Source organism: Bactrocera tryoni, chromosome 5 (assembly GCF_016617805.1).
Source record: "Bactrocera tryoni isolate S06 chromosome 5, CSIRO_BtryS06_freeze2, whole genome shotgun sequence".
Classification (NCBI taxonomy): domain Eukaryota; kingdom Metazoa; phylum Arthropoda; class Insecta; order Diptera; family Tephritidae; genus Bactrocera; species Bactrocera tryoni.
Genome location: NC_052503.1, coordinates 16242792 through 16386970, shown reverse-complemented (window position 1 = coordinate 16386970; position 144179 = coordinate 16242792). Strand labels below are relative to the sequence as shown.

Below are 144179 nucleotides of genomic sequence, written 5' to 3'. Positions count from 1 at the left end.
GACTCGCTTTACATTTCTCAAACGACAGTTCTTGTCATGAAAGTCTTTGTCAAGCTGCAGCTGTATTCATGATTTATAACCCACTCACAGTTCCCTGATAGTGCTCTCGCTAAAGCAGCATGCCTGATTAGTTGAGTGTAATGTTAATTCATAGCAAGATCTCGCTGGTAGTGAAGCTGAAGTGCTATATTTTCATTCTAAAATGCAGAACATCTAAATGTAACAGCAGAATTGAGACGATAGAAAGCGATAACGAGAGTTAGCAAAACAAAAAAAAAAAAACAAAAAAAACAAAAAAAAACGTTAACTTTGGTTGGACCGAAGCTAAATACCCTTGACAGGTGCATTTCTGTTAGTAACTATGTGTTTGGTTTGTACGACAGCGATATGCTATAGTAATCCGATCTGAATAATTTTTTTGGAGATTATATTGTTACCTTAAGCAGTAATTCATGCCAAATTTCGTGAAGATACCACGACAAATGCGAAAGTTTTCCATACAAGCCCTTGATTCCGATCGTTCGCTTTGTATGGCAGCTATATGCTATAGTAAGCCGATCTAAACAATTTCTTCTGATATTACATTATATCTATAAACAATAACTCATGCCAAATTTCGTGAAGATATGTCGTCAAATGAGAAAGTTCCCCATACAAGAACTTGATTCCGATCGTTCAGTTTGTATGACAGCTTTCATCAGTAAGATATTGGAGTTTCAGTGAACACCTAATAATCTTAAAAAGGCTCGCAGAATCTTTGGGCTCACTCAGGTAGACACTAGAGAACAATTTTGCAACGATTTATCCAATTTTTTCTCATAAGGTGGCATATCTCAACTCAAATATTCGCTCAAATTTTAATCTTGACGTATTACTTGTAATTTATTTTTGATTTGTATATTGGAAAGGAAAGACTTAAGAAAACCACAAGAATGTCAGAGGAACATCACGTACCAAATTTGATTTCACCTAAGAGTGAGCGGTGACAGTGGCACCTTTTTAAGACTTCTCCTACTATTTTGGGGGGTACAATTTTATGTCACTGGCGTATTTAGTTAAGGGGGTATTCTGGTCTAGGATTTTGAAAAAATCGATTTTTGTTTTGCATATTTTGAAAGTTTGGACTTTCAAAAATATGACCTTTGAAGGATCTTTCAAAATTCGACTTATTTTCGGAGATACAGCTGATTTTGTAACGTGGCGTCCGTGTTCACTAGAACTGTCCCCTAAACTTTAAACGCGTTTCTCTCGAAACTACTTTTTTTGATATGGTTGACATGATATCTGAAGTTCTACTGAACCGATTCATTTGAAATTTAGTATATACCTTCGTTATACAATCGGGTCTGACTTGGATTTCCAAAAATTTTGCTTTGAAGTATTTTTAAAAAATTCGAAAAGGTCGAAAAAATCGGGTCAAAAAAATTTTTTTTTTCAAGTGGACGCAATTTTGTCAACCCGATAACGACATCCTTACTAATGAAGAATCTTTTTGTTTTTTTGTGTTTTAGATCTCTACAAGTGTTGAAATCACGTCAACTAGGACGCGCCGTTTTTTTTGAAGCCCCCACTCCACTAGCCCGTATCTCGACGAATTTTGGTTTTTTTCTGGCAATTTTTTTTTTATATTATTAGAATGTCAATAAAAAACATATAAAAAAAATGGAGAGTAAAAATGTTTTTCATTTTGTTTTTATCTTAGTTTAAAAAACTTCTAAAATTCATGCGTCTAGACCAGAATATCCCCTTAATCATTTTTTGCTCTTTTAGTAGTGTTAAACAGTACCGTTATGTAAGGAGTTAGCTGATTTATCTTCCGATTGCATCTCTTTTCACATTTCCGGATAATGTTATTTGCGCCAAAGAGAGGCATATGAGCATTACTGTTATAAATGATGACATTTTTCGGTAGTCCTGAACACTTTTGTGCTTTTCATGTGAACTAAAATTTCTAATTAATTCACCGCTAACCAAGTTAGAGCGCGATCAGGCAAAATTTTTTGAAAATCAAATTAAATGTAAGTTCTTTTTAAGTATTCAATAACAAAAAAATTTAATTCAACTTAGTACATATTAGCCTAGAAATCTCACCCATCTGTTATTTAATCTCTTCATCACTAATCTCAACTTTAAATCAGCTTCATCTTCTCTCACAAGTCAGCATTCCCTCCAATTTGGAGGCTTTTGCCACAACTTTCTCTTGCAGTTCTGATTTTTTCTGCTTCTTTTCTCTAAATTCAATTAAATTTTGTGACTCCGTGTGAGCTAATTTAAACTTTCACCACAAGGAAAACAAGCGCACCTCCACACAGTGCTAAATACACCTTTTCATTCATTGACTTTGTGCCCTTGCGCTCTTTTACGGCGTACTCTCCGGCGCAGCAGTGGCCACGCTGGAGCGTAACGACCGCACATTACCGCACAAATTGTAGGTTAATTCAATTAAATTCAAATTAAGTTGCCAACATTTTCTAGGCAGTTGGCTGCGCTGGCTGTTCGGGCGTAAGCGGCCTTTAACATCGCACAGACGTCTTAAATCGCATTAGAGGACGCGTGAGTCGGCTTTTTTCCTTATTTCTTTCCTTTATGCCGCACTTCGCATTTTTTATGTATTTTTTATTTTCTTATATTTTTTATATTTTTTTGCGGCCAACTCACATCAAAGTGTTTGCGAACTTAGTTGCTTTCGTAGGCGCCTGCCGGTGACTTGCTCCGTTACGCGCTTTTAGACATGGATCACGCGCAAATACGTTTGTGCTCGGCGGTTGGGTCGATTTTACTTTTGTTCAGAAAGTATTTGGTGGTATACATACATATATACTATATACATAAATACGTGTGTAGTGTTTGTGTCTGTGTGTGCAACCATCTAATTTGTTTGAGTTTTACGTCAACGTTATAGTTTACTAGTTTAATTGAATTTCACTTTATATTTTTTGCTTTCATCTTGCTCGTCATCTCCCTCTTCATTCTCATCTCAACTCATTTCAATTAATTCACTTTAATTTATACGTATGTCTGGAATTTCAGGATTTCCTGTTTTAATTCAGCTCATGTTTTTTTCCTACTCTCTTTTATGCTATGTTTCTTAGTTGCCTTGTTGAACAAATTGGAATTTCTTCGCCTCGACGCCGCCTGGTGTGCTCTCTTCCCGTTTCTTTGAAAGTTTAAGCTCGCATAGTAAGTGACGAGCAAGTGTGTCGAGACTTGGCAAAAAACATTTAACAAATCTGGCTTTCGAGTACAATTAAATGGCTTTAGTTGCTATTTGAAAGTAGAAGAAATTTGAGTGGACTTTTTTGACTTTAAAAAGTGTAGAATAAGAAATATGAGAACTGAGGATATGCGCTTTATATAATATTTCGCAGATTTTAAGTCTAATTAGTAAAAAGTAAGTTTCTTAAAGCAAGTTTTCTTGCCAATTTATGGATTATATAATTTCCATTTAAGGATGAGAAATAGCCTAGAATAACTTCAACGTTCTAACTGGAGACGATTAAACTTTCAAAAGACTTATTTCGAGAAACAAAATTACTGTACGGAATGGATGGAAAATTTTAGATTTTTCTCAATCAAAAATTTGTCAAGAGATCCAATAATCAATTATACACTCGTGGCCACGCAAACTTTACCACTATACTTTCTTAAATGTTTTTTGGACTAACATGTCATTAACTTATTTCTAATTGAAAAAATTCTATAGCGCAAACAATACCGCTACAAAATGTAGTCAAATGCGCACAAACCTTGAAAATTTCAATTTATTTCAACTTAAGTGGAAATATTGCATGGCCGCGAGTGTAAAACTCTATTCTCTATATACATATATCATCTATTCTTAGCAGTTCGCATATTTGGGAGTCAGACTGTTGGGCGAGCTAAAACTGACTATTCTTAAATCAGTTGCTAGCCTCACCTCTCAAATATACCCAAAAAAACTAGGATTAAAGCATTTTTTAAACTAAGATAAAGAAAAAAATGAAAAACATTTTTACTATCCATTTTTTTAAATGTATTTTGTTGATTAGATGTCGTTATCGGGTTGACCATTTTCAAAAAAACAAAAAAAAAATAAAATAAAATAAAATAGCGTCGATTTGAAAAAAGTTTTTGTTTTGACCCGATTTTTTCGAACTTTTCGAATTTTTTAAAAATACTTCAAATCAAATTTTTTGGAAATCCAAGGCAGACACGATAGAGCATTGTATAAAAAAGATATAGGCCAAATTTCAAAGGAATCGGTGCAGTAGAACTTGAGATATCATGTCAACCACCTCAAAAAAGTAGTTTCGAGAAAAACGCGTTTAAAGTTTAGGAGACAATTCTAGTGAACACGGACGCCACGTCACAAAATCGGCTGTATCTTGGAAAATAAGACGATCCTTCCAAGGTCATATTTTTTAAAGTCTAAACATTCAAAATATGCAAATAAAAAACCGTTTTTTTTTCAAAAACATAAACCAGAATATCCCCTTAAGCTTTGAGGAATCATGACAGCCTTTTATAGTTTCGAAGAAAACCTTCCATGAAGCCCTCTTGATTTTTCTTAACACAGACTTATTGTTAATACTTTCCACGGAGCCAAGCCTCTGTTGTACTGCTTTCTCTTAGCACAAAGTTTGATTTTCCATAGTTTCAAGACCCCCTAGAAGGGACCTCTCGCTGTTTTTCAGTGAACTGGAGTTTTGAAGGTAGGCAAAAGTAAAGATTTCGACACATGCGCTGGCAAAAAAATTAGAGTACTCTCTCAAAGGTATTGAAAAGGGTAAATCAATACAACTGACTCAACTTCAAGCTCTTCAAAAGTTTCAGAAATATAAGCCAGGTTAATGCTTAATGCAGTTTGCACAGTTGGGAGCCAGAAAAATGCACGGTGCATTTGAACGAGCCCATCCTCATTACATAAAATCAAGTTATTGTGATGAGGCTCACCCAGTTATTCCAAGTTATATCATTTATTGTAAAACTGGATGTGAACTTTGAGCATTCATGGCAGGTGTCCATAATTTCAAAGAAAACTTTCTATGGAAGCATTTTTTCTATCTTTATAACAGGCGTATAAATTGCTCTATAACTCAGGCTTCAATGATACCACTTTTTCTGTAAAATAAAAATCTAAATTGTTTTAGTGTAAACCAGATAAGATCGCTCTCTGTCTCTCGAAACTTCCATTTTAAGCACAGCTTTGCATACCGAACAAAAGACTTCAATACTTTCACTGATCACGCCGGCGTAAAGAACAGAGTCCCCTTTCAATGTACTCGAAATAGACAGCCAGCTTTCCAAATTACAAGTCGCTATAGAGAAAGCGCTTTAGCCAGACAAAAGCTGGTTTACTTATGATCAGTAATAGAGTGATCACTAAGAATTGTTCATACCAAAATCTAGAGCGAAGTCGCATTCTAGACCAAGATTACGTCAAAAAACTTCTCTCAACCTGCCGTCAGAGTGAGTAGGAGAGTTACCCTCACCATGTCATTTCCAATAAAATCAAAAAATTGCTCAACTCTATCAATCTGCTCAAGCTCAGTCCGAGTTCCATGACAAGTATGATCAACTTGACGTATCTTCCCCGGGAACTTCCTTAGCAAAACTGGGTTGCGGCTTCCAATATTCAATCAATCGATTTCATAGGTTGATACCAGCAATTTGTATAAAATGTTACACGAGTTTCGTTGGCAAAAAAATTATTTGTTATCTTTAGCTACCAAATCCACATATTCATAAGTTCATGCATATATACTTACATATGTATTTTTGTTTACGAAGTGTCGCCGCCTAGCGGTGCTTGTACCTAATAGATTCTATTCAGCGACAGCGTTTGTCGCTCGTAAAATTTAAACCGCCTATTCGCGTTAATAAATCACGGCGTTTGTCTCAGCATGCCAACAACAATAACAACAACAGCGAAAAACATAAAAATGTTAAACATTTACGTGTGTCTGTTCGCCTAAAACCCTCGCCGGTTTTTATGCTCGTAAATGATATTTACGCTTGTCCACATAACTATCTGACGGCATGTATGTGCATGCACTAGTAAATAAATAAGTATGTGTACATATGTATATTACGCGCGCCCAGACCTGTTTATGTGCTACACGTATTTTATAATATGAAACTATTTTTTTTTTACTGCTAACCAGCATATAAAGCCACGCGATTCTTGATAAAATATTAGAAATTTCTTGGTTGCTCGGGAGTAGTCTTAGTCTACAACTTGTGAGTGGGGATTTAAAGATTCATATATTTTTCACTTTTTGAGAATCAGAAATAATCCAGAATTTAAAATTTCCTTGCTAGCATTACTTTGTCTAATATGTATACATGAATATGAAAGCCTTATCTGTGTCTATATGTATATTAGGGTGTCCGTTATTTACTAAGTTGATTTTTTGTTTGCAGACGCCGCCCGAAGTGATAGTTTTTGGTATCAAAAAATTATTTAATGCCAATAAGTTGCTTTTCCCATGCATTAATATTCATATAGTACACCATGTCGTATGAGCAACGTGGAATGTACTTTATAAGGTGCTAATATGAATGCTCAGTACATTTGAGGTATATTTTTAACCACGTATAACTTTTACAGGAGTGATTTTATGGAAAAAATTATTAAGAACTTTTTTGTAGAGCAAAAAGTTTTGTTTCAGAAAATTCTATTCTCAAAGATGAAAATTTATTTATTTTTATGCAAAGGACCAAAAAATGCCATGCTACCAATGTACTTGGAAGGAGAAATTTGAATTATGCATGGTTTAAATGTGAATATAGAGCTTCTTGAACTTGTTTTTGTTAAAAACTGAAAACTAGACGTCATCAGCACTAAAGAAAGATAAACTTTGAAAATAAAGGGCGCCCTAATATAATTACATACATATGTATATTATATCTATCTTTACAGCAATTGTTGACGCCTTTTGTTAAACACTTTGAATGCCGCTTTGTTGCGCATTTAATGGCCTGCTTGTTCCAACATTTGCATATAAATTTTACAATGCTGCCGTTTTTATAATCTCACATGTAAATTTTAAGTAGTTTTTGCTATGCATTTGCAAATGACATTGCCATTTCGCATATCGTCTGCGCACACCGCTCCACACACCTCGTACAAGCGGTGTTTATGTTGGGGCATTGTTTTTGCATTTTTATGTGCTGTTGAGTATCCATAAATGTTGTTTGGCTGCGGCATTGTGCGCGGCTGTTTTTATCTTCTAGTTCGCCCATTTCTAAATGGTTTCTGACTCATCCGCACACAAATGCACTACAAACCACAATTTGGCGGAGCGGTTTGTTTTTATGGCGGGATGTTTAAACTACTTAAAATGGCCTCTTTAAATTGTAATGTGAGAAATAAGGAAAGTGATAGAAATACTGCTGATCGTTGCTTAGAATTCACTTAACATATACAAGAGTCCTGCGCAAGTGGCCGGCGGATTTGATAAAAATAAATGGTTATTGTAGTTTTTGCCTACCTGAATAGTAACCATTAACAGGAAGACGCTGTTCGCAGAATAATTATATTTAAATAATGTTAAAATGTTATTCACAATCTTACCTGTAATTTGTGGATTCCATCTTAAAAGGATTACTTGCTGGTCAAGAATTAATCAAGTCAATTTTTGATTTTGCTTGGACCTCAGGGGAGCTTGAAAAAATTTGATAACATACACACTGACCCAGCGTAAGTCTGAAAGAAAGCTCCTCATTCACAGGTAGGTTTAGTTTCTGAATAAGCTTCTTGGAAAAGGATGAAATAAATTCATTTCGACACTTGAATCTCGTTCAGATTCACAATAAGCTTTTTGGAAAAGGATTAAATATGTAGATTAATTTCGACACTTTCTTCATTAATATCCTTTGCCAGAACAAGATGAAATAGCGGAAATCCAAAAAAAATTACCTAAGCATATTTGTCATGGATTCAAGTAGCTTTTTCGACAGTTATTATCCAACTACAGGAACTCCTGTTTGTAGTTTTGTAGTGTTAAGTGTGATAGTCGCGCCGTTTTTGGGTACCAGCCATCTAACCTTACCTGCGTTAGTTTGGGTTAATTTTGTGTCCACCGTATAAAAATCTATAATTTTTTCGAAAAAAATTCATTCTGTGTGGATGTGAAATAATAGCGAGTAATCGATTCAGGCCTTGCGACAAAAATTCGCGCGTGCAAATTACCAGTAAAAAGTCGAAATGCTCGAACGAGTCTTGGAAAATTGGACTCTACGGATGGACGGTAGGCGCATCCAAAATTTGAACGAGATAATCTTCAAAAAACAAATGCCAAAGAATATTAATTCGAATGATAATACACATTCCCCATTACATTTGAAGTTTCTGTGTGTTTTTTTGTTTCTTTAGTAGTAGTATAGAATTCGAAAGGCATCTCCCTGTATGACCCATTACTTTACGCCTTCAAAATATTTTTTATATATTTTTTATTTTATTTGATATTCGTTTTATGCGAACAACTACTAGCAGTTTCTTGCAATTTGCGGATTAAACTCCTTTATGTTGCAAGTACTTGTTCGAAGTGCGATTTAAGTGCATCATGTAATTATATAATGCATCAAAACTGATCCGATTACACTACATCAAATAAATAATGCGTTTATAAATTTTCTCACAGAAAATTTTCAGCATAATTTCAGCACATTTCAAAGGGAAACTCTTATGCACTTGAGCGCAAAGCTCCGAGGCAATAAAATTCTACGAAATAGTTCCCGACTTAATATGCATATGTGTGTTTTTGCGCTTAAGCGTAATGCCATAACAACAAATGCAATGCAAATTTGTAAGCGGAAACTAAGAGAAATGGAAATACGGATTATGACCATAATTTTAGCGAATTCGTCTTACTTTTCTAAGGAAGTAACTTTAATTTCTGCGCGCTAGAAGCCGGCGGATGCGCAATATCTTATTATCATGACAATACAGATGCATATGTGCCTTTTATATATCATGATTGTATGTGTGTGTGTATTTTGACGTTCGTTTGCAGTTGCAACTGCGAAAACAACTGTTCGCGAATATTGTTGATGAGCAGTTAGTTAGGTAATGTTTGCATAAGCGCATTAAGTGCGCCATAAACCCCATTTGTATAAATATTAGGGTGTGTTATGAAAGGGGATGTCATTTGCGCTTCGTACTCTGTAAAACTGGTTTATATATAGCTCTAAGAAAAACATAGAAAATCTTTAAGTGGAAGACCTTCTCGCTACAAATGAGGGCTGATACTTGCAGAGCTTTTCTTAAAGGTGTATGTCGATCAACTTTTCAGAGCACGAAGTGAAAAAAGCAATCGTGTTTTTTGATGCACCCTAATATACGTATATGTATCTACAATCATATATGTAAATATGTATATTAGGGTGTTTTTTTTTAACTATAAATTTTTTCAGTTCCGTCACGAAATTTCCTTGGAAATACCGTAAAAAAAATCCCTGAAAATTTTAGCCCTTAATATTAACATTAAGAACTGAAGCAAGGTCTGTAAATATTTTCCATAGAAAATACACTTCAATCGTGAGTTTTTATCTTTAAATTCCTACAGATCAGAGGTATTTTATGGCATCGCTTTGCCTTTAGACGCATATTTCTCAGAATTGTTCACTCTACAAAAGTGCCCAGTGCAACAAAGTCGTAACTCACACCGGCGAGGTAGTACGGGGCTCTAAACCTGATTTTTCAAAGAATTTCGCTTTTTTTGGATATATCTCGTAAATGACATGAGGTATAGAAAAAATGTAAATGAAAAATTTGTAGGAAATTTTATTTGCTATAAAAAAGATCCGAGGTCAAAATCACTATCATTAATACAGCTTTATAGAATTTTTATAGATGGTATATATAAAATAAAATTTCTAAAATTTTCAGGGAATTTTTTTTAGGGTATTTCCAGGGAAATTTCGTGATGGGACTTAAAAAAATTTAGAGTTAAAAAAAACACCCTAATATATATACATATATATGTAGACAAGAATATATACATATATTTATTCATGTGTTGCATAAGTACATGTCTGCTATCTACATACATTTTGCACGGCGGAAGTGAAACTATAATATTCATTCTTTTGCGGAACTCTTTTCATTTTAATTAAAAATTGCAAAAGCTTCCAATAAACAGCCGGAAGCGAAAATTTGCTTAAAATTTTATATTTCGCGCTCACGAAATTAAACTTCATATTTTACTTGCCATGCCATGCCTTTATGCAATTAATTTGGAAATTTCGGTGCGTGATTTTAGGTTAACAAAATTGTGTTTGAGAACTTTCTGTATTAAGCTTATCTTTCTTATTACACTCATCAGTCGTCTAAGAAATAACTTTTCACTTTAATTTACTCTATAAGTAGCAAATCCTCTTGCAAATACAAGAGCTACTTCTAGAGACATAAATTTCTAAACCTCAAAAAACACCTTTCAATTTGAACCTTGAACAGATCATATTAAGTTAGACATTAAGCTTGCAACACAGAGAATTAAACGTCAGGAACTCCATAAACCAAGCACATACATATATAGATAACTCATTGACTATCTTGAACATGGTGCGTATCGATAGGCTTAACACACTGAGTTGGTTTAGCCATATCCGTCTGTCAATCTTAATATACGCTAACTAGTCCCTGAACTTATAAGAAATTTTGCACATGTCCTTTTTCCCCCAAAGAAACTGCTCATTTGTCGGTACCGCCGATATCGGATCAACAAAGAATATAGCTGTCATATAAACTGCGAACATAGTCAAGTTCTTGTATGGAAAACTTTTTTTTTTGAAATATATCTTCTCGAAGATTATTGACTATAACATATAATACCCTTCTAAAGAACAACAAAGTGGCGAACGCCGATGAATTGCTAGCCAAGCTATTCAAATACGGCGGCGAAGAACTGGCAAGTTGCAAGCATTAGCTGCTTTGCAGCATATTGTGGATGAAAGTATGCCAAATGATTGGGATTTAATTCACAAAAGAGCATATTGTGTGAAAGATTAAAGCCCACCGTCAACAAACTTATTAGACCTTATCGGTGTGGCTTTAGGCCTGGCAAATCAACAACTGACCAGATATTTACCATTCACCAAATCTTGGAAAAAAACCGTGAAAAGAGGATCAACACACCACCTCTTCAACGATTCGGAGTTGCCTTTATGCCGCGATGTCTGAATTTGGTATCCCCGCAAAACTCATACGGATGTGTAAACTGACGTTGAGCAACACCGAAAGCTCCCTCAGGATCGAGAAGGACCTCTCCGAGCCGTTCGATACCAAACAAAGTTTGAGACAAGGTGAATCTCTTTCGTGCGACTTCCTCAATCTGATATTGGAGAAAATTAATCGAGCTACAGAACTAAATAGAGAAAATACCACCTTCTATGAGAGTGTACGGCTGCTGGCGTACGCCGATAACATCGATATCATTGGCCTCAACTACCGCACCGTTAGTTCTGCTTTCTCCAGAATGGATAAGGAAGCGAAGCAAATGGGCCTGGTAGTGAACAAGGCCAATACGAAATATACTCTGTCATCAAAGACACAGTCGTTGCACTCGCGACTAGGCTCCCACGTTACTCTTGACAGTCATAACTTCGAAGTTGTAGATAATTTCGTCTATCTTGAAACCAGCATTAACAGCAGCAACAATGTCTGCCTCGAAATCCAACACAGAATAAGTCTTGCCAAAAGGTGTTACTTTGAACTGAGTAGGCAATTGAAAAGTAAAGTCCTCTCTCGACGAACAAAGACCAAATTCTACAAAGTCACTCATCTGCTATATGGTAGAGAGGCTTGGACGATGATAACGTCTGATAAACCGGCTTTACGAGTTTTTGAGAAAAATACCAGAGTATAAAAACTGCATATGTGTAATTTTACATTAAAGTTCGATATGCACAAATTTATAAAACCCCCAGAAGACCTATTACAACAAACTACAAGATTAGTGTACACATCTCATAGAAACTTAACTGAACTTGCAATAAAATTATTCCTCCGAAAGCAGCTAATTCATAGTATATTTCTCTCCAAACCAATAAGTCATTGGTATCGGCGGGCGAACGCCTCACCGCAGATATTCAGAAACCCAAATTAAATGCCAATAACTTTCAACACTCGAAAACTTGCGCGCAGCAAACAGCGAGGGGCGGGGCAACTGAAAATCGATTGAGCGTACATTGAGAAGTTAAAGTGGAATTTTTGCTTAGTTAATGGAAACTCAAAGGCACCAGCTGCAATAAGTCAAGTGGAAAATTCGCAGTTGAACGCACTGTGCATGAGAAATATGAGAGGCGAGTGTATAACAACAACAACAAAAGACTGTTGGCATAATAGTGTGAGCAAGGAGTTGTGCTGGGGTTGGTGCTGGCCACGGCGACAAAGCCGCATTGGAATGCATGAACAGCGAAGTCAGTGAACAAGTCGAACTGCGAGGTATGAAATATGATTGTCTACCTGTCACGTTTCCAAATATAAAAGAATTCGAAATATGCTCACCGGCACAATGGTTTATTATGGGTTATAATACACAAATACTTTTGTGATGGTTATACATATGTTTGTATAATTTATTATATATACATAGGTTGTAGGTCATTGGTGTGGGTACATATGTGCTTATTTAGTTTACTGCTTTACTTCTTTTTTCCATATTACATCAATCAGTTGAATGATTTTGCTTTGTTATATATTTCCTGTTTGCAGTTGTGGAGCCGTTTATGGCACACACACACACAGTTACTATACAAGATATTTATCAGTAGATTCTTATACAAAATTTAACTTAGCTTCCAATCAAATTAATTTCGTGTTTATTGATTTCTTCTTTTATCATTTATTTCCGCAGGGTACCATGCTTATATATACATATAATAAATCGGTATTCCGGATTTAGTGGCACCGTAGTTTACATCTTTTTTTCCCGTGTCTTAGTTCTCTAACTATGGAGGCTATTACAGGACTTAAATTTTTGAAATGTTTGAAATGCCATTCTTCGCGATTTGTGTTTAGAAAATTTTATTTGCAAGTTACAAGGAGTCTGAGATATTTTCAAAATTGGATATAAAGCGTTAACTGCGGCTGCATCAAGGCTTTAATACCCTTCACAGTTGCACTTTTATGCCATAAGAGAGTATAAAGAGATCTTCATCTCAGTTTGGATCGTTCAGTTTGCATGGCAGCTATATTCTAGATAGGTCCGATCTGTACAATTTGTTCGGAGCTTGTAACGCTGTCTTGGGTAAAACTTTATGCCAAATTTCGTGATGAAATCTTACCACATAATGAAATTTTCCATACAAGGACTTAAGTTTGATCGACCAGTTTGTATGGCAGCTATTTCTTATAGTTCATTAATCTTGAAAATTTTTTTCGAATCTTGTTGCATTACCCTTGGAAATAACCCATGCTGAATTTGGTGCAGATGTCTTGTCAAATAAAAAAGTTTTCAATATAAGCACTTGATTTTTGTCGGTTACTTTATATGGTAACTACATATACTTGTATGAGACAGTGGTCTGACCTCAACATTTCTATCATATTTTTTTTTGTCGCCGTCAAAGTAATCCCTGTCAGATGCAATAAACTTATGCAAACGAGTTTTCCAGTCCTCGAAACACTTTTCTTAAGCACATTTTGGGATGACCTTCAGCTGCTTCAGCGAATTTTGTTTTATCGCTTCGATCGACTGAAAACGGGTACGGCGGAGCAGCAATTTCCGTTTGAGGAACAAGAAAAAATCACCAAAACCAAATCTAATGAATACGGTGGTTAATTGATGTCTTCATTGCGTTTTTGGTTTTAACTTCGGTCACAATCGAGGCACAATGCGGTGAAGCATTATCATCGTGTAAAATCCATAAATTGTTCTTCCACAATTTCCGCCGTTTTCGACGGATGTTCTCCCGCATACGCTTCAATACAGCCAAATAGAACTCTTTATTGATTTATTGAGTCCAGCAAGAACGCCTTTCATACAAAAATAGCCACCAAGATCATTCGAACGGACTCACGAGAGTTGTCGAGCTCTTCTTCTATCTCTCTAACACTTGTCTGAGGATTTTCAAGGACCATGTCCTTCACTTTTTCAATATTTTCATTGATTGAAGAAGTCGAAGGTCATCCAGAATGCCGCATGCCTTTAACGATCTCTCAATCGTCTTTGAAGACTTTATGCCGCTCGTAGACTTGTGTTTTTGATAAAACTAAATCACCGAAGCCTTTTCCAACATTTGCAACGCTTCCGCAAACGAAATTTGGTTCGAAATACAAAATTTGTGACAAATGCTTTGTTCGATATTTTTATCTATTGTAATAATCACAACGAAATACCAACCGACTTAATCAGCTGCTGTAAAAAAACTGGTTCACAGATAGCGATTATATGTGGCATAGTAATTAAGCATAGTCCTACCAACTCAGCAGAATACATTTTTTTGAAATATCATTGCACGGGGGAATTTTATTGAAATTTCTGAGTGGTTTTTGTCCCAATGTATATCATCGGACGCAAAGCGAGCGTTTTTGGTATTAAAAAATCGTATCTCCTAGTCAAAGGCGGGAAGAATGAGTAAAGAATTTCTTTGTATTTAATTGAAAATATTTTGTTTTTTTAATTTTAAACAGTCGCCAAGATTGTTCCATAAGAATTTGAGTAGTACATGCGGTATAATTATAAATTCAAGACTTTGAGGTCAGCATGAAGACATTTCTTTTAGAATTTGAAGCTGGAATGCATGACTTAATTACACAGAACTTTTAATTAGTCTAAAAATAGCTTTCTAGTATATGATCTCCACGGTACAAGAAACTTAAAACATGCGACAACGAAGTGCAATGAAAGCAGCAGCAAAATTCAGTTCAACCGATAAGAGTATTGCATTGGTAATTCAGGCAGAATCAAACGAGTTCTAAAAATATTTTTGCTTGAAAACAAAATGATCCACCAACGAGTTTTATACTCAAAATAGGTTTACTTCCAACGCAGAATTTTATTGCCAAGAAGTTCGCTTTTAAATAAAAAATGTATAAATAGCAGAGCAAGGCAATTACTTGGCTTTTAGAGCTTCGAGATGATGGCCAAAACCAATAAATATTTATACGGCAAATGTATGAATATTATGCTTTGTTTGTACAATAAAAGTAAAAGCTTTCGCTTTCTTCACTTGGCCGTCACACACACACACTTGCACAGGCAATAAGTTGCATGCTTTTTAATCTCTTTCTCACGACATTGCTTTCCACTTTCGCGCCAGCAATGTTAACAAGCAATGGCGGTGCGCTTAATCTACATATGCAATTATGTTTATACCATAAAAATATATGCAAAAGGCACACACATACACACATATAAACATGCTTATATTTATTTTGAATAAGTGTGCGCACAGTTTAAGAAAATTACAGCACTCCTCGGGGCATTAAAAATTATGATCAACATGAAAATGTAGCAAAAGTGCAACAAACGCACATACACAAATGCACATACATATGTACATAGTAGTTGTAGTTGTTTGTGCGCGTATGCGTGCGTCAAATTATGGTAAACAAGTACGAAAAAGTGGGGTCAAAAAGAAATAGGCCAACAGGGCAAACAATGGCACAACTTTCGCCGTCATGCAAATGTACACCCAAACATACAGATATGTGAAAATACTTTTGTGTAAGTATATGTGTATATGTAATTTTGCATACTCGCGCGTGCGTCTGTTTGAATTTATGTGCATGCCAAGGAAGACAGTGGAAGAATAGTGGAGGCACAGTGCGAAAAAGGCAAACAATGCAAAATGTCAAGCGTGATGTGCATCCTTGAGGCCAACATATATAAGTGCTCACATATGTGGGGTGTGGGAAATTGCATGCTTATTAGGGGTGTACGATTTTTCTTGCGCTAAAAATGCATTCATATATTTTTTTTTTTTTATTTTGTATGAAGGTTGTGCGAATTAAGCAAATAAGTATATTTTCTTCAAAGCAAGTAAGCCAAGTCTGATTTTGAAAATATATATGCTATTTTCATATGGTAAATTAAGAACAAAATGTTATTTTCGTCTGCATCGAAGCTATAATTCCTTTCAACTGCTTTTCTAATAGCCTGAAAGGGTATAAAATTACCTTTTTTTTGATTTTATCGGTTAATTTGTATGACAGCTATATGCTATAGTTGTTCGATTTGAACTATTTCTTTAGAAGTTATAGAATGATCTTTGAAAATATACTATACCAAATTTTGTGAAGATATCTCGTCAAACAAAAAAGTTTTCCATACAAGAGCTAAATATTGATCGGTGAGTTTGTATGGCAGCTATGTGCTACAGTCGTCCGATTTAAAAAGATTTATTCGGAGATTGTACCGTTACCTTGCATAAAGATGCATGCTAAGTTTCGAGAAAATATCTTGTAAAACAAAAAAGCTTTCCATACAAGAGCTGAATTTTGATAGGTGAGTTTGTATGGTAGCTATAAGTTATAGTGATCCGATCTGAACAATATCTTTGTAAAATATATCACTACTTCTCACATTTATTCATGCTCAATTTTGTAATGAAATCTATTCAAATAAAAAAGTTTTCCATATAAGAACTCGATTTCGATTGTTCAGTTTGTGTGGCAGCTATATGCTTTAGTGGCCCGACATCGGCGTTTCCAACAAATTAGCAGCTTCTTGTGAAGTGAAAATAGTGTCTAAAATTTTAGATCGATAACTGAAAAAGTGAAGGACTAAGTCGCATATAAACAGACGGACCGACTGTTGTGGCTAAATCGAGTCATCTTGTCAGGCTGATTTAGGTTTAATAAACTTCTCGGCAAATTTGCAGTGTATATTCCAAGTATTATAATAATCATGGCTTTAAAATTGTTAAAATGTTGGGGTTTTAATTGCTTTGATGTATACTCTTAAATATATAGGGTTCTAATAGTCCTGCAACAAAACATTTATTTTGTCTAGTTTTGGCTGAATCATTTCCTATGTTTTTATTGAAAATTAGGTTTTTTATTATTAAGAAAATTTTGCAAAGGCAATTTCAGCTGTTACTTTTTGTTGCAATTTTTATTAAATTATTGGTTGGTAATGTTTCAATTGTGTTTTTTAATGTACTGATGCCAAATATCTGCAAAAATTTTAAAAAACTATTGATATTTGGGTTAATATACAGATAAAGTTGTGCCAACAATAACGTTATATTTTTCTTAAAACGCATTCAGTAGGAGTGAAAATTACTTTGGCAGATTTTTAAACTGAAGATTACGCAATATATGGAAGGGAACAGTTGAGTCAGCTGACGGACCAGCCATTCTTCAATCGATTTAGACTCTATAATTTTTAAATAATTTTTGACATTTTTTTACAGGAATCCTTTGAAATTTATTTGACATAATACGTAGGTTGCTATATATATTTCTGGCCTAATAATGTAAATAGGCATATTTATCAACGAAAATTATTTTTACTTTTTTTTTTGTCAATTGCTGTTTTGTTTCGGGCTCATACGCATAGATCCATGATTCGTCTTATAAACGTCTTTTGAAGCACCGCGATCGTATTTTTTCAGCATTTCTTTACACCAATCCACACGAGCCTTTTTTTGAGCGATTGTCAAATTGTGCGGGATCCAACGAGAACAAACCTTTTTTACGGCCAGGTGTTCATGCAATATCGAATGTATGTTGGTGGGAGAAATGCATAGGCATGCCGCTATCTGAAGGTATGTTACATGACGGTCTTGCATTATCAATTCACGTACGGCATCGATGTTTTCTGGCACAACGGCTGTTTTTGGATGACCTTCATGGAATTCGTCTTTGAGCGTGCGTCGGCCACGATTGAATTCGTTGTACCAGTTTTTCACAGTGCTATAGGATGGTGCTTCATAGCCATACAAAGATTTTAGTTCATCGATGCACTCTTGTCGTGATAATCCATGTCGAAAGTTGTGAAAAATGATCGCACGAAAATGTTCACGAGTTAATTCCATTTTTTGGCCGAGATGAATTTTTTAATTCCCTGTAAATAAAACAATTCACGATTAAATGACAAAAAGTTCTGAGTAATGTTATGCTAAAAATGTCAAACTTTCCAATGGAAATGTCAAATTGCCCCTGGCAACACTTAGTGTTGCCCTAGGTCAGAATATATATAGCAGCCCTCGTACTCATAGTTTTCACACTGAATATTCCTCTTCGAATTCTGAGTTTTCATAGAACACAATAATCTGCAAATATTTTCAACAGTCACCTTTACGACTTTCAGCTGATAAAAATAAGAAAACAATCAATATTTTCAAAGTAAAATCACATTTTTGAGCTTTCGACTTTTTTTAGTTACTTTGTTGAGAGCTTCATCTTTTACATATTTGGCCACTATGTGCTTTTTATTTTACTATTTTGACCAGTTTTAAGCCGACTTTTGTATTTTGTGAGAATTTTTTTCATATTAAAGACTAACTTTACTTAAGGCGGTTAACTTTTTCTGAAAAAAATATGTATTTTATAAATATAAATTTTTATTTTTTTGTAATTTTTTTTTTTTGTTAAATTATCCCGCAACTCCTTTAAAGAAAAAATATCTAAGTCTTTGTACCTTTTTTAAATTTCACCAAACCCACTGAAGTGGAAAAAAATCGAAGTCAACATATACATACATACACCCGTTGTCTGTTATGTTGTAATTTTAATCTTCAAAATGAAAATATATACCTATGAAGCATACATTTAGGCGCAACAAACTGCTCACTCAATATTTTATTTGCTCAACAGCATGTGACTGCACTTCTCAACGAGTTAAGGATATCATTAATTTAATAAAAAACTTTACTCAAAATTTGTTAGTGTATATGTATATGAATGGAACTCGTGAAGCACCTACAAAGTGGTAGCAAGTGCTCTCATACGCTATGTAGGTAAATATGTAGCGAAGCGCGCTTGCGAAGCAACTCCCACAGTCGCAAAGGACACAAAGTGAAAGAGTGCTTACAACACTGCAAATATCAAGCACAATGCGCTACGACTGAACGTACTTAAGCAGATTTTGGCCTACCGACTGCCAGTTGAGCCGCACCGAGCCTCGTTGAGACTTTGTCCTGCCACCTTTGCAACGATAGTTTGAACTGCAAATGTACTCCCAAGTGCGTATATACATATATCTCTCTTGTACAAAGTAACATATACAAGTCATATATGTACATATATGTGTACTTTTTGTTGCAGTTAAAACTTTTGTCAGCAGCCGCGGCGGCAGCTTTACAAACTCGTAACTAACCGTACTATAAATTCTATGTCAACAAAGTAGACAATTTCATAGTTGTAGAGCACATGTACAGGCAAACAAACAAACGTACATACATATAAACATACATACATATATACATATATGTACAAACAAAGCGATACGTCGCACATGTGTCCGCTGGCAAATAAGACTTCTACTTCCGGCAGCCACTTTGCTGCGGCAACACGCTGCACTGACATACAGCACACTCATACGCCACGTTGCACCTGACAGTTGATAGCATTTGCTGCATATCTACAAACAACAACAACAATAAAGCATTGGCTTTGCTTAACTTTTTGCTCTATCGCATTCGTGCCAAAAAAGTTTTTCAATTTATCTTGTGGTTGTTATTGTTGCTGTTGCAGCCAACGCCAAAAGCTGTCAAATGTTGTCAAGAGAAAAAGTTGCGGAAAAAGCAGCAATGAATGAACACACATATGCAGCTCTTTGTATGTTTATATGTGTGTGTCTTTACTCCGTTAACGGTTACCCACACATACAAATGCAAAAAATTACTATAAAGCGGTATTTCCCGTGTGCTGTAAACAATCAAATGGTGACAGCAGTAAAAAGTGGATTTTGTGCTCAGCATAAAGTACAGACGTGTGTGAAAAAAAAACATTACAAGTGCCAGTGTCTTGTTTGGAAAACAAAAGATGACAAACAATTTCACGGAGTCATAAGTCGGATGTTTTCATATTTTTCATATTTTGCGTTGTCTAAAAATGAGCGCAAATAGCACAAAGCTGTTGAAGGTTTCTGCATTTCGGTTTTCCGAAATTTACTTTCACTTGTCTCACATGCTCATAATCTGGCGTGTAGCGCTCGCTCGCAATCGAGAAAAAAGTATTAGCACATAGACATACATTGATTTTTTGCTTGGCTGCTTGTAATCTTTGATGTGGAAAATAAATAAACAAAAAGTCGAACGAAATATTTGTGCAGGTAAATTGTTTTGTATGCAATGTTGAGCAAATATTGAACAATGTAACAGTTTTTTCCAGTCCAAAAAAAACAGATTTCGACATCTTCTTAAATTCAAAAATAACCTGCACTGTAAGCTAGTGAGCAGAGAAGTGAAGAGGCTAAAATGAATATAAATATATTTTGGTAGATATTTCGAGTATTGACATCAAAGATGGCAATGCAGCAAATTCGGAAGAAAATCCTTGAACACAATTGGAGTCTAGAGATTACTGTTATTTAGTATATTTTGCAGCATTTTTATCTTCACTGTAAAATGAAGTAGTCAAGATTATCGCATACTGTGCATCAAAATTATTTGAGTATATATTTGTAGTTGCAACAGCAACATTAACACGAGTAATATTTTTATAAGCCGATTATAATAAAAGCAAGAACACAGTTTCCACTAAAACGACTTTGATTAGAAAAAAGTCCAACAACAACTATACTTTTTTCAGTAATATCATTACGTTTGGTACAATCAAATATTCCACCTCGGTAGCTAATGAGCTAAAATATATTATTAAATTTTTTTTTCGATTTTGAATTTATTTTCTTTTGGTTTGTCTTTTTTGCAGTTCTATGGTTCAATGATAAGATTGAACATTTAAAATTGACCTAAGTAGAATATCATCTAATCTTTAGTATCGATTTATTTGAGTTACTACAATCTCTAAAAATCTACCTTAGCCTAAGATCAAGATCTCCTAATCTCACCTATAGGACCTTATATAATATAATCTTAAATAACCCAAACTTAGTTGCCATAAGCTCTTAAGAGAAACCAAGCTACATTGACTTTGTATGGTTAAAACAAAATGATTTTCTCTTAACCTATATTTATAAAAAAAATCATTTGAAATCCACGTGATTAGTAAAACTCAGTTATTTGAGTTATACGGGTTTCACGGCTAAACAAATTAATTAAAAACTGAGTGTGAAACTGAAACTAAGTATTTTACATACAAATATACAAATGACACTTGATATTATTGGATTCGTGCTTCCTTCCTATCAATGAATTTTTTTCACACATTTTCTTAAGCAGTTTTGCTATGGTTTTATGCAATGTTATATGATATATTGTATAGAAATAGTGTCCAGACGTCGACTGAGTCCGATCATCATGTAAGCGCTGTTTCGATTTTCCAGGAGTTAAACCACGAACAAAAAGAAAGTTGTTGTTATACGTTTGGTGTAATAAGCAGGAACTCAGTTATTGTTGGGAGTCTCCAACTACTCCCCAACGACCAAACGTTTAACTCATACCTGTACCGTCAACTGTACTGTTAATCACTCAGAAGCGGCTAATAACGAAGAATTGTATTCCATGAGGACAAGGCAGGCCGCATATCTTCTTAGTGAATCACCAAAAGCTATTAAAGCTGGGTTGGGAGTCATCCATCTTACAGTCAAGAACAAGTGATTGGTAACTGTTCTATCTGATTATTTTGCTTAGCCGATGTTGTTTCCGAGCTCAAGTAGATCCGAGTAATAGTTTTAGAGACACAGTCTCCAAAATTTGGACGCTCGAGGTCAGTTGCATAGTTAATTAATACTTTCAAGACTGTTCCAAATCGGTTATAAGAAATTCTCGCGAACTACTCAACCTATCTTGGTGAAAATTTCATAGGTCTTTCAGATATAATTTACAAGTTCTTGTACGAAGGATGATAAGTTTCAATTACAACAGTTTTTATAAAACAAAGGAAAACAAGAAACATCGAGCAATTTTTCACCAAAATTTCATTTTTTTTGTAAAAACCTCTACAAAAAATACAATTCTTACTTTTGCAATTTTTACAAAATTTTCTAAAAATATCTTTGGAACAACAAAAAGTTTGCATAAAATGTTTAATTTTTTATATGAAAAAAAAAACTTTTTAAAAAATGCCGTTTTTTGCTCGAGAAAACCCATGTAATCCCTTATACCACTCAGGAATGGACACCTACTTCCTCTTTGGATGGAGTTTATACCAGCAATTTTTCAAAGTTAAAATAGCTGCCTTTGTCCTTATCTTGGTTCCTTGTTATTTTCTAACTAATTTTTAACCTTTCTTGCAATAGAAGGCTGAGTGTTGTCATGTTGAAAAGTTATTGGCCCGTGTCCAGTCGCAAATTGCGGGCATTTTTAGACATCGCTTGCTTTCTCCTCATCAAACTTTGTTGGTGGCCTAAGACGTTCTATGTCTTCCAAGCCAAAATAACTACTTCTAAATCATGCAAACCATTTCAAGTTCTGTCAGGTATACTTCCATCAAAATACGATGATTTTCGGTTGAGGTTTTCTTCATATTAAAGCTAGGAACAATAGAACACAAAGGTCGACTTATTTCAGTGAAAAAACCTAACAAAAACAATACTGTTGTTGCTTACGCTACAAATGACTGGCCTATACGGAAAAATACGCCAAAAAAGATTAGCTTCCAATGCATGTTCGGAGCAGTGAAATAATAATGGATTATAGTTACATACCCAATAGTTATAGGTTATCTTACTAGTTTCAGGTTCAAAAAACACGTACTTTTTGGTAATTAGAAAGAAAAAAAGTTGAATCAATTCACCATTTCTAGTTGTCAGACCACGAAAGTTGGGTCTATTTCTACGGCACCGACTTATAGCATGCTCCAACAACATTAGAATCAAACCTCGCATATCTCTTCTAACATAATTTTTTTTTTTATTTACTAATTGCCAACTTAAAACAGTCTAATCTTAAATTAGTGAGTCATTACGCTACTGATGACCGTGGTCCGAGTCTTTTAATGTGGAGGTATTTTTCAAAGCAGACTTTGTGTTGGAATGATGGAAGAATTTAGAGTCAATGTTCACGAATATTTTTTTTTGTGGGGCAAACTCTACTTTCACAACTATAGAGACTAAATTATGAGCAGCCACATACTGAAGTTTCAATACGCAGATATTTTAATTCTATTTTAGTTGTCTAATAAATACTTACTAATATCTCAGCCTTACTGACATGCGAAACGACAATTTTCGTTGAGGAATTCATTGTATACAAACGAACAGCAAATAGTGCGATGACTGTGTGTACGAGAGCTGTTTTCTTACACCTCGTTTGTACCATATACAAGTATGTATGTACTCGTAAATAATGCGGTGGCTGAGTCAACACTCAAGCAACTAAGCCGCACCGACTTACCATTACTATTTACAACGCATTGTGCAGCTGCTGCATGTTGACAAATAACGAAGCAACCAACAATTTCACGTAACTGAAATTGCACATAAATACCAAATACTTATACACACATGTACAAACAAATATTGTCTTCCTCTTCGACCACATTATATGAGCTAAATGCATTGGTATTCACACATAAGCGCAGCAATTTATGCCACCGATCGCTATTGTTATGCAAGCACGGCAATTCATGCATACACATGCACCTATACACCTACATACAAGCACACATGTATTTATATACTACAAATATATATAAATATATATATATAGTATGTAACCATATATGCAGTGTATATGTGCCAGCTATATACTCAAATATTTATGTGTACAATTGTGCATGTCATCTCCATTTCACTTGGCATACAAACACACACCTGCAAACCTGTGCACCACTGAAGAGCACGGCGACTATTTGAAGTGCGTTTCAAGGCTGAGTGCATTTCGCCGCTACATTGCCGTGCACAAATATCTGTGTGTACGTGCACAGATTTAATATAAATTCATAGAATGCAGGCGGTTGGCATAGTTTTGTGCAGGTATTAAGAGTACAATTTAATATTTAACTGCTGCAGCAGGCAGACATTTCAGCATTACATACTTATATAAATATGTGCTATATATGTGTATCCTTATATATACATAGAAGGGTAATTTATATTAACATATATGTGCAAATACAAATAGACATAGATATGCCTCTGAACGAGCAAATCAGCAGTTCTCGATAACAAAAAGTTTTGTTTTTGTTGTAAAATGTCGGTTTTCAAGTGTTCGCCATACATACTTGTATATCTCACTTCAACTGAGTCAATGCATTGGCTGCATAATGCAAACAGCAAGCTGTGTCTCTATTTCTCAGCAGGCTTATGTATTGAAAGAGTGCAAGATGACACATTGAAACACAATATGAAAGCATAAGAAGCGAAAAAGAGTCTGTCACTAAATTATATTATATATAATTTTGAGTTACCGCTTTTGAAAGAAATTGTGTGACAGTGCGTATGATAAAAAAAAATAAGTTAACATTACCAATCATTATCATTATTACCTCATCTTTGAAAAATTGTAAACACGATTAGTTAAAATTTTTATTTTTGCAAATTAAAATTCAAATTAAATATTTAATTTTTAACATACAATTTTTGTGATTTTGCCATTTAATAATTATACCCTGAACAGGGTATATTAAGTTTGTCACGATGTTTGTAACACCCAGAAAGAAGCGTCGGAGACCCTATAAAGTATATGTATAAAAGATCAGTATGTTGAGCTGAGTCGATTTAACCATGTCCGTCTGTCTTTCTGTCCGTCCTTCTGTGTGTATATACGAACTAGTCCCTCAGTTTTTAAGATATCGTATTGAAATTTTGCAAACGTCATTTTCTTTTCAAGAAGCTGCTCATTTGTCGGAATGGCCGATATCGGACCACTATAACATATAGCTGACATACAAACTGAACGATCGGAATCAAGTTCTTGTATGGAAAACTTTCACATTTGACAATGTATCTTCACCAAATTTGGCACAGATTATTTTCTAAGGCAACAATGTAATCTCCGAAAAAATTGTTCAGATCGGATTACTATAGCATATAGCTTCCATACAAACTGAACACAGAGTTACTAAAAGAAATGCACCTGTGAAGGGTATATTAGCTTCGGTGCAGCCGAAGTTAATGTTTTTTCTTGTTTTATTATTGCTATTATAAAAAGAGTTGGTGTATTTGCTAAATTTGCGCCGGCATATATGCAACGTTTCTACTGTACACTTAGGCTTACTGCAAATTTTTCAGCTGTATGAACAATCCTTAAATTTTCTAAGAAATGGAGACAACTATCTACTTAAAATACTTCTATTACCTCATTTATAGCCTATATTTTCCCCTATGTGCTACAGAAGTATGAACAGAAACAGGAACAGAAAAAGAAACAGAAACAGAAAACTTAAACACTAAATATTAGCTGATACAAATTGTCTTTAAACTTTTTCATTGAAAACTGCATACTTATACACGTTGAAGGAAATTCCTTACACTCAGTCGGACGGACGACGGAGAACATGTAAAACAAATATGATAATATGACGCGCTTAGTCCGTCTAACTATCCGTATGTCTTTATATACGCGAACTAGTCGCTCAGTGTTTGAGATACCGATCTAATTTTACATAATTATTGCTACTCCCAAGTGGATGCTGGCATGGAATCATACCCTTATTTGAAAAATTTTTCATTTTACGAGATTTCTTAACAAAATTTGGCGTGATTTATTGTTTAAGAACAGTACGGGTTTAAAAAAATTGAAGTTTTTATTGTCTTATTAAATACTACAACACATCTGGAATATTGTCTAAATTTTCTAGTTGATCTGAGTAATAGTTTCAGAGATAAAGCTCTGAGAACTTGTACGCTCGAGTCTAGCTAGGTTAAGTGCGCCGTCTTTAAACGCGTTTTTCTGGATAGTGTTTTTTTTAAGGGAGTTGGCTAGATTTCTCGAGAACTACTCAACCGATCTTCATGAATCATGAATTCTTAAAGACTTGGATGAAGGATTTTTGCGATTACAACTATTCGAAAAATATAATGTCGCAAAATTTTTACTGAAATTTTAATTTTTTTGTAAAAATGCATGCTAAAAATCCAAGTTTCAGTTTTTTTCCTTCGTCCAGGTTCTAAATTAAGGTTTTAACCAAAACATGTGTTTTTCACTTTAGATGGTCCACTAAGGAGTTATCCTGCCAACGTGGCGCATCTTTTTTCCGAAAGGTCATCGGAAATGGTGTCGCAATGGCCGGGTTTAAAATATAATTTTCCAAAAATTTCAGAATTTCTTTGTTAATAGTGTAGGTTTGTAACAAAAAAAAAATCGAATAAAATATTTCAATTTTCATATGAGAACAAAGTGTTTGAAAAAAAGCTGTTTTTTAGTCGATGAAACTCATGTAACCCCTTAATGCTTTAATATATACAGTATTTCTTCCAATTTGGTAGAAAACATTTGGTCATTTCAGCTATCATTTTGTATTTTTTGTTGAAGCTCCTTACATATTTATATTAAAATACTACAAATTTATCTTAAATTCTGCCTGTAAACCGATTTCATCTTAAAAAATTTCAAGTATTTCGAACATACCCACCCTTCCATTTCTTTTATCACCCACCCTTATAATTATTTTTTCCACTCAACGCTTATTCGCTTTATCTTACTTTACCAAAGTAGCAAATAATAAGCGCAAGCTATTACGTTCTCGTGAAACCAAAATCAGATATCAGATTTTTGCTTGTTGAAATCCGTTTTTATCTCCAAAAGACCGCAAATTGTGGCCACTGACAGCAAGTGAGGGATGTGAAGAGTTTTCAGGAATACAAACACAAGGAAACGTTTATACCCAAGGCACATGCATGCAAAAAATACAACGATGGATACATATAATTATGTCATTGAGGTTTTGCATGCACACAAGCTGCCAGTACGATAGTGCTCAGGCAAACAATGGAAGACGTCAAGTATGATGAACAACCTTGAATGGCAAGGCGCTCCTCAAAGGCGCACAAAAACTGGAACGCACATATGTATATCCATATGCATTTAGATATAAGTGTGTGTATGCATATAAGTGCTTACATGCTTATCACATACATATAAACATTACAATAGAGTAATAACGTTGCATTTGATATATTTACACACATACAATGATGCTTCCCCAAACACGCTTTGTGATTCCTCTTTGCCAGCATTTAGTTACAAATTCGCTTTAAAGCAATCAAAAATGGTGCAACAGACGCATGCATCAAGTATGTATATACAGCAGTGAATATATTATATTTGAGTTCACATCACCAGCAGTCGCACACAATTAATCATACGCCCTGTTGCACCGCACACTGCAGTCAAATTTACAATTCAAAGCATACTTTTAGGGTTATGCAGTGTTACTGCTTTTGCTGACTTACGCATTCTACACCATCGCTTATGAGCATGTGATTGACTCGCTCGTAAATGCATAAAGTTTTCAAATATTTTTGCAACTGTTTTGTTGCAGTTTCCAAAATTTATGGAAATAATATGTCCCACTGCTGCAGCACAAGTGCTCGATAATTTTGTAAAATTTTTGACAACTTAACTTTCGGTGCAGATGTGTATATTATGTGGGAAGAATGTCAGCGAAAAGTCACTGTAATGCTTGAGGCGATAAAAGTGTAGTAGTAAATTGCAGACGACTGAGCGTTGGCGTAAAGTTAAGAAGGCAGAAGCAGCGACAATTTGAGTTCCTTTATTCAAAATAGTAAACAAAATAATTTTTGTATAAAATTTCAGAGTTATGTTATGTTAAGATTTATTTTTTCTTTCAACCGATGGTGCTAATATCCGAATATTTTCGTACCAAAACAGCTTTGAGGTTGCCACTTATTTTTTAATTTAGATACAAAATTTGATATTATAAAGAAATATCATAACTAAAATAGATTTGAGACCAAATTCCAAATAAATAAATATTTTATGATATTTAAAGGTTGCCATTTGTTAAAATTTTTTTTATAAAAAATTTTCTTTACAAAGAGATGGGAAATAGATTTGAGAACAAATTATAAATAAACAAGCATTTTATGATATTGAAAGGTTGCCACCTGTTAAAATTTGTAAACCAAATACTTCAATATAAAAACACATGACAAATTGTAGGAATTTTGTATTCGTTAAAAGTAAGTAATATTTTTTTAAAAGCGTTGCCACCAGTTTATAATATTTAATTCACCCAAAATAATAGGAAAAAAATATGCCTTTTACAAAAAATTTAATGAAAAAATTTACAGTTAGAATTTTTCATGGAAGGTTGCCATCTGCAATAAATAAAATTTTAATTCAATTCGAATTACTATTTACATATGTACATACATATGTATATTATGCTAATGAAAGGTATTTTCAAGCCGAGCTGCTACTTGTTCAAACATTTTGAATGAAAACAAAAACAATAGTACCAGAAGTCAAAAAAACGAAGGAATTTTGATTCTGTTAAAACAGAGAATATTTTTTAAAAGCGCTGCCACCAGTTTAAAATAATTAATTCAAAAAAAATAATAAAGAAATGAGAAAGGTGGTGTGGTTTTTGCAAGAACTTGTTTGAGGAAATTTACAATTAAAAATTGTCATGAAGGGTTGCCATTTGTAAAATACGTAATTTTATTTCAATCAATTTGGAAAGAAGCAATAACAAAAATCGGTAACTAAAATTATTGAAAATATTTACAGTTATTTCAAATCTTAAATTTTCGAAAATTTTAAAATGTTTGAATATTGCCACCTGTTCGAAAATTTTAAATAAAAAATTAATTCAAAGAGAAACCACCAACTGCCGGAATTATGAATTTGTTACAAATAAACAAATTATTTTTAAAGCGTTGCCACCAGTTTAAAAATTGTATTTAAATTTTTGTGAAAAATGTTAATATATAGGGTTGCCAACTGTTTAAATTTTATATTAAAATAAATACATAACAAAAATTAAATATAACCGTAACGTGCGCTACACTTAAAAGGTTGTGAATGATGACTTTTGAATATATTTTCAAGAAGGGTTGCCACCCTTATCTTATAACACAGTTTAACTGTGATTTCTAAAGTCAGATTTTAGAGAGTTTATGTAAGGTAAAGTTGATTGACATCTGACATTGTAAATATATTTATATCGGCACTAAGTGTCAACAACCCAAAATATAGAACTTTGTTCCATAATCCATTAGATCTTTGCTAAATTCAAGTTCAATAAATAATTCCAAAATGCATCAGCTTTAATAGAAAAAATAATATATATTTTTTTTTAAATTGTTTGCTCATTGATAACAGTTATAAAGAAAAGCAGTTAAAGCATAAATAAAATAAAATTTTATTAAAAATATTAGGCATTATATGCATATATACACATAGTGTACATATATTTATAAAATATATTTTAATATCTCTCATTTCTTCTTCCCTTTGACCATTTCAATCTATTTGCTGCCAATGAAATTTATATTAATATAAACAAGGACATCAAGGTCTCCTACACCTTTCTTAATATTTACTCTAATCAGTCTTCCATTGCCATCTACGCTGTTCTCAAAGCATTCATCTATATTTTACTGTTTCCTTCGCTTCCGCATTCATTACTTTATCAATAGTAGAATATCATTCCTTTGCTCTCAACCGCAGCATCTTCTCTTATCGTTTTAGCTTTGTGTTGTATTCAAAGGAATGTAAATGAGTTTCAGAAAATATGAAAATTGTTTCAGTATTTATGTGAATTCTCAACAATTTACCTACCAAGAGTGCGGTGGACTACAGATTGCTATTCTTTGTGGGGAATTGATTAAGGAGAAGCTTTGTGTTTAACACTTTGTTGAAAATGGATAGTAATATCATTTGCATTTCAGTAATTTCCAGAAGTGCTAAAGGAATCATAAAGGCAAGGAAATACGTTTGACATTTATTTTTGTAATTAAAATTTTAAGAAACTTTGGAAAAAGGGTTGCCATATGTTATTAATCATACTTAAGAAATATGTAATAATTAATATATAATTTTTTTATCGAATTACATAAATAGTTTTTATTTCTTTAACACCTATGTTTTTAGTTTCTCCAGAGTTGCCACACTTTTTGAATATTTTCAGCTGAAAGCCTTTATTTTTGCTTTAAAGTTTTGCTGCTGAGATAAAATATAAATTAAAATTTTTCTAAAATTGTGTTTAAAAATGCTCTGAAGTTGCCACATCTTTCAAATATTTTCGCTTGAAAGTTTTTGGTTTAGTTTTTAAAGAATGCTGTTCATATTAAACATAAACTTTAAGTCTTAAAATTTATTTCGGAAAGTTTTGACTGCTCCAGTGCTGCCACATCTTTTAAATATTTTTATTAGAAATTTTTGTTTAGTTTTAAAATTTTGTAGATTATACATATGTATTAAACGTATGTATGTACATGATATAGTTTCTAAATGTATTTTTGAGACCTCTGGATGTTACAGAGTTGCCACATATTTTAGATGATTTTTTTTTAATAAAAAGTTTTTTTAGCTTTAAAATTGTGCTGATTAAATCAAATATAAATTAAAAATTTCTTAAATTTGTTTTTCAAAATACGCCGAAGTTGCCACATCTTTCAAATATTTCCGCTTGTATGTTTTTATTTCAGTCTTTAAATTATAATGTTTATATTAAACATAAACTTTAATACTGAAAATTTATTTTCGAAGGTTTTGGCTGCTCCCGAGCTGCCAGACTTCTTAAATATTTTCGTGAAGTAATATTTCTTTAGTTTTAAAAATTTATTGATAATATTAAATATGCACTATAAATTTTCTAAATGTATATTTTAGACTTCTGTATGCTGCAGTGTTGCCACATGTTATAACTTTTTTATTTTTTTTGATAAAAGGTTTTAATTTAGTTTTTACATTTGGCTGATCATATTAAATGTAAAGCACAAAATTTTTCAAATTATTTCTGACAGTTTGGAAGACTATAGAGTTGCCAAATTAATTAAATATTTTCACAGAAAATTATTTACATTTACATATTATGTATGTATATAAGTCCTCAAATTGCGTAAGCCGTATTAAAAATATATTATTACTTTTCTCAATTTATTTTCGAGAATTTTGAAAGTTAAGAGTTGCCACATCATTTCTATATTTTACTTTCTCAAACATTTATTTTAGTATATAAAAACTGCTGAGTAGACCATATTAAATTTTTTAAATTTACTTTCGAACATTTTGGAAGATTTTCTAAATTTATTTTCGAGAATTTTGGAAGTTAAGAGTTACCACATCGTTCCTATATTTTAATTTCAGTACATTTATTTGAGTATATAAATACTGATGAGTAGATTTGGCAAATTAGAAATGTCTCAAATTTATTTTCGAGATATATGTACATATGTAGGTATGTATGCTCCAGAGTTGCCATATCCTTCAAATATTTTCATACTAAATCATTTATTTCAGTATTGAATTATGCTCATCCTACAAAATAGTTTCTAAAATAAAAAAAAAAAATTAGGGGTTGCCACACCTTTTGCATTTACTAACTTTAGATCATTTGTTTTTTCTTAACATATATGTAAGTACATACATGTATTCTTTTTACATTAAATATTTATTAAATTTTTTTTAATTTTAACATTTTTTTATGGATTTGAATACACCAAAGTTGCCACATTTTTCAATATTTTATGTGCTTTATATTAAATATAGTTGACAATATCTTTTCAAATTATTTTCGAAAAATATTAAATATAAATCATAAATTACTCAAACTGAATATAATTTTGAAATAAAATTTGGGAGGCTTAAGAGTTGCCAACTATTATTATTATTATTTTATTATTCAAAATCTTTCATATTTATTTTTTTTTTCAAATTTTGCTTTCAAAGCTTACCTGTTTATCAATTATCTGCATTCGTATTGTATATGCTGTGGGCACCCTGAAAGAAAAAATTTATATAATATTTTATTTTTCGGTCAACAAAATCAAATCAAAATCTTTTGTTAAAGTTATTTAAATCAGTATTTTTTCACAAAAACTAGACGACTGAATACTGGTTTATATATTGCGTTAACAATTTCTCACTAACAATTAAATCCAATAAATTCCATTAGCAATTACTCGCAGCTAATTGCAAATATAGTTTCCTTAAAATCAAATTAGTATTTGCAGCGTCAAAAATGCAATAAACTTCACTTCATGCATGTGCAAATGAACAATCTAAATAATCCATCACTCGAATCTATCAAAAATGTTATCAAAACTGTGTGGCGCCTGCCGATCACACGCCGGCGGGCAGTCTGCCTGGCACCAGCGTCAACATGCAAGTCTTTGTGTGCGTGTGTCAGTGTGTAAGTATGTGTGTGTGTGTTGTTGATTTCAGCAGCAATAAATTGTGTCAAAATATTCAACTTTTCATCAGCTCAAATATTATTTATTTTTGCTGTTGCAATGACGTCACGTAATTGCAAGAATATGGCAATCATATGTAGTACATATGTACATATACTACATGTCTCATATAATACAGTACAAACAAACTATGTTTATACAGCTACGCATACTTCGAAGTTCATTTAACTGCAACCAATTTGTTTTCAACAAAATTTAATTGCTCATGTATCTAATACCTGACTTTATATATTCTCATATACATATGTATGTGTATAATTCCGCATATGCTCACATGAATACAAATAATTAATTCAGTACTCCAAAGTCAAGTTGTTGATGGAAAGTTCCAAGGAAGGAACGTGACGACTATACGTTTCGTACTCTTTTTATGCAAATTTTCACAAAACCACTTTGCTTGATATTTCTGAGCTGTATAAGTATATATGTATTAAGTATGTAAGTATGTGACATATTTTTAAATTTTTTAATGCTATTTCACATGACCTCGTAGTATGTCAACAAAAACAACAAAAAAGCTTAAGAATAAGCTAAAGTTTTGAATATAAGCTGAAACTTTAAAAATCCGTTTTAAGATTGATTTCCAAACCTAGAGTCAATTTCTAAAAAACTTGATTACTAATATTCTTAATTTTCTTATCAAATAATATACCGTCAAATTTATTTAATTTATGTATTCAATTGCGTTATATGGTAACTCTACTTATAAAATGCTACAAAATCGTCTATTTTTATTTTGAATCTTAAGTCCTTCCATGCCTACTGTGTGCCAAAAATAATAAGACTATTTAATTTAAATTTCGCGAAAACCCATTCGTCGCAATATTTTTTCCATGTTGGTTGACAGCCTTACCCTTCTGTCCCTAATGTCACATCAAAACAATCATTAGTGTTTAGTATACGCTTGCCTTTCTAAAATACATTAAGTGCTTTCGGCGATTCGGTGAAATTATTTAACAAAGAAGTTCCATACATTTTGTGTGTGGAATCACATTTCTGGTGCCAAAACATTCAGAATGTTGGAAAATACATTCGGTTGAAATTATTTGCCGATGGCAACTGTTTTTGATTGGTACAAATTATTCAAAAAAGGTCGGGTAGGCGTTGACGATGTACCACGTCTAGGACGGCCATCAACATCAACTGATGATCAATTCGTAAATAAAATAGAGTAATTGGTGCTAGAGAATCGACGATTAACAGTCAGAGATTTTACTGACATCGTTGGAATATCGGAAGGATCAGTGAAAACCATTTTGAAAGATCTTTTGGGCCTAAGAAAAGGGAAAGCACGATTCGTTTCAAAATCACCCAATTTTTTCGGAAAACAGCGTCGCGTTAACGTCTGTGAAACAATGCCTTCCGACTACCAGGATGTCATGAAATTTATTATTACTGGTGATGAGTCTTAGATTTATGCTTACGATTCGAAGGCAGACGGTTAATCAGCCGAATATCGAGGCAAAGATGAGCCGAAGCTGAAATTACCACGTCAAAACAGGTCAAAAACCAAGGTTAGGTTGACAGAAGTAAAAGTAAATAGATGCTAAAATTGCGGATCGACAACTCTTGGATTTTTCAGCACGAGTGTGCATCAAAATCTTCCAGACCATGCCCCTACTGAAAAGTATGGAAAGAATCAGCGATAATCTGATCAAGCCTTAAATCCCGCTCACCCTTTTGGAATTCCATAGCACACGTACGTGGAAGCAGTTGAGTCAATCGAAATTTCCTAGCGCCATTCATTGACATTAATCAGAACCTGCTCGTCAGACTAAGTAATATGTTGAAAGTATAAAAATCGCTCAGCAGATCACTTGTGGGGCACCCTGCAAGGAAGTATCTTATACCTCTCGCTTTAGAAAGAACATCAATGTTGTCTACTATGAGGCCGACCTCGCCGTCCTTTTTTCAAGCATAAATCTTAATCATTCGGAGAAAATAGCGATATGTCTTTTCAGAACCTTCTCTCTTCATAGTTGGACCTCTGTCAAATATCTCGGCGTTATCGTAGATAAAAAATTGACATAGAGAACACATATTGAGGGTAGGGCTCTCAAAAGCCTTTGAATCTGGAACTCCTGTATAAGTGTCATTACCTACATAAAATGGGGCTAAAGGCTCCACAGTGCCGCATTAAACCTCTGGAACAAGTGTAACGGGCTTACTTGCTGGTGATTACGAGCGCAATGAAAACTACATCAACCAAGCCTGTGGAAGTTAACCTCAATATCCGGTTAATATATGTTCAAGTGAAGACTGGTGTATTGCTAACGGCCAGTCAACTCATGATTTTAGGCTATTTGGTCTACACTAGTCGACACTACGGGTATGCTATCATACTCGACCTTATTAATGATATCGAGCTAAGTTGGTAATGCGGCCTTGTTAAGGAGATCCACCAAGAACTAAACACAACGTCTTCATTTCACAGCAGAGAAGTGACATTACGGAACAGGGATAGAACAAATTTGGCATTTTAGTACTGACTGACTGAGAATCCACTGAATGGCTGCATAGACTTAATTTGGTTACCACTCGAGAGCGCAATGAGTCTAATGTTGGCCTAAATGCGATCACACGCGGTCTGGCACGCTTGGGTTTCCCTTTTCAACTAACCTCACTATAACTAATATATATAACCCAACTATATAAAAATCGCTACCATATACACCAGTGAAATACCCAAATGAGTTCAAAACACTGCCAGCCAATTTTAAATAAACACAAAATAAATATCTGCAGAGTACAAATAAGAGTGAAATGCCAAAAATGAATGACAGCAAAGCACAAATGCGAAAATTAGTAAATAAAGCTTTGAAACTTATAAGAAATAAATAAACAGCGCAGCCAACTCAGCTGAGACTGTGGCTGAGTTTAAGTAATATTTCTTGGCGCATGAAGATAAATAAAAGTAGTTTTAGTTGTTGTTGTAGTTTCTGCAAATTCTAAGTTTCCCTTTGACAGTTCACAAGATTGAATAACGTAAATGTAATTAAAAAGCGCCCACTGAGAGAAGCAGTTTTAATAACTACAAGGCTGAATGAAGTAGGAGAGTAAGTACTTGAAGGGTAGAATTGCTCGATTATTAAGCAGAAATTTACTAATTTTCAAATTTAAACGGAGTCAGCGCTGAAGTCTAGTTTGAACTTTGAACAAAACAACTTATTTGACTTCTCTGAGCAAATTAAATTTTTTTGAAAACTAAAGTTTCACCAAAACTTGCTGGAATGACTACTTTCAATCTGTCAATTTGTGGATAATTGTGTGAGGAAAATTTTTTATAAATATTATCCACTTACTTTTTACGCTCACTGTAAAATTTTGCATATATTCTGCGCTAAATTTAATTCTTTTTTTTTGTTTTATTTTGAATGAACAACAATTTAAAGCAAAGTTTGCCAAACCAAAATCTGTTTCTGCCTTCGTAGGCAAAAATAATGGAAATCATGTAAATCAGTTTATATATTGATATGTATGTATATACCACTTGTATGTGTAAGCCCGAAATTAGGTTATTTTGCTATTTCGAAATCAGTGTGGTTGCGCAAAAGTCTGAAATATTATGTCAGAAATTTCATTATTTATTTGTTTTTGCTATTATATTATATTTGTAGGGCTTCGCTTGGCTTCTGCTTTCATTGTTCCAATTCCAATTGTGGAAAAATAAAAATACAAAACAGTTGGAATCACAAACAATTCATGAACTTAATTCTATTTTGATAAGTGTGTGAAAACTCAAGAGCTGCTGTCAAAACGATATTTAGGTCAGTTTGCTGCATTTTGATAATTAAATTTGAGATTTGACCAAAATTAAATAAGATAATGACTGAACTTTAAAAACAAAAGCAAATATACCTTATGGCATTATTTATATGTATATTCCAACAACAAATATATGGCAGTGCCAGCGTTAAGACCACAGTAAGGCTATTTGAGTGGATAGATGTGCATATTGTATGTCATATAAAATATATATAGTGCCGTAAAAATTATCATAACGTTGTAATGAAATTCGCTCTGCAAATATAAGTATTAATATTAGGGTGGTTCAGAAATGGTGGTGATATTTGTTAGAATGGTTTCTCCCTTAAATAGAGACTTTTGAAGTTTAGAGGTGGAAAAAAATAAAATGTTCTTTGAAGTATAATAAAAATATATACTTAAGCATTAGGGTGACCCTAAAAAATATTTTTTTCCTTAGGCGAAAATATAGTTCAAAATAATAATAAATAAATATATAAATAATATAAATATCTACATATATATTAGGGTGAACCAAAAAAACTATTAATTTTTTTCTTTAAATATCGCCAAAATCTTCTTCTTTATTGGCGTAGACACCGCTTACGCGGTTATAGTCGAGTTTAAAACAACACGACAGTCGTTTTTCCTTTTCGCTGTTTGGTGCCAAATGGAGATTTCAAGTGTAGTCAGGTCCTTAACACCTGGTCTTTCCAACGGAGTGAATGTCTTCCCCTTCCTCTCCTTCCCCTGGCGGGTACTACGTCGAATACTCTCAGTAGTGGAGTGTTTTCCTCCATTCGGACGACATGACCTAGCCAGCGTAACCCCTGTCTTTTGAATCCCTGAACTATGTCAATGTTGCCATAAATCTCGTACAGCTCATTGTTCCATTGGCTGCTGTATGCACCGTTGCCAATGTGCAAAGAGCCATAAATCTTCCACAGAACCTTTCTCTCGAAAACTCGTAACGTCGACTCATCAGTTGCTGTCATCGTCCAAGCCTCTGTACCATATAGCAGGACAAGGATGATGAGTGACTTGACTTCGTCGAGAAAGGACTTTATTTCTAAATTGTCTACTCAATCCGAAGTAGTACCTGTTGGCAAGAGTTATTCAACGTTGGATTTCAAGGCTGTCGTTGTTGTTGGACTTAAAGCTGGTTCTCAGATAGACGACATTATCCACGACTTCGAAGTTTGACTGTCAACAGTGACGTTCCCCCTGCGGGTAGTTCGGGGGGGAAACCGAATATACCCGTGGTAAGGCATGCCTGGCGTAAGAGGCGACTAAAATCGTGGCCACCAGTCCAGAGCCGTATGGAAGCTCAACTGGCAGTAGCTTCGGCTACGAGGTCTGACCGGAGACTTAATTCTGGTACCACGGGAAGCAGTTAGCCCTTAGAGGTAACTCCAATCTGCTCATTGGGTTTGGCCCTTTGTGGAGATTCGTCCTGGCTGTGGTTTAAACCTAAATGCAGGCAGGGCATTTGTCCAATGTGGAGTTGCGTTGCAACCCGGTACCGGACCCAAAGCACGGCAGAGGTTTTAGATGGGCCTCGAACCCGACCAAGGTGGTTAGTGTGTCCATTCCACACTGCCAACTGGTACTGAAAATGCTTAGCATTCTCAGGGCGCTGATCAGCGCATTAATTTAATCCGCTGTGCTTTTGAGCGCCGTGGAGTAAGGCTGTCGTCAGCAGGTATCCACGTTAAACACACCGGATGTTCTTGTCAACAGTGACGTGGGAGCCAAATCGCCGCTTTGGTGTTCAATAGGCGGGTAATTGCTTTTCGAACCTCATCATAGTCGGGCAATGGAATATCTATTTCGGCGTCATCGATTGTGGAATCGGGTTCGCCATCCCTCTATACCTCTCTACAAAAATGGTCTCATAAGTTTTTTTTTAGGATGTTTTGTTTTGGGATATGCATTTTTTCGGGGAGTCTTTATATTAATATTTAAAGTTCATACTTGCAAACAATTTTTTTAGGAATAGAGATAAATTTTTAATCCACCAACCAACTTTTCAGAGTGTAAAAAGAAAGTAAAATCGATTTTTATTGAACCACACTAATATTTAAAATATGATATTTAATAATATATACATATCTATCAAAGAGTTTGCATTTTAAATGCATTTTTCGCAAATAGAAAATTATAAATTGCATATTTGTGTGAGTGTTTCTGGTAAATTCCAGCCATTGTTTACACCCCTGAGGCAATAAAAATGACCACAACAATTTCTGTGTGAGCGCTAGAAAAAAGAAATTCTTACGGTTATATCGGATAGTGCATCGAGTGCTAAGCATGAGTGCCACCTTGTAAATATATATTTGGCAAATATTTATAACTGTATATTATATACAATTATATTTGTGCTATATACCACAGGCGATGCTAAGATCAGCCACTTCTTTCAGCGGCATGCACATACAATACAAATAACGGCAATAAAAGTGCCACGAGCAATAAAGGAACAATAGCCTAACAAATCACACGAAACATATACAAATATACTTCATACATATATGTATATCAACATGAATATATGCTTATATGCGATGCAGTGGAATACTCAAACAGTAAAGAAAACGACAATCTACAATTGCGAAGCCTTGACTGGAATCGAACTAGTCTGAAAAATATCACACTTTTGAAAAACTTGGGGCAGCAAGAGAGCAAAGTGATGCTCGAGACCTGTTTTTTTAATGAAAGCTTGAGGGACCGGAAAAACTCCAACTTAAATCTCTACTCAGAATTATGAAACTCTACAGAGTTTTGTACCACTTTGAACTAGTTTACGACTAGTATATGACTAATGAAAGTCGTAACAGTTGACAGCACGAAGGACATCAACAATTAAGGGGTTATATCCACTTCAGAATTTAAATAAATCGATTCTTTGTTTTGAAGAAAAATCTAATGCATAAATAGTTGGGAATATTTTCAGAAAATTTGCTGTTGAAACATCGCGTTCTGTAAAGAAAGTGTTTCGCGATCGGAGAGTCGATTCAGCGCTGTTTGCAGCAACTCGGACTGACGTATGGAACGATTTGGCGCATTTAACGTCGAAATCTTTAATTCAAAGAGTACAAAATACAGCTTGTGTAAGAACTAAAACCGTTCGACTCTTCCAAGTGACATCGCTTCCCTCTAAAGGCTCTTTAAAAGTTCCAAAAAGTTCGGAAGTTTTTGAGCCAAAGTTTGTTCAGCGATTAGGTCTACTGCTGGCTTAATGGATATGTAGACAAACAAGCAAAATTGCCACATTTGGGACAATGGGCAATCTGAAGATATTCTAGATCTGCCATTTCATCCAGAAAAAACAAAGGTTTGGTATGGCTTGTGAGCCGGTGAAATCATCGAACCATATTCCTTCAAAAATGATGCCGGTGAGAACGTAACCGTCAATGGCGACCTTTATCGTGCCATGGTAACCGACTATTTCATGCTTGAAATTGAAGCTTGTGATCTCGGCAACATTTCGTTTCCACAAGCGGGCGCCTCTTCCCAGACATCGCATTAATCTATGAATTCATTGAGAGAACGCTTCGGTGAGCAGACAATTTCACGTTTCAAGCCGGTCGATTGGCCTCTAAGATAGTGTAGTATAACACCGTTAGATACTTTCCTATGGAGATATGTAAAGTCTAAAGGCCACGCGAACAATCAAGCTTCGATTCAGGCCTTGGAGCAAAATGTCACCCGTGTCATTCGCCAGTGACCAGTAGAAATGATCGAACGAGTCATAGAAAATTGGACTCAACGAATGGACCATCTGAGACCTAGCCATGGCCAACATTTGAAACAGAAAATCTTCAAAAAAATTTGTTCTTTCGAATGATAATAAACATTCACCATTAAGTTTGAAGATTCTGTGTTTTTTCTTTATAAAAGTAATGGAAATCTCAAAATGGATGTCCTTTAGCAGGGTGGTGATGATGAGTGACTCGTAAAATTTGCTTCGCTTTTTTTGCCCAACCTGGAGGTTATTTCAGAATTTTATGAAAAAACTAGATTTTTTCTAAAAGTTTCGATTTCTGTCGCTCTAAGGCGTAAATTAAAAAAAAAAAAGAATTTTTTTGAGAAGCAGCTATTTAGAGAGAAAATAAAAATGTTGACTGGTTGTTCGATCACTATCTTTATTCATCTATTGTTATTATAAATCTCTTTGCCTTTTGAATTTGAGATAATTTTAAGCAACAAAGTCTTACTCATGACAAGACAGCTTTTTTCGAAGGTCCTCCTAGAGATCCTGATTTCACAGAAATACAAAATTTTTCAAAATGAATCACCGTTTAGTAAAGTAGATTAAGTTCTGTAAAAGAAAATGATTTTTACATCTTTCTCACATGAAACAAATTAACGAATAACTGGTTGCTTTCCCTGCTGGGTATACATTCATATAAGTGCAATTTTCTAAAAATGGCTATACTGCATGTTTATGGCGAATTTCGGCTAAATTCACATTTTAATCATAAAATTTTGGCGCTACAGTTTTTTTGTTGCCCCCTCGTCGCTATACATACTATACATGTTACATGCACAGACATTCCTTGGTAATTTGGCTAGAGAGTTTTTTGTCTGTTTTTATCACTGCCCGAAGTATTATACAATGCAAAAAAAACGATGTGTGTGTGTGTATGTGCGCACATAACAATAATAGCGTGTATGCCAGAAAATTAGTGGCGAACAAAAACAGCCATCTGGGAAAATGTCCATGTTGCACACCGATTTTATAGGTGCGCTCATAGCGCTGAAGAAGCGCGCACTGTGTGGGCGGCAGCTTTAATGGATTTTCGCCTTGATAATACTCACGTAAATAATGTTGCAGTTTTTCGCTCATTTTATTAATTTTTTGTTGTTGTAGTTTGTTGTCTCCACACACGCAGCTTTTAAGTGGTTTTTGGAAAGACTGGCGCCCGTGTATAACTTTTTTTTTGGCATTTTAGCGGTATTGTGGTGAAGAGCGCAAACACTCAGACAGACACGAGAGCTGGTATAAATCAAATAGACTGACATAATCAAATGGGAATAGAATGGCAAGTGGTCACAGCACTCTTTTGAGTTAGCCACATATTCTTTTGTGATTGGTTTCATTGTATAGCTTCGTTCTGGCTTGCACGTGTAAGTGCTTTGTTAAGAGAGCAGAACAGCACTGAAACTAAGCGAGCAGGGAAGTGGTGAGTCGAACATGGCAAAGATACTACATTACTTGAATTTTTTAATACAAGTATGTACCTGAATCTTATATTATGCACCCAGTATAGAAACTATAACGAAATTATTTGGGAAAAAGTTAAATTCAGCCTAAATGTAGGCAAAGCATAAATATTGTTATGCAAAATTGAATAGAATGCTGCCCACATTTAGACATATGATATCTTTTCGCATATCTTAGTTAGTGTCAAGTTAGGCTGGTAGGCTAATGAACCACGCGAAAAACCAGTTTTGGTACTTTGCGTTATCAGAGGGTCGTTACGTAGTATTTAAAACTCTTCAGAGTGCCAAGACTTGACGCGAATTTCAGAAGGTTCTGCGTCCTCACTAACAATACCGCTTTCAGTTACTGATACCGCGGGGCTACCATATGTTTGAAGCATTGCCTTGCTAGTGCGGAACAAGTGCATAAGAGATTCTTCATTCCTTTCTCTGGTGACTTGCTCTTGACATTTCCTGCATTCATCTTGATCTGTGAGCCCCACACAGCAAACTACTGCCGCCAAGAGTGTGACCAGTGGTTGATCCGATCAGGCTCCAACAGTAAGTTAGTATCATGAGTGCATTGGACTTTTGCATATTACGAATCTACCATTATACAAGTGACTTTGTAGTTTTGATCCCGGTAGATCGCTCCATCGCGTTTGGACCTATCCTACCATGCTTTTGTCCAGATCGTTGCAGCGGCATGGCATGGGTTTACAAGTATCGGTCACGTTTTCGCATGATAGCCCTTCATCACTCTTAACTATCTCATCAGCTGGTACCCAGAAAACATGAAGTCGCTACCCTACTCCCCTGTTTAGCCAAGAAATTTCTGGAAGATATGCGAAATGAGCTTATGCCTTGGTTGCTACTTGGCTTTTTACAATACGTAGATGATAACTCTGAGGCTGTCTTATAATGCATTGGAGACTAGCTCCGCCGTATTCCCAATAGCAAAAGCCACTGTTTGAAAGATATTGCTGTGATCCGACAACTTATAAAGCTGACTAGTATAGTACAGACAGTATAATCCCACACCGACTTCGTTCTTCCGACTTTTCTATATGTAATTTCTTCTGCCGACAGCGGTCGTTGATTTCAGCAGAGAGGTTTATAGATGAAGAGATGAGAGGTCTATGTATAGGTCTCGAAATCCAACGCAGAATCATTCTTGTCAACAGATGCTACTTTGGACTGAGTTGAAATTGAAACAGCAAGTCCGCTCTTAAGGAGCAAAGACCAAACTCTTCAAGTCCCTCATTAGTCCCGTCATGCTATATGCTACGGCTTTAGAGCGAAAAGTTTTGCGGAAGACTTATGGTCATATGTGCATTGGCAACGGCAATTGCCGCAGTCGACAGAACGATGAACTGTGTGAAATATACGGCGACATGGACATAGTTCAGCGAATCAACAGACAGCGGCTACGTCATGTCGTGCGAATGGATGAAAACACTCCACTTCTGGGAGTATTCGACGCAGTACCCCCCAGGGGAAGCAGAGAAAGAGGAAAGCCTGCACTATGTTGGAAGATCTGGTAGAGAAAGAACTGGCTGCACTTGGTACCACGAACTATAGCCGCATAAGCGGTACCAATTCAAGGACCGACGATAGGGTGGTTATAAGAGTTTCTTTAGCTCGTGCTCTTTACTCACTGAGGAGTGAGCCTCGGAAGCCTTTCCATTAATTTTTGGAGTCTCCTTCAACGAATTTTTTGTTTTTTTGTGAAAAAAACCAAAACCGTTTTCCCTGAATTCATCTCCAGTCAGAGTACTACCATACTAATAATGTTTAGACACATTCCCGGAATTTTTACGGGATGACCTCTCAGTCGTATACTTTAAGTTACAGAGATTTTCTTTTTTGAAATTTTTACGAAAAGACGATAAGAGGACGTAAAGGTTGATTCCATTGGATGACCAATGGATGAATGTCAGTTATAGGCTCAAAAGTGAAGTGTGACATCAATTAAAAAGTCCACAGAGTAAATTTCCAACAATTATATTTGAACTCAAGCATTATTCAGGTACATTCCTCATTAACAACATTAACTAATAACAACAATAAACAATCAACAGCGGTGGACTCATCTAGAAACGGCGTCTGTAGACAACACGACGAACGGTCTTGTAACGGTAACCGTCTTGACCAAGGGAGGATGATGGAGGAAGATAGGTGTTTTGTGGTGGAGCAATTGGCTGCGAGAGCACCGCCTCCTGAACTGGTGCCGGTGGGATGTAGGTGTTCTGTGGTGCTGCTGGTGGTGGAATGTATGTGTTTTGTGGTGGCGCAATTGGTTCGGAGAGGACAGCTTCCTGCACGGGTGCGGGGGGTGGGATGTAAGTGTTCTGTGGTGCTGGAGGAGGGATATAGGTGTTTTGTGGTACAATCGGCTCCGATTTCACCGCCTCATGCACTGGTGCTGGATAGTTGTAGCCTTGGGACGGTGCCGGTGCTGGTGGTGCGGGTGGGATGTAGGTGTTTTGTGGTACAATTGGTTCCGACTTTACTTCCTCGTGAATGGGAGCAGGGTAATTGTAGCCACCACCACCGAGATGCGAGACATCGGCAGCTGCGACAGCCAGCAAGGCGAAGGAGACGGCAACGAAGAATTTCTGCACAAACGAAATGGAATAGATTTGATTAGTGATGGCACAAGAGGAGACACTATTTGAGTAGTAAGACACGAAGCACAAGCTGTTGTTGATTTTTAAGCATACATATATATTTTTAAATATTATATACATATATGAAATTAGCTATTTTTAGCTGTTAAATATTTTCATTTTATTTTTTTTTTCTTTCTTTTGATAACTTCGAACTTAAATTTTTTTCTCGTCTCTCTTTACTTTGCTTTGTTTGCGTTTATTTATAATTTATTTTTCTGTTTGTTTACGCACCATTTTTTGTTTGTTGATTGCTTGAGCTGTTTACACCACAACGGTCAAAGTTTGATAATATCTAAGTCGGCTATTGAACGCGTATTTATACCCGTTAGATTTTTGAGTTTTGTCGCAGCCAAAGGTCACCGCATGCAGTTGCGCGGTGCTTAAGTGCTGCAGCGCTTAATTGACCGAGGGCTCGACACTACTTTACACGGAAGTTGACAAGCAAGAATCCGAGCCATTAAAGGTATTTTGTATTTTTTTTCCATGATTATCTTCATGCCGTATCTGAATAATTTACATATATTATAACCTTAACCAATTCACTTTTCCACTGCAGTCTTTTGGCTTACAACAAAATAAAGAACTCTGAGCTATACAATTTTTTAATTCAGCTTCTGTTTTACATAATTGAAGAAGTAGCAGTAGACCTTCAAAATATTTCCAAAAAAAAATTAAAAATACATGAAAATAAAATTTACTGCCGAAAAAATAATAAATGTAATCAGTTATAGTTTGTATTTTAGAAGAGAGGTTTTTGTCAAAGGCTTTATTCGTTAACTTAGAAAGTTAGCAGAAGAACTTAACATCCTAGCTGAGAACCTCTATATTCATTAAATTCATCACTAGTCTTGGGTTTATGAATATGAGGTCGAAACAGCCCAACAATCTAACAAATGGCTATCGAAAAATCATCCAAAACTGAAAAAGAAACAAAGTTCGCTTAAGACACTAAAGTTTATACTGGCCGTAGCTTATAATAAAAATATGAAAAATTGGCAAAAGCATTCGCATGTTTGCATTTTCATTTATATTAAAATACGTGAAAATGTCGTTTTTTGTTAGTCCGGGTCAAATTTGATCAGTTGTTAATTTTTTTCACAAAACATGGGCGTTAAATTGTTTGTCATGCCGGGTCAAATTTGATCAGATGCCAGCCATGTCAGTCCGGGTCAAATTTGATCATATGTGAACTCTTCTCACAAAACATCGGTGATACATTGTTTGCCAGTCCGGGTCAAATTTGATCAGATGTTAATTTTTCTCACAAAGTATCGGCTAGAAAACAAGTTCCATAGACTAACGTAAGCGGATCTACATATGGGTTATTTTATATCTTAATGTACATTTTTTTTTAACTAAACAGATTGTCTCGAAAACGTTCTATAACCTTAGTTACATAAACCAAGATGGCGTTTGTTCCACTTGCAAATTTTCTATTTTTATTCCAACGGTCTAATGGTCCTTTAGCTTAATTGTTTATATGAAACCCGATAAGCGATAAATCAGCGAAAACAGAATTTGACAATAATATCGAACTCTATCAAACATTATTAAGAACATCGGCTTTCTCTCTAGGGTAAATGTAACGAAATTAATGTCAGACCATTTTTTCACATTTTCGTAGTTATCAACGTGAAACAAATATTGCATTATTCTTCAGTATCATCACTCTCTATAAATCGATTCAAGTATCATCAAAGAATCCAAGGCCGAAGCTTCAAATTAAAATGTCTGAAATCTCTGCCAATATCAAATTTTAAAGGTTTAATCTTTTGGAAGAACTAGAATATTCTATGTATGCCGTTCCGATAGATCCAACTCAAACATACAGGAGGCCCTGTGTTATTACCGTTTAAAGTTATTTAAATAATTACGAGAGAAATTTCTGTAGAAGAGATTTTTATGTTCATTTTTAATCTCCTATAGTTTTAAGAACTTCGAAGACGACAATATTTGAAAAGTAGTGCTGCTAAATTAACTTTGTTTAGTCATCTGAAGGTTAAGCCTTTACATTTTTGAGATATCAATGGTCCGGATGTATAATCGTTCGATCTCTACTCACTCAACGCCTAAGGCTCGTATCGTGAGCTTTTTCAACATTTCTTGACACGAAAACATATTACGCTCGAACGCTTGGGCTTAGGTGCCAAAAAGTGGCACTCAAGCAATATTTACTAGTATTTCGAAAGAACAACATTGAGTGGACCTATTTGAACCCTATACGAAAATCTAGGTCCTGTAAGTTATATATCTAGATATGTTTGGGAACAGAAGGGGTTAAAATGGAAATGAAAAAAATTTAAATAAAAGCAATTAATCAGATTAAATATCTGCAAGAAAATGGCAAATATAGGTAAAAAATCGATAAATTATTATTATGTTAAAACTATCGATAAATATATTAAAATTATCGATAAATATTTGAAAGCATTTCTATATTTTCAAGTTCACTTTTAATATATGCGAGCACTTACGACGTCACCAACTAAATTTATGCTAATATACACACAACTGCTACTAAATTTGTATAGTTCAACCAAGAAGTGTAAGTATATACATATATATAAATAAATAGATATACTATATACATATATAAATATACTTAGATATAATTAAAAACGTTTTATGCTAATAAATGTCGACCAGTTAGTTTTTTATACAAATTTATTTAATTCAAATAAGGCGAACTAAGTTAATTAGTGAAGAAACGAATATAGTAATAACATTGGTCTGATAATATATCATGCGAGAAAATCGTGCGCGCGGAATTCTTTACACAAATTAATGCAACAGCTACCACAGTTACTTAAATATATGTATAATTTGTAACGATATGTATATCTTAAATATTGCATGCTATTAAATTATATCAGCTGATGGAAAATTATAAAATGTCATGCGAGATTTTTTTTTAATTTTTTTATTTTTGAAGGTAAACAAGAGGCGCGAAACGCTTTAACGAATAATGAAAAGGCAAATACAGATATAATTGGCTTTTAGTTGGTATATATAATGGACTTAAATGATTAAGAGACATGAACGGCACATTTTTGGGGAACTACAGTGGCGCAAGAGGCGTCAAATTTGTGAAAAAAATAACAAAATAAAGTTTCAATTTTAACAAACACAGGAATTTTAAATTATTTTTATAGTTATCTAAAAGTGAATTATTAAAAGTAAATTTAAATTAAAACTAAATTAAAATTATTACTTTATACTCCAACGCTATAATTATCTAAACTGCAAAAATAAATTTGTTGTACACAGAAGGAAACATCGAATATCCTATAAAATATATACATAAACACGTAATTGATCAGCATGACGAGCTGAGTCGGTTCAAGTATGTCCATCTAAATACATATACCCGATATAGACCCTCAGTTTTTTAGATCTAACTGTCTATATATACGCGAACTAGGCCCTCAGTCTTTGAGATATCGATATGAATATTTGCACATCTTCTTTTCTCTTCAAGAAAAAGCTCCTTTGTCGGAATCTTTGATATCGGCACACTATAGCATATAGCTGTCATACAAATTTAATTATCAAACTCAGCTGTTGTATGGCAAGCTTTGTCATTTGGCGAGATATCTTCAAGAAATTTGTCATGGCTTATTTTCTAAAGCAATAATACAATTTCCACACAAATTGTTCAGATCGGATCTCTATATCATATAGCTGCCATGCAAACTCACCAATAAAAATCAAAATTGAGATTTTTATACCAATTATGCTATAAAAAATGCACCAGTGAAGGGTATTATATGTAGTTTTGTTGCAACCGAAATATAATTTTTTCTTGTTTTAAATTTTTTTTTTTTCATAAAAATGGATTAATTTAAATAAAAATATATACAGGTATTTGAAAAAAAAGATAAATTAATTCTATTTAAGTTATTGCAAAAAAAGTAGTTTTTCGAAAATATAAAACAAAAAGAAATTTTCTCTCCATTCTAACAAAACGCAAAAAAGGTGTACACAATTTACGGCACACCCTAATATGCCGCACAAGTTCAATGAAACTGATACCAAACCAAAGAAAATTGTAAAAGACAAACAAACGAACAAATCGAAAGAGCAACAGCTGTCATAAACGAAACAACCGATAAGTAAACACTGACAAAAACAACAACAAAAACCAAAAAATAACAACAAAAACCAAAAAACAACAGCAGCAAGAAGCAAGCACAGGCCTCTAAGCAAGCTCCAAAGCGGTTACCTACCACAACATGTAAAGTCAAGCAGTCAAAGGCCCAAAGAGAAACAAATAAGTAAAAACAACAGCAACAACAACTTATAGCACCCATGGGGAAACAACAAAAGGTTATAAGTGCAAGCACACTAAAAAAAACAAAAACAAAATAAATTTTATTTTTCTTTACCTTAAACGGCTGATGACCGCACAAATATTGAGTTAACCAAAGCAAGAAACCACAAGACCAACAATAAAAGCAATAACAAAACTAATAAAAGCAATAGCAACAGCAATAAAAACAACAACCAAGCCGAACGAGCAATAACAAAACGAAAATCCAACACTAATGATCTAATCTGCATAAAAAAGTTGCCGGACAGAGCGCCATCAATTCACAGCTGATGGCTACTAGACACCAACAACAACAAAGACGGCGTAAAGAACACCAAACTCGCTCACACCAACAGCTGAGCTGAAGATGCCGTTCAACCAGTGCACGTCAGTCCGCATTTGTTGCCCTTGCGTGTCGACGGCGCTGTAGACAGCTGCTGCTATTGTTGTTGTTTGGCGTTTTCAATGTTTATTATTATTAGGAATATTTCGTATTTACACACTAATATTTGCTATTTGTATTGGTTGCAGTGCTAATGTCCGTCGATTTGCTGGTGGCAACGAAGCGCCGCGCCACACTAATATGCATACGAGTACGAGTAAATACGAGTGAAGTTGCGTTGGAGCAACGCCAGCGTCAGTGATTAGCCATTAGGTAAGGTGTATTGCGGCGCCCGTTAATTGGTCTTGCCTGGGGGCGAATACCGTGGCTGAACTCGGAATGGTCGTAAAAAAGAGGCAATGAATAGGCGAATATTAAAATTAGTAGTATTTTGAGAATCACACAGCAAAAAAAAAAATGAAAAAAGTAAACTTGAAGTTATAACGACAACGCATAATGACCATCGGCAGGCGTGAACTTGTTGAACAACACCGGCACCACCAACACCACCGATGAAGTTGTACCATATAATATATACAAAAGAGAATTTCAAACACAACAAAGCGTTGAACCGAGTTGAGCTAGTCGAACTAGTTTGATAGACACTAGTTGCTAACTACTCCTAAAAGCAATGTTTAACAAAAACTTAGCAGTATTAAAGTTATTACTCGTATATAGGTCGAAAGCCAGGTAAGGTTTTAACGCAATATGAATTGCAACAGCACTGTTGATGATTTCTTTGCGCAGAAATATTAGAAAATCTCCCAAAAAAATTATCGAAATTACCTGTGTCCATGAAAGTAATTATGTAAAAATGCAAATATTGTGGATCCACCTCCATTCCTGACCATGGTATTACCACAGAAATGTATTTGAGCGTGAAAATAACATTAAAATAAATCTAACAAATTTTGGTCTCATTATGAGATATAGTCTGATAACAAAAACCTCAACACGAAACCCATTAAAATGATCAAGTTGTCTCGGATTCAACATACGCGCATAAAAATCACCAATATCTATGTTTTTAATCAACATATCGACGAATACTATTTGTATGTTCAAATTTCAAGCCTGAAAAGGGGTGCCACTGAGCGACAATTCCAGTCTGGAGAACAAGAAAAAATCACACGAAGCCGAATCTGATGCACCAAACCACGAATATCGAAAGAAACAATGAGCATCAGCGGCTTTGGGGTGGTGTTTTTGTTTTTTTTTTTTTTTAGTTTCGGCTCTTGTTTTTCCCTGTGTTCCGATTATTGTGGACTTGTTTGCATGTCATACTCATAAATCCATGTCTCATTGGCATTCAAGGGAAATAGGTTTATGGAACAAGTTCGATAGATATCTCGTAAACAATGAAAGAAAAAACAAATTTAGCACAGCTGGAACGATCCGATTCACGAATTTTTCAGCAAACTAGTATAAGGTGGATACGCAAGAACCCCCTAACCATGTTCCCACATTTACAAGAATGTGACTTATACTGTAGATGGCCCAACATTACGCTATTTCCTTTACTACTAGCCAAAGCTGGCCGCTTTTATAGCAGGAACGGCCAAAAACGCTACTCCCTCCTTCCTTTGCCTTCTGGTACAATTGTTGACAGCACAGGTCCAATTCAAGTGTTTGGCATTATGAGCAGCTTATAGTAGATGATTTCGTGCCAGTCCTATCATATATAGTACACTGCAAAACCTACTTGACCGCGATCCCTTGTCTGTTTGCATTGGCTTAGTGTGATTCGACCTCGCCCACAACGATTTAGAAATGGATCGACTTTTTGGCGATTCGCAGTTGGTGCTTTTGTGCGTTTTTGTTTTTTTGCGTTAACTTATGTGGAATCCATTCATTCAGCTTTATATAAAGTTTCAAAACTATTAACGGAAACAGGCCTTACGCAACGGTATTCGAGTATTTTCATTATTCTATCGATATTTTCGGCAAAGATTGACATTGAATTAAATGAAACACAATTGGTAAAGCCGAAATTTTGCTTGGTTCAAAATTTTCTTGGTTTTTACGGTAAATTAATTACAAAACTGCCAGAAAAATTGAAGTTTTTTAGAACGAAATCTTATTTGTCGATATTTTGTAAAATTAGTAAAAATATTTTTATTACTCCTATATTGTATTTTTATAAATTTCCCCCCCAAAAAAACAAAATTTTGAATATACCTTTATTCTCTACAATACATTTTACAATACATTTCCAGACACCATTACAAAATATATTTTTATGGTTAAATTATTTTATTTTAATAAACTTAACATTTTATACGTTTAATAGCAGCCATCATAAAATGTATGGACTCCCATATGGTACCGAATTCATTGAAACTGAACCAGTTCGCCTGTGTCGTGTTTCTGCTGGGTTCTCTAGATAGATCTCTATGGCTTTGCGAATTCGCATTAAGCTTTTTATTAGTGACATCACACTATAGATATATGGATTTGTTATAGTGAGTAGAAGCCAGTGATGAGTTTTAAATATTTTTTATTGCTTTATTGAAAAATGTGTAGAGCAAAGTGGCATTGTAAGACGAGTTCTGACTCCAGCACTGCTCAGCGGACGAATTAAACGGCGTTTATGCTAACAAAAGGTTTATGATTCTTAATATGTACAAAACAAAAGAATAAGCTTATATTCTTAGTAGCAGGGTACACTACAATCTAGAATCATAAAAGTTGTAACATAACGGTAAGACATTAATAACTAAATTCTTAAAAAAGTTTGGCAAAACAAAACCACGAAAGAATTCCATAACATCACACATACTGAAGTATATGTGTTTATACATACATATATGTACTAAGAATCAGCCATAACGTGAATCGATAATTAAAACATAGAATATAAACATACCATTATTTTTTTCATTTAATTATAATCATCAAAACTTTGAATGGGCTTTATGGGGTAATTTGGCTTAGTCGTTTTTGAGCATCTGCTTTCCGCATTTTTTGGTTCTTAGCTATTATTTTCCGTAGTAAGAACAAAATAAAAAAGTCAAATACAGCAATGATTTTGCCAAATGAGAAATGCTACTTCCGCATTTTATGCAAATGACTTTGGGCGTCTTACTGTGACTAATAATCGAAATTGGCGCCTAAGTGAATTTACGCAACGGATGTTTCTTTGGTATAAATAAGCGCAGGCGAAACTAATTGGACATAATCCAAGTCCTACGTTAGTGCTGCGAACAATTCAAGAAACCAGCAAAATGGTGAGATGTGAAACAGTTTTTGTTTGGATAAGGAGAAAATTGTAAAAAAAAAAAATTAAATAAATTTTGAAGAAAAAGAAAAGTGATTAAAAAAAGTAAAAAAAAATTTAATTAAAAAAATAATATAATACCAAAAAATAACCCGAAATTATTTTAAAAAAATATTACACTAAATTTTCTTTGTGAAGTTCATAATAAATAGTTTTTATTCAACAAAAATAATAAAAATTAATAAATGTTATTTTATTTATATGCGATATTTCAGAAAACAGATTTTCAAAAATAAAAATAAAATAAAACAAGAAAAAACGTTAACTTCGGTTGCACCGAAGCTAAATACCCTTCACAGGTGCATTTCTGTTAGTAACTTTGTGTTCAGTTTGTATGGAAGCTATATGCTATAGTTAACCGATCTGATCAATTTCTTCGGAGATTACATTGTTGCCTTAGAAAATAGAAAATAACATATACCAAATTTCGTGAATATATCTTGTCAAATGCGAAAGTTTTCCATACAAGCATTTGATTCCGATCGTTCAGTTTGTATGGCAGCTATATGTTATAGTGGTCCGATATCGGCCGTTCCGACAAATGAGCAGCTTCTTGAAGAGAAAATGACGTTTGCAAAATTTCAAAACGATATCTTAAAAACTGAGAGACTAGTTCGTATATATACAGGCAGACAGACGGACAGACGGACATGGCTAAATCGACTCAGCTCGACATACTGATCATTTATATATATACTTTATAGGGTCTCCGACGATTCCTTCTGGGTGTTACAAACTTCGTGACAAACTTAATATACGCTGTTCAGGGTATAATAAAATAAAAAAGAATATTATTGAAAAAAAAAATTACTATCAAATATAATTTCAAAAGAAATCTCATACCATATGACTTCGAAACATAAGCATTTTGATTACATAAATAATAATAATGGTTCCTTCTCGCAGAAACTCTTCGTTGCCGCCTCTTTTGCCTTGTTGGCTTTTGCCGCTGCTGACGTCTCTCACCTTGGCGGTGGTTACAATTATCCTGCGCCTGTGCATGAAGCTGTGCGCTCGCAGCCGATTGTGCCAGCTCAGGGCTACAGCTACCCAGCTCCTGCGCAAATTCATGAGGCTGTTCAATCCCAACCGATTGTTCCACAGAACACTTACATCCCACCCGCAGCACCGGTTCCAGCACCAGCTCAGGGCTACAGCTACCCAGCTCCCGCGCCAATTCATGAAGCTGTTAAATCTCAACCGATTGTTCCGCAGAACACTTACATCCCACCCGCAGCACCGGCTCCAGCACCAGCTCGGGGCTATAGCTACCCAGCTCCCGCGCCAATTCATGAAGCTGTTAAATCTCAACCGATTGTTCCACAGAACACTTACATCCCACCTGCCGCACCAGCTCCAGCACCCGCCCAGGGATACAGCTACCCAGCACCAGCTCCAATCCACGAAGCCGTCCAATCTCAGCCAATTATTCCACAAAATACCTACATCCCACCGGCCGCACCAGCTCCAGCACCCGCCCAGGGCTACAGCTACCCAGCTCCAGCTCCAATCCATGAAGCCATCCAATCCCAGCCAATCGCACCCGCACCTGCTCAGGGCTACAGTTACCCAGCTCCAGCTCCGATCCATGAAGCTGTGCAATCCCAACCGATTGCTCCACAAAATACGTACATTCCGCCATCAGCATCGCTCGGTCAAGATGGTTACCGCTACAAGACCGTCCGCCGTGTTGTCTACAGACGTCGTTTCTAAAGTTTGAAATGCCACAAATACTCCAAAAATTTGACTGATTTTTTTACGAAAAAAACCTTATAGAATTAAATAAATGTTGTTGAAAGATTTAATATAATTATTTGAGAGTTTCTCTGAAAAGGATTTTTATAGGTCTTCTGGAACAACAGACGTTCCTGAAAAGAGCATATGAAATTACTGCATATTACTTTTCCGAAGTATATGATATAGTACCCGATACCTTAATAAATGATAAATATCTGCTTCAGACCAGAGCACTGTGGTAAACATATAGAGGTTGAATTAACTTGAAGGTTAGAGGAAAAGGTTCTCAAGAATCAGGATCCCTTCTTCATATTTCGTTAAAATATTCCACCAAGATAGATTCTATTATCAACACTACATCGAGTAATATCTGCTAACGGGGATCACATCTTAATTAAATAAGCTTACAGCAGTTTTCGAAATTACCGCTCAGTTTGTGCTTGAAATAGGCACAATCGCCCAAGTGAGCTCCAATTTCGAAAAATAGTCTTGGAACAGTTTCCAATATGTTGTTAAGGCGTAGTCTTGCCATAAACTTAGGCAAGGACTGATCCAATTCCACTTGAATCAATTTCTCATGAATCCAATCAAAATGCTTGATTATGCTAACTGAACCTCAGTTAAACTAAGACTTAAAATGATTTTCAGACACCGAACAAACTCACCCATCTCATTCAGAGTTGAAAACAAAAAGGAAAACAAAAACCCTGAACATGTATTGATCATGGCTCTACAGAAAAACTGGATCCGTCTAAGAGTTCTGTTTCTTCAAATATTTTCGAACTCAGTTAGAAATAGTCTGTCTAAGCGAAGTCCACGTTTCACAAAGCCAGTCACTTGACCACGGGAAGAGAATATATTGTCAGACATAACTTTTCCCTAGATGAATTCCATCATCATCTTTCCAAAGGAAACCACTCCCCATCAGTTCGTGAACACCGAACACACCGAAATTATCTCCTTCTTCGACTGCTCTTCACACACTGTGGAAGGAGAGAAGTCACCGTAGAAGAAACGCTATGCGCGTTTTCATGGATGGGTCGAAGAATGGAGGGAGTTTTACAGGGACAGTTTTCTGTAAGGCAACAATAGCACTGACCTTGTTAACTGTGCATTCAAAGCTAGTAAAGGACAGACGAAAAAAGTTACTTCATTAGAATCGCTTGGGTTCCTGATTACAGCGGAATCACTGTGAACTGCAAAGCCACTGAGCTAGCATGAGGGGACGGCCTTAATTCGCTCGCATCGAAATGGGACCAATTAGGATCTCTATTGGCGTCTTGCGATCTAGCACTAAACCAACGTATATCAGCTCTTGTGCGACTGCGAGACTAGAACGCAAGTGATAGGTGTTCTTACTGGACAGTGTCCAATTGGCATTCATAAGGTAAAGCTAAAATTCTTGTCGGACGTTAGTTGTCAAAGACTTATGGAGGGGGATGCGATGGAAACAGACAGTCACTTTTTCTTCATTTATACGACTGAGGCTGAAACATCTCAGTAGTCTTACCTTCGTCAAATCAGAATACATTACTGAAACTCAGATTGCCCACTTGTGAGGATCTCATGATCCAGTATATAGTAGTTCTTATTACACCACAACGGGTCGGCGTTCTAAACAGTCCAACTAATCCCTCTACAATACTGCATATAATGTCGCACTAAAGGTCTCCATTTTCTTCGGTCTTCAAATATTTCTTAAGAGGGAGGGAGGGATGAGCTCCTATGTAGTATGGAACCTATGACTTAAGCACAGTTGACTGAGAATAGTTTTCCTAGTTCGCATTGATAAGACGATCTAAACTTTTCAAACAAAACACAAACCAAATTCGGTTTTATATATGACAGATTAACAACTTTTATTTAGATTTAGATTCAGAACAAACTCAGGTACACTTCCCACAGGGAAAAGTTATTGGAAAGGGATGGCAGCTTAGAAACGGTGTCTGTAGACTACGCGACGGACAGTCTTGTAGTGGTAACCGTCAGCTTCAAGGGTGGCGGATGGCTCTGGAGCTGGAGCTGGAGCGGCTGCTGGAGGAATGTAGGTGTTTTGTGGAGCTGGTGGTGGTGGAGGAGGAGCAATTGGGTGCGAGTGCACGGCCTCATGAACTGGAGCTACTGGAGCTGGTGGCGCTGGTGGTGCAGGTGGAATGTATGTATTTTTTGGTGCTGGTGGTGGTGGTGGTGGAGGAGGAGCAATTGGGTGCGAGTGCACGGCCTCATGAACTGGAGCTACTGGAGCTGGTGGCGCTGGTGGTGCAGGTGGAATGTATGTATTTTTAGGTGCTGGTGGTGGTGGTGGTGGAGGAGGAGCAATTGGGTGCGAGTGCACGGCCTCATGAACTGGAGCTACTGGAGCTGGTGGCGCTGGTGGTGCAGGTGGAATGTAAGTATTTTTTGGTGCTGGTGGTGGTGGTGGTGGAGGAGGAGCAATTGGGTGCGAGTGCACGGCCTCATGAACTGGAGCTACTGGAGCTGGTGGCGCTGGTGGTGCAGGTGGAATGTAAGTATTTTTTGGTGCTGGTGGCGGTGGTGGTGGAGGAGGAGCAATTGGGTGCGAGTGCACAGCCTCATGAACTGGTGCAGGGGGCGCTGGTGGTGCTGGTGGGATGTAAGTATTCTGCGGCACTATCGGCTCCGACTTGACTTCCTCATGGTGGTGGGGCACAGGATAGTCATAGCCAAGATGCGAGACATCGGCGGCGGCGAAAGCCAGCAAGGCGAAGGAAAGGGCAGCGAAGAGTTTCTGCAATGAACACAATATTTATCAAAATTTAATTTCTTTGACTTTTTTATAATTTTTTTTCCGAATTTTTTTTTATAATTTTTCTTCGATTTCTTATAATTTTTTTTATTAATTTTTCACTGAAAATGTACGCACCATTTTCTCTTTTGCTTCTCGAACTGTTAACTCCACAACGGTTAAAGTTTGATAATACCCAAACAGCCGCTGGGCGCTCTATTTATATGAACGAAATATGCTTGCCTACACGCTTAGCGCTTGGCGGAAGCTGCGTTTGGTCGCCGAAACACACACACACAAACGCACACGAATTGTTATGCTTATTGAGTCTCCATATGAGATTCGCATTTACTGTTTGTTTTGTCGCGGATAACAGCGGGCTTCATTAAGCATGAATAATTTAGGCATTTTGAAAATTTGCTTCGCGCTTAAAATTTGTCAAAAACAACAAACACGCGACAAAAACCACAATTAAGCGCACGTTTCGCGAATATTTGAGGTTGTGTGTGTGTGCGAAAGGTGCTTCACAGGCATTGACTCACACATGGCAACCAATAAAGTGGAGTTCAAAGCCTCAGAATGAAATATTTTGAATTTTTGTTGCATAAATTAGAAATTGTTGTAGTTAAATTGTAGCATATCCTAGAATAATGAATCACAAACGATATTCTTGAACTATACTAGTTTGCCAAGTTTTAGTAAAATAAATATTATTCTATGAAAAACAAGAAAACTCACTTTTTGATGATCAGCACGCACACATACAACATTTTAAAGATCCAGTTACTTTTCAAAAGCAATCACAAAATGAGCGATTTTGTATGACAATTGCGTGCGTTAATAATTTATTAGCAAAAAGTTCGCGACTTCTAGATCATCGCCGTCAAACTTATATAATATTAAAATAATTTAAAATAATTTCTGAAAATTATTAAATTCCAAATTTCAAAAAATTTTATGAAAACCTTTTTTATAAAAAAAAATGATGTGATATTAAAATATCAAAAAATAGCATGAAAACTGTATGAATTTTTTCATGAAATTTTGTATGAAAAGAAACAGTGAATATAAAATGAAAATTTCAAAGAAAAAACTTTTCAAAATCTTTTTTAATGAAAAAAAATTATATGGTATTTAATGATTTTTTTTTTACACAGATTGAGTTTTTTTTCATAAAAATGTTTCAAAAAATTTATATAAAATTATGGTATCATCGCCGTCAAAATTATATAATATTAAAATAACTAAAAAAAGTTTCTGAAAATTTTATAAAAATTATTAAATTTCAAAAAAAATGTATGAAAACCTTTTTTATAAAAAAAATGATATGATATTAAAGTATCAAAAAATAGCATGAAAACTGTATGAATTTTTTTACAAAAATTTTTTTTACGAAAATTTCATTAAATTTTTTTATGAAAAGAAACTTTGAATATAAGCAAGCAATTTCAAAAAAAATGTTTAAATATCCTTTTTCATGAAAAAAAATATATTGATATTTATCAATTTTTTACACAGATTGACATTTTTTTTCACAAAAAAATTCAAAAAATGTATATAAAATTATGGTAATATTAAAATATTCGAAAAAGTTTAATAAAAATTTCATGAAATTTCATAAATAAATTAAAATATTTCATGAAATGTTTATTCAGAAAAGTAACAATTTTTTTAATAAATTTTTTTTTGAAAGTTTTATGAAATTTTTTGTGAAGCAAAAACAGTGAATATGAATAAAAAATTTCAAAAAAAATATTTAGGAAAAAAAAAATAATAATAAAATACTTAAAAAATTGTTCTGAAAATTTTATGGAAATTACTAAATTTAAAACTTGAAGGAAATGTATGAAAATGTTTTTTTAAAAAAAAAATTAGATCATTTAAAGTATTAAAAAAAATTACATGAAAACTGTAAGCATTTTTTTTCTTTTTTAAATAAGAAATGAGAAGGAAAACTGTATATAAGTAAAAAATTTCAAAAAAAAATTGTGTTAAAATTTCTGTTATGAAAAAAATACAAATATAAAAATATTTAAAATAATGGCATGAAATCTTTATTAAGAAAAATAATTCAATTATAATAAAAAAAATTTGACAATTTTATGAACTTTGTAAAGAAAGTCAATCTGCGTAAAAAAAGTTATAAAATTTCATATAAGTTTTATCAAAATTGTTTTTGTACAATTTTTTTATGAAGAAATATTTTCGAAATTGTTTGAAATTTCTAATGAAAAAAGTCGGTGCATCTTTACAAAAAATTCTAATTTTTTAATGAAAACTTTTTTATAATGTTTTTTTTTTATGAATATCCATTTTATAAAATTTTTTATAAAAAGTTTAATAAGCAATTTTATTTCTGCATATAATTGCATAGCTGAACTCACACACACTTTCAAGCAGTAATACATACGCAATGTTGCATGTGTAAACAACTCAATCATAAACGTCAAATTCTGTGAATGTAAATGTCAAATGGATTGACATGCCGCAGCTGTGGGCAGATGAACATAAAATACATTAAATTTGAAAATACACAAAATTATGCACAGTTATGCTTTGCGCACACATTTCTACAAGTGTTTATGTGTGTGTGTGTTAGAGAGATTCTGTAAAAATCAAAGACGGCGTATTTATTTATTTATAGCACGTTTTTATTGGTTGCCAGCGCAATATGAAATTATTTCAGCCAACTCAATTACGCTGACATATAAACACATGCATGCCAGATTTTTCGAAACAACTGAGAGAGTATGAAACGAAATGAATCACAATAAGACGCCTATCTTCGAATTCCGATTATTGACCTTATCACAGATTGTATTTCGGAGTCGATATTCCTTGGGTAATGAATGAAACTTTTATAATTCTACAGATCATGAATGAATCTGAAATTGATTTGACTATGCGACTGAGAGAGCGAGATCTATAAGGAATTAAACACAACGTTATCATTCCAGAAAATATAAGAATGGACCAATGGTTCTGTGATCGAGAGCTCCAACGGCGAAATCTGCTTATTCTATCAAAGGTTGAGAAACAAACAGACGCAGGCTTCTTTTTTAGTAATCTGTAGCTAAATAACTAAAACTCAGTCTTTCAGGTCGAGATTTTTGGCATAACAGAAGGTGCCAAATAGACTCTGCTCTAACCAGCAAGTCCACAAACTTCAGCCGGATGAAGCAGGATTTATTAAAGCGCCTCCAAGTGCTCCAACTTAACAGACATTGGGCAGCTGGGGTGGAACAAATTAGGTATTTTACCGCATCCCCTGAGTTCTTATAGATATAAGGCTTAATTTGGTTACCACCTCTAATAACTTATTATTTATTAATTTTTTAAATATGACCTGTAAATAAATTTGCAGAACTGAGGGAACTGTCTGCTTAAGCCTTCGTCCCATAGTACAAAATCACATCTTGATTATAGACACTGCAAAGTCAAAAGCCTTTAATGCACTATCAAACTTATCCTACGTTTACTTTCGGTGAGATGTCTTATCTTCATTCCTTAGCCAGGCAATGAATACTTTCAGGATTGTGGGCTATGCTTTCCTTTCGACATCTCTCTTGATTGAAAGCTTTTTAGCAGTTGGAGTTAGAATCTAAAACAATATCCAAGCTGTTGATCTCAGTCATGTGGATTATCATTTCATTCCATCATCATGCTCTAAAAATGCTTCTCTCCAACATGCTTTTCAGATTCAGTTTGTGATCGACACCGAGTTATTTGGAGTAATTTGGACCGCTCACGATCCAATAAAAAGAAAAACAACTCGAGAGTTCGCTTTCTCATTAGTAAAGTCACCGAAAGTGTGAGAAAGATTTTTTAAATGCGATAAACTTGAATTAAATAAAAGATTGGAGATTAATTATAGACATAAAATATTCAAAGCTGAGAAGTTGTTCGATTCATCACTTGTCTAATCTTCATATTTGAGCTCTGATCGATTTTGTTTAAGAGTTTGCCTTGCATTTGCATGAAAGCAAGAAGACAGTTTTCTGCTTTAATTTATAATACAGGAAGAGTTATAGATTTAATGAGAACCGAAATGGTATAATCGATTGGTAATTTAACTCCTCTTGATGTGGTTTATGACAGTTTTTGTGCGATTGTTACTTTCTAAGTTTCGGTCAGCGGAAAACAGGTATTACCTAAGTAGAGTGATACTTAACTAGCGTGTTTTATTTCAATCATTATGATTTCATTTCATTCATTATTATTTCGTTGACATTTTTGCACTCCTTGATTTTCAAATCTTGTTTTTGTCTTCTTAGTAATCTGCAGTTAGTGATATTCTTCCTTTGTTATTTTTCGAGTAGAGTTTGGATGGAGTGTCGAGTTGCCTGTATATAATCTGGTTTCAGAGAGAAATTGTTCTGCACTAATGTCGAGTATCGTTGTGATTATTGAACCCATCTCCAAATCTGGGTAAAAATTTGAGTCGGAGTTTTTCAAATAAGTTGCGGGTAAAAAAATTTAATTTCTGAAATTCGTCTCAAATTAAGATACAAGTTGGCTTAAGTAATGGGAAAAGCTGTAACACATACAAATCGTTCACTAAAATGAAAAATAACGGAAGATCACCTATCACAAGTTTACGAGTGAAGGAAAAACGATAAAATATAAAGCACAAAATTTGAGTTTTGGTTATAAAATGGTTATATATTGGCTATAGTATATTGGTTATATATTAGTTATGTATTGATTATATATTGGCTATATATTGGTTATATATTACTTATATATTGGTTATATATTAGTTATATATTGGTTATATATTAGTTATTTATTGATTATATATTGGCTATATATTGGTTATATATTAGTTATATATTGGTTATATACTAGTTATTTATTGGTTATATTTAAAGCTTTAAATTTGTTATATGATAAAGCGAATCGTAAGCAATAAGAAACTCAATTATGAATTTTTTGATGATATTATATATTGTTATGCATTTTAAGTGACAATATATATATATACATATATGCATACTTATGCATGTGACAGTTCTATTATAATAAGCAACTAATGAAAAGAACACCACCCATCCGCAACTAATTAGTTTATCGTGACAAAGTACTCATTCCTCTGTGTGCACTCTCATCAAGTCACACGGAAATTGGGTCAACGCTGCATAAATTATACAAATTGAGCAAAGCGGATATACAACAAATTTAAATATAAGGATTGACATGTGGGAATTCGACTGATAAGTATCCTAGGAGTATTACATCCATAGCTATGTTTATTCGAAAATATAAAATTATGCATAGATTAGCAGTGAAATCGGTTTGTATTAACTAATACATATGTAAAATACACATGTGGAAATCAGTGTGAACTCATTAACATACTGAATATATATATATATACACATACACACACACATATATACATATGTATGTATTATGAATGTACATATTATTTGCTATCAGATATGGTTAGCTTATTATAGTTGGAAGCTAACAATATGACAATATGCTGAAAACTCATTTAGTAAAGTGGGTTGTGTTCTGATTACAAATGCGGAAGCACGATATAAATATTAATTTTCTTGATATTTTGAAAATATAAATAAATACATATGTGTGCATATCTATCTATATCTATATTCTATGTCTAATCGTTTATAAATTAATAATTTACTCGTATGTAAATAAACAAACAAAAATATTGTTCGACTTTGGTGACATAATCAGAAGATTCTGCTGATCATTTAATTGCCAAAATAAATATATATAGTATAATATATATACATATTAATCTATGTAAATAATTAAAGTGATATGTTGCTTAGAATACAGGTTCATGAGTTGAGTTAGCCACAAACTAATACAATTCTGCGTTTCAAAAATCAATCTCACGCTGCTGCCTCTCAACACATTATTTGATTGTGTCAAAGTGTTTGCTATAACTTTGTACCTTAACATGAGTAAAGAAAAAAAAACACTTGCTAATATTTTCAATTTTTTGAATATCTTAATTACTTGTATTGATTTACATCAAGGAAAATAAAAAAAAAACTTTCCTTTTTAAACTTTGACGATAATTTGTCATTTTAAGCATTCTTATTGGTAATACTAGTCTTAAATCTAAAAAAAATACTCAGTAATGGCAGAGGTAAGGTAATCTCTTCCCAGCGCATGAAGGACATAATTGGTGAAATACCACTGACTATTCTCCCAATGAACAGCAATTACCAAAAGTGTAACCTTCACTAACAAGTTCAATATTACCCCCAGCAGAAAGGCTAAATTGGACGATTCCGCTCATGAGTTACTGTTTAAGGAAGGTAGAATCAAGTGGTATACCGACGGCTTGAAAACATCCAAAGGAATTGGCACAGGAATCGCAGGACCACGCATCACACTCTACATACATATACATAGGTGGTCAAGGGTAGGGTTCTTACTATACCATTTATTAGCAACAACTTCAAGGCATGCGCCACGCCAAGTTGCTAATGGGGGTTATAATCTTAGCAGGTTTAAATATGTAATCAACCTCCTCATAAACAAACTCAGGCTACTTGTCGCCTACTACACTGGCCATTGTAAGAACAAGAAGCACTTATATGACATGGGCCTTGCTTCTTGTGCAAATTGCCGGTTCTGCGACATAGAGCCTGAAACTCCAGAACACCTGCTAATTGACCATTTTCCATATAGGGATCACATCGTCTCAATAGTCGCTAGCAGTATTTTGAATTTAACAATATGGTGGTGCTAGATGAGTCGCTGTGACTTAGGAGAGGGCACAATAGACACTACTTAGCTCGCGGTGCAATCCTCATATATTTATCTAATCACAAAATCAGTTCCTCACAATTCATTTATGGCATATGACCTCATACTATTAGTAGTGCTCATACTAAGCTATCACCAAGAAAAGTTAGAAGAACAAAATTATTTGATTACTACGGCAATTTGAAAAATGATTCGCCACAGATAGGACCAGGTAATAAGCACTTGGTACTACCTACGTATAATAACCCATATGATCTTCCCAAACAAGCTCTCAAAGATTCAGACGGAGACCACGATAATTTTCCCTGTGCTGTTATGAGTGACCCACTCTTGAGCATCAGCAACAATCGGTGGAGGAGTACACTGTCGAGAACTAGCCATCAACTCCAATTTTTGGCTGCCTGTTCACAGTCATATTAGCCTTGAGCTCGTTGAGTGTGGGCTTACGACTAGTGAGGGTATTTCTAAATTCCTTATCTCTAGCAGCGAATTACTACATGATTAGACTGCTTTAAGTGCCTGGCCACAGCGGTTTTGTAGTGAACTGCAAAGCTGATAAGCTTGAACAGGTACTTCAGTATAAGTAACCGCGGAATGGTGAACAGGTAGGAGTTCCGTTGGCTTGTAGTTTACTACTGGATCGTTGGGCTTCAGACCAGCTCAGCAAACGTTGGTCAACTACAAACAGCTGTCCAGCCGCAAGGTCCTTCTGGACCAGGACAAACCGCAAACGGTCTAGTGAACTCTTTGCTCTCAATGTTCATCTTTCAATAGTTGTAAGAGTTCTAACTTGACATTGTCCCATCGGAATTCATGAGAGAATATTATAGAAAATTAGAAAATTTTAACGGTTATCGTCAGCTGCTTGAAGGAAGACGAGATAGAACTATCTTAAGACTTCCTACTCGAATGTCTCGTCTTGGCCAGATCTAGGCTAAAACACCTCCGATATCTTACTTTTAGACATCCAAGTGGAGTAACGAAAATAAAAATAAAGGCTTGTGAGAGGTTCAAGCTGCTTTGTTATTAGTTAATAGGCAACTACAGGAGGTTTTTAGATGGCTTTACAAAAGATGGTACATAATAGTATCAGTGTGACTCCATATTAACAGAAGATCCATCTAAGTCTATCAAACCTAATCTAACCCAACTTAACTATTGGTTTCAAAAATGGTTCGATTTAGTTGAGATTCAGCAGAATTTCGCAGATGGAAACTCGATCCACGATGTTTTATTGTATTAACTGCTTTGGCATCTCTACACCGAGCTTCCCCTTGTTAAATTTAAATGTGTTCAATCAGTTTTACGAGCAATGTTTAACTCTTGAATACTCGAAACAGTGTTCATATGACGATCGGACTTGATAATTCACTTTAATTTATCGATATTTTCGACAAATGGCCATTCCGAGTGTTTCATTAATATGATATTCCATCCCTTTGCTCTTAAATCATAATTCCTTAAACAAACATTTCACAGTGATTTTTGCATGTGGACATGAGTATGGCATATGTAGACACTTCAGCTTAAGCTGTCGGCAAAATGGATTAGCTAAAGAGTTCTCCCAGTAAATTACCAAACACCAGAATGAATGATTTTATATGCATGTAAGTATGTACGAAATATTATATACATATGTAAGTATACACACTAGTATATATTTACATGTAACTTTCCTGAAAAAAACTACAGACGTGAAGTTTTTGGCGCCAGTAAAAGTTCTGTCAGTTTATGACAACAGCAGACAATGCAACTTGATGGAGATTAATTTCAGCAAATTTATATTACAAACAGCACTACTTTAACATTAGCTGACTGCGTTGGATATTTTTGTCTTTTTTACTACAAATCTCGATTAATTTTTTTTTTTCTTTTTAAACCCCTAATTTAATTTGCAAAAATGTTTGTAATACTCGGAAAGAAATGTTGCAGACCATATATAGAGCATATATATAAATGATCAAGGTGACGAGCTGAGTCGATTTAGCAATGTCCATCTAACTCGCTATCCGTTGCCTGTCCATCTTTCAGTTTTTGAGACTCTTCTATCCCGCAAGCCAATAGAAATGCACCCGTGAAGGGTATCATAGCTTCGATGCAGCCAAAGTTAACATTTTCCCATATTCTTTTTTTCCAAATTAATTAGTGGAGGGGCAAGAGCGTCTGCTTAAATGCTTACGCATAAATATGTATGCGTGATTGTGTGTGTGTGCACCAGCCACTGAATATTCAAGTGGCTTTTAATTTATGAAGAACATTTCAGCAAAATGCAAAAACTTTCGACCGTGAGAACAAAAAAGCAAAGTACCGCACAAAACCGATATTCTTGCCAGCAGAAGCGAAACACATTAAGTGGAAACACCTACACAAGCACCTATAAGTATATGTATATAAGCTACTTTAGCAGCGAGTTTTCAAAACTGCTGGTAGAACTCCTCTTGTCTGGGGCGACGCGTGCAACGGGCGTACGGTCCATGCGGGCTCTGCTGCTGTTTTTTTTTTCCTTTTTCGCCAGTGATACCTCTGGGATCACTTGCATAATAATCAATTTGTGCTTTTCGAACAGAAGGCAACTTCTTGCGCAGCGCCATTTTACTCATTCAACTCGCCTAATACCTATATAAACTTATTTCTGAGCACCCAAAATGTACGTGTGTGTGTATGTGTGCAAATGCCTTTGAAAGCATTATGCTGCTCATACACTTATGTAACAGGTTTTTTATGCCCAGTGTTAAGGGTGCTGAGGTTTTCTTGCCATGTGCAAAATTTCAGTTTGATATCTCAAAAACTGAAGGAATATATTTACAGACTGATATGGCTAAATCGACTTCGCTCCTCACACTGATAATTTATATATGTAGTCTAAAGAGTCTCCAACGCTACTTTTTTTTATTTCTTTTTTTCTTTTATATCCTGTACAGGTTATACAAAGTTATGAAACCGTTAAATGATTTAAGAAGAAACTCCTAGACAAATAACAATGAGACGAAAAATTTAAAAATTCGTCTGGTGCTTTTTTCAGTCCAGTTATATACCCCACTTTCATGTTAAATTATTTTTGCTTGTCTTCTCTTTCAGAGATCCACATTCGGAACTTTGGAATTGAAGAGTTCGTTTTCATGACTTTCGTCCTTAATTTTCTTCGTATGGAAATTTGTTTGTATATCAGGTAAAATGTTTCCTCATCTAACTATGTATCTAATCCATCCCACCCTTTCAACCGAACTGACCATAACCTCACAAATTAAGTTGACCACATTTGAAAAGAAGTAAGTTATTTACGAAACAAGCAACATTAACTTACTTTCAGCAGCACCAACTTATTGAAAAAAATTGTTTGTCTCAAAGTAAGCCAATTAAGCTTTTGTAAAGATTCCTCCATGTAGTGCGACAAGCTGTATTATTATTATACAAATGTGTTCCACAATATGTAAAAATGTATAAAGATAAAACGTTTTCTTATTCTTCGACGACAGGCTTAATACGCTGATTTGAAGCATGAAAACTTTTCTCAAAAGATTGGCTTCTAAAGTTATTTTCATCGTATCTTGGGAACGATCTAAGCGATTCGGTTATTATTTATAGAATAAACTCATTGAATCTAAACTACAAAAGAGTTGTTAACATTTTCGAATTAAACCTAAAGACAAAATTCAGATATTAAAACAAGGTACTGATATTTTTCTTAACAGTAGTAATGAGCCTTTCTTAAGATATAACGGATGCTCTGTTCACTCTGTTAAATTTAAATTTTAAAACATAAATTGTAGTTATTTTTGGAAAACTCGATAACAGAGTCCTTTTCAGCATATCTTGAAAACTTTCTAACAGATTTGGTTAATATTTGTAGAAGAAACTTACTTAAACCATACTCCAAAAGAGCTGTAAACAATTTTGAAGTAAACCTAAACACAAATTTTAGTTATTAAAAGAAGATACTGGTATGATTCTTAACACTTTTAACTACATTGTTAATTTTTCACACAAATTAAAGTCCATTCCTTCCATGAGTTTCAAAAAGGTTTCCTAACATTAGTAACGAGCCTTTTTTAAGATATAACAGTTGCTTTGTTTCCTCTATAAAATTGAAATTTGAAAACTTAAATTGTATTTATTTTTCAAAGACTTGATCTCAAAGTCCTCTGCATCATATCTTAAGAACGAACTGACTGATTCAGTTGATATTTATATATTAAACTCATTAAATACAGGTTCCAAGAGAACAGTGATTAATTGAGAGGCAAATCCAAGCACAAATTTTAGATATTGAAACAAATTACTGGGATGTATCTTAATACTATATATATTTAAAAGCACATCTCACAAATTATGTTCTAAAAAAGTATATTATTTCTAAGTGGTAGGATACTAAAAATTCGGAATCATTAAACAAAAAAACATTTTTGGAATTAGCAATCCTACCCTATACCTACCCTCTTAGACTTATTACTGGATCTAACGGCATTTCTTACCTGTTCGCGTAAGTACTCGGGGTACAAAACATTCGAATGGTCACAAAGTTCAAATTTTTTGTTGTGTGCTTTTTCCGCCCGCTGATTTTTCTTTTCATTTTATGGCGAAAACTTTTCTCTTTTCGGTCTACACAATTTGCATTTTAAATTAATTCTTTACTCGATTTTATTATGTGGGCTTAAAATAATTTAATTGACTGCCGTTTGCTGGCTGTCGCACTTATGTGCGGTGTGCAAGCCACGCTTAGAATGTGTCGGTGTGTTTGTATGTGTGTATGGGTGTGTGTGTCTGGAATTACTACTGACTGCTAAAAAGTTACTTATTATAAGTGCTTTGTGTTGCTTTTGTTGGTGGCTAACTTGTTGTTTCGAGCATAAAAATTATTGTAGGTTATGGAGAATTTACTCATAACCCAATATGGAAAAAAAATAGTGTATAGTGCATAATAAAAGCTTGAGGTGATCATAAACGATTTCATTTCACTTAAAGTAATAATTATTTTTTAAGCAATATTTTTATTAACTTTAAATTAGTCAAAACACTTTCGCCCTTCTTTCTTTTTATTTTGAAATTAAAACAAGACAAAGTGTTACCTGAAACTAAAATACATACCTTTCACGGTTGTATTTCTAATGGCATAAAGGGATCTTCATCTTGATTTTGATTGGCCAGTTTGTATAGCAACTATATGCTATAGTAGCCCGATCTAAAAAATATGTTGGAAAACTGTAGCTTTGCTTTAAAAAAATAATCAATGTCAAATTTCGTGAAGATATCTCCTCGAATGAGAAAGTTTTTCATACCAGAACTTGATTCCGATCGACCAGTTTCTATGACAGCTATATGGTATAGTGAACCCATATGAGCAATTCCGACAAATGAGCAGTTATTTGGAGAGAAAAAGATGTGTGCAAAATTTCAGATCCATAGCTCAAAAACTAAAGAACTAATATCTTACTAGTACTAGTATATGGTATACATACAAATGAATATGACCAAATCGACTCAGCTTGTCAAGCAGATCGTTTAAGTTTATATTTTATAGAGTCTCCGACATTTCCTTGTGTGTATCAGAAACATTAAAACTATTTATAAACTTTCTCAGTTAGTTTGTCCTTTTGCCCAGCTGCCAGCGCCAAGCATACTTTGCCGCATCTCAAAACAACGCCAGCAAGGTCGTTGAGCTCGTAAAACTTCAACGAAAAAATGCCGTTAATAGCAGCTGAAGCGTCTTTAAATTGCTGAAATAGCTCTTTCGTATATTAAGTGGAAGAAATATATACAAAATGATAATTCGATTAAGACTGATTAAGTAAATGCAGGTAGCCACTTTAGAAGCACGCCATTAAATATTCAAATTTTGTTGTGGGTGCCAATCAAAAGACGACGAAAAAAAGCGAGCGATTAAAGAGATTCCCCACAAATAAATATAAACATATTTATAAATATATATATGCACATACATACATATATAAGCAGGTATACGTGAGTATTTGACAAATGCGTTTTTTTTGCTCTTCTGTTTAAGCTGCAGCCTTTCCGCTGCTCAGCTACATACATACATACATATGCAGCTAATGGCTTAAAGGCATTATGAAAATTTGCTGTCCAAATGATTTTAGCCGATATCGCTTTATAAATGCATTCATATTCATCTTGATTAGTAATAATGTTATTGCGAACTCTGCTTTTAAGTGATAAAACAATATTTTTATATTGACAGTTGGCAGCTCCAAAGCTGCATAATAGTTAAAAGGTTTTAAAGCGCAATTAATCTATGTATACACAATATTTGAATTCTCATTTAAATATCAATGATAAGCGATTTCTTTGTTAGATGCTAAAGTGCACGATATTTTAGTTAATTAATTAGCATCAATTTGGCTGTGGTTTCCCAAAAAAGCTCAAAGAGTTCATTGCTGATCATTTTTTGCTTTGAAACAATTTTATTTAATTTATACTTTTTATCAGTTCTGCTGATTTCGAAATAGTTGCAAAAAGCATTACTTTGATTATTCAACAAACAAAACAAAATATAGTTGAATGAAGATAACTAATCAAAATTTTCAAATATGAAAAGGCGTCTTCCCAAAAAAAAATTGTTCTTTATGAAAAAATAAAACAAAAAAATAAATAAATAAAATAAAACAAATAAAATAAATAAATAAAATAAAAATAAATAAATTTAAATTGAATAATGTAAAACAAAATAAAAAATTAAATTGTATTAAATAAAAGATTGGGAAAAAAATTTCTTAAACTGTAGATGTCATAAAATATTCAGAGTGCCTTAAAAATAAAAATTATCATTAAAAGTCTCATTCGTTAGCATGAGATTATTTCGGGAAATAGATACCACTAGTTTACAGTCATTTTGCAATAGTGATGTTAGAGACTGTTTTTGGCTAATTTTGGATTGTTAATGCCGAAAATCATAGTACAAATTCCCGAACATATAGGATTTTTTGTCTTATAGTCAAGGCATGTAAGGATCAAACCACCATCATTCACTAAAATTGAAGAGGTTGCAACACGAGATCGAAAATAATTGAACTCAAATTCATAAACAGGACGCCTCACATACTCCACAGAGCCCTTAGCACATAAGTCGTAAATTTTTTCAGATTTCTTGAGTAGTAAAATTAACAACAAAATTCAGTTTAACCTCACGAAGCCAACTAAACGTAACTAAACTTAAGTGTTCATTGACTTCAATTAGATTAAGGTATACATTTAGGCGGATTTATTTTATATAACGCTTATTTCGCTCTTTAGCGTAGTCACACACCAAGTCAGTTTAGCGTAGACGCATACCTATTATTTCCATTATATGGAAAATATTTAAAAGAATACGTCTTTTATTACAAAATACTATATGACAATGTTTTCTTTTGATAAATATTGAGCGATGTAAATTCTTGGAATGCAAAAACAGCTGTTTTTAATCTTTTCAACGGCAATAAGAACACTGTTGGGTTATAAAATGCTTAAATGTAATCTAATTTTAAAACTTTCCGTCTGAACATGGTATAAACTTAAGTGTTCATTGACTTCAATTAGATTAAGATATACATTTAGGCAGATTTATATACCATGAACTGAATACTATATATGAACTAAATAAGATAAATATACATACATATATTTAGATTACCGCCGAAAAAATTTCATGATCATCTACTACAAATTCTTTTTACACTACTTTTCACACAATTATATTAAATTTTCATAAATTATATTTTTGTTTTTTTATTTTATTTTATTTTTATTTTCCTTAGTTTTATTTTATTCATTTTTTTAAATTTATGGATTATCACAATTTTTTTCACACTATATCATTTCATTGTTTTTTACATAATTAAATTTAATTTTAATAAATGATATTTTTTTATTCATTTTATTTTACTTTTATTTTCCTTAATTAAATTAAATTAAAATTAATAAAATAATTTTTTTTAATATTTTATGATTATCACAATTTTTTTCACACTATATCATTTTATGTTTTTTTTACATTATTAAACTTAATTTTATTAAATTATATTTTTTTAATTTTATTTTTTCTTTTATTTTGTTTTATTTTATTTTATTTTTTATTTTACTTTTTATGCCGCCTTATCATTGTTTTAATAAAATATTCATCCAAACAAGGCAAGGTCAGGCTAGTAAAAGCAAGTATATTTTACCAAACATGATAAGGTAATAAAATATTTTGTCACAGCAATCAATAACAGCGTTAACGTTTTTAAAAATCCAAAAATATAAATACATATAAGCCGACAGTAATATTCTAGCGTTTGCGTGGACATGTAAATATTAATCAGCACGTCCCTTATGGCTATCAATTAAGTGACGATCTTAATCCACATTTCGAAACCGGTTTTTGCGTGCCACTATTTTAAGATGACAATAGCTGATGCGGAATGCTTGGTAGCAAAAAAGCACTTAAAATAAAAGCGAAAACTAAATTGAACGATAGACAACAATCACTAAGCATTAGCAATGCAAATGATTTGTACATATTTTTTTTCAAACTGCAAGAAATTATATTTTTTATATTTTTGGTACTTCATATCACTACTAATATGGTGCTATGCGTATTTTTGATTTTGTTTTTGTACGTTTTGTGTTTCGTTTTCTGTTTTTGTAAGCAACCATCTGAGCAGGTCTTCTACGAACAGTTAATTTATCACAGCTTAATGCTCACGCACAGATTTATTGCATTTGAATTGATCGCCCATCTTTTGTTTAGGTCCACTTTGTGTATTTATGTGCTTACATTAATTTTATTAAAAACAGAAAACAATCTAGAACTGTCAGCTGGACCAGTCGGTTATCTCATAAATAAGTGTTGGGCCAAAGTCGATCGGAAGTGTGGCACAATGATGGCGTGACGAATGAAAAATCATTTCGTTGTTTTTTTTTTTTGTTTTTTAGAAACTGCGTCAGTGAGCAGCTCATTGATTATGTGATTTAAATCTTTCGCTGGAAATGTTTGCCAAAGAGTAAACAGTTCGTTTTTTAGGACAACTTAATTTGTATTCTCATTTGGGTGTTGTTGAGCAGCCATAACAACTGGCAACATAAATTTGTGATTTGATAACATTTTTCTACATTTTTTATATCAGCTCGTAAAAAAATGTTAGAACTCACAAAAAAAATTAATAATTTGAATCAGCTTTATTTATAGATTTTTTTGTTTTATTTTCGTTTTTGTTATACGCAATAGTGCTTCAATCAATTTCTTTCAAGTTTTCCTGTTTCAAAGTCAAAATTGAACGATAAGCGTAACGCCGCACACTTTTTGGTGAAATCACATATCTCGAGATCCGGACCGACCGATTTCAATCAAATTCGTTATGTGACGTTCTTATGGCTTTTCATGTTAGAGTTGGAAAATGGATGAAATCGGACTACAGCCACGCTTACGTACTTTCCATATAATACAATTTTGACTTCCATTTGAAACTTTCTCTTTCCAGCATGCAAGTCAAGAATGAATTAATATATTAAGGTAAAACTTTACATGATTTGAGATGAGCCATCTTATGACTAAAAATTTCGTATATCAAACAAAAACTGTTTAAGCTTCAGGGTACTGAATATATGGATTCATTGCTTTTAGTTGACTTTTTACCGAAAATATACATAGGTCATTGTGTGAGATATACAATTGAAATTCAGTGAGAGTCCTTTCCTGACAATAGAAAAACTGTGTGCCAAATATGGATTTAAGCGGGTCAATACTTATCTTAGCACCCACATATATACATACCTAATACAATATAAATGTTTTCGAACTTTCAGGTAACTTTATACGCGGTATTTATGTGAGTTAACTTAATAAAATTGGGAGAGCGTGTTTTTTTATAACAGTGACATTTCTGCTTATAATGAATAAAATCGAGTGCAAACTCGCGCTGGAACCCATATAACTAACACGCCTTATATGTATACTTGAAGGTACTTTCACGGCTTTGACTCTTGGAAGTTACGAGAGTATAAAATGTTCGGTTACACGCGAATTTAGCTCTTCCTTACTTGTTTATAACAACACTGGAACTTTCTTGGAAAATATTAAACTTTACTGCTTCAGAAAGTTTCGAAGTAAAAAAATTAGTTTAGAGCAAAAATTCCAAAAAAAAAAAATAAAGTAATTTGGAAATTAATTTATTGCGGTTTTCTTTGTTTATAAAACATTGACTTCTTGGAAAATTTTAAATTTTACTGCTTCAGAAAGTTTCGAATTAAAAAAATTAATTTAGAGCAAAAATTCCAAAAAAATTAATTAACGTAATTTGGAAACTAATTTATATTTTGGAAAGAGAGAAAAAAATTGAAATTTAAATAAAAATTAAAAAATGTAATTAAAATTAAAATCTAAATTATTTTATTTGGAAATTTCGTATATTTCAGTGAAGTCGGAAATAGAAAAAAAAAACTAAATAAGATTAAAAAATTTTAATTAAAATTAGTTTAGAATTTAGTTTCAATCAAAATTTTTAATTTTTATTTAAATTTTACTTTTTTTCAATTTTCGACTTCACTGAAATATAGGAAATTTCCAAATAAATTAATTTATATAATATATAAATTTTTTTTTCTTTCTCTTCGACTTTTTTCTTTTTTTTTACTTATTATTATTTTACTTATTATGCATCACCTGAAAAACCTGTCACTGGCTGCTTCTTGTTCAAATTTATAGCAATTAATATTAAATGTATGTGTAAATACATCTCTTCTCCTAAGCATAAATATGTAACGTCTAAATTTACTCACCCATATATTTTTACATATAACAATTGATTGGCGCACCGCATAAAAAGTAGCAGAATATGCCAATAAGGAAATACAATTTCCTTTGTTGTTATAATTAAAGCACTATGGAACAATAGTTTAGATTTTAAGCGGCGAACACGTATTAAACGGTATGTAAATATTTAAAGAAATATTTTATTATAGATTTTGTATAGATTCCAAGAAAACGTAAATAACTTTGCGTTCATTTACATAACGAGAAGTTGAAAAATATTTGTATGTATTTTTTTTTTATTTTGTAAATTTTTGTTTATTTAAATTTAATTTTTTTAACTTAAAAATATTTTTATTTCTTTTTTACTAATTTTGTTTTATTTAAATTCTTAACTTTGCTTTATTTTTGAAGGTGAAAATAGTTTTTTGTGTTTGCGTTTATTTGTTTAAAGTTTTTTTATAAGCTTAGAAATTTTTTTTTTATTTTATTTTGTAAATTAGTGCTTATTTACTTTTTAAATTTTGTTTTGTTTACTTTGTTTTTTAAATTTATTTTTTATTTTAACAAATGCCTTTTTCAATTTATTAACTTTTTTCATACAAATATTAAAAAAAAGTATTTTTGTAAATTTTTTAAATTAGTTTTGAAGTTCTGAATTTTTTTTGTGAGAAATACTATTTTAAGTATTTTTTTTTTAGGAGTTGAAACTTTTCCAATAATTCTAAGTGCTTATGTACATAACTACACTTATGTATTTGAATAAAAACACTTAAATTATTATTTTATTAAACTATCTTTTCCATATTTTTGGCTAACTACAAAGTTGTATGTTACTACTTTTAACTCTATTTAAATTAAGCACTTACTTAAGCATCTACTAAAAATGTATTTATTATTTACACTGCAAACTTGGCAAAGTTTAAGAAACTTCACACCGTAGCTTATTTAAATTATTTTTTGTCATCAAACGAGGTTCTATGGGACTCAAGTTAAAGAATTCTGCACAAAATTTCGCTTTATTAATTATTCGCGGCACGTCTTCAAATATGCACGGCAATTAAATCCTTTCTCGCTTCCGAACAAACAACGCAACTAATCCGCTATCATTTTCCGCACACTTTCACTCATTCACTCTCTCGCGCATTACAACGCATTTTCACACGCCGCCGTCTGTTGGCATTCCATTAAATTTTCAATCCATTGCACCAATTCACCATCGATATCCACTTTCACATTGTTAAGCGCCCTACTTAAAAGCGTAAGCTCACACACGCACACATGCACGCGACGCGTTTGTTTAGTCGTCGATACGTCCAGCCCGTCGTCGTCGTCGTCGTGTTGTTATCAAAACGGTCGTGGTCGTTGCGCGTTTTGGAGTCGCGAGGGAAATTTCCAATTTTCCGACTTTTCCGCAGTGGACGTTCGCACTGCAGCAAGTCACAAATTCAACTGAAGCACTTTCTTTGCGGCACTTTCGCTTGTAGATGCCTGCTCCAGCTGTGCGCTGCACGCACAAACATGCCCGCACATGCACACAGCGCTGCGAACACGCGTCGCGAAGGCAGGAAAATTACGAGTGCGTTTAACGGCGACAGGCTCGTGTTATCGGCAATTGCAATTCACTTTTTTTGCATTTGTTTTTGTTGTGTTTGCATTTACATTTTGAGTTTGCGAATTGTTGTCATTTGTTGTGTGAGTTTTGTGATGTTTGATTCCTTTTTGCTCGGTTATGACTTTACCACTCTCAGTGTCCACTTTTACATTCCACAACAACAATTTATATGAAAAATGTTAATGATATGATAAAGAGTTCTGTAAAAAACAAATTTGGCTTTAAAGCCTTTAAGGGAAAAGTTGGCTTTTCAAGGATTTATGCATGTACATACATATAAGTACATATATAAATACTAAATCTAATAAAAAGGAATACTTCCAAAAATGCATGTGAAACCATTTAAATAATGCCGGACATAAATAGTTGTCCGACGTATATATGTATGAGTGTCACATGAATTAACGCAAAAGGTCTCACAACAAATGCTATATACTTCAGAAGCGGTGTTGATAAATGGGCCACTTAAGACAGCGTTAGGCGAAAAAGGTGCTAGTCGAACCATGGTGAGTTGGCGGAAACGGTGGTCAATCAAGAATACAGTCTGGATAGTTTTGTTATGTGTGTGATGGGATTTTCAGGGAATTATCTGTGCCTTTCTAAGGCCTAACTCGTAATAAGAATCTGTGTTATAAAAAATTGGACAATCTGAAGGCAGGAATTGCTGAGAAGTGGCCAGTTTCGGCCATTAAAAAAGGTATCTTTTCCATCAGAACAATGCGAGGCCACACACATCGTTATTGACTCGCTAGAATGCTCGGCACCTAGGTTAGCATAGTCTTAAGCAACCGTCTTATAGGCAGGACCAGGCATTAAATGATTGCTTTCTATTCCTGTCTATAGTGAATGATTTTGCTGGTGAAAAATTCGCCTACAATTTTATGCAAAAATGATCGATTTTTATTTACTAGAACCCATATATTAAATTTAAATTAAGAATAATAAAGATCACTAAATCAATATTTCAATTTCAAACTCGTGAAAAATTAAACTCGAGATGTCTGCAATTATTTTATATAAAATGTCGGAACGGAAATCATTATCCTTAGGATAATACTTTATCGACAAATTAGAACAAATTAAACCCACTGAGCTTGTGGTAAAAATATTTTTGTCTGAAAGAACCATTTCTAAATCAACTCAACATCCTATTTCCGGTCTCCCTTTCCGATATACTAAGAGAGATATTGTGAGTCCGGAGAGCGTCATAGTCAATAAATGGAAGCTACAAATAGTTGTGAATAGATTTTTTCAATTCCTTAATAATTTTTCTTCTTTATGTAGGCACCGTTTACGCGATTATATCCGAGTTTTCAACAGGGAGGAGCCAGTCCTTTTCGCGGTTTGGCGCCAATCGGAGATTCCAAGTGTAACTAGGTCCTTCTCCACCTGGTCTGTCCAATGGAATGGAATTCCTCTTTCTCTGCTTCTTCCGGAGGATACCGCGCAAGCACTTTTAAAGCTGGAGTATTTTATCCATTCCATCCACTAACGCGCAGTTGTTGAGGCCAAATATATCAATATTAGCGGCGTACAGCTGTACACTCTTATAGAAGATTGTATCTTCTCTATTCAGATCTGCACTTTCCTTAACTTGCGTGAACTTCTACCCATGATTCCCTATGCTCCGGTTTCCGCTTGTTAGGGATACTAACATATGTATGTATATGTGATAAGTTTGGCTTCAAAATCTCTATGGTTGTTGAACTACATATATTATATATTATAATGGATGATGGCGAACTTCAAATGCCGTTATATAGGAAGGTTTGTTTATTGCAGTCTTGATAATGTGAGGTTAAGCGCGGAATAGTCACTCTCTTAATAAAAATACCACAAACCAACTGCCTGTCACAACAATATGTGTAATCGTTATGGTCTAGCAAATACTTGTACAAACAACGGTTAGAGCAACGGATTGAACATTTTTACTATCTCAGATGTGTATGTAAAGAAGATCAAAATTTAAATAGGATATATGAAGCGGAAAAGACTCTGTTACCGATTATTGACTCTTGTGTTGGTATAGAAACTACGATGATGGACTCTATAGGAACATCTCAAGTCATGAAACATAAACAACATACGAAATACCATAAAAGTACTTTGGCAAACCAAAAAACTTTTATACAAGAGAGCACCCATGTACCTCTAAGAACAGACTTTCAGAAAATTGATCATATGGATTCGGCGGAATGCAGAGCATTCGCGAAAGGTTATGAAACTTTGAAATATTATATTTACGATTGCTCAGCGTTCAGCCACTTGAGACGGCTGCCAATGTTCCAACATAAAAGGCGCCGGACAACTGTGATAGACTTTAGCAGCGTTTTTATCAAACCCATTAAGTTGCTAGATTAGGCTCAATTGGTTATCACTTGTGAGCAAAATGCGCGTAAAGATGGCTTAAGTGCGTCCGTTTGCGGTCTGCCAATCTGAAGCTACTGCGTCTCCCTTTTCAACCAACCTGCCAATGAATCGACTTGTGACTATTGAAAATAACGTCAAAAATGCAACATTTTCCTAACTTCTGTTCAACCTCGATGGAAGGTAATTATGGCTTGATTTCAGTTCTTGTGAGTACATTCCCATGATTTTAACGTAAAGGCGGGACCAAGGAAAGTAACTTTGTTCCAACTGTCGCGAATCTCAGTGCTTATTAACTTAAATATGGCGAGGGATCCGTAAAGTTTGTCGGCAAAACTCAGTCTCCTTGTCGACGTTAAATCAAACCATAACAGGTAAAGACGAAAAATATAGCTCAAAAGGGATTAAAAAGCCAGAAAATTTTGCATTCCTCTTAATTAAGTCTTCCTTTAACCAACGTTTGTTTAAATACCGCTTATGTGCCTTTGCTGAAAACCAGTGGCGTGCCTAGGGGGGCGTAGCGAAGGGGGCTGTCGCCCCGGGCGCAATGTCTTGGGAGCGGAAAAACGAACTCCGCTGGTTTTTAATATTCAGAAAAATACTTCAACAAATAAGATGTCTTGTAAATTTACTATCAATTTCCTCCAAAACCGTATTGTGAGAATTTTGAAACTTCAGAATTTACGTGTCTTCTAGTTCCTAAATTTTATATACTTATGTACCTAACATCGAAGATATTTTGTAAAAATTCACTTTTGTTCGAACCACCGCCCCGAAGCCACTGCTGAAAACAAAATTTCGGGCTTCTGAACCAGAATACCCCCTGAAGACGAACTTGAAATTTCCGGTAGAACAATTGGTAAGTTGAAGAATATTGGTTTTAAGTTACAAAGAAGGTTTTTAGAAAAAATGCTTGTCTGTAAGCCGGAGCTTGATCACAAAATATGGTGGACTTTTATTTAGTTTAGCCATTTCATAAATTTTTCCACGCGACTATTTTTTATCCTTTTGTGTATCAGATAATAACAAATGACATGCTAAATATTAGACACCGTCCAACTTGCAGGGCCTCTAAATAAGTCTGAACAGAAGAAAAACCTTGCAAATAATTTTCAGTCTCCTCTCAATAACTTCCACAAAATGTTAAACACAACACTCTTACACAGCCATGCCGCTCTTAATTACACCCCCGAACTGCGCATGACCTCTCTTAGCATATGAATTTTGTTGTTGTTTTTGGTGCAAAAGCACAAATATTTGTTTTTGCTGGAAACTTTTTAATTTTCTTTACGCTCAGCTGATGCTTGCATTATTCGCTCTGCTCTTCACCCCTTGCAAGCCTGCTGAAGCTTGCCGGCAATTTGTAGAGCTGGGAGCCATGTCCCTTTTGTTATGCTTGGTCAGTACTAATACATACATTTGTATTTGCAAACACAGACTCAGCTGCTTATGTGTATGTGAATCGGGCTTTATCTGTATACTATTTCTACTTGTTTTTGTTTCATGCTCAGTGCAACATTGTTTTCGTGCAGTTTCGTTTGTGGCGTTCGCTCGTGCAGCAAAGCAAAGTTCGCAGTTTTTGTTGCTATGAATGAATAAGTATGTTTGGCTTTGTACGCATGGCTATATGCCTTCATAAAAGCAAAGTCTGCTCAACTGGTGGCACGATGTTGCTGCTCGCTTTGTTTGCTTTTGTTTGAGGATACTTTTGCGCTGTTGTTGCTGCTTTAAATGGATATATGTATATTCTATAACACACATACATATGTCTGTCTGTCTATATATGCTTGTTTGCTTGTATTTTTTGCATTCGCCCTCTAATATAGCTTTCACCGCAGTTTTATGAATGAAATCATGCGACACCCAGTCCCACGCTACATAAAAGTGGAATTTTGGCCTTGTCGAGTCATATAAGAGATGAATTTCTATTCGCTTTCCTTTTCTGTTTCTTCTTTTGCCTCCTAATTTTATTGTACCTTATTATATTAACGATTTTACTTATGTGTTTTGGAAAAATGTGTATTCATGCACGAGTATATTCTATTGGGTATTTAAAAATCACAGCTCTCCCAAATGAATGGGCACTTGGCTCAGCTGTTCAAATAAGAAATTGAAAATTTTTTGAAGTGATCTAAGATATAAGGTCCACCGTAGATTAATGAATATTTTTCTACCATTTGGTGGTATCCATACAATACAATAGGCTTCCCCCGTCACGATGTCAAAATCGTGCATGGCGACTTTAACGCCAGGGTGAGCAAAGAAGGTATCTTTGGCTCAACGGTCAGCAGTAATGCTCGATAAATCTACGAAAAGATGCGTGTTACTAATATGTAGAAGGTTTCAAGGCCGGAGCATACTCTTTTCGATGTGATCTAGTGACTGATGGCCAGAGCTTACTAAAATTGTGGATGGAACACTGATCCAGCCTGCTGAATGGCAATGAAAGCATAATGCCAAGAGAAGCCGAACCCGATTCCCCAATCGATGATGATGGAGCAGACCATGAAGAAGTTCGAATAGCAATTGCCCGCCTCAAGAACAACAAAGCGGCAGGGACCGACGGACTGCCGGCCGAGCTATTCAAACACGGCGGCGAAGAACTAATAGGGAGCATGCATCAGCTTCTTTGTAAAATATGGTCGGACGAAAGCATGCCCAACGATTGGAATTTAAGTGTGCTATGCCCAATCCATAAAAAAGGAGACCCCACAATCTGCGCCAACTACCATGGGATTAGCCTCCTCAACATCTATAAGCATATAAGGTTCTATCGAGCGTATTGTGTGAAAGATTAAAGCCCACCGTCAACAAACTGATTGGACCTTATCAGTGTGGCTTCAGACCTGGAAAAGCAACAACCGACCAGATATTCACCATGCGCCAAATCTTGGAAAAGACCCGTGAAAGGAGAATCGACACACACCACCTCTTCGTCGATTTCAAAGCTGCTTTCGACAGCACGAAAAGGAGCTGCCTTTATGCCGCGATGTCTGAATTTGGTATCCCCGCAAAACTAATACGGCTGTGTAAACTGACGTTGAGCAACACGAAAAGCTCCGTCAGAATCGGGAAGGACCTCTCCGAGCCGTTCGATACCAAACGAGGTTTCAGACAAGGCGATTCCCTATCGTGCGACTTCTTCAACCTGCTTCTGGAGAAAATAATTCGAGCTGCAGAACTAAACAGAGAAGGTACCATCTTCTATAAGAGTGTACAGCTGCTGGCGTATGCCGACGATATTGATATCATCGGCCTCAATACCCGCGCCGTTAGTTCTGCTTTCTCCAGGCTGGACAAAGAAGCACAGAAAATGGGTCTGGCAGTGAACGAGGGCAAAACGAAATATCTCCTATCATCAAACAAACAGTCGTCGCACTCGCGACTTGGCTCACACGTCACTGTTGACAGTCATAACTTTGAAGTTGTAGATAATTTCGTCTATTAAGGAACCACCATAAACACCACCAAAAATGTCAGCCTGGAAATCCAACGCAGGATTGCTCTTGCCAATAGGTGCTACTTCGGACTGAGTAGGCAATTGAAAAGTAAAATCCTCTCTCGACGAACAAAAACCAAACTCCATAAGTCAGTCATCATCCCCGTCCTGCTAGATGCTGTATAGGCATGGACGACGACAACAGTTGATGAGTCAGTCTTACGAGTTTTCCAGAGAAAGGTTCTGCGGAAGATTTATGATACTTTGTGCTTTGTAGACAGCGAATATCGCATTCGATGGAACGATGAGCTGTACGAAATATACGACGACATTGACATAGTTCAGCGAATTAAAAGACAGCGGCTACGCTGGCTAGGTCATGTTGTCCGAATCGATGAAAACACTCCAGCTCTGAAAGTATTAGGCGCAGTACCCGGCGGGAAAAGCAGAGAAAGAGAAGACCTACACTTCGTTGGAAAGACCAGATGGAGAAGGACCTGGCTTCGCTTAGAATCTCCAATTTTTGTCACATTGCGAAAAGAAGAAACGAGTGGCGCGCTGCTCGACTATAATCGCATAAGCGGTGTCCATGCCAGTAAAAAAGAAGTTGTATTATGGATTTCATATTAATGCAATTCATTACAACACAAGCATACATACAGTTGAGTGAAACCGTAAACTATACGAAGTCCTTTTTCAATAAATAAGATTTTGTTTTCGTTTAAAAACTGTTTTATTCGAGGTCTCAGGTACATGTTTTCCAAAATCGATTACTTGATTTAAAAGCGATGTCTATAGACAACACGGCGCACTGTCTTGTAATGGTAACCATCAGCTTCGAGGGAAGCAGATGGCTCTGGAGCTGGTGCTGCTGCTGGTGGAATATAGGCTGGCTCTGGGGCTGCTGGTGCTGGAGCAATTGGCTGCGATCTTATATCTACGGGGATCGGTGCTGCTGGAGCTACAGGCGCTTGTGGTGCTGGGGGAATGTAAGTGTTTTGCGGTGCTACGGGAGCCGGAGCAACAGGTGCTGGAGCTACTGGTGCGGGAGCAACTGGTGCTGGAGCTGCTGGTGCGGGAGCTACTGGTGCTGGAGCTACAGGTGCTGGAGCTACTGGTGCGGGAGCTACTGGTGCTGGAGCTGCTGGTGGTGGCACGTAAGTGTTTTGCGGTGCTACAGGTGCCGGAATTACTGGTCCCGGAGCTAGAGGTGCGATCGGTTCCGACCTAACCTCCTCATGCACGGGTGCAGGATAATCATAGCCACTTTGTAAGTGGGAGACATCAGCCGCGGCGCAGGCCAACAAGGCGAAGGAAATAGCGACGAAGAATTTCTGCAGGATGGAAAACAAATATTTTTATTTTTTTTTTATTTATTTTTCCAATTTATTTTCATATTCTAGCATCTATTACCATTTTAAGATTGTTGAGCTGCTTTCGAGTGCTGTTTGCTGCACAGTAGCCAGAGTTGATTTATGTCTCCTCAAGCACTTAATCGCTTATTTATATGAATCGCACGAAGTACCTAAAATGAAGAAGCATCACCCAAAAGCTGTAATGGTGCTTGCCTCGATCGCTGTTTAGTTCATTGCTTGGTTGTGCGCCGCGGAAGTCGAAATAATTAACAGCAATTAACTTGCTACGTTTCACGCGCACTTCTGTGTTATGGTACAGCTACCGGTAAGCCGCCAAAAATAAAAAAACAAAAACAAAATTGAAAATTTTAAGCAGCCAACTGACAGGTGATAAATCTTGCATAGGCAATCAAGTTGGTAGTATTTATAGTAGGCACACATTTTCAGCACGTGAAGCGTAATTTGTGTGCATAATTTCGTATTCATTGCCATTGATACCTTCAAAATTTACCATTTACAGTATCGTAGTGTAACACAACGTCTCTTTTTAATGAGTTTTTTGAGTTCTAAAGCGACAGCTATTAATTATATACGTTTTTGGAGTCAAATATTTGTGGATCATTCTAATTTTCAGACATTATAGTATCGATATCTCCAATGCTTATTATTTCATATATTATTTTTCCATTAATTTTATTAATTCATTATATTCTTTTATAAGTTCTTACAAATTAGAGTAGACTAAGATTCAAGTCTTAAAGAATTAAGTCATAAGAGTTCATCTGGCAACAAAATCCTCTGATCAAATTTGACCCGGACTAACACAAGACCTATGTACAAGTATTTTACTAGAAATATTTCTTATCAAATTTGGCCAATGTAAGTATGCCACCGCTTAGTCCAATTTTTTATACACTTGTTATAAGCCTCGGTCTTCAGTGCTTAAAAAAATTTTTGTTTTTTTTCGGTATCGGCTCATTTTTGGAACGCCAATCGCTGTATTGTTAAACAATTTCGACACTATATTCTTAAACCCACTCCACATCACTAATAAAAATGCATTTTATGAAATTAAGGTGCTTAGTTTCGTTGTCAAGCATCTGTTTTGTGACCTCTGCTCGCTTTTGCAAAATATTGTAGTCTTTTGGTGCGAATTTAGCATCAGACACTTCAAACCTAAATATACCGTAACAAATGTTGGGATTCCTTGCTATTTTTCAAATGCCAACATAATGATTTTGAAGTGCTGTTTCTTCAACTTTTCTGATGTTTTTGAAAACGACTCGCAGGAGGCCAGTTTTCAATAACGTCACGACCTTCACTGAATACTTTGTGTCACTCAAATAAAGTAGAAGTATCTACTTACTTCTGCATAATTTTCAACGATTCCATAGTCGTGATTCCATTAGAAAGACAAAATTTTCAAAAAACTCGTTATTCGAAAAGGAATATGGAGTTGAAACCTCAGACGAACATAAAAAAAATATTTTACCAATCTAAGAAAAAATTTTGTCGGCTTGTGCGTGTAACTTAAATAGATCAGTCCGGGTCAATTTTGATCATATATTATTTATTGATTGGTTTGAACTTAGTTCATCATAAATAAGGTCCTTGAAATTGTACAGTGCGTCATAATTTTTCCAAACTAAAACTAAAAAAAAGTCCTTTAGCAGACTTCATTATTCGAATTAATTAATTGAAGAAGGGATCAATAAAGTAGTTAATTATAAAGACCAAGCTCAAATAGGTTTTCGAGGCTCGTTAGATACTTGACCGAGTTTCACTCCTTATTTGTTGTGAAAATCTTCATTTTAGGCTGCAAATATAGGGACTAATAAATTCTTTAACCGGCTCAAAACGACTAATACACTCAAACGTTTTAATCTAACAATTCCAGGATGACTACTTTTAAGGAACATGTATTTGATATGAGTACAAATCTGGTATATGACTGCTAAAAATAATAGTTCTCTCTACAATTTTTTCAAGACCTTATAAGAGGCTTTGGAAAGATATTAAATAAATATTGACTACATAAAATCATTGACAATTGTCGCACAACGTTGTCATTATCCAAAAGGCCTTTGAATCTATCTATCTATTTATCAAGCAGTCAATAAGATTATCCATTTCTTTGATTTTCAAAGCAAATACTTTTTCTAGACGAAGCAAACTCACTTGAAAACCATCTAATACTTCTCTAGAAAAGCGCGTCTTCAAATCTTCGCCGCTTGTATCCAAAAGAGGTACCTGTAGTATTCTTCGCAAGTACTCACGCAGAAATTTCCTCGTTTTGTTTGTCGGCCGCAGATTCTTCGTTTTTCTTTGTCAACAAGCAAGCAGCGTATCTTTCATATTTAATGTCTTTGCCAGATCGATCGATTCTTTCTGAAGAATCATCCTGAATGAATGAGTTAGAGATAGAATATCACATAGGCAAAATATACCAATTATAAATTCAAATTTGTACATGGAGGCGATGAGTATTGTTGCTTTTCATATTTTACCTCTAAGAAAGCCCCTTCCAAATATGAAGTTTTAATTGTAACGGAAGGTCCTCCGCCTAACGGTTTCTATTTTTCTTATTATCAGATAGAAAAAATTTATATCTCGCTTCCAACTACTTCAGAAAAATATCTGTTAATTAGGTGTTGTAGGAAAAATTCTTATATCTCTATGATTTTTTTTTGTAAACCCAACCAAGCCAAGATATTAACGGCTGTAAATTTGACTATTTTGGGAAAATTTTTTTATTTCCGTTTCCTTCTTTTTTCAGTTAATAATTTTTGTCAAAAAATGAAAAATTTCTTTACTATATTTCTGTTACTTTACATTTTTCAGAGTAGTAAAGTTATTAATAAGTCATTTGGCCCTGGGAATTGGAAATTTCTCTCATTTCCCCCTCTGAATTCTGAATTTGGAGAGGCTTTCTTAGAGGTGTCTAGGAACATATTTTTGCGGGTACCAATTGAAAAAAAAAAAAAAATTTTTTTTGAATCACCCTAATACATATGTATATTCTCTAGAAACCTTAAATGCCACAGAGACATTCCGAAGATTTAGGGTGACAGCGAAATTATTTTATCAGCATAAAACTATAACCATAACTAGAGTTTAGCATAATTCAGCAGTTCTTGGAAAACTGATTTGAGGAGAAGCCATTAGCCTGCTGGATGACTGCTGTCTCTGAGCTTGTACACTGGCCAGATTCCATGACTTTTATTACACACAATTTAAGAAGCCATCTGGGTTTGAATCTGACACTTTTTATTATCTCGGAAGAATATTTGCGAATGCAGATTTAAAATTTGAATCAAAAAGTTCTTTTCTAAGTATACTAAAAGTAGGAAATAATAATTAGGAATTCCTATCTTGCGTTATATATGTAAGTGCGTTCAAGTTACGCTGTATGGCTATAGAATAAGAAAGAAAAAAAGAATCTCAAATGGTTTTGTGTTTGCTTGAATCGATATCCTTTGAGCATGCGACTAAGATGGACACCAGCAAGATGAAATACGAAAATACAATATAAATTAATTAATAACGCCAGCCAAGCGACGAAAAATGTGTATAATTTTTTTAGTAGTGATACTGTAATTGGCAATCATGTAAAATTTCGGGTTAGTTGATTTCGTTCTGTTGATCTCGATATCAAAGATCCACCACGTTCTGGAATGCCAATTGTTGAAAAATTCTCGAGTTTGACAAACATATAAGTACAGCTTCGTTTCTTCAGGAGCTAAACATTATTTAGAAGCACTTAAATAAGGCTGGAAATGAAAAAAGGCTCCATATATAGGTGTCATACTAGTTAGTCCCAGAAATCCTCATGAAGCGAGTTTCTATTTGGTAGTCGCTGCTAAATCGCAACAAAGTCGACCCTTTTCTGAAGAGGATGGTTATTAGTGATGAAATGTGAATCACTTACGGCAACATTAAGTAAAAGTGGTCGAGGTCAAATCATGGTAATCCAACAAATACCTTGGCTAATCCCGGATTGATGGTCAAGAAAGTTTAGCTTATTATAATTTTTAGGGGATCGTCGACTAAGAGTTGCTCTCCTACATATAAACGCTTACTTTGAATCTATATTGTCAACAATTGGGCCTATAAATAAGCAGTCGGTCAGAAGCTGCCATCAGTGCTTAATAATAGGTGAAGCTGTTCCGCTCTGACAGCTTAGTTGGGAAAATTTGTTCATTCTCCTTATAGTTTAGAGCTGACAATAAGTGATTATTAACTTTTCCTACTGTCTGCGATCCAATTTTAATCTTCTGTCTGCAAAATTGTTTGCTGACAGTATTATTGCATAAAAGTTGCATGCTTTTTTAATAAACAATATTGTAAACAAAGAGAAGCAAATACATTTTTATTTCGCTGTTTGATTGAGACTCGCCTTGTCAAATTTTAATTTCGTCGAGCACAAAGCAGCTGTCTACCCTTTGCCCTCTCACGGGACATTTAAGTAATTTTAATAAAACAAAAAAGAAATTAAAAAGCTGAACCATAAAGCATATCAAATCACAAAGCACTCAAAGATTCGAAGAAAAATATGCTACATGCCCACGCTTAAGTCCATATACAGACACACGCATAAAAATACACACATACATATGTGTTTAGTAGTGTGGCATGCCTATTTCATGTTGGCAATCATGTAAAGGTCTAAATGTGGTTGTATAGCTTGGTGGTGCATTAAGGTCTGTGTATATGTATCCGCTTCCACACGTTTGTCGATACATGCATGTATGTGTGTGTGTGTATTTGTTAGGCGATGCCTTTGTGCACGCATTTGTCATAATCTCATCACCGCACTATCACTCAAATCCTATTAAGGCACATGAAGAGCGCGCTTGGAAAAAACGCAGCACCGCAGAGAATTGAACGCCTTGCAGACGGAGGCGTTCGCAATCTGAAGGGAATGCATGTTAAGGTATAAGCATAAATGAATGAATAAAAACAGGCATATCAAATATTCACATAAATAAAATGGCATATACTGTATATGTGTCCATTTATTCACGCTTTAATATTCTACGTTTTAAGCCATGATTTTTCTCCTACTTTCGCTTTTCACATGAAAGCTTACTTTAAGATGCAATAGCTGAGCAAAAAGCGGCGGCAGATACAATTACCCACACATGCAAACATATCTACAGTTATATGTGTGTTTTTATGTATATATACAGTGGTGTAGAAAATATGCTGTCAGCTTTCAGCTGAGGCGCGCTACAGTCAAAATTATACACCTTATGCATATATTAGGGTGGAGCAAAAAACGTTAATATGTTTATATTATGTCTGACATGAAGCTTGTAACACTCAAAAGTATACGTTGCAGACCATATGGAATACTTATTACATACAAATGATCACCAAGACGAGCCATGCTTTTCAGTCGATCAATATATAGGTGTCCTTCAGTCCTTCAGTTTTTGAGCTATTGTTCGGAAATTTCGCACACGTCGTTTTGCTTGCAAGTAGTAGCTCATTTGTCGAAATCACCGATATCGAACCAGTATAGCATATAGCTATCATATAAACTAAACGTTTGTAATCAATTGCTTGTATGGAAAACTTTTTTGTTTGCTGAGCTATAGGCACAAAAATTGGCACGAATTATTTTACACGGCAAAGGTACAATCTTGGCAGAAATTGTTCAGATCGGATCAATATAGCATATAGCCGCCATATAAACTTACTGAATAAAACCATGTGCTTGTATGAAACACTCTTTTGTTTGACGAGATATCTTCAAGAAACTTGGCATACTTTATCACATAAGACAACAATATATTCTCCAAAAAAATTGTTCAGTTCAGATCACTATAGCATATAGCTGCCATACAAACTGAACGATAATTTTGATCGTTTTTAATATTAAAATGTTTCGAAAGTGTATTACGCGTTATAATTATACTTTCATATGTATGTATATATGGTGTCACTAAACCCCCCTACTAAATTGAAGCCAACCAAATCATCAAGGCTCGCTGAGTCTTTTTGGAGATTTCCGCTTATTTCATTTTTCATTTTTCGCCAAAAGGCATGCCACTCATTTCACAACTGTCTTGGGATATTTGGAAGCAAACACATATTGTTGTATGTGTGTTGTTGTTGCTGTTGAGATTTCATGTTAAGCAGACAAACAATTTGCCACAACAAATGGTGGTTGTGTGTATGGGAAGCATAAGCGTAAAAAGATACCAAACTAGTAGTATTACAAAGAATTTGTAAAATAATAGATGATGCAGAAAAACAGGTCTAAGTTGCCACAAAATGTTGACAAGTGACAGCCACAACAAAAAACCAAACGAAAAATGCTACAAAACACATGAGAATTTGTGTAAATGCACAGGCTGCCTATTTGTCAGCGAGTGTCCTTGGCGTGTTGCTTGCAAAGAAAGAGAGAGAGAGAGATAGAGAGAGGGAGAGCGTGCGAGAGACTTACACTACTCACTCAAATATATTATATTTATACATATATATATTATATACATGTATTATTATTATATATAAAGACAAAAATGTTTCTACAATTCATTTGAGCACCTACAAATACACACACACATATCCTCCTAAAATAATATGAAAGCGCTCAGCATTGCCCTTACACACTGCCATCAACACCTAAGCTTCGGTAATTTATGCTTTGCAATTTCATTTTATTGATGCTACACTTGATGCAGCTTAAATCAACAATTTTTCATATTGTCCAAATATTTTGCTGTGGCCTTTTGCCTTCGCACCGCTTGCGCAATACATTTACCTTTGCTGCCCTTTAAAGAGCGCGGCATTTGTCACGTCATTCAGTTGAGCGCCTACTACACGTCGCTGTAGAAAGCCAACTGTGTTGTGGAAGGTCACAAAGACGGCTAGAAAGGCTATCGCATCAAAGTGAAATGTGGCGCGGTGCAAAAGTATACACACATACAGATGTAAATGTGATTCCTATATATCGTGCATATGCTGATTTGTGCTAATTTATCAAATGTTTAGGAAATGTAACTGAAAAATAACTTTCCGTCACTTATTTTTAGCTGAATGCGCAATTTTCGAAAATACATGTGTAAATATGTATATATGTACATGTGTTTCTGAAATACATATGTATATGGCATATGTTTGTAAAACATGTGTGTTTGCTTACAGCTAGTCTCAACTGTGTGTTAATGAACCTTCACTTTAAGGTTCCTCATACGCCATAGCTGCCTACCTTTATATGTTGAATGTTATGGGGCGCGACATGGCGTATGAGCAACTTTTGTAGCATAAAGCCTTTGATTAATGTATAAGGGCAACAGGTCGTATGAGTTACAGCTTTAAGAGGTGATATTGTTTACTACAGGAAAAATAAAAAAAATAAAAATTAAAAAAAAAATAAAATAAAAATAAATAAAAACAATAAATTTAAAAAAATTTAAAAATTTTATTTTTTTTTCTATTTTTAATTTTATATGTAGTTAAAAATAATTGAATTATCGTTAGTGGTTTGCTATTAGCTGACAAATCAGTTAAGTATTGTTGTTATTAAATTTAACACTAACATTTGTATTCGACTATAAATAAATGTTTATTTAATTAAAAATAAAAAAATTTAAGCTGCATCACAGTTATATTACACAACAAAGGTGCTGCTTATAGCATACAAAAGTTTAAAACCACCTTCTTTTCGATTTCGATCGTCCAATTTGTATGACAGCTATATGCTATAGTCCACCGATCTGCACAATTTCTTCAAATATTATAAAGTCGCTTTAGAAAACAATATATACAAAATTTCGTGAAGATCTTTTATCAAATAAAAAAGTTTTCCTTACAAGGTCTTGCTTTTGATCGTTTAGTTTGTTTGACAGCTATACGCTATAGTCTACCGATCTGCACAGTTTCTTCAAATAATATAGCGTTGACCTGGAAAATAATTTATACCAAATTTCATGCAGATATCTCGACAAATAAAAGAGTTTTCTATACAAGATCTTGATTTTGAGTCTTTAGTTTGTATGGCAGCTATACCCTATATTAGTTCGATCGGCAAAAAATATTCGTTAAATATAGCGTTGCCTTGTACAATAGTCTGCAAGAAATTTCGTGGAGATCGCTTGTCAAATAAGAAAGTTTTCCATACAAGGACTTGATATTTGGCGCGATTTATGGACCAAGTAACTTATAGATGGAACAATAGATCTAACGACTGATGTGACTTTGTAATTCACAGCACTGCTTTAACTCAGGGAGTCATTTTTAAATTGAATTTGGTCATGAGATGAAAAAAAAATTTTAATTATTTTACTTTCCCAACTTAACGGCTTTAACATACAACTCAACCAGACTTGTGTATGTAAGCAAATCAAAATGAAATGCCAAGAAGACAGAATGTGTCTTATGAAAAAACTCTGCATATCTACAAATGTCAACAGCACCAACATTGCTGCTGCATAAACAAGTCAAGTAATAAGAAATACTGCATTCAAATAAAGATTTATAAATGTCAATACTCACAAGCAATATCAGACTGTAATGCAATAATCGCAATGAATGCAAAGCTGTAAGGTCACACAAAGAGTATGAAAATTCATATATGCAGCTATATCTTTCCACAGCATTCATGCGAGATATAGACAGCAATACCAACATAAAGGCAATGACATTCTTAAATATGCACATTTATATGCATTAAATGTGAATGTACGCCACAACGCCTGCAAGTGTGCAATAATTTATGTAATTTTCTCCACCAGCTCTACAATCAATAAGCTTTTAAATAACTTTTGTGAATGCCTACATATAAATACACACTTATATGCCTTGCCAAGTATTACGCACGTCATCGCTATGCTTATAAGTAGAATGATAATGAGGAAAACATGAATTTATCGCCTTACAAAAGCGCCATTGAATGGTTGATTGAAGCTGCTGAGTATCATAAAAATTTCACCCGCAATAATTGCTTCGCTATTTATTGCTATACAAGTAATATACATTTGATATTACACCATTGACCCACTTGAGTCATTAATTGCAGTCATATACGCGTATACACACACAGATATGGCGCTAAGTAGGCAAACAAGCATACTTTTATGCGCGGCAGCTGTGCGCTTCAGGCGTATAGACATAAAAAGTGCCGTATATGCATGCCGACTGCGTATTATTTATGCCACAAATTATTAGTAATCATTACTAAATGCGTAGTAATAAATATCTAAATATATTTACACATATATATTAGGGTGGGTCAAAAAAAAATTTTTTTTTTTTGCTTCGTGTTCGAAAATGTGTGTTAGATGGTTTTGCTTTTGAACAATTTATTGTAGAGTGAAAAGAAGAAATTTTAAGAAGCTTAAGGATCTAAAACAAGGTTTCAATATAATTTTTGCTATGTCGACTCGATTCAAAAAAAAATTTTTATTCTTTTATTATTTTTCAAAAAAAAATATTTTACTTTTTATGACTTTATTTGAGAAAAAAATTCCGCGTTTTTATATGAAAAATCAGAAATCACCATGTAACCTTCTTTTTATTCTTCTTTATTAGCGTAGACACACCTGTTAATATTCATATTTAGAACACAAACTTTAACAGTTTATTTTTCATAATTTACGCCGATATTTTCACGCTAAAGAAAAAAAATTCTAATTTTTTTTCGCCCACCCTAATACACACAAAAATTTATCAACCGGAAACGCGGTGTTTGCATCTCATTATTTTATTTTGTTGCTGTTTTGTGTTTTTTGGCTTTATTACAACCCCCTTTATGTTTATGAACATTATTTTTTGGACTTACATATGTAAATAACATATGCTGTAGTAATTTTCACCACCGCAATAACCTAAATTATAAATGTAAATAAAAAGCTTAAGCAACTTTCATCGAAGCATGAGAAGCAGAAGCATGAGAAAACGCTCCAACCCAAGTACGCAAATATAATAGGGAGATGAAAAGCAAAGCTGTTTTAGCTAAAGTCAACAGAGTACAGTTTCTTAATTATTTTTATTTTATTTATTTTTTGTTTTTTTTTTTAAAAAATGTACATAATTTTATAATTCTTTATTCCATGCTGTTAAGTTAATATATTTAGCTTAATTTCAATGAGAGGCAGATAGTAGTGATTACTCTTTGAACTATGTTGTTAAATCTAACCTTTGGAAGTACCCAGTGGACGTCCAAAAGCGACAGTTAAGAAGGAAAACATCAAAACCTCAATAAACAAAAGAAAACACGAGCTTCGATTGCACCAAAGCTATAATACCCTTCACAAATGGAAAAATTTCCATACACCAAGTGACTATTCTGCATTTTTACAGATATAATAATTGGCTATATCGGCTCCTATTCAGGCTAAAAAAATGTTTGGACGACATTAAAATGGGTTTCATCGAAACAGCTGACACTCTACCGAAATTAAAGATATATACAAGTATATCGATAAAGACATTTTTGACTCACTCGATGTTTATGAACATAACAACCAGCAGCGTATTGACATGTTATTAGACCTAAAAACAAAACAAAATGGATTTGACAAGAAACTTTTCCAATTTATGCTGGACGAAAACCTTAAGGAGTATATTGACGCAGATCATCAGGCCAAACGGCTGGTAGAACATATTTCCATGCGCTATGACCAAAAGAAAGCAAACAACCCAAAGGAAGTCGGTATACTGGTGAAACAACGAAATCGATTTACAAAGAAGCTATTGCCACAAAGTGAGGAGCCGATTGTATGAGATTGCATGAAATCTTCCAGAAAAAGTGCAGTGAACTCGAAACTGGTGGTGTGTCACAAGCGATAAAGGCGAGCTAGACTTCCTACTTCAAAATACTATGAGACAAAGGATGGTGGTGTGGACGACAACCTCTGAGGTTGTGTAAAACTCCGTAGGCGTATAAAATCGTAATGTAGGAGAGGGCAAGGTAAGATAGGAAAGGGCAAGAAACAAGCATTTAACTGTCTCTCATTGCTTAGAAATGTGGTTGAAACGTTATTCCTTAAGCGCAGCCAAAAACGCGAAAGTCTACATTTTGATAAAGCAAAAGCCACAGAGCACAAGTAAATGATCTCAAAGTTCGATTATTCCAAAGCATCAGGCTTAGATGGAATCCCGAACAGAGCCCTGAAGCTCGCAGTGAAGTACAACGCAAAACCATTTATGGAGATATTTAACCGATGTCTACGAGAAGGGACTTTCAACAAGATATGGAAAATACAATGACTATTGCTATTTCATAAAGCGAACACACTAGAGTTCATACCGCCCACTACATATGTCTGGTTGACACAATGAGCAAAATTCTGGAGTGGATTGTCTGTGTCCAACGAGAAAGTCATCTAGAAGGGGAAGCCTGAAGCCTATCCAACAACCAATATGAATTCCGCAAAAAATGTTCAACCGTTGGCACAATTAAAAAACTCACAGGTATTGCGGAAAATGCCATAGAATGAGATAGGTGGCAAGTACGGCAAGAAAGCAGACTGCGCAGTTATAACGCTCGATGTAAAAAACGCATTTAATTCGGCTTACTGCCCCACATGCTTCGTGCATTAGAGACGTAAAAATACCAACTTATCTGCTGAGCATCATACAGAGCTATTTGTCCGAATGGCTGCTGCTCTATGGCACGGATGAAGCACCAAAAGAGTGCACTGTAACTGGTGGTGTGTCACAAGGTTCCGTAATGGATGCAATCAATTTCGCCGTATGAAGCGGCTGTATGGGGATCCGACTAAGTACAAAGCGCACACAGTGTCTCATGAAGCTGTTAGCATTATATTTGAGATAATGCCGCCAGATATAATGACTCGAAAACTGTAGCGGATCTATGACAAGAGCAAAATTCTAGGGAGGAAGCTGACAATGGCAGAGCGTAAAGAGGAAAGACAAGTAAGCATAGAGGAATCAAAAACCGTTGGGATACAGCAGCAAAGGCAAGTTGGGCGCACCGATTAATCGTAAATATACAAGTACGAGTGAAATCAAACCAAGGCAAGATAAACTTTTACACGACGCAGTTTCTAACAGGACACAGATGTTTCATAGATACGGTATTGACAATGAAGTTACGTTGTTTTACTATTCCATACGTCAGTCTCATCTACGGCTACTATATTCTCCTCACTGCGTGCTGGACGTGGTCTACTCGTTCGAATATCATCTAATAAAGATGAATCAATAAGGGTTATTGAAAAGAGTACCTTTACTTGAATCAGCCGAAATAAAGAATTGAATTTTGTTAATCTGTCTTGAATTTCCTAAATATTGTATAAAATATGATTGAGATCCTAGCCAATTATATTATACTTACCAGTATTTTTACCAGAATAAAAATCGAAAAAATATAATTTTTCTTATCAAAGTGTGGTGTGGCTGCAATCAAGGTAAGAAACCTACATTTTCCATTAATTCATTTCATGACTTATTCGTAACTCAAATAAAAATAGAAAACCTGCCGACAACGATTAAAAGCGGCACGGAAGCTATAAAAAGTTGCCAGTCACGGCAAATATAATTCGCACATATTTCCGCCTGTCAGCAAATATTATTAAAGGAGATATGGCGTATAATACGAAACTATTGCAAGAGTATGCAGCAGCGTTACAGCGGTTGAAAAAAAGTTCAGAAAGAATGCATTTGAGTGAAAGTTTCCTGTCAGCTTCTGCACACAAATGGCAATGAACCGCTTTATGTGTGTGTGTGTGTTTGTGTGTATCTAGAGCCGGACTAATAGCAAAGGCCTTTAAGGTCGCAGCTAACGCGTTCAGTCTCGCTTCCGACCGTGCCACTTCCGCCAAAGGCCAACGGTAGAAGCAGTGAAACCACCAAAGCAAGCCGCAATGAAAGCTTAACGCCGCAAAGTATGCCACACTGTTTGTATTACCGTTACGCGCTATCATTTTTCTTCGCAAGTTCTGCCACAGTTTTTGCTGCAACTCATGAAAGTTTGCGCTTAGTGCGTTTCGGTGCCTTTAATGCCTCTTAGTTGGTGTTAGTTGGCGGTTTACTTTGTGCCTTCGTTCTTGCGTTTGTATGTGGGGTTAAGTTTGACTATCGTACGTCGGTTGTTGTCGGTTAATGGCTTTGTGAGTTGGTCTTTTGCTAACGCTTTGCCACATACATTTTGCTCTAACGCAAAGCACATGTGTTTGCTCCCATCTATGATCCTCACCATTTACGGTTTCTAATTTTCTTCATCTTCTTTACTTTTTATTTGCTGCATAGTCATTTAGGCGTTTGTATATATGTAAGTATATGTATGTTATAGCTAATGGAATTTTCCTCAGTATGAAGATGTGTCTACTAATGAAATCAAAACATAACTCAGTTCGAAGAGTTAGGGTGAGCAAAACAAGGAATTTCTGCTATAAAATGCATCACATTGAGGTGTCGTGCTGATGGCAGTGAATCATTTTTATAAAATATTAATACACATATCATAGAAGATCTATGCCGTTGAGAACTTCCGACGAATCACTTGACCGCGAAGTTAGGTCGTGAGCAATGAAAGTAGATTTCACCTCAGCCTAAAGGTAGGCAACGATTTATATTTTGTAAGTACAAGGGTGTAACATTTTAAGGCAAGGTAAATTGTTGCCTACATTTAGGAGTGAAGTATGTAAAATTTTAAGGCAATCGTTGCCTACCTTTAGGGGCAAAATATGCAAAAATTTATTTTACGGTTTTCAATTAAAACGAAGAAAGTTTATTTACTGCACAGTTCATAATCATTGAGTGTTTTTCTTGCATCTTATTAATTCAAGATACAACAAGTGTCAGTTTTGCACACCACATCCGGGTCTACATAACCCAAACTGACCCCTAGTTATGCCCAATTAAGGTTAGACTTCTCAGCAATATACCGCTAAAGTACTCAGAAAGAGTTAATTATAATACAACTATTCAAATTTTACTCAAAAATTTAACTTTCTTAAAAAGCTTTTCACGCAAAAGAAAATCGATTCAGCTCCGATTTCTGAACGCTGCTATCTTTCTTCTTCTCAATTCCACTCCATATAACCACAAGTACTTCTCCATCCACTTCCAACGTTGTTAAAATCATTTTACCCGCTCAGTTTCAGTTTCAGATTTTGCGCTTCAGCTACAATTGAATTAGTTGAGGTTTATTAAATCGTTTATATTTTCAATAGACAGCATTATCGCACACACACTCACACATATATGTACATATGTATGTGTGAAATTGCAAGCAAATCCCGCAGAAATACTTCGAGTACATAAGACCAGGCATAAATATGTCGCCGGTAGACGCGGCTCCATCGTATGAGCATAAAATTTCTACTAAATAGGCGCGTCGCGTACTCTTATCTCACTTTCCGGCTGAACGCACGAAATGCTAAGCAAAATGCTGCTGGAAAAGTGAGTTCAAATTCATATTTTTTGTATTTCTTGATATTTTTTTATATTTTTTCTGCTTTGTTTTAAAATGACTGTGGCTTTTATGCAAATTTCGCCATACGTGCTTAAAATATATTCGCATATGCCTTGAGAAATGTGGCTGTGGGCTTTCCTCCCTAGCAAACAGAGGTCATTGTAACCACACTGGTAGCACATGTAAGTATAAATATATATGCGTATGTGTGTGGCACTTAAATTTGGTTAAAAATATTTTAGAAAGTGTTACTGCCCTTGAAATGTCTTTGATGGCTGCAAAGGCATTAGCAATAAAATATTTGTGAATAATTTTAAATTTAATATTTGCAAAAAAATATTGAAATTTTATAGCAAAAAGGTGTATTAAAGTGAGCGGTAGTAAAGTGAATTTGATCAGGAATAACTAGCAAAGAAACATAAAAAGATTTTTCGGGAATACTTACTATATATTGAAACGAATTTATTTCGTACCAAAGTTTTATAAATCTTACGGAACGCTCTTTTTTTATTATTTTTGGAAGTTGAGCCTGAGAAAAGCAAGTATTCGAACCTTTATTGATTAAGCTGGGCCTGTAGTACAGTATAATCGAACAAGTGTTTGTCCTTCTAATGCTCTATGGTACTCCAAAACCTTATAAGAGCTAAGAATAATACACCTAACCTGTTTTTCATAATCTGTGAATATACTTAAGCGGTCTTTATGGTCTTATGGTTATCATTTCCAAACTACTTGAAACCCATTTGTATAATCTTCTTCTTCTTTACTGGTTTAGACAACGCTTACGCAATTATGGCAGAGCTAACAAAAGCGGCCAGTCGTTTCTTCTTTCCGTCGAGATTCCAATCGCAGCCAAGTCCTTATCCAAGTCATCTCTCGAACGGAGTGGAGATCATCCTCTTTCTCTGCTTCCCTCGGCGGGTACTTAATCGAAATCCTTCAAAGCTGGAGTGTTTTCTTCCATCCGGACTTTATTTATCAATTGCCTACGCAGTCTGAAGTATAGTAGCACATGCTGGCAAGAATTGTTCTGCATAGTATTTCGAGGCTGTTATGGCTCTGAAAGATCATTCCCGATCCTGACGGAGCTTTTGGTGTTGCTCAACATCAGCTTGCACAGCCAAATTAGCTTTGCAAGAATACCAAGTTCCGACATAGCGTTATATACATTTGGCGCATGGTGAGTATCTGGTCAGTTGTTGACTTTCCAGTCCTGAAGCCATACTGATAAGGTGCAATTTAGTTTGTTGACGGTGGGCTTCAGTACTTCACACACTATGCTCGATAAGATGGTAGTTGTCACAGATTGTGTGGTCCCCCTTTTTTGCATTTTGAGCAGAGTACCCTTAGGTTCCAATCATCGGTCATGCTTTTCTCTGCCCATGTCTTTGCCGCCGTATTTGAATAGCTCGGCCGACAATTCATCGGCCACCACCGCTTTGTTTTTCTTCAAGCGGCTAATTGCTTTTGTTTTGAACATTAAGTTGGAACTTTTTTTTCAAAAATTGCGATACTTTTAAACTGACTGTACTTGATATTAATCAATTCCCGAGTTATGCCTGAATAAAGAAAGCATAATAAACTTCCAGTATTAGGAAACAATAATTATTATATTATATTTAAGCTGTACTATAGAAATACCATAAAAGCAACAAAATTATTTCGAAGATTTTTTTTTTGATAACTATTCAAAGAACCAAAAACGATTATACATGTGATCAAATTTGAATCGGACTGAATTTCACGTAATTTTATACAAAACTGTATTACGGCTTTCATAGGCTCAATGCAGGCCGCAAACCAAGTTTTTATACACTTGTTGTACGCGTAAGCCTAGGATGGTATAACCTTCAGTATCTGTAGCGAATTTTGGTTTCTTTGGTTTCGGTTCATTTGGAATGCGATTCGCTAGATTGTCAGACAAATATACCTTTTCTTATTGCCGGTAATGTTGCCTTTGATGACTTCAGTTACGATGCCTAACATCTAATGGTCGACCTCCACCTCAACAACGTTTTTCATACACAAAAGTTTAACCAAAATCTTTTGAGTCATTCCATTAGAGATGTTGACATCAGATAGCTAGTAGGGGATTATCTCTCTGATGCCAAAACGACAATTTTCAAGCAATGTTTCTTGAACTTTCTCGATCGTTAAGAGAGGTGGATGGACAAATCGCATCCAGCAAGTTTACGATGACTTCACGCCTTTCACTAAATGTTGTACTATATGTCCTCTGTCACATGTTTAACGATTCCGTAGCCTTAATTTCGTTGGAAACGGAACATTTCATGCAAGCTCGTTGGTAATATTTTTCAATGGTAACAATCGCGAGATTTTTGATCAGATCATATATCGATAAAAACTTCGTTCCTAAAGTTAACAAAACTCAAAGCACTAATTTTATATCGCTATTTAAACTCATAATACCTTCCGAACACTTAATATCGAACTCATTAATCCAGCCAGTCCAAATACCATCTAAAATCAGAAGCTCTAATATCAACTAAGCTCACATATGCTACTTTGTTACCTTTCCGCTATCTTTCTTCTTCACTTCAACAAGTTTTATATCTCCATCAACCTTAATAGTTCCTATTAAAAAATATCTCAGATAATTGTTGCAAATAACTGCATCTCCAGCAACTGCATTTAGCTCTGCTCGCTACAATCTTTTCTGCCATTTTCCGACAAAGCTCACTAAAGTTCGATATCACTTCACTTCACCAATTTTGCGAGTATTAGCGGTGGCATTTGAGGCGCGGGCGGACACTATATTACGCTGCTGTCAACTTCCTTTGGCCATCCGTCTTTATTCCCATTATTTGGTAGAAACGTCGACAAACAACAACAATCATAAGCCAGCAGTAAATTGTCGTGCACCGTACATGTGTCGTGGGTGTGTGTGTGTGCGAATATTTCAGACAAAGTCTTCCTCTTCTTCTTAGTTTTCATTTGAATTCTCCAGTTTCTCTCTTTTTATTTTCCTTGTTTGATTTCGTTTCGTCGTATAATCCCACACACGTCCACCTCTTCTAATAGAAAGCCACTCTAGCGTAATTAACACACACATATGTAGTTTGCTGTTTCACTGTTTTGTCGTGTGAACACGCTGCTGCAATCATTTTCAGATAACGCTCGAATAGTTTGGAAAATTACGCCATATTTGAACTCGCTTTTACTCACATGTAAATGATTGGCTGATTTAATGGAGATTTTTAGATTCATTTTAAATGACAGTATGATATTGGTTGGGCTCAAAGAGACTTCATTAGTTTAAATAGTCTAAATATTATACATACTTATATCAATATATTATACGTAATCTTAAGCTAAGCGTCTGTGATCTATTTAACTCATGGATTGGTGTTAAACGACTACCCAACAGATTTTGATTTATTTCAGATTTAGATGTTTTGCATAGTCCAATGTATTTCAGGGTATCTTTGATTGGTCTTCCTTCTCCTTTTCCATCCCAATCTTTCCCTATCTTACTATATATACATCTCTCTTCTCTCCTTTTATATCTTTACCTCTCTCTTTCTACCTATATATCTATATCTCAGTCATTTTCTGCTTTTCTACCTCTTTAACTACAGTTTTAGTTTAGTCCAACTTATATCAATTAATTCTCTCTTTTTTTATCAATTGAGCAATTCGTAAACTCTCAAAACGATAAGGTTTACTTGAACAACCGTTCATAGGAGAATCTAAGTCGGTGGGCCACCAGGAGGCAGCACCCGCCACAAATAATGGTTTGGGCCGCTGTCACCCCAGATGGGCGCTCTCCAATTGTTTTCATCGAGCCTGGCGTCAAAGTAAATACGACATATTATCGTGAAAGTATTTTGGAGGCTGCTTTGAAGCCGTGGGCAAACAAACATTTCGGTCGCAAACCATGGACGTTTCAACAAGACTCAGCACCGTCTCATAAGCGCGAGTGAACCAAGAATGGCTGAAAAACAACGTTCCGAACTTCATTACGACCACACAATGGTTCTCGAATTCACCAGATGCGAATCCAATAGATTATTCTCTCTGAGCCATTTTGGAGATCAAGGTCCGAAGTAAAAAATACAACAGTCTCGAGATGCTGAAAAAAGCCATTGTCCGTGAGTGGGCCAAAATACCGGCAAAACACATTCGGGCAGCTTGCTATTCGTTTTTTGACCGTCTCAAGGCCTTAGTTAAGGCAAAAGGTGGTCATATCGAGCAAAAGCTAATTGGTCCTGAAATTATGATTATTTTCACACATTTTGCGCTTTACAATAAATAACAATAATTTTCCGAACCGAATGTATGGCTTTTTTAATTGGTCACACTTCGAGTGCCGGACCCTGTAAATGATCGCCATAAGCGCTTAAGGCTAGTCTGACAGTTCGTTTGTACAGCGTCGAACTAGTTCCTCAATCCCATACCCATCTGAAATTTTACACATGCTATGTTATCTTCAAGAAGCTGCTCATTTATTGAAATCGCCGATATGGTACCATTATAAAAAATGGCCGCCATACAAACTTCCCCTAAATTTTGTGTTCGGAATCAAATTTCTGGGTCCGTAATGTTCTGGATGGACAACGCGTTGGCGACGAACCACGTTCAGGACGGCCATCAATATCAACTGATGCTCAACAATTCAATAAAGTAAAACAATTGGTGTTTGAGAATCGACAATTAACAGTCAGAGCTTAAGAAAAGTGAAAGCACGATTCGTTCCAAAATCACTTATTTTTTTCGAAAACGTCTGTAAAACAATGCCTTCCGACTCCCAGGATGTCATTGAACGTATTATTACTGGCGATGAGGCATGGATATATGCTCATGATATAGACCAAATCATGTAGACCAAAGCAGTAAAAAAACACGTAAAAGCTGGTCAAAAATCACGGTATGTTGACAGTTTTCTTCGATTATCGAGGTGTGGTGCACTTCGAATTCCTTCTGAGTGGCCAAGCCCTCAACAAGGAATATTATTTGAATTTTATGCGACGTTTGCGCGAAGTTATTCCTAAAAATGGACTGGAGTTATGGGCCGACAACTATTGGTCAATCTGGAAAGCTGACTTCAACAACTGTTTCGAGGATTGGAAAAAAGTTGGCCTAAGTGTATTGGGACCAAGGGGGATTGCTTTGCGTAGATATAGATTTTGAAGAATAAATTGAGTATTTTAAAATTATAAAGAAGTCTAATTATTTTTTGTTCATAGTAGTGCATATATTTTATCTTAGATTAAGTGAGGTAATTTAGTTAGAGAAAAGTGGTGATTTTAAGTGTGCTTAATTAAGTAAGATGAAAGCAAGTTGCGGTTGCAATTGTGGCTTTATTATATCAACAAGCTTTCATATACATATGTGCAAATGAAAATGCACTTACCGGTTTATGTAGATATATGTATGTATTATACTTTTATGTATGTTAGCCCTTCCTGGCAATTGTGTATTATAGTTTGTCTGTATGTGTGCTCTTCGTGGCAATTATAAATGATTTCGAAAGCAATTTCATGTTTTTGCATCCTTTATGCATAACTGCTCGTTGGCGGCTATTTTGCACACATGCGAGAGAAAATTTTTTTCCTCTCACTGAAATTTAATATCATGATGTAATTTTAATAACATATACAACGAACTGATTTATTTAAGCAATAAAATCATTTACAATATCATTCAATGTTAACCAATTGCTAACGGTTATATATAATTTAAAATAAAAGTTCATTTGATAAATTTAAAATCCGAAAAAAATTGCATTTGTATTGGCATTCAATTTCATTTGAAGCATGCAACAGGTTTTCTGCCCAGCAAATTGAATTTTCAGCTTCATTTGCCGCAAGCTACAATAGCACATATATATGTGTATATGTATGTGGTCATTGAAGTTTTCCATTTAAATTACAATTTACAGCGGTGAAAAAGTGTTAAATAACCGTTTATGCAAATTAACGGTGCCATCTCCGGCCATCGAGCGCGCGCACACGTACGCTCTTATCCCACACTCGCCAAGCATTTACCGGCCACGACACGTGCGCGGCGCTCACCCTGCGTGCTGCAGCGCCCACAAAGCTCTTGCCCTCATGGAATTCGCGTGAAATTTGTATAAAAATTATCTCTCACTTCTTTTAAAGTTAATTTTTTGCCATTTTCCGACTCGCATGCCACTGGAAATGGCGCTGCGCCGCGCAAGGACTTATTGGCGGGACAGCTAAAAATAAAATAATCATCGGTACGTGCTGCCGCAAACGATGTGCAGCCATAACGAGGTGAGATGTCAGTGTGCTGCATGACTCTCCGTAAGCTAGTAAGCAAGTAAGTATGCAAGCGAGTTGGTAAGTGAGTAAGAATGCGCGCGAGCGAGTGATCAAGTGAGCATGTGAGGAATGCGCGTGGGACAGTAATGCATGCACAAACAAGAAAGAGGACGGCCGACAGTTTTGAGGGCTTGGAAGATTGCAGAAAATTTTCAGAACTCATATTTGTGATGCCTGTCGGATTAAAGAGGGAATTTCGGCGCTCCACTTTTTGTTACTTTTTACGCCGCTAAACCCTTCTAAGCTCGACTAAGAGCTGGCAAACTGACCTGAGGGTAAATTGCTTGTGCTGCTTCTTACTCTCGCTATATACCATATATTATGTTTATATACATAGCGTATGCAATATACTTATATTTATCTCCACGCGTTGAGCGTGTTAAATATTTAACGCAGAACTTTAAACGCTTTGCATTCAAACTCATTGTTTTGACTATGTACCTTCAGCTCGTGTGCGTGCTGCAAGTTTAGGGATTATTTTCCAACAACTTTAAATTTAGTGTCAGTTGCTGGTTTTATATGGCGCTGGCAAAACTTTTGCTCAACTTGCGGTGTAACTATTAGTTTAACCGTCATGATTTTATACAATTTAATCGCTGTTTTTACAGCTCAGGCCAGCACTGCGAGCTATGCATTGAGTACGTGACTACAAATCGGTGAGTAATGAGCTTGGATGCTAACTGAAAGAAAAATTTAAGCGATAATAAGTTGAGATTTAAGCTCCTATATATTATATATATGAGAATATGTCTAACTGAAGATAATTTCTTATACAATCTGAACAAATTTGACCCAGACTGAGGAAAAGGATCTAATAAAAATTAAAAAAAATCATGGTAAAATGATAACTTCGAAAGGTCCTTGGATCCATGTTTCCATGTCTTCCATGTTCCACTATAGTGGTCCGATCTGAACAATTTGTTCAAAATTTCAAGATGATACCTCGTCAAAAGAAATTTCTCTACTAGGACTTGAGTTCAATCGATCAGTTTCCAACAAATGAACAGGTTCTTGGGAAGAAAAGATAGTGTGCAAAATTTCAGATTGATATCTCAAAAACTCGGATACTACTTCGCGTATAGATATGGGCAGACAAATAAATCGGATTCAATCGACTCAGCTCGTCACGCTGAAAATTTAGAGGATAGATATTTGAATTCTCCATCTCAAAATCTCTTACGGACCGATTGAACACATTATTTTACAAAAACGTCGAGAGGTCTCTAAAGAGATACTTTATGTCATAGATAATGAAAATGACGTAGTAACTGTCCAACAAACAGGCGGGTGGTACTTCAAAAAATGAGCAGAAACCGAGAAAATCAAAACTCGCTGGAAGCACTGAAGGCCGAGGCTTTATAACAAGGGTATGGAGAATTGAAGCCTATTTGGAAAGCAATAATATAAAGATAATAATGAAAATATGGGAAATTGTAATTTTTCCTTTCAGTCCGGTTCAAATTTGATCATAAAAAATGTTTCTAATACATCTCCATACCATTATTGCAATACAAAATATCAGTTTTTGAACAGTTGGCAACTAATTTTTTAACAAATAAAAGAAATAAAAGAGATGGCAACTCAGTTATAACAATTGCTGCCTATTTTGAAAAATATAACAGAGATTTAAACTAAAATACGTGAAAATCTAGTTTTTTTGTTCGTCCGGTTCAAATTTGATCATAGGGCACTTCAAAAATTTTTTAAATACATCTGTATACCAAAAATAGAAATAAAACAGGTGGCAACTCAGTTCTAGCAATTGCTACCTATTTTGAAAAATATAATAGAGACTTAAACTAAAATACGTGAAAATGTCCTTTTCCTGTCAGTCCGGTTCAATTTTGAGCAAATGGAGCTGCAAAAATTTTTCCAATTCATAAATCCATAAGAAAATTTCAATACAAAGTATTAATTTTTGAAGAGATGGCAACTCAGTTTTTTAAAAACTAATATAAATAATACAGGTGGCAACTCAGTTATAGCAATTGCTGTATATTTTGAAAACGATAATAGAGATTTAAACTAAAATATGTGAAAATGTTAATTTTTTTTGTTAGTCCGGTTCAAGTTTGATCACAGCCAATATTGCAATACATAAATACTAATTAGTTTGAATTAAAATTTTCAGATATATGGTATATATATGATATATAATTTAACTGATAGAAATAAAACAGGTGGCAACTCAATTATTTTATCAGAAACCTTTTCGAATATGTTTAGGTATAAAATCATATTTTCTTGTTCCCTAATTTCATTAAAAGTATTAAACGAAAATATTTAAGCAAGTGGCAACCCTACTCAAGATTTTTTTATCTTAATTAAGAACTTTCAACCGTTGAAAACGCTGAAGAAAAACTTAAACTAACCTCATCAACTCCTTGAAAGGAACTAACAATAACTATTTCAATAAACCATAATTTACACAATTTATTTGCTCACCTACTTCTTTTCTCAACCAACATAAGTAGGTAAATTTAAAAATCGGAAAGAACTCAACAAATGGCCGCACAATTCTCTATGGCAACTCGACTACTCAAAAACGGTATTAAATTGACAACATTTGTTTACACAATTTCGAGAATAATCCCTTCAATATTACATGCACGCGCTGCTGGGAGTAATATATGTCGACACCCATTGTCGTTAACAATAACTGTAAATGAACGATGTTGACACTGACAGGCGTCATCATCCTTTATACTCTTAAACCGATTGCCAGCTACAATGCGTATTTGTCGGCGTCGCGTTGAGAGCTATTTGAAGTAAATTTAATCAACGCATTCTGAAACTGTGCATTTTATGACAAGAGCATTGAAAGCAATGCTGCTCTGCAGCCATTCAGGATTCAGCATTCATGCACTACTGACACACCGGAAGTGCTAAACATTTTTGTGTTAAGCAGATCTATGAGCGCTTTTGTGTACTCGTACGAACGTATATTTGCACAAGCAGCGACACAGCGAGTAAAAATGATTGGTTTATTGAAAATTGTAATGAAGTTCGAAATAGAATGGTTCGTGAGATTATCAGACTTGCTTTGGTTCTCCAGGCTTAATTTATGCACAAGTATGAATGAACAGGTCATATATTTTTTTTTTTGGAATCGCCTGTTATACGAGTATTCCCTCACTTGCAATCGGCTTTGTTTCTATCACAAATATTGGAGTGAAAGGTGAAGAGATTCTAATTTATCATTTTGATTGGCATTCAGAAGATCTAAATGGCTTTTTGAAGCCCTCGCCAAAATTATGCAAACATTTTGTTCAGTTATATGCAAGAGACATCGGGGATCTATAAAAAAGCTACAGAAATAATTTCACCTAGCCCGCTTGGGTAGTACGAATGGGCTGAATAGCCAACGAAATAATGCCTATGAACTATTTAAACCTTTCTACTAAGGCTTCTTCTCCCGTTTCGGCTTAGAACCTTTTAAAGATTACCCAAAAAGGCCTTCATAGAAACCGGGGGCCTGTCCTCGTATCTTGGAAACTATGTCACTATTGACAGCTATAAATTTGAAAAAGTGAAGAACTTTGGGTACCTCAGAACAAGTATAAATGCTATCAATTACCTGAGCCTGCAGATCAAGCGCAGAATAAATTTTTCCAACAGTTACTACTTTGGGGTCCGAGGGCAACTGAGTAGCAGGTCCTTCTCTCGTCGAACAAAACTTACGCTCTATTAGCCTTTTATCATTCCCATCCTTTTAAACATTGCAGAAACATGGACGATGACCAACCGATATGAGAAAGCACTTGGAGCATTAGAGAGAACTGTTCTTTGCAAGGTCTTTGGAGCCGTCCGTGTGTACCGATGAAGAAGGAACCACGAACTGTGTGAGGCTACGGCGACATTATTAAAGGAAAGCGCATAAAAATCCAACGACTGTGCTGTTTAGAGCATGTCCTACGCAAGGAAGACGATGTTAGCAAAACTTTTTCGATTTCGAGATTCATGGGTGGGAAATAGAAGCAAAGACGTTCATGCATTCAATGGAAAAACCAAGTGCGTATGGACCACGCTGCACTTGGGAAGTACAACTGGAATGACCGCATTGAGGCAACTAGCGAAGTTTTCTGTTCTTGTAGTGAAGAAGTGGAAGAAACTGTATCGTTTACGTATTGGAATATAAATATACATTATAATAATAAAATTTCCAAATTTATTATTATGGAAAACAAATGTGAACTATATAAAACTTTGTTTAAAGAACCAGGATAATGAGTGAAAACCAGACAAAAAACATATTGAGTTAGGCGCTGGGCAAACTTAAATTTAATTTACTTTTTACTTTCTCTGTCATATTTCACATTTTACTGAACAATTTTGCTCATTGGGTTAACGCACTGTCAAGTTTGTGTTTCTTTTTTCTTGTTATTTGGTAGGCGTTTAAATCCTTGTGTGTTAGTGCGGATAGAAAATGACACTTCATTGACAATTTTCGTAATGTCGAAATGGCGAATGCGGCAGACGCCCGTTTGTCACAGCAAGCATTCACTTTGTTAATTCACTTTAACGGTTTGCGCAAATACTGCTATGTTTCTGTACTTATGTCATGCTCACAGACATAAGCGTGTTTGAAACGGCAATACTTTTCAGTTTCGTATTTCCTTTTCAAACTTTTGTTGTCACGCATTCAGTGTCACTGGCGCTTACTGAGAGTGTCATTTACTCACGGTTGACATAAAGTAGGAATCATGTTGGCGTGACTACGAAGAATGGAAAGGACCTGCCTGTCTATTTTTGCGCCACAATGTGAACTATTTTCATATAAGCATATAAAGTGAGCAGACTGGCGGCAAGTATTCTGTTGCTTTTTGAAATAATGAATTGAATTTCTGATTGGAGCTGAGTGATGATGTGGTAAAGTCTAACTACTGGGGAAGGTAATTCAAGCTCAAATAAATATGTTGATTTTGTAAACTAAACGAGTTTCTCAAGCAGAAGTTTTTTTGAATATATGCATATTTAATAGGTGAGCTTGTAGTACACTGAGAAGTTTCATAAAGTAAACTGATACAAATGTCTGAGAAGATAGAAGAGCTAATGAGATTTTGAGAGTAAAAATGGAGCTGATTTCGTAGTGGGCTGTTAGAACTTCGAATGATCATAAAAACCGAGGGCAAAAAAGAGAAGTTCTTGAAGTCAATTCCATTATAACCGAAATATCCACGACTGTCGCCATCTGGACGAGCGAATTTGCTGTCATGTAGCATATTCTCGTAGGAAGTCAGTGTTAAAATTTCTACCGAATCGGACTCGTAGATATGTTTTCAGCTCGTGCAAAAGCGAGCGTGTTTGCAGATTATAGAAGGTTTGAAATACAGTATTAAAGGTCGGTGATTCTACTTCCTGAAAGGGATGTCTCGTAGGGAAATCAAAGAACTTGGGAATGTTGCATGCTATGAACTTTTTGACAAGCCAGGCCAATATGACTACCACGAAAGAAGCTATAACAAGAGTTCACGATCTCATATTGGCAAACCGCCGATTGAAAGTCCGTATGATAGCGTTTAGTGCGATATTTATGCTCTCCAGACAACAAGCGCAACCGAGAGAGAACTTCTCAACAATTTTTGACTCTACGTAAGCATAATTCGATGGAGTTTCTGCATGGTTCCGGGACCGTGGATAAAACATGGATCCACTGATATACACCAGAGGCCAAAAAACAGCCGAAACCCCTGAACTTCACCCAGCGAAGTTGTTCTGAAAAGGACCAGAGTTGTCGATTCAGAGATATCGGCTGAATAGGTCCAGATATCAGCTGAAAAAGTCAAGTCCGTATTCTGGAATACACAATATTTAATCCATATTTACTACTTAAGGAGCAAAAGGTCCCAGGGCTCTAGAATTTCGAGTTACTGGAATAATTTGACGCCAATTTTGACGAACAAAAAAGTGTCCTTGCATCATCATACCTCATCGGTTAACAGCGCCGCCGTCACCACGTCAAAAATTAGTCGATTTAGGCTATGGATTGTTGCCCCATATAAGCCTCTTTCCTCCATGTGCTTGCTTTTCGTTTCTAAACTTAAAAAACTCATTCATCGGACCAAAATTTGATTTGATTTAGGAACCAGCACTGAGATCTGCTTTGCCGAGCTCTGGCAGACTTATTTTTCAGATAGGTTAAAGAGCTCGGAGCATCACTGAGGTAAGTATATTCAGATAAAATAGACAGTGTTGAGAAATAAATCGTAATTCCTCAAAAATATTACAGTTTCTTTGGTAGATGAAGTACTTATGAGGCTGCTCTAATTGATTTCCACTATATTTACAAGTACAAGTACAGATATATGGTTTTCTTTGTGAAGACGATCAACAAGTCCAGCTTTCCTCAAAGCCCAGAGAACTTTTCCATCCCTTCAACGATGAAGGCACAATCTCCCCAGGAATTCACTCTGCAGCAAAAAAGAAACTTCACCAAATATCTGTGTATACATTCTTATAACGGTAAATTCCATTATACTTCCTACTAGTTACAATGTCTCATTCATCTCGCACTTTAAATTCATAGAAAACGCATTGCCAAGTCAAATGCAGTCGCCAGCCCTTAATCAACTGCAAAAGGTGTCATTAACAGCACGAGCCACAATTATAACTGCAATGCAGCTAACGACAGTGTAATTTCGGGTTAAGCGCAGCTCAGTGCCAACGTTCATTCATTTGCGAAATATTTACATTTTCGCAGAGAAAAACATAGCTGGCAGCAGCAAGCAATCAGCGTAGACCTGGACCCAAGCAACTATTTCCACAAAGCAACGCTGCAAAGGAGCACGGAAAGCGAAGCATGACCACGAATGCAATTGTACCGCTATGCGCATATATAACAATTACGACTGAATGCTTCATCGCGTTCGCATTCATTCTTCTTGCCATTAACTTTAATTGCGCTTTCGCTGTTGCAATTCCATTTGTTCTGGCCAGAGGACAAGCCATGCTTAATTTATGGTATGACTTGTCTCAAAGCTGGACCGAATTTGTATGGTAATTGTTTAATAGTTTCAATTAAACAATCAGCATCAAGAATTGATTGGTCGAATTCAGTGGATGATTTGGAAAACCACTGAAAATTTAGTGAATTTCAAGTAGAGATTTATGGCAGTGGCTTTTTATATTTTGTAGATTTATCGCCCTAATTACTAAATACAGAAAGCAGACAAAGAAGTGGCAGATCGCAGGCGGACTCATTTAAGCTATCAATAGACCCATTTGCATTGGTTACCACTTGACCAATTTAGCCTTATGTAGCATCTTAGTGGATTTGATAAAGTACCTGATTTTTTCAACCCATTTTGGACCAACTACATAACAAAATTTCTGAACGTGGGATCTTACAGTTAGTAAATGGTCTGTGAGGACTCCTAAAATGTTACTTAGTTCCCTCTTAACTTAAAACTAAAACTTCAAAGGATTGAAGAAGCTGAATAATATAGAAAAGTTGAAAGGGATTACATCGCTGCCAACGAGAGAGCCAACTCGTCTGCCTTTTGAAGTGTAACCAACTTCAGACCGTTCGCGCAGCTGTTGCACTACAATCAGCTGTTTATCAATTTGCTGAATGACAGTTCGGAGTATTGTTCACAAGTGTACAAAAGCGTTTTGCCAAAAGTGAACGCAAAAAAGTGATCAGCAATGGAATTCAAACGTAATAGTGTGATTGCTTTATATTTAGCTGGAAACTCGTTACAATGATACTGGTAGCAACGCTAAACGCCATGGAGGTGGTCATCAAAAGACTGCAACGTCACGTAAGATGAATCGGAAAGTGAAGAAGCGACTTGAGCGAAATCCACGACGAAGTGCCAATCAAATGGCTAAAGAAATGAAATATCCGACCCCAGCATCCGACGCATATTGAAAAATGAGCTCAAGGTCAAGCCTTACAAGTTCCAAGACGCCCATGATCTCACACCGAAGTAGCAACAAGTAAGACTTGAGAGAGCGAAGCAGTTGCTTCGCTTGGCCGAAAGCGGTCAAATTCCGAACATTGTGTTTTCGAACGAAAATATTTTTCCAATTGAGCAATTCGTAAACTCTCAAAACGATAGGGTTTACTTGACCGACCGTTCAAACGAGAATCTAAGCATCGATTGGCCACCAGGAGGCAGCACCCGCCACCAATAATGGTTTGGGCCGCTGTTACCGCATATGGGCGCTCTCCAATTGTTTTCATCGAGCCTGGCGTCAAAGTAAATGCGACGATATTATCGACAAAGTGTTTTGGGGGCTGCTTTGAAGTCGTGGGCAAACAAACATTTCGGTCGCAAACCATGGCCGTTTCAACAAGACTCAGCACCGTCTCCTAAGCGCGAGTGAACCAAAAATGGCTGAAAAACAACGTTCGGAACTTCATTACGACCACACAATGGCTCTCGAATTCACCAGATGCGAATCCAATGGATTATTCTCTCTGAGCCATTTTGGAGAGCAAGGTCCGAAGTAAAAAATACAATAGTCTCAAGATGCTGAAGAAAGCCACTGTCCGTGAGTGGGGCAAAATACCGACAAGTCCCATTCGGGCAGCTTGCGATTCGTTTTTTGACCGTCTCAAGACCATAGTTAAGGCAAAAGGTGGTCATATCGAGCAAAAGTGAATTGGTCCTAAATTTATGATTATTTTCACACGTTTTGTGCTTTAAAATAAATAAAAATAATTTTCCGAACCGAATGTATGGCTTTTTTAATTGGTTACACTTTATGTTTTATGTCTTCACAACGGTTAACATTAAAACCAAGAATAGTGTTTGTAATCGCTTGAGGGAACCTTACGGAATAGAGCTAAAGCTTCTTTTAATTTATTGGAGCTTAAATCTTTACTTATAAAATTTTTAAGAAGTTAATTCTCATTAGTCCTTAAAAGGAAGAGAAATAGCTAATAAGAATTTATCATATACGCCTTCAAAAAAGTTTACCGAATTTTAAATTTTCCCCATTACTCGTGATCATGTTTCATTAGCGTAATCACCAATCAGGCTGGGTACATTACCCTTCCAATCAGTTGCACCACTGATAATTAAAAATGAACTTGTAGGTTAGCACTATATGGTGACAGCATTTTTGTTTTGAAATGTAATTAAATGGTTAATTGGCAGGGTAATTGGAAAATGGGTTTCAATTGAAACGGTGCCAGTAATTTCATACATATTCACGTATGAGTCATAGCGTGAGACAAATGTGCAGAATATGACTGATATTTTGCATTTATGTATATTTATACCCTGAACAGAGTATATTAAGTTTGTCACGAAGTTTATAACACCCAGAAGGAATCGTCGGAGACCCTATAAAGTATATATATAAATGATCAGTATATCGAGCTGAGTCGATTTAGCCATGTCCGCCTGTCTGTCCGTCTGTCCCTCTGTCTGTCTGTATATATGTATACGAACTAGTCCCTCAGTTTTTAAGATACCGTTTTGAAATTTTGCAAACGTCATTTTCTCTTCAAGAAGCTGCTCATTTGTCGGAACGGCCGATATCGGACCACTATAACATATAGCTGCCATACAAACTGAATGATCGGAATCAAGTTCTTGTATGGACAACTTTCACATTTGACAAGATATATTCACGAAATTTGGTATAGATTATTTTCTAAAGGAACAATGTCATCCCCGAAGAAATTGTTCAGATCGGTTAACTATAGCATATAGCTTCCATACAAACTTAACACATAGTTACTAAGAGAAATGCCCCTGTGAAGGGTATTTAGCTTCGATGCAACCGAAGTTAACGTTTTTTCTTGTTTTATGTAGCTTTACAATAACTCAATGAGGTATACATAATTTTGATACCACTTGTAACGAATATGTGCTAAAAAATTCTGAAAATATAAGAGGGTTTTCAGATTTGATGTAGCACTTTTTGAGAGCTGTAGATTTCTCTGCATGCATCCAAGTTTTTGTGGCATCGTACTGCCCTCTTATTGCCACATCCCGTAGCAGTTGACTGTCATCGTCCACCTCTTCTGTGTTGTTTTCGTCAGCCGCTTTGTCGCCTTGGAATATTTTCATCCTGGTCTTGCGAAAACCGCAGCTGATTTTATTATGAGCTTTCGATGGGGTCCTTGGTATAGACTTAGTATAGACTTAGCGGCTAATTTTAGCGACACTACCTGTAAGAAAATATAAGCCTGGTTCGCGCACTTGTTGAATCTGTGACCCCTAAGGGTTTCTAAAGAGTCAAACTCCGGATGGGTCCAATCGAACTGTCGAGTACATAGCTTAAAACTAGGCTCGGCCATCTGATGTCAATCTCTATCCATCTCTCCTGTTTGGTGCTCGACTAGGAAGAGTTTCCGTCTATGTCCGCCACCTGCAGGCTATCTCTAGTCACGTCGCTGATGTGCCTTGTTCAGTTTTGTTCCTTGGCTTGGTTTTTTGAACAAATTTTCCGACGTTTCATTTTGTAAGCGATTCCTTTTGTGGGAACCGCTTTATCCACAGCTTTCGATAAGAAGTTCTAATTGTTTGTTTTCATGTTCCTCATTGTCTTGCACTATTTACCACTGGTTCTATTTCCTCTTCATCAACTGAAGGGACGGCAACCTATTATTTTCCTCACTTGATTTAGGGACTTCCTCCTTTTTTACTCTGATTTATGCCTTTAGTAAGTATGTAGTGTACTTTGGCCAGTACTCAGGAAGGTTTCCATATTTATGGTTAGGGTACTTTGCTTGGTTCGGGCCAAGTTAACTGCTGTCCTTGCTAGCATACTACGGGAGCACTCTTATCTGTTTCCTAGCTGGATGCGAGGAGCGTATCTTCGTCGGTCCTGGTGTCCTGTACTCTGATTTCAAAGTCATTGTCGCTGTCAAATCGTTGCTCGTCAAGGTATTAGAGGTTGTAGTATCAACGTGGCTTCAGGCAGCAAAATAAGCAACTAACCAAATATTCGCCATGCGCTAAGTCGTGGAAATGACGTGGAGAAGAGGATCTACACACAACACCTGTTAGTCGATTTTGAAGCTGCTTTTGTCAGCACGAAAAAAAGCTTATTGCATGCCGCTATGGCTGAATTTAGTATCCCCGCAAAACTAATACAGCTGAGTAAACTGAGGTTAAACAAAACTAAAAGTCAGGATCGGGAAGTACCTTTCCGAACCGTAGGTCGTCCAACTCTGAGAGTGAGTTAACCCAGAACTCACGCCAATAAAGAAAAAGAAGAATAATAAAATAATAAGTGTTTTCACTAATTTTTTTCACAAAAATGTCTTACAAAAACTTTTGCAACGAAATTAAAATTCTCAGACAAGGAAATATTTCTATAAAAAGAAAATGCAACCATATATTATCTAAAAATAATAACACAAAAACAATAACTTAACAGGCAGGTGTTTCATATAAATATATAGATACAAACATACATATATATGCGTATATGTCCACCACATGCACTGGAAATATCTAATATTAACCTATGATACACCAAAAATTTCGCATTGCTCTATAAATCACCATTCTTTATCGGCATACTTTATCTGGTTCGATATTTCATTGGAGTGCCAAAAAATGCAACATATTGTTAACATGTTTGCTATTAAAAAACAATACAGCAACAAAAAATGCAAAGTGATAAAAATATTTCGACAAACACTTGCCCAATTTTGGCGATGTGGAGAATTGCTCAACGAGAGTAAAGCATCAACAGACGCACTCACACGTTGCACGTCATTACACAGCCACAGGCACACGTCTACGAAACACATGTACATATGTATGTACGCAGGAGATAAATAATTTTATCTGCGACAAGTGTAACTTAACACACCGAAGTTTTATCGCCCGAAATAAAAGTGATATTTTCATTTTTGGTACTTTTTCCCACTTGTTGTTGTTGTTGCTTGTCGCTTCAAGTGCCTCGTCGATAGCGTGGGCCATGCAATCGAATTGGCTTGTCAAAAAAGTGGCAGATGCGTAAGTTAACCGATTTATTTTCGTACTAACGGGACTGCCGACGAGCGCGACTTCGCAGCGAAAGCAATAAAATTAATATGGGAGGAGAAATATGTACATATGTATATGTACATATATAAAATGCCGCAATTTTACTTGCAGTTTTTGAGAAATTTTTAAATTCGAAAATTTAATTTCGAAAATTTCGAAATAACGGTTGTATTCGAAATCTCATTCACATACAGTTTTTGGGAAATTTTTAAATTCGAAAATGTAATTTCGAAAATTTCGAAATAACGGTTGTATTCGATATCTTATTCACATACAGTTTTTGAGAAATTTTTAAATTCGAAAATTTCGAAATAACGGCTGTATTCGAAATTCCAATATGGCATTGAAAGACTTGTCTTTCGTTCGCTGCTTTCATTTCGTATATTAGTCTTAATATCTAAATGAAGAAAAGTCAAATTATCATTATTTCCAAATCAAATTTCAAGTACCGTTATTAAAGTTAAGCTTAACCGTTATTCAAGTTCTCTTATAAGACTTATAAAGTCCATTATTCATACTTTTATCGTTGATTTTTACACAAGTTAATTCTTCTTGAGTAATGTTTTCTGTAACCATTCTTGTTTTTCGTTCTAGCAGATCCTATATTTTAGCTTCAGACAGAATTTCGAGAATAACTATGTTATCAACAATACTCACTGCTCTCATAAACTTTTTATACAATGCCAAAACTATCTCTAAAATAAGTGCAATCTCATAAAATCTATTTTAAACATTTTTTCGTAGCGATTTTACGACCAAGAGTTAGATTATATTACATAAATACAGTTAGCTCAACAAAAATAAACAAATTCATGGAAATAATTCAGTATTGAGTAGTAAAATAGCAGACCCAAACAAGTCCATCAAATTTTATTTATGCGATGGGTACAAATTTACATATGACCATGTCTCAAAGAGTGTGATGAAAATATAGACGAAAGTGTGATGACCCATAAATCAAAAGTGAATAGCTCAAACAGTCATCAACTCATCAAACACATTTTTGGCCATATGTGAGCAGACCAAAATATATACATATCTATTCACATACATACATATTTAGGTGCTACATACATATGTAACGAGTATGTGACTGTATCGAGCTACCCATTTGGAAGCGCTTATGGCACTTAATAAATAGCGATAACCATCATTTCGGAATAACTACGATATCTTAATACATATACGTATATACTAATCTAATCAAAAATCGAATTTCGACAGTCCAAAACAATCCAAAATTTTGGAAAAAACCCAACCTTTTTTTGTCAAAATTTGATTTTTTTCCAACCGCGGGATAATATTTTATAACAGAAAGTATTTTTAGGTTTCATTCACGGAGAGGCCGGAATCACTGCAGTACTGTGGGACCAGTTTTTTGTGCCTTTCTTTTTCTTCAAAACATTTACCTTGCATGCTAAAAATATGAATAAATATACCCTAACAATTTTAAATCAATTGACATAGTATTTTTTCTATACCCAAAAATCACATTTTTGAAGCTATTAAGTGCCTTAAATTCTTAATCTTATTCTTCCGGTTTTTATTCACAAAAATAAAACTTTTAAAAATAAGTTGATGCAATAATACATTTAAAGATCGGCTGGATAGCGTTCAGCAAGAACACGAGCTTTAGCTTAATAAAACTGAATAAAGGGCATAAGTGAGTTATAAAGTATTTTTTCTGCCAATCAATGAAATCGAACTAGATTCGCTCTTCCAAATCTTAACACTAGTTATGTTGATATCGAATAATGTTCATAAAATTAACAAGAAATCAAAATTTTAATTGATAAAGGAGAAAATTCTTCCGAATAACTAATTTAGTAACTGCAGCCAAAATATATATATCGGAAAAAAAAACAAAATTTATTATCAAAACGGCAATACACAAACCATAATATTTAGTTATTAACGAGTAGTTTCTCAAAGTATATTAATCATCCATTAATGTTTTTCAAAATTTCCAACTCAGTTCTCGATAAGCTCGGGTATAAGCGAGCATTTTAGAGCGAGCCGTAAGGAGGGTTTAAAATGCGTTCGCACCATATAGGGATCGTCATCCTACGTGAGTGGTGTACCCACTAAAACACTCCCTCCTTCTATCATGGAATGTTTTCCCCTAGATATCATTTTTTCGAAGATATTTTCCGCACTTAGTTCTCCGAGTTTATTTTGTACAGTCCTCCGTGCTTCTTTCCACCGGTGGCACTTGAAAATGGTATGGTTCGTCTCCGTAAATACATGCTGGGCTTTCTGCTTTTCGCACGTTGTTTAGGTATTTTCGGAAATACCCGTGACCGGACAGCATCTGTGTTATATAGTAATTTACCTCGCCGTGTTTTCTACTGTGCCACTTCTCTATTTCTTTAATCAGTTTTGCGGTCCATCTTCCTTTGCTCTCCCTTGTCCACCGATCTTTCCAGAGTTCGAAAGTTTGCTTCCTCGCTTGTTGTCTTGTGGCCATGTGTACTTCTATTCCGTCTTTCTTCCATGAGTCCAGTACGTCAATTTGTTGTCCATTCTTATTCCAAGGTATTTTAGGGTTTTCGTCGTTTTAATAGTTTCTGAATGAACTTGCATGTTAACCTCCAGCGGGATATGTTTCCTAGTGAGCAGGATCAGTTCTGTTTTTTCAGCAGCTAGGCTGAGGCCGTGTGAGTCCAACCATGTCTGTGTTCGTATCATAACTTGTGTCAGTCGACGCCTGGCCATGTCGGTATTACGCGCGGTTATGACGGCGGCGATATCGTCTGCATAGCCAACGAGGTAGCAATCGTCAGGCATTTCAACGTTTAAGATTCCATCGTAGCTGGCATTCCATAGATCTGCTCCAAGTATTGATCCCTGCGCTGCTCCAGAGGTTATTTCCTTACTTTGTGGGCCATCGCTCGTATCGTATAGTAGTTTTCTGTCTTTAAGATAGCTTCGTACCATTTTCATCAAGTAGAGGGTCTTTTTGAAGCGACTTTCTAGTGCGCCGATCATATTTTCCCATTTTGCGCTATTGCAGCATTTCGTATGTCGATATATACAGTATAAAGTCACCCGTATATTCGAAAATCTTTATATTAGGTATATCGAGTCTAAGGAACATATATGTAAACACATTGACCGATATTTTCGGCAAAAATTCAACTATATGCATGGGGTGCATGGATGACAGTTCTCTAGATAATCTATAAAATTTTGGGATGCCATAAGTTTGCTAAAGGGGATATTGTAGTCTAGAAACTGGAAAATATCTAAAAAAATTTTTCATTATTCGATAATTTAGATATTCAAAAATATCTTCCTAAATATCTAAAGATACAATCAGCCGATAGATATCATATGAATATTCTTGAAATATCTCTCTATTAATTTTTCTGCTTCAATTCTCAATCAAATTCTTGAAATATTACACAGAGCAATAAAAAAAAATTAAAATTGTAAAAAGAAATCGAGAAGAATCCAAAAATTTGTGAAAAAATTGACCTTTCTTTTTGAGTAGTGCTTTTGTAGTTTCCTGTGATAGCAACATTCGTACTAATCAAGAATCTGTTAGTCTTTTTACACTGCCAAATATGTATGTATGTATGTATGTAAGTGAACTGATCCTTCACTTTTTGAGTTAACAATCTGAAATTTCTTCACAAAAACTGCTCACTTGTTGGAACCGGATAACTATAAACATAGCTTTTTGAAGAGATCTTCACGAAATTCGGCATAGATGTTTCAAGGTAACAGTAGAATCTCAAATCATATTGTTCAGTTGGGACCTTTATAGCATATAACTGTCATACAAACAGGCCAGTCAAAATCAAATTTTTCTATGACAGATTATTGCCTACGGAAACACTAAAATCTTCGAACTTATTGTTCAGCTTACAGTTTCTCATTTTTACTATAGTATAAAAATATTCTAAGAGATATTTATTCTATAAGATTTAATTTTTTTTGTCTATCCTCTGCAGAATAATTTTTTTTGTTGTAGTTTGCTTTATTAACATATTTTAATTCTTTTCATGCTACTTTTTCCGTAACAGCAGCAAAATCAACATGCCAGTTAACGTGGACATCAAAGAGGTGACCGCAGCTCTGGGAAAAAAATTCCCATTGGGTACGTACTTTACGCACACGTGCACATAACTTTCCTTTATTCAAAAAATTCATATATTTTTGCGCTTTTTTGGGGCATGAAATTTTATTAGCACCCGAAAATGCATACGGAATATATTACGAGAGCATGCAGCCAAAGGAATATGCGCATATTACATATATATGTACTATGAAGTACCGTTAACGTGAATGCAAAAACCTGTTGCTGACATTTTTATGATGAAAGCGCATACAAATAGATATTTTTTGCTTAAAAAATATGTGATGAATGCAGTACATCATCTCTTACTTTGAATTAGTCTCGCCGCAAAAAGCGATTGTTGATTACTTTTTTTTGGATACTGGCTTATATGAACTTTGACTCTATGCTTCTCTCCTCTTTTCTCATATTTCAAGTCATCATTATTATTATTATTGGTCTTTGTAGAGTATTGCTCTCTTTCATAAATACATAAATATTTCGATATCTTTATTGACACATTCACTTTTCATTGCCATAAAAAATATTTATGTGTATTTTTTGTTCATTGAACATACCCACACACATAAGCCCAGCCAGACTGCTCGAAGCGTTAGGAATTCATGCATTGAAATACACTTTTTCGTTCATAATTTATTGATCCTGTCATATATAATTTCCTTTGTACGCAAATTTTCGGCTTCTCATATCTCATACAAAGTTTGGCATTCGGTGAACAATGGAGAGAAACGAATACCGTCGCCACAAATTAAGTTAACACTGCGCTTATCAGCAAAGTAACAAATACAATAAAGGCGTTAAGCAAATTTATGGGCTTCTCCTCATCAAACTGCACTATATACATACATATGCTTCAATGAGCCCAAAGTTCAAAGTATTCAAATATATTTATAAAAGTGCTCAAATTTTATTGCTCTTAGCGTTAAAAATTATCAAAAAGAGACTACTATACTATAGTTCAAAAACTCAATTTTTTTCTTCTAGAAAAAATCCATATAATTATGACATCTGATCAAATATGACCCGGATTGTCTTTAAAGTCGACCTCAAATAGGCTCCTAAGTCAATTAAATGCAAGCATTGACGTTGTACGATGCAATACTGATGCAAATGAAAATCGTTCGTTGAACGCGTTCTACAATCACGTTCCTCAATATTGAGCTTCACTGCTAGCTTTCAATCAATCAAGGATGAGGTCCAAGTACTGCACCTTTCAGACAGGATGAAGTTGTTAGAACCTTAATGCGGGAGAGGGGGTGCATTATGTATTTTATACAGATTGCTAAATAAACTCAGTCCAGTTTAAAGCCGGTTCTTTCTTACCCTTGGTTTAACTCATGAACGATATATACGATTTTGCATTTAACAATGTGAGCAACATCATATATATAGGCTATCAAATGACAGTCTCATCCCGCGAGTTCTTTCAATAGGTCATTTATCACGTATGCAGAATAAAGCGAGAGCACGCAGTTTTGCGGGCTGCTTCCATTGACCTTTTGTAGTGCTCGCGCACTTCCCTACATCGTCACGACAGTTATATCGCTGAGAAGGCAATAGATAATATGCTTGAGGCCCGATTCCACCTCCAACTTCTGCAGGGTAATACTGACTGCTTCGGGCTGCACTTTGTTGAATACTCCCTCAATGTTAAGCAATGGCACTACTACATATCCCGTTAACATGAGGGCTTCCAGTCATGACATCACAGCGTGCACAGTATTAAGCGCAACTATCCTTGTTTGACCCTAATACATATCACGTCTCTCGGTATACTGTCCCTGATATGGATATGGTTCATAACCTTCTCCAACGTCTTCACAAAAAAAAGACGAAAAAGTCTAATAGCACTAAAATCATTGGCATTAAGATGTGAGCTCTTTCCAGTCTTCGGTATGATCACCACCCTTACCTGCCTCTCAACCTTGGGAATGTGACTAATCTAACACCGTTCGCTTAGAGCGGAGCAACTAGCTGCAAGATATCTTCATTGTCCGCTTTGATCATTGCTTACTAATGATACCATCAGTTGAACAGGACTTAAATTTTAAGTTGGTTCTCGTTCAGAAGATCTAAGAAGTTTGTACCACCGTCCTGGACCCTCCTAGATGCACTTCTTCAGTGGATTGGTTCTTTATCCTGAGATAACCGATAAAAGTACGGGTTTTAACGAGAATGCGTCATCGAAAACTTGAACACACCCCTCTTGTAACGACTATAACTACGAAAAAGTTAAGGAAACAGTGTTTCAAAAGCTTTTTGGCATCAGAGAGATAACAAAAGACCTAAATATCTCTTGTGGAACCACTAAACACATTTTGGGTAAAGTTTTGGGTATAGCGTATAGTAACAAAGACCTGAATTTTTTTAGAAAAACGACGTCGAGTAGACGCCGCAAAAAAATGCATTACTGATGACAAGACGTGGGAGTAAAATTAAGACTTCGAAACTGACCAACAAGCAAGCGAATGCCAGTCTAAACTTAAGCCAAAACCGTCAAAACAAAAAATCGATAAAAGGCACTGAAGGACTAAGACTTGTAACAAATGTATGAAAACTTGGTCTTAGGGTTGGCATGTCTGTACTGTATTGGCTTAGGAACCTATTTTAAAAGCAATAGTAAAGATTTGTATTTAAGTCCGGGTCAAATTTGATCGCATAATAAATATAGGATTAATCGAGTTCTGTCTACCAAGGAATCAAAAACAGCAAATTAATTCATTATATTTTTTATTTATTTTACAAAATTTGTTTTATTGAGGTAACACTGTATACATTCATTCTCTTTTACAAAATCTATAAATGTAAATTTATTCAAATTTAACAAAATTAACTATGATAAATATATTTTCAGTTCCGTTTTATATATTTAAAGACTAACTACACGACTACCCAACACCAACGTAATGCTAATTTAACTATTTACCCACACTAACCAATACAACTAACTAAATAATAATCAATATATATTATCAGCGCAATTTCTGCATTTGGCAACTTCTATTAAAGCATTACACACTTTTCCTTAAACCGGGTATTGTATAGAAAGAGATTTATTCATAACCACAAATTATATACACACTCGCACGGTCTTCAACTCTTACCAACACTACTACTACCTTCACCAGCTAACTACTCTAATATAATTTTAAATTTCCCGCTTCCACTGCAAAAGGCAGCCTTAACAAATAACTGTTACCAACAGCCCTGCATAACGGATAATTGCTGTACTGCACCGCAACCCACACGATTCTGCATATAATCCGGGAAATTGCTCTGCAGCACACGCATTGTGTTGCGCTTGTAGTCGGGCACAGCATGCGTCGCCAGCTGACAGGTATCGCTGCGGTAGACTGGCTTAAAGTTTGTCTCCGTAAAAGCGCTGGAAGTGTCCCAGCGATAGACCTCCGCATCGCCTTCATTGCGGAAGAATATGGCCGAACCGTTGTCAGTGCCGATAATGACCATGCGCGAAGGCTTCTTACCCAAATCTTTAAGTATAGAATTTAACAAATGAGTTATCAAAGCGCTAAGCAAACCGTGATTTTAACCACAACTTACCCAATATACGACCATCGGCCACACCGCTGCGCAAGTACTCGGACTGTAGTGAGAAAAGTCTGTTCGTGCTCAAGTAGGTAAAGTACAACTCTGTTGTGCCACAATCCTTGCGTATCAGCGCGATATAGAGCACATCACGCGCTCTACAACCCGAAGCTACAGCTTTCGGCAGCACCACACGGAAGCCACGATCAGCTTGTAAATTATAAACGATGATGGCACGATTCGCAGCATCACTCACATACACGAAGCAGCTGCCATCAGGCGCATAATCCACCACAATGTATTGCAAGCGCGAGTTTGGCGATGTCAGGCCCTCTAACGAAATGGATTTCAACACTTTGCCCGTCTTCACGGAAAGCGCTACCACTTTGGCGGTGCATTTGCGCTCGGGCGTCTCAAGCGTGTTCACAATGCCCGTGTCCAATACCCACAACACGTCATTTTGATCGACAACCAAATCGACTACGGACTGGAAACCCTTACATGTGCTATCATCCTGCATATCCCAGCAGGGAAAGGGTGCAAAGGTGGCTTGGCAAGCGCCCGGTTTGAGCGTGGTCTTCACAAGTGTCGCCGGCACGCCGTGCTTATAGCGCGGTAATGCCAAAAAGACGGTGTCACCCACTATCTGCGCACGCGTCGCTATCACATTCTTCGAGATGTACTTGCCCGAGCTGCGAAAGAGCGAACGCGACGAGCCCGGAAACTCGAACTGTCCGCCGGTCCATTGTAGCGAGGTGACTGCAGGTGGCGTGACCACCGTTTCAGCGCTACTTCGCGTATCCCCGTATTTCGCCGCGAGCGCGTGAGTCCACAGACATTGTGCGAAGGCTGTAAGCAGCAGGCAACGTGTCCACATGCTTTTACGTATATTTAATAAGGGTCTTACGCAATTATTATGCGAACTTGCTTAATTTTATTTATTGAACTCTTTATGTGTAATTTGTTTGCACTTCGCCGCACTCTGCGTCAGCGCCTGCTTATTTGCAACTTCAGCAATAATATTTATTTCATATGAATTTATTGCTATTTTATATGGTTTTGCATTATGCTGGCTTCGCATGGCGCGCATACGAGTTCGCAATTGGCTGGCGACAGACGTGACGCGCGTCAATGCGCATTGCGGATTTCCATTACAATTTCACTGTCAAGGTCGTATGCCGCCGTCAGCAGTGTCACCCGCCGCGCGTCTGCCGGCGTTTATTGTGTATTTGGTGGCTTGTTATTATGTTGATTTATTATGGTTTCACCAGTTGACATATGTCGGTATGTACGCGCAAAAGAGCGTGGCAAGACGAAGGTCTGCCTTGCGGCACGAGCCACTTACTACTTCTGGTACATGTTACTCACTTCCATTTTCACTTCCCACATGTACTTAAAATATGTAGCTATAAACAATGAACAATTTCATCTTGGCTGAAAACTATTTCCGGATTTTTTAAAAATGTCCGAAGATTTCAAAAGAAGTCCAAATTGACAGTGAAGGGGGAGAACTTTCGAGATACAGTTCTTTGGCCGCTCATGTATGTTGTTTCGGCTGATTGACTTAACAGAGACTTGAAACTTGCATCGTGTTCTAACATAGTATGTTGCCTTTGGTACTCTGACCTACATATTATTCTAACAAGCCAACAATGAATTACATAACCCAAATTTACAAATATTCAAATTTTCTGGGCTTCACTATATAGACCTTCATGTAGTGTTTTCTAGAGGTTTCTAACTTCTGAAAATTTGTTAGAACTTCACCTAGGAGTATGGTATTTTGCGCCCCATCCATCGAACGCGCATGACTTCGGTTAAGAGAAATCTCTCCATAACATACTTAGTCAAATCAAAAGCTGAAATATCCCCTCTCAAAGATTTTTAAAATTGAGCCTTAACACTCCAATTACACTTGTATTACAAACTTCTTTTAAGTATTCAGAACTTTTGAAACTTTACCAAATCCACACTTTCAATTCGCTGAAGTGTAGTACTTTGACCCCAAAGTGAATGGAAACCCTTACTACTTTGACACTAGTTAAATGACGCAAAGTCAGAAATAATTACTAAAACCTTAATGATTTATTGGATGTGCTATCTGCGGCTCTAGAATTTGGGAAATACTTGGAGAGATTTCGAGAGTCTCCACTTCTCCTATTTGGTTGTCTGAGGTACTGAATAGACTTTTCATAGTCCCTATAAATAAAAGTGTCATCAGGGCATCAAACTAAGAGAGAAATCCCAAAAATATTAGATTAGATTTTAATTAATCCTTATACAAACATATGAGCAAGAAACCGGAAAGTCTGGTTTAACAATTCCTTGAAATGGTTAGATGACGCAAAGTCAGAAAAAGTTATTAAAACATCAATGATTTATTGGACGTTCTATTTATAACTTTTGAATTTAAGTTATAAATATACATTTGGAGAGATTTCGAATGTCTCCACTTGACTTTTTGGTTAATTAATGGTTTATTGTTTTAGAATTTAGGGTATACTAAACTATTTGGAGAGATTTCGAAAGTCTCCACTTGACTTTTTGATCCATCAATGATTTATTGGATGTGTTGTCTAAAATTCAAGAATTTAGGAATTAATTATTAAGTCTCCACCTGACTTTTCAGTTTTTTTTCCACAGTTCCTCGAAGTAAAAGTGTAAACAGGATTAATTCCATAAAAATCTGGTTCATTTAAGTTACAATTCTGTACAGATAAATTTCTAAGTCCTCCAAATAAACCTAAGGTATTGGTTGGTATTTATTTCTGAAGAATCTTCAAACTGTAGCTCTGCTCGCTTAAAAATCTTAACTGTTTCCTAACAAACTTCCTTTTTAGCTTCTGACTTTATATTCTCTAGTATTCGTTATGACTTCGTGTATACTACATATGTATGTCCTACATTCGTTGAGTCGTGAAAATTTTAATATATATAGCTTTGCCAAGAAAGTTAGTAATTTAACATCCTTTTCAACTGTACATACGGTATATTATTCATTGAAACTCTTTCGGCTCATTCAAACATCAAAACAAAATTTTCTTAGAATTTATATTTAAAGCTTCGCTATGACTTCGTGCAATCGTTGCTTGTGCGCTTTTGAAATTCACACTTTTAAATCACAAAATCAAATTTTTAGGGGTCATAAAATCGAGGTAATCAAAGGTCATAGCTCCAAGCGACTAGTTCATTAGCTCGTCTTAACACCTTGGCAATCAGTCTACGGCAATTGTACTTAAGGTTTAGCGGTTTCTTCGAATTTATTTACGCAATTTCGTTTGAGATTTTTCTGGAAAGCATTTTCAGCAGTTAACGGGAAATTCGCACATACTTACGCAATTAATTTCGCAGCATTTTCACCTTGTCCAAAGCGATCTGATTTCAATTTCGCCTCAAATCAACACCAGTCTTGGAATAATAATGAAATTTGGTGGAATTAATGAAGATTATTATGGAAATTGATATTCACGGGTAATTGAAGAAGGGGTCAACGAGGGCAAGCGGTTCAGAAAATGATTATATAAATATGTATATATTGCCGAAATTGTTGAATAAACAACTTTATGCAGGCTCAGACGCGCCGGCAGCATAACAAATTGATATATTTATATAAAAATACAATGACTACGCAAAATTACTCAAATTAATATATAAAAAATAAAATTTCCCTTCTTGTTGTTGTTGATCGTCTTGCATTAATTCAATTTTAATGCCACTTTTGCCTTAAATGAAATCATGCCTACTTAATGCGAGCACAAGCAAGCTCCGCGCACCATGAAAGGGCATATGAAGGGGTAACGGTATTGTGTAGGTCGACATAAAATTATGGTAGAACGATATAACGAATGAGCGGCGTTGTTATGACCCTTCATGGGTGTATATAAAAGTTGAGATTTAAATGCCAATAAAAGCGCTTTATTATTAAAACGCCAGAAATTATGCTACATTATTGCGTGATTTTGTTTGCTGAAGCAAATAAATGGAAATGCGAGTTGGATTGAATAGCCAAGCAGGAAAATTGAAGGTGTAAAAAAATTTAGAAAAATAGTGTACTACGGCTAGCGTGTTAAGAGATCAATGTGTAAAAAATATGTCTTCTAATAAATTGAATTATGAGCTTTTAAGGAAGTTTCCTGAAAAGCTTGAAAAATTATTTTTGGAGTGGTTGCCATATTCATGATGGGTGTATATGCCATTAAGGGTCACATCAAATATGAGAACTTAAAAAATGAGAATTTTGGAAATTGAAAAACAAAAACAAAGGAGTAGAATTTTAGAAGAAAAAAATTATATTTATTTCAAGTTGCAAGCGATTTCTATCGAAACTGTAAAAGACTTACTCGCGACTGTGAATCGGTTTCAATGCCCAACGGCAGCGCTAACAGTCAAGCTGGAACTCACACTGTTCCACACAGTAATCAAGCAGACAGCTAAACATACAGCAAAAGGCTCTGGCAGTAGGAAGGTAATCTCGTCGTGAAGACTTAAGAGATGATGGCTCTTCTCCCATGGAAAAGCACTACCAAAACTGTAAACTTCATAAAAATTAGTTAGCCTCTGCAGCGAATCTAAAAAGAAGCATTCCGTGCTTGACCTACTGCTAAGAGATAGCACAATAGATTAAGTGGTACTGAGCATTACATCTGTCGGCCAGCTTGTCAAGTGTCATACTCACGCATTTCGGTCTCTCTCTTTTTTGGTCTGCAAATGCGTCTAACTTTCAACTTCAAATCTCGGGATCTATCCCAACCCGCAATTGTTGTGGTCGATCATAACCTAACCTAACAAAGTAGGCAGTTTGTTTTCTCTCCGCTACGACACGGCACTCCTCATGGTATCAGCTGTTTTCATGCCTTTTCCGAAAACCAATTGTTGATGAGTGCTCTCGGAGAGCAGGAGTGCAAGTAGTAGAAAATCGTTCGGCTGTCTGTTGAGAATGCAACTTCTCGTTGTTGCTGGAATCTAGTACTACAGATAACCATATTTCGGGCGCCGACGAAGTCGATCAGCCTCAACCCATTTGGGGATGTTTCATTGTGGAGGCTGAATTTATCGACCATTTTTCCAAAGATACCTTCTTTGCCTACCCTGGCGTTAAAGTCGGAGTGAAATCTTGGACTCAGCCACAGAATGTCTCTCAAGAGTCCACTCTTCTCAGTTCTTGTCCCGTCCATCGCACTTCTTGGATGGCGATGTTGTCAGCCCTTACTCTTCCGAAGACATCAACCAGCTGGGCAGCGGTACCTTCCTAATTAAAGGACCGAACATTCAAAATACTATCAAAAGGCGGGTCTCTCATCTGAGGCTGTTGTTTCCTTTTCATAAAGAGCGTTTTTTTTTTAACTGGCGGGTCACAAACCCAACGTACAACGCTGGGGAGGGATGATTCGTTTTCTTACTTTAGGCCAAAGTGGAGATTGTTTATGGTTTCAACTTCCCTACAGGCGTTCGGCCACACAGTGGACTTTCTTGCAGGCAAGGCAAGCGCCCAGCGCCAAGCATTACGATCATCAGACTTATTGTATGCCATAAGTCCACAAAGACGAGTGCTTTAAATATAATCACAAATCGCAAATGTATTTCTGTATTGCTGAGCAAAGTATAAAAGGAAGATAATACAACAATGGCAGAAGCATAGAAGAAAGTCAAAGGCAAACACTGTAATTATGGGCATTCACATAAATTACGAGCTGTCTATCTTATTGTTTGCAATTTCTCGCAATATTCCTCCTTTTTGTAGGTCAATCACGAATGATTGGCACGATTAATGTCGATATAAAACGCATGGATGCCATACTTCAATGAGCTTGCGTTTTGCACTCAAGCAACTGTGGCAACAATGGCAACAATGGCCACGTTGCTTGTCTCATCTTTTATGGCAGCAAAGAGAGGGCACGGAGGCGATGCCAGCGCTTGTAAACAAACAAATAATCAGTGCGTTATTTTAATCGCCAACATATTGTATTTAACGAGCGATGCCTGAAAAACATAAATCCATTTTCGCTTTGGTATTTTGTCTTTGTGTGTTTTTGCACTGACCTTTTTTCATTCATTTAAACAATTCTACGCGATTTAGTGGTTTTTTGCCTTTTGCCTTTGCACCTTGCCGACGTTTACCTTTCAGTGAGTAATAACTTAGCTATATTAAAAATAACAGTAAATGCAACAACAGCAAAAACGTAAGCCCAAGCTAGCAAAAATTAATATGCCGAGTAGACAACTTCACCGCAAAAATAATTTAATGGCACACTCCATATTTTTTGTGATTTTTGTTATTGTAATCAAATTACACTTAACGATAATTAAAAGGCAGTAATTGCATATACACATGTAATTAATTATGATTTCAGTTTTCCATTGGAATTTTGATGTGTTTCATTTCAGAATGAAAATACTGAACCAGAAATGCGGGTAAGAATGTTGGGTATATACCCCACCTCTGAGCCTCAAAACTTTGATATAAGCCTACCTATGACAGATCATAAAAGCTGAAAGATTCTTATAAGGCCATTTTTAGCCCAAGTGCGACCTCTGAGCATAAGGGAGTACTAGAACTGTCCCACCACAAACCGCTAAAGGCCATAAAGTTGACTTTCGAACAAACATTTAGTTAACTTTATAACTTCTCCGACATAAGGAGAAAACCTTATGTAAACCAAACACTTCAGTTTTTTTAGGTCATATTCTAAAAAAGAAAACCTAGGCGAGAAATTTTCCAAAACAGCAATACTATAAATTAGTAATCGGAGGATGGAGTCATATGACCTAGCCAACGTAGCCGCGGTCTTTTAATTCGCTGAACTATGCCAAAGACGTCGTATATTTCGTACAGCGCATAGTTCCATCGACTGCGATATTCGCCCTGGCCAATGCGCAAAGGCCCGTAAATCTTCCGCAGAACCGTTCTTTCGAAAATTCGTACAGGCGACTCATCAGATGTTGTCATCATCCAGGCCTCTGCACCATACTTCTCAATTGTGGGGTCTTCCTTTTTGTGGATTGGGCGAAGCACACTTAAATTCCAATCGTCGGGCATGCTTTTCGACCGACCATATTCTACAAAGAAGATAATTCTCAGTTCTTCGCCGCCTTATTTGAATAGCTCGGCCGGAAATCCATGGGCCCTTGCCAGTTTGTTGTTCTTCATACGTATCTATTAAGATCAGCAAACTACGAATTATCTTTCTCTATTATTTTTTTCAAAAAGTGATAAATATTTTTCTAACAAAACCCATTCCCGATCAACCCGCTAAATAAAAGTACTGGTTCCATACAGCTTACGAAAAATTGACTTATTAAAAATTCCATCTATCGCAAATATTGTGCGTCGACCTTGGCATCAATCGGAATTTTGGTTGATTTAGTTCTTCAAGAGAGTCATCCGAATTTTTCCAATCAGTAAAATTAAAACAAAGGTCTTATCGCATCTGATTGTTTAGATCATCGAACGATTTAAAGTAGTTGCACCTTTCTCTTCTCTTGATCCCGGGAATGCCGGCTATCCAGAGCAGAGTGTCTTAAAAATCGAAATTATTATAGAATATCATATGTAAATGCTTCTTTTATTCAAATGTATTAAAACTGCTAAATTATTTTGAAATTCATTTCATGGCAAAATTTCTCTCATTTTCATCTGCAATTCTCAACACATTTATGCAATGAATTATTCGTTTACATACTAACCAAAACTCATTGTCGTCTTTCGGGTAAACACCAATTTCCCATAAATTCTGGCATTCAATTTATATTGTCATCGCCAATAAACGTTTTGCCTTCGCTTTTATGCGTTTTAAATGAAAATTGCTGTAAACAAGTGCAATAATTTCACCGACAATTGCATGTCCTGCCATCGAAGGCAAACAACATGGAAAGCGCACCAGCAAGCTCATTGAATGCACATAAATTTCTTTGAATCCACACAAGCATCCATGAGTCACTGTAAACAATGATGATTTGCTGTATAAACAAACGCCAACGAGGGGCGCTGCAAAGTGTAGGGTGCACCCTGTAAGGGAACATATAAATTCTGGCTATGAACTAGTGCAGTACTAGTAAGTTTCGCAAGAACAACCAGTTAGTAATCTTTTTAAAGTTTTTTTGCTCATTTTCAAACTAGTTTGGAACTGGTCCTAAAGTAACTAGTTACATATGAACCTCAAAGCAACTAGTTACAAGTCAGTCTTAAAGCAACTAGCTTAGTTTAAATCTAATTGAGTTGGTAATGTCAAAAAACTGCAAAGTAGGGTATCACTTTAGAACTGGTAATACTACTGGCCGATAATCGGTCCATCTTTGCTGGGTTCGAGCACCTTACAGTATAAATATATGTAGATATATATATATAATATTCACATATATATACATTTCCGATATGCGACTTTTGCCACCGTCCACTGTTGCCAGCTCGTAAGCAACCATTGCGCCAAACAATTGGGGCAAGCAGTTGCGTTGAAAGCATGTATTTCTTCTGCAAAATTTTCAAAGCAAGCAAAATGCAAATGTCACTGTCTTAAATGCATCCATTGTATGTATGTATATACTGAATATTTGTATGCACGTCAACGAATTTGTGTCAAAGGAAATTACAAATTCATTTATAATGCTTTAGTTTTGCTGTTGTATTTGCAGTCAAACTCGTTTGGTGCAGCTTTAAACACCTATTTCCCGTTAGCTTGCATTTATATTCTTATTTTCTCGCCATTTGTTCTCATTTCGCATATTTCTGCAGCAATTGAAATGTAAACAAATTTCTGTCTTGACATTAGTCGAATCAAAAGTCAACAGAAGGATGTAACGCAGGGTGTACTTTTAGGGGTATACGATTTGCTAGACAGTCAGCTTTAAACCAGCTGTCAAAAAATGTTTGCTTAGTATACTTTGACAATTTAGACTTGTAAGACAAGGTTCAAATCTGTCGGAAATTTATTTTCGAAAGCGAAGAGGCAAATTTCTTGAATAGCTGTTGTACAGAATGACAGCTTTGCTCTAAAAACAATAAAATTGGGTCAGTTATAGATCATAACCAAAAATTGTACTGAAATTTTAAACGGTATTGCCAACTAAGACAACTCCACTGTGGATAATTTCTTGAATTTTTCTATGTGTTTTTTTTTAATATTTATACCTCTAAAATAATACCATATATAATATTTGTGTTTGTAAATATGTTCAATTCTTTGAAAAAGTATTTGATTTATAATATGTTCAAAAAAAAATAATTTTTCACTTCATGAATTTGTAAAAATATGACAACTACCAATCATTATCTCCTCTCTTTTCGAGACATAATTTCAAATCGATATTCTAATAATAATAAAAGGGCATCCTTACCGCATTTATAGCAGAGCGCTTTGCCTCCTTAGCTCATAACAAAAATGTTAATTTTATATTTGGCACCGGGAATTCAACATTTGTTTATAAATTGTTGACATTCTGTGTACAGTTTTGCATTGAAAATTTTGCTGATATTTATATTAACGCCAGACTCTTTTCCTGCTCACAAATGCAAAATACATGCAAACTACATTCAATTTCAAATTGTTGATGCGAAAGCAATTCGAAGACCAACACATTGATTTTTTCCATCGTTACATTGCCTTGATGAAACAGCACATTCTTCAAACCTCAAACCTCAAATATTTACTTCCGTTTTACAATTAACGCTATGTAATTGTCGGTGTTGATAATCCTCTCTTTTTCAAGGTAGTCAATAAAAAGTATTCCATGCGCATCCCAAAATACAACCGCCATAACCTTGCCAGCCGACTGTTTCGTTTTCATCGTGTGCAGTCCACTCGGATGTCTAACGATTGGATGTCGAAGTGAAATTATACAGCCATGATTCATCCCTTGCCACAGATCGACATAAAACCTCGGGTTTATTGGGCTTGAGCAACTCCAAACACTGTTCCGAATCATCAACTAGTCGTTGGTTTTGATCAAAAGTGAGCTCGTGCGGCACCCACTTTGCACAGAGCTGTCTCATATCCAAATATTCGTGAATGATGTGATGTACACATTCTTTTTATATCTTTAGAGTGTCTGCTATCTCGAACCACTTCTCTTTATGGCCCTCCCAAATTATATTGTAAACTCTTTTGATGTTTTCGTCGATAACAACCTGTTTTGGGCGTTAACTGCCGTCACCGGCCGGTCTTAGACGAAGTATTCTTTAGGTGACCAAAAAACATCAGTTAGGCGAGCTAAAGTGAGAGGGCGAATCATTCCTATCCAGGGTTGTGCGTTGAGTTTGGGACACGCCACGTACAAAAACACATCCAATGGAAAGTTCAAAACAGTACAAGTTATACCACGACGTTGACATAGTTCAACGAATTAAGAGATAGCGGCTACGCTGGCTAGGTCATGTCATTCGATTGAATGAAAACACTCCAGCTCTAATAGTATACCAAGTGGAGTGGCTACACTTGGAATCTCTTATTGGCGCTAAACATCGAAAAGAACGACTAGCGCGCTGTTGTAAACTCGAATACTCGTATAACTGCGTAAGCGGTGTTTTCGCCAATAAAAAAAAGATGGTGAAGAAGATGAAGAAATCAGTGTAATGGTTTCCGTTTCAATTGTCTATTTTTTCTTCATCTACTCAACATATTAAATATGTCGATCTTAGCACGAATATCCCGGATATAAAGCAAGATACAGATATAATGAGACTAGGATAGCAAATTTGAATGTAATTCTTTTACGCTTTCATTATTTAGCAACATTTCTTTATATAACATTTTGTCAACACTGTTGTTTCTTCTTGCATTTTTTCGGTAAACGGATTTTCAATCTTCAATGACACTTTAACAATGGCCTACCTACAAAATTCGTGAGGTGGCTCGAACAAAAGTGAATTTTTACAAAGCATCTTCGATATTTAGTATATAAAATTTAGGAACTAGAAGCCACGCAAATTCTGAAGTTCCAAAATTCTCACAATACGGTTTTTGAGGAAATTGATAGTAAATTTACAAGACATCTACGTCCTGCTTTTATTAAAGAGAGCGAAGAAAAACGAAGAACAAATTGGATTTTCGCCAGAAAAAGTTTTATTATACATTTCTGGACTGGAAGCCTACAATACGTTACCGACAGCTTTAAGAATACTACTCACTATACATGTATCAGTTGCATCTAGTGAAAGATCTTTTAGCAAACTTAAATTGATCAAATCTTACTTGAGATCGACCATGAGTCAGTAGACTGTCCAATCTTGCGAATCTCTCAATAGAATGTGAAACTGCTTCAAATTTAAATTACAATGATATGATATGTGATTTTGCAGCGATCAAAGCTGGAAAAGTGCATCTTTAAGGTCTATCACTATTTCTACGAACGATATAAGCCAAAACATATAAGACAAATTCAAATACTGAAGAGTATTCGAGTAAAAATTAATATTTTTCATTGTTATTCAGATTATTACATTGTGAGTGTACAACTCTTTATCTTTTATAATAAAGTTTTTAAAAAATTTGTTGAAGTATTTTTCTGAATATTAAAAAACAGCGAATATCGTTTTGCCGCCCCAAGACGTTGCGCCCGGGGCGACGGCCCCCTTCGCCCCTCCTAGCTACGCCACTGCACTTTAATATAATTTTGAAAAAAAAATATTTTCAAGTTCAAGTGCACTGCTAAAAATTGCGAAGTTTAAAAAAAAATGTAATTGTACCCAAAAAATATTGTGATTCTTGGCCTAAAGAAATTTGATTTTTCTTGAGGTTTTTGTTGTTATAGCGACAAAAAACTTTCATGAAGTAATTTCGAGGAATTGTGCCTAGTTGACAGTCCATGGCCGGATAAAAAACAGTGTCCGTTCCGGTTACTTAGAACCGACTGTCGAAGGCATGAATTTTTGAACACGTCAAATAAACTGGTAGGTAAACTATATCCAGAACGGATTTAATATATGACCACATTATTTGTTTACGAGTAATCGCTGCAGCAATTTCAAAAAAATGCTGTTTCAAGAAAAATACGTTTAAAATTAAAGGTGTTCATTGACTTGATTGAACTGAGGGAAAACATTTAAGAATGTTGTAACAAAAACCAATAAAATTTCTATTTAAAATTTTATTATGTTAACTTTAATGGTATAATATTTCGAAATATTCAGAAAAATGTATTTTCTTTTTAATTTTGCTTTAAGTGTACCCCTTAAAATCCTTCGTAAATACTGGCCGCCAGTAAAAACCAAAATGGTAGCGCTCATCGAAACGGCAATAACACAAATCACTTTTGCACTCGTATTATATAAGTAGATTTACATATTTGGGCCCAAATAATTGGTTTTCATATACAAATAATATACATATATACACACAATATCTAAATAAATTGACAACAGAAATGCCTGTGGTTATTTGGTTTTGAAATAAAAAGTAAAACAGGAAGCGGATAATAAATGAAAATCGCAACTGACATTGTGATGAATAAAAATCACATGTATATACATATATGAGTGTTTATAATATACTTCAATATATGTACATATGTATGCGATATTGTTTGATATTTTATTTTATGCTTGATCCGGCAATTGCTTTTATAGTACTCCATCGGCCATTCGTTCAACGTTGTTCATTTTTTACAAACTTTTTTCCTGATGATGGCTTTATGGTGCACATTTTATTCGAAATTGTTATTTTACATACACACATACATACATACATTCATATGTGATTCAATGTAAATATGACATTTATTGTCTTTTATTTTTGGAGCATGAAAGCGGAAATTCGGTAAGCAATTGCGCTGACCCTTTTAGTTGTTGATGGCTGCAATAATGGAGGTTTGAGTTGGCACAAAAAAGATATCTCACTTAACTCACATGCCGCTTGTTAGAGTATTTTTTATAAGAGACAAAACGACAATTGATTTTTGGTGACATAAAATATACTCGTTACTATTCGTCATATTCGCTCATACTTCTCGGACCCATATTCCTTTTTTGATAAATGGAAATCATTTCGAAAATAGCTGCGTGGGCATAAAACGAATGTGAAAGGAATATGTAAAGCGAAGACAGTGTTAGGAGCTCACTGAAATTTATGAGATTATTAGTTAAATTATTTCTTTTCGATAAAATCAGAAACGGAATAATTTTTCAAAAAAAGAGATTTTATTTTAGGAGAGGGAAATTTGAGACAGCTTAGTGAGTAAGGGCTTATTAGGATGATAAAGGGAAATAGGGAAGGAGAGAGAGAGAAAGAAAGAGAAATATATAGATAAAGATAAATAAAAGTACAAGCAATCAAGTAAATAATTGGAAAAGAGAAAGACGTATTATTTTTAAAAAATGTCATTTTTTTCCATTATTTTTCAACTTTATTACGAAAATTCACGTTGCACCAAGACCGCGAAGAGTCGATTCGGCGCTGTTCGCAGCTATTCGGATTGACGTATTGAACGACTTGGCATATTTTACGTCGAGGTCTTAAATTGAAAACGTACAAAATACAGCTTGTGCAAGAACTGAAGCCGCTTGACCTTCCCAAACGACATTGCTACGCTATATGGGCTATTGAAAAGTTCCGAGAAGATCCAACGTTTTCGAGCCAAATTTTGTTCAGCATGAGGCTCATTTCTGGCTCAATGGGTTTGTAAACAAGCAAAATTTTGTATATTTGGGACGAAGGGCAACCTGACGAGATTGAAGAACTACCATTTCAGCCTGAAAAAAGGACGGTTTGTGTGATTTGTGTTCATACTTGTATTTCTTCAAAAATGATGCCGGTGGGAATGCAACCGTAAATGGCGACCGTTATCGCGTCATGATAATCAACTATTTGTTGCCTGAAATTGAAGCTCATGATCTCGGCGACATTTGGTTTCAACAAGACGACGTCACTTCCCACTCATCGCATCAATCAATGAATTTATTGAGAAAACACTTTGGTGAGTAGAAAAGTTCACGTTTTGGGACGGTCGATTGGTCACCAGAATCATGTGATATCACAGCATGAGACTTTTTTCTGTAGGTATATTTCATATGGCCACCAAGATCGTGTGATATCACACCGTTAGAATTTTTTCTGTGGGAATATGTAAAGTTCAAAGTCTATGTGGCAATCCCGCTTCGATTCAGGCCGTCAAGCAAAACATCACGCGCAAGATTCGCCAATTACCAGTCGAAATGCTCGAATGTGTCATTGAAAATTGGACTCAACGGTTGGAGCATCTGAAACCAACCTTTCAAAGAGACTATCTTTAGAAAATATATGCCAGAGAATGTTCTTTCGAATGATGGTCAACATTCTAAATTAAATTTTAAGTTACTGCGTTTTTTCTTTAAAAAAAAAAATAGGGAACCTCGAAATAGATCACCTTGTACTATAGAAATTTTCAATTTTAAATTGGCCCGACTGCTGAGTGGAAATCTTGTATAATTTCCTCGGATTTAGGCACAAAATTCGATTACTCATTTAATTCATTTTCAGCATTTTTACTAATATTACAGTTATAATACAAGTTGATATCAAATTCAGGCACAACCACTTGAAGCAAAATCATTTCTTTCCAAATCATGACAATTGGCTCTAGTGATAAGCATAGTTGAAGTGATGTTAACGTCAATGACATAAACTAAAAAAACAAAAAAAAATATTCAAAAAAAAATATATATAAAAAAACAAACAAAAATGGAAAAAAAATGGAAAACCAAAAAACTAAAATGAAAATGGTATCAGTTTACGCCTGGCAGGTGACTCAATATTGTCTGATGTAATGTGATAGCTGCTGGGTTGCTTCACCGCTGCGTTCTTACAATACATACCTACATACATACACACACGCATAAGAACGTACACGCCGACTTATTACACGTTGCATCACGCAGCGCGGGCATTTGTTGGCTAACAGCGGGTGCTCCAAATTTTTGTATTTTTTTACCTTTTTCTTTCCTCATTTCGCTTTAGTGTTATGCTTTTATTGAATTTGATTCGTGGTGTGTTGTTTTCATATATATGTATGTATATATAAATAATATATCTATATATGTATTACTTAAAGCATAAATTTGACAGTAGAATTGCCTATCGCCGAGCGAGATTTCGAAGCATATGAGCATTTCTGAAAAAAATCTAAAATTAATTTTCTTATCATTTGACGCTTTCATAGCTATTTTTCTTATCTCTTACAAAGGCAGCTAACGATGTGGTAGGCAGTTTTCAATTTACTTTGCTCAAAAGCATTGTACAAATACCATTTCATCACACGCCAGCTGCGTCAGTGCGCCGTCTTTGTTGTTGCAACTATTTTCGGCACGCTGTTATTGGCAATATTTATTTCAAACATACATACACATACATATGTATATGCACAGTTATTTTCGGAATTGCAGCAGGCAAAGTAAACAGAAGCATCACTCAACTTGCTGGACAAATAAATAGGATAAACAAATTGTGAATGCGCTTTTCCGTGTGCATGTGGGTGAGTGTATTGGTGCATGAGCGCCTCAATGCATGCTATGATCTGGCTAATACAGACATTTATGTATGTACATATGTGTGCGTGTGATTACATGCATGCTATATGCAGTCGCGCACACCCGTTATATGACCGGAAGGTAAACAGCTTGCCACACACACACACGCAGGCATGGTAATACAAACATATTCGTTATTGCAGCCAACGCCAACGTCCGTGTGCTGGGTCAATGGCAGCCATCCGACACGTACCGGGGTCATGTGCAACGCCTGGCGTGACCGTGTGGCTGCAGTGTGTGCCAAACGTCTCTTTTTTTTTTTGTTTTTATACTCCGTCTAGTATGCTACATGCGTACATACAAACATATTTGCACAGAATTCGTAGCGAGCATGCTCTGCGTGATTCTATGCAGCATGTGTATGAAGTGGGGTCTCGCATGGCTGTGAGATGTGTGTGTTCTTTTGCGAAAATAAATCTGTGCATGACGACGACATTTTGTACCGTAGTTGGATTTGTGATAAATGCGTGCAAAATTTTATTCGATGTGTCGTGCACTTCGTTAAGCCCATAAATTATATTTGTCATCAGAAATGCGAGCGCGCGTGTATTTAAGTGAATAGAGCAAGACAGAGAGAGAGAGAGTGCGAGCTTTATAACTTTAGTGCATTGATGCAGTGCATGGATCCTTTTATGATTAAGGTAAATGTAAAGTAAAGCAGAAGCACGATTATACTTGCAATCACATTTATTATTATTAGATATTATAATATTAAAAAGTTAGCTTGTATGCGACGAGAGCCAAGCTCTATTGATAACTTAATCGTTCTTTCTGCTACTGTAGCGCAAAAAAGAAACAAGAAAATACGTTAACATCCCGAATCCAACCCGAAGCCAAAATATTCTTCTCAGTAGCATTTTTCTATAGTATAAAAAGATCTTTATCTAAATTTTGATCGCTCAGTTTGTATGACAGCTATATGCTATAGTGGTCCGATTTGAGAAATTTCTTCAAAGATTATACCGTTATCTTAGATAATAATCCGTGTCAAATTTTGAAGAGATATCTCAACAAATAAAAAAGTTTTCTATAGAGAGACATGATTTATATTGATCAGTTTGTATAGCAGCTATATGCTATAGTGGTCCGATTTGAGAAATTTCTTTAAAGATTATACCGTTATCTTAGATAATAATCCATGTCAAATTTCGAAGAGATATCTCAACAAATAAAAAAGTTTTCTATAGAGAGACATGATTTATATTGATCAGTTTGTATAGCAGCTATATGCTATAGTGTTCAAATTTGAGAAATTTATTCGGATAATTTAGCCTTGCTTTGAACAAAGATTTATGCCGAATTTCGTGAAGATATCTCGACAAATAAAAGAATTTTCTATATAAGCACTTCATTCCAAACGTTCAGTTTGTATGACAGCTATATGCTATAGTGGTCCGATCTGAACAATTTCTTCAGACATGACAGCGATGCCTATGATAATATTTCATGCCATATTTCGTGAAAATATGTGGTCAAATAAAAAAGTTGTCCATACAAGGCTTGATTTTACTTGATTTGTTTATACTAATGTGGGCAAAAACTAGTAAGACTTTTTAATTTAAACATCGCGAGAAAATCCATTCATTGAATTTTGTTTTTCTAGGTTGGTATGACTGTCAGTGATATCTATGCCAAATATCACATCAGAATAATCATTAGTGTTTAGTATAAGCTTTTCTTTCTTTAGTACATAAAGTGCATTCTGCGATTTTTACGATAAGTGAAATTATTCAACAAAGAAGATCTATAAAAGTTTGTGAGCGGAATCAAATTTCTGGTGCCGAAACATTGAGAATATTCGAAAAAGGCTTCGGTGATAAGTGTTTGCTACGAGCAAACCTGATTGGTACACATTATTGGCAGAGGGTCCAGAACGCGTTGACGTCGAACCACATCCAGGACGGCCATCAACATCAACTGAAGATTAACACGTCAATAAAGTAAAGGAATTGGTGCTTAAGAATCGACGATTAACAGTCAGAAATCCTACTGGCATCGTTGGAATATCGGGAGGATCAGTGAACACCATTTTGAAAGATCATTTGGGCCTAACAAAAGTGAAAGCACGATTGGTTCCAAAATCACTCACTTTTTTCGAAAAACAGCATCACGTTAACGTCTGTGAAACAATGCTTTTTGACTACTAGCATGTCATGAAACGTATTATTATTGGCGATGAATCTTGATCTATGCTTACGACCCGAAAACACACAATCAATCTGCCGAAGATCGTGTCAAAAGTGTGTCGAAGCCGAAAAAGCCACGTCAAAGAAGGTTAAAAATCAAGGTTATGTTGACAACAGATTTCGGATATTCTTGGAGATCGTTATCGAATTTTTCTTGAGTTAAAAGCGCAACGGGAATAAAATATATTTCACTCTTAACTAGAATTAACTGGTTTTTTAGTGTTTAGCAATGTGTTTCTACCAAGTTAGCCTCACTGTTGAAATATTTGATTTGGTTTATTGTCCACTTTGGCAATTCCTCAAAGAATACATAAAAAAGAAGTCTTTACAGTGTCGCATAAATATAAACACTTAGACTCTAGCTTTTGTAGCTTTCGTAGCAATTGAATTTTGAATTAAAATCAGAGCTTTATTAACACTCAAACTCGAGTTTGTAGCGTGTGTATACTTCTAGAGTGATGCAGCAAAGAACTTTCACTTCTGACTTTCATAAGAAATTGAGACATGTGCAAACAAGATTGGATCTTTTACGACGTCGATTGGAGGGCATAAATGAAGCATGAAAGTCCTAATATCAGCAGCAAAGAGCAAGAAGGCGGTGCTTCCTAGTACAGTCCCTGCAAGTCACTATGGCTGTTCTACTACTAGATAGCTGGGCCACGCGGAAACTTATCCAGCGGTGGGCTACCATTGGTGCATAAGCTGTCTCAAGATCATCCTGCCCCATGATCGATCATAAGAGAACTAGTGAGCTCTTTGCTCAGTAAGACTAACCTCTCCTAGTTGTGGAGGTTTTAACGGGCCATTGCCCTGTCGGCGTACATGGTTGAAAGTCTAGCCGGACGCCAGCCGCAGAAGTTGTGTGGAAGGAGACAAGGTAAAAACATCTCAACACTTCCTCTTTGATCGACTCGCGTTTGCGAGATCAAGTCTTAAACACAGGGGAGCTCACACTTTTAGGTATCCCACCGAACTAATGGGAATAGAAATAATTGACCACAAGCTGCTTTGCTCACTTATAAGATCAAATACAGAAATGTATGTCTTATGGCTTCACAAAGAACTGCTTACCGTAGTCCGATTATGATATCTGGAGCAACCATCAAACCTAACTTAACTTTATAGGTCGCAAATTAGATGCTTGGTAACGTATGTAGCTGAGGACCCAACATTCGTCCCAGTATCTACAGCATTACTGGTGATGAGACGTAGGTTGATGGATGTGACGTCTAAACTGGGAAGCCTTCTGGTAAGTGGCGCTCTAGAAATGAGCCGAAACCGAAAAAAACCCACCTGAAGTCACTGAAGGCCATCCCCGCCGAAGATTATAGCAGAGTTTTGAAAATTTTTGTCATGTTTGCATTGACTTCGGAGCCTTTATTGCAGGTGATGGCAATTATTTGTATATAAATACGTGAAAATGTAGTTTTTTGGGCAGTCCGGGTCAATTTTGATCAGACTAAATTAAATAGCTATAATCTAACCTCAAAAGTTTATAGTCTTAAACTTCCAGTATTTTGGTTAGTTGGAGCGAAATTGATGAGACATTGACATAAAATAAACCACTGTGCGAAACTAAACTAAGTCACATTTCGCAGAACTTTAAAATAAACAATTGCTTGAGGAAAAATATCAAGAATGAATGAAAGAAAGCGAAAAAAGAAATTAAACAAACATTTGTGGAAAATACGTGCAGCCAACGTGCGGAAAACGCTAGTTTAAAATTTTACTGTTATTATTACTTTATTGTTATTACTATATTTTTGCGTTGGATGAACGTGAGCATAACAAACAACTCCGCAGCACGAACACTATAGATGCAGCGCTGGTGCTGGCGCTGCCGGCAGTTTCACTGAATAAATAAGGCGAAGGTGCGAGCCCGTGCGAATAGTCTAAGTGAGCAGTTCATAAAAATCGGTGATAAACAAGCGTTTAAAGCGCGAGAACTACCAGTAAAATCACTGCAACGAGCAAGTGTAACAACAACAACATCAACAACTGAAAAAACGTAGTATCCTCTAGGGTCGCACGCACACACGCCAACAGACAAAATGCAACTGCAGCTACACAACACCCCACAACAACAACACCAAATACCGTTAATACTCTTTGCTGCCACACTTGCCAGCCTACTCCGGCCCACACCGTGCCACGCTGCCTACTCCACCGACTTGCACGATGACCCTGCTGACGTAGCCGACACCGCTGCTGACTATGACAGCTACGGCCACCACAACAGCAACAAGTATGTCAGTAAATGCGACAAAAATCCAGTGGCCGCACTCACCTTCCAGCTAAGCGGCAACAACCTGCACTGGCCTTGCGAGTCGACCAAGAGCATTTACGTCCAATCCGGCCGGTATGTGCCGCGCAATGTGATCGTGACGCGCGCCCAACTGCGACGCGATGACGTCTTTGTGGCGCTGCCGCGCTACAAACAGGGTGTGCCATTCACATTGGGTCGTGTGCAATTGAAGCGGGGTCAGTGTGTGGCCAAGATTGCGCCATATCCGTGCTGGGCCATACAAGAGGAGGGCAATTGTCAGGCATTGCAGTCCGTCGTCGACATCGCTGTGGATCCCAATGTAAGTACATGCACCGTAAGGGAGCCGCTCGGTTGTGTCCGGCGTACTATCGGCGATGCCGAGGGCCCTTTGGGGTAATAAATCTAGTTAGTTATCTTATCTACCATATTTAGTGAATATTTAATTTACAGCAAATAACTAGCATATGCAACACATACAAACACACAAACACATACATTATACATATATATGTATGTATTAACTCACAACATGCATATATGTGTGTGCGTGTTCGTGCTCTGACCGCCAATATTAAATTATGTGTTGTCGCCTTGACGTTGCAGACAAGGTCACAGCCGTTGGCATGGCGGTGAGCGGGGTCAATCAGCATGCCACACAATGCGGTGATAGCATCTGACATTACAATTGCAAAGTTTTTTTTTGCCGCTGGAAGCCATTGCGTATGCGTATAGAGGAACGACGGTCGGCCACTACTGGAAAAAGGGGAAAAATTCAGTAGAAAAGTTGTGCGGGAATTAGTTTAATGCAAAAAGGTCTGATGCGCCTGTCACTAGAATAGGCTCTTATCGCAGTCGTGTAACTATTTTTGTTCTCTGTGTGTATGAGTGTGCGTGTGTGTCTGAGTCTAGTGGCCAAGAGGCATATGCTCTGCTATCGCAGACGAACCGCTTTGCATAGAAAAAGGAAAACTTTCACATTATCACTATTTACATAAATCAACTGCTTTTTGAATACAATAACAACGGAAAAGAAGAAGAACTGTAAACTTCGCCAATACCGAGGCTGTGATAAGCTTCAAAAATAAAAAAGTTTCCAAACAAGGACTTCGGTTCATCGACCAGTTTATATGGCAGCTTTGGTCTATAATGACCCGATCTGAACAATTTCTTTGGAAATTGTACCGTTATCTTGCGTAATAATTCATGCCAAATTTCGTCAAGATATCTTGTCAAATAAAAAAGTCTTCCATAACAGGT

The 144179-nt window shown here is 35.5% G+C and overlaps 5 protein-coding genes across 5 annotated transcripts in view; 2 read left to right on the top strand and 3 right to left on the bottom strand.

Annotated features, from left to right (window-relative positions):
• Positions 1-43423: 43423 nt before the first annotated feature.
• LOC120777033 (extensin-like) lies at positions 43424-50617 on the bottom strand. Its single transcript, XM_040108145.1, has 2 exons — positions 50594-50617; positions 43424-43948 (listed from the first exon to the last, which is right to left on the bottom strand). The coding sequence occupies exons 1-2, from the start codon at positions 50615-50617 to the stop codon at positions 43424-43426; spliced, it is 549 nt and encodes a 182-aa protein (XP_039964079.1).
• Positions 50618-52816: 2199 nt separating this feature from the next.
• Positions 52817-53683, top strand: LOC120777032 (skin secretory protein xP2-like). The gene is made up of 3 exons (XM_040108144.1): positions 52817-52978; positions 53075-53231; positions 53325-53683. Exons 1-3 carry the CDS (start codon positions 52817-52819, stop codon positions 53681-53683), a joined length of 678 nt encoding a protein of 225 aa, XP_039964078.1.
• A 1957-nt stretch (positions 53684-55640) lies between these two features.
• On the bottom strand, positions 55641-118341 carry LOC120777031 (vegetative cell wall protein gp1-like). Its single transcript, XM_040108142.1, has 3 exons — positions 117943-118341; positions 82238-82681; positions 55641-56345 (listed from the first exon to the last, which is right to left on the bottom strand). Exons 1-3 carry the CDS (start codon positions 118339-118341, stop codon positions 55641-55643), a joined length of 1548 nt encoding a protein of 515 aa, XP_039964076.1.
• Positions 118342-122521: 4180 nt separating this feature from the next.
• LOC120778514 (protein yellow) lies at positions 122522-123857 on the bottom strand. Its single transcript, XM_040110348.1, has 2 exons — positions 122996-123857; positions 122522-122925 (listed from the first exon to the last, which is right to left on the bottom strand). Exons 1-2 carry the CDS (start codon positions 123855-123857, stop codon positions 122630-122632), a joined length of 1158 nt encoding a protein of 385 aa, XP_039966282.1. The 3' UTR covers positions 122522-122629.
• Positions 123858-142570: 18713 nt separating this feature from the next.
• Positions 142571-144179, top strand: part of LOC120777776 (major royal jelly protein 1) — an 8001-nt gene continuing 6392 nt past the window's right edge. The window contains exon 1 of the mRNA XM_040109297.1: positions 142571-143241. Within this exon, the coding sequence (XP_039965231.1) occupies positions 142708-143241 (534 nt within the window). The 5' untranslated portion in view covers positions 142571-142707. The remainder of the gene's footprint in view (positions 143242-144179) is intronic.

Coding starts and splice junctions, on each gene's coding strand:
- LOC120777033 (XM_040108145.1), bottom strand. CDS start 50,617: ATGAAAATACTCGAATACCGTTGC. Junction 43,949..50,593: donor AAATACTCGAATACCGTTGC/GTAAGGCCTGTT, acceptor TCGTTTGTGCAG/AAATTCTTCGTTGCCGTCTC.
- LOC120777032 (XM_040108144.1), top strand. CDS start 52,817: ATGACTTCGAAACATAAGCATTTTGATTACATAAATAATAATAATGGT. Junction 52,979..53,074: donor CTGCGCCTGTGCATGAAGCT/GTGCGCTCGCAG, acceptor ATTGTTCCACAG/AACACTTACATCCCACCCGC. Junction 53,232..53,324: donor GGCTCCAGCACCAGCTCGGG/GCTATAGCTACC, acceptor CTGCCGCACCAG/CTCCAGCACCCGCCCAGGGA.
- LOC120778514 (XM_040110348.1), bottom strand. CDS start 123,857: ATGTGGACACGTTGCCTGCTGCTTACAGCCTTCGCACAATGTCTGTGG. Junction 122,926..122,995: donor GGCCGATGGTCGTATATTGG/GTAAGTTGTGGT, acceptor CTATACTTAAAG/ATTTGGGTAAGAAGCCTTCG.
- LOC120777031 (XM_040108142.1), bottom strand. CDS start 118,341: ATGATCGGCGCACTAGAAAGTCGCTTCAAAAAGACCCTCTACTTGATG. Junction 82,682..117,942: donor GGAAACATATCCCGCTGGAG/GTTAACATGCAA, acceptor TCCATCCTGCAG/AAATTCTTCGTCGCTATTTC. Junction 56,346..82,237: donor CACCAGCAGCCCCAGAGCCA/GCCTATATTCCA, acceptor GTCAAGTCGGAG/CCGATAGTGCCGCAGAATAC.